Below are 118,038 nucleotides of genomic sequence, written 5' to 3'. Positions count from 1 at the left end.
ATGGACTCCCTGAGGGTTTTAGGTTTCATGGTAATCATCCCGGCAATTTTTTTTTCCGGGCCAATAAAAGTAAAAAATTGTCAAAATTGAAGGCTATTATCCACGTTTTTTTGAGCAATTTTAGAGGATACATCTCGAGGTCATATAATGACGTTTGGAACCATATATGACCATTAAATGTTGTCATAAATGTCCGTGGTGTAGCTTGATTTAATGAAATCAGTGCAAGTTGTAAATGGGTAACTTGATTGTTTAAAGAAATATTGGATGATTTTACCCACCCATGTAACACCCCCAAATTACTCTCCAATAATAATGATACAAATATAATTAAGAGAGTAGTTTAGGAGCATTACCACCACGTGATAACGTAAGGCTTTTAAAAACAGAGACGTGCAACGGAAGAAATACATCTTAGCTTTCATTAATTAATTGAAAATAGAAATAGTTTTTGAAACATAAATCTTCATGATACTCATACTAATTCATAACAGTGAATCTAGACTAAGTGATTTTGCCCTTCGTCCTCGATGTAACATTTAGCTCACGTTGACTCGTCGCTATCACCTATCTACTCATCATAAATGATAAGTAGGGCCAAGCCTAAACAAAAGAGAAATACGCATTAGCAAAATGCTAAGTACATATAAGTGCTAAATACGTAAATTAATTTAGTTGATTAACATTTTCCTTCGAAATATATAATTCTCATGAAAACATGTTTATTCAAACTTTCCATAGACAAGATTTCATATTTTGGAAAAACGTCCAAAATTTATAATTCTCTAAAGTATTTTTCAATAAAGGTTGGATAATCAACCATTTCATAAACAATTTTCCCCAACCTAAGTGTGCACACCCCTCAAGCTAGTAACTCATTTACATAGTCTATACTCGAGAAAAGACCAGATCATACAAAGCTCATAGTCTTATCATTTATCTCCGCATAGTGGGAGTCAAGAAAATCCAATAAACACCTTTGATAAATCAATCTTCCAATTCCCATGTATGGGATGATTAAAATAACAACATTTCCTTTTTAAACAATTGAGTAAACCAAATAAGTTTACAACCAAGCTTATAAAGCATTTAAATATTTAAGATCAAACAATCGTTTTTATTGAAACAAGCTTACATGGTTTATTTTATAGACATTCATAAATCATTGGTAAACATTCAAACACAGTTCATCATTCAAAACATAAAACATATTTATGATAAAATCACATAGTTAAAGATCTAGCCACGAATACGTACCTTGATCTTTGCACACAAGACGGAACTCCTAATTACGAACTTGAAACTCTCCCTACAATAACCAATAACTCTTATTCAATAACTCTTTAACAATAACCCAAAGACATATAATACAAACTCTAAACTAGTTGTGCATGAACAACTTAAATATTAATTACGTCCTTTTATAAAATTAATACTTTTATAAATAAATCTTTAGTAATAATCAATAATAATAATAATAATAATAATAATAATAATAATAATAATAATAATAATAATAATAATAATAATAATAAGTAAGAAGTAGTAGTAGTAGTGCATAGTAGCATATAAGTAATAGTTATTACTAAACTAAAAATAATAATAAGTAAGGCAAATCATAATTATTTCAAAACAATATAGTCCAAGATAGAAGTGTTTAGGAAAAGGCCCACTTACTTTTAATTAGTTTTGGTGGGTTTTGTATCAAGTAAATGAACTAATTAAAAGACCAAACTTATCATTATTTTTTTTTGGTTTTGGTTTGTTTGTACAGGAACTACGAAGGAGGTGTTGTGGGTTGGTGGTGTGGCTGGCTGGGCAGCAGGTGCGGCGGTGGTGTGCCGGCGAGGTGGAGGTGGTGCGGCTGGTGGCTCGCGGCCAGGTGGTGGTGGTGTGGTCGATGGTGGCGCGAAGGAGAGAGAAAGGGGAAAAAATGGGTTTTGGGTAGTTTAATTTGCTAAAATTTTGTGAGTATACTTTGCTAATGAATTTGTTCAAGATCCTTGCTCTATTTATAGGGAAAATTAAGGATTAAAATAAGATTGAAGGTTGTAACTTTAGTTTGCAATTGGTTGTTTTGGAGGTGAAACTTTGAATTGCAATTGGTTAATTTGGAGGTGAAATCTAATGGTTGGGAGCAAGTTTGATAATGGTGATGGAGTAGATGAGTCACATGTGGAGGGTGAGGGTGAATGTAGTCAGAAATTATAGTTGGGAGAGGTGTTAGTTGGAAAAAGCTAACTTGATGAAGCTTTCATGGAGGAATGGAGAAGATGAACGTAGTTTGTGGTGATTGGGGATGAAATTTTATTTTCTTTTTCTTTTTGTTTTTTGGCTAAAATTATGAGTTGGGTTGTAAATATCAATTGGGCTTGTAAGTACTCATATGGGTTAGAATAAATGGCTTACTTGCCCAAACTATGTTCATGAAATAAGGCTCATATTTAAAATGATAATTTTATAATTAGAGTTTAGGAAATTATGTACAATTTCTTATTAAAAATCCACTTGAAAGTTGTAATATGTTTATAGGAAAAATTAATAATTTAATAATCTGAACATCTTAAGAAAATATTTTATAAGCGTATAGGAAAATTATTTGTCCATTTTTATAAACGGGATTATAAGATCCGAAATAAGACATACTTATGCTTAATAATTATAATTAATAATGATTAAATTGGTTTAAAAAATTAGGGGTATTACAACCCAAATGGGCTCCCATGGTGTATTAGAGTCCATGGTAAGCATCTCGGCAATTTTCATTTTCGGGTCAAAAAAAGTGAAAAATTGTCCAAAATTGAAGGCTTTAATACACAATTTCGATTCAATTTTTGATATTTTTGAAAAATGAACTGAATGCATGGGGTGACTCTCAAGGTCATATAAAGTGGTTTGAAACCATAAGACACTAATAAAGATGTCTATAAAGTACCAAGAATGAGTTTTGACTCTATTTTGAAATTCGTGGAATTTTGAAATATAATGATGTCTAATAATGTGGCGAGAGCGGGTTGCCGCGTGCCGGCCGTGGAACGGATTGGGAACGGTCCCTTCGGGGGCCTTGCTCGGGCGTCGAACAATCAACTCAAAACTAGTACGAACAAGGGGAATCCAATTGTTTAATAAAAACAAAGCATTGCGTCGGATGTTAATGCAATGTCAAAGTGAAGAAATTTAACCAAGAAGCGTGGGCAAACGGCGGGAGTATCTCTTAAGGTTGCCATATGCCTCGTCATCTAATTAGTGACGAGCATGAATGGATTATTGAGATTCCCACTTTCCCTGTCTAATATCCAGCGAAACCACATCCAAGGGAACGGGCTTGTCAGACTCAGCAAGGAAAAAAGACCTTGTTGAGCTTGACTCTAGTCCAACTTTTTGAAATGACTTGAGAGGTGTAGGATAAGTGGGAGCTTCAACGCAAGTGAAATACCAATACTTTTAACGTTATTTTACTTACTCCGTGAGTCGGAATCGGGGCAATGCCGCTCCTTTTAGACCTAATAAGGTCCGCTTTACGGGTCGATCTGGGCGGATGACATTATCAGGTGGGGAGTTTGGCTGGGGCAGCACATCTTTTAAAATATAACGCAGGTGTCCTAAGATGAGCTCAACGAGAACCAAAATCTCGTGTGGAACTAAAGGGTAAAAGCTCGTTTGATTCTGATTTCAGTACGAATACGAACCGCGAAAGCGTGGAATAACGATCCTTTAGACCTTTTGAATTTAAAGCTAGATGTGTCAGAAAAGTTACCACAGGGATATATGGCTTGTGGCAGCCAAGCGTGTATAGCGACATTGCTTTTTTATCCTTCGATGTCAGCTCTTCCAATCATTATGAATCAAATTCATCAAGTGTTAGATTGTTCACCCACCAATAGGGAACATGAGCTAGGTTTAGACCGTCGTGACACAGGTTAGTTTTATCCTACTGATGACAGTGTCGCAATGGTAATTCAACCTAGTACGAGAGGAATCGTTGATTCACACAATTGTCATCACGCTTAGTTGAAAAGCCAGCGGCGTGAAGCTACTGTGTGCTGGATAATGACCGAACGCCTCTAAGTCAGAATCAGGGCCAGAAGCGACGCATGCGCCCGCCGCCCAATTTTCGTCCTACATTAGGAGTACAATTTTTACCGTAGGTTAAGCTCGATCGGTAGATGCGCTGTGAGAGCCGCCTTGAAGTACAATTTTTACCGAGTGGTGGGTTGAATCCTTTGTAGACGACTTAAATATGCGACGGGGTATTGTAAGTGGCAGAGTGGCCTTGTTGCCACGCTCCACTTAAATTCAGCCCTATGTCGCTTCGATTCGTCTCTCCTCCGCCTATTCCTAAAAAACACATATAATTTGGAAAACGAGTTAAGCAATGCATCTCGTATGCTAAAAAACTTTAAGCATGAGATTAAGAGTTGTCACAAAGCACAAGTGTTGGGATGTTGGATGGTAAAGGGGGGCCGTGTGGGATGTGCACAAGACATGTGCACCCAAGGACAAGGCATACTTGGTTCCAAACACTAGTTACGACTCTCAAGGCCCTTAAGACATGATGATTATGGATGAATGACATGGTTCTAGGCACTATGTATGACTCCCAAGGCCCTTTGGGAACCCATGGAAATAATCCAATGCATAATCTCGCCGAGTGAAAAAATGATATACTTTATTCAAATATGAAGGCTATAATACACGAGATCGGAGCAATTTAGGAGGTGTCCAGACCCATATATGACCATTATTTGGCTACGTAAAGACCCCGTGAAACCTTATAGCCTATACAAGAGGCGTGTACGAAAATGATTAATTGGAATGCTGAAAGGTAAATTGGATGGTTCCACCCACCCAAATGGACTCCCTGAGGGTATTAGGTTCCATGGTAATCATCTTGGCAATTTTTTTTTCCAGGCCAAAAAAAGTCAAAAATTGTCAAAAGTGAAGGCTATTATCCACGTTTCTTGAGCAATTTGGAGGTTTCGGGACCCGATATCAGAAAGTGTTGAGATGCTAGAGGATACATCTCGGGATCATATAATGACGTTTGGAACTATATATGACCATTATATGTTGTCATAAATGTCCGTGGTGTAACTTGATTCTATGAAATTAGTGCAAGTTGTAAATGGGAAACTTGATTGTTTAAAGGCATATTGGATGCTTTTACCCACCCAAATGGGCTCCCAATGTGTATTAAGGTCCATGGTAAGCATCTCGGCAATTTTTATATTCGGGTAAAAAAAAATGGAAAATTGTCCAAAATTAAAGGTTATAATACACAATTTCGAGTCAGTTTTTGACATTTTTTCAAAAAATGAACTGAATGCATGGAGTGATTCCTGGGGTCATACAAGTTGGTTTGAAACCATAAGACAATAATAAAGATGTCAAAAAAGTACCAAGAATGAGTTTTGAAATTCATTGAATTTCGAAATATAATTATGTCTAATATAATGTGGCGAGAAAGGATTGTCGCGTGCCGGCCGGGGGTGGGACTGGGAAGGGTCCCTTCGTGGGCCTTCCCCAGGCGTCGAACAATCAATTCAGAACTAGTACGAACAAGGGAAATCTGACTATTTAATTAAATTAAAGCATTGCTATAATCCATTCGGATGTTAACGCAATGTTAAAGTGAAGAAATTCATCCAATAAGTGCCTAGTAGGAGTTAAGATATTTAGTAGGGGTGTAGATGATAGTAGGGGTTAAGAGATTTAGTAGGGGTGTAGATGATAGTAGGGGTTTGTAACACCCTAGAAATTCCTTTCCCTTAAAATACACCCTTTTATCTTTGAAAATACGTTTAGGAATATCTAAGACATTACCGCCACCGTGAAAACGGCTAAGGCAACTATCAAAGACACACAGCGGAAGACTTAAAAACCAAAACTATTTAAATAACACAATTCAAAAGCCAAACCAACGAAAGAAAAGTTGAAAATCAACAAACCAAAGTCAAATAAAAATCCACTACAACTTGGAACCATTTAAGGCCCTTATTCAAAACCGAATCAACCAAACTTTTGCGTTAGTCAACAAAATAAACATCATAAAATATTCGATGCATAAAACACATCATATCCTAATGGAAGCTAGCACGATTCTCTCTTCACTCATGCCCCGTCATGAACATGCTTCAATACCTGAAAAGAGTAACCCCACTTGCCCCCACTACTCTCCATTAAAATGGATCATCGTAGGGCCAAGATAAAGACATAGCCAGACACAAACACACACACACAATCAGCAAAGCTGAGTACATAAGCGTAAAGAAACAAACTAGCATGCTTTCTCCTATCATCACACACTTACCTCATTGCACCTGTTTACAAGCACACACAACATTCAACAGGACACTTTAACTAGACACTAAATAATTCATTTATCGTTGATTACGCATCGAACGGGTTTCCTACTAAACCTCCCCCAAATAAATTGAGGTTAACTGACACGGGAGCTAACCGTGCCAGCGACAAAACCACTCAAAGGTGGCGGAATTCCTGCGCATAATAATAAATAAAAAGGAATGTACAGTGTCCTGTACTCCATTAGAAGTTATGGTTAAATATAAAACCCCATAACTCCCCCCATTGTTCATACTCAAGGTATATACGTTCCAAGAGTTTTGGTGCGTAATCTCTTTCACTTTACGTTATTTACATGTTATTGGACTTGGTGGTGACTCTCAAAGCATAATAAATCATTCAATAATAATAATTCAATCAATCAAACATACCAATTTAATTCTTGAGTAATTAATGACCACATATTATTTAATGTTGAACCCTTTTTAATTCTATCTCAGTGTCAAAGACACCTTAAATGCATAAAGCGCCAAAAATCCTATCCCTCGGTGTTAAAAACACCTTAAGTGCACAAAGGCACCAACATACTATTTATTCCTTGTGTACATAGACACTTATATAGCTCCTTCCTCATGCTTAAAGCATCAATAAAAATTATATGAACCTTAATAAAATTCCTTTTTAATATTCCAAACATAATTAAACAAATAGTTTAATCAAACATGCTCTCTATCATGCCATAAATAAATATGTAGTCCATATAATCATGCCAAAATATAATTTTCCAATCCATAAACCATCACAAATAATTCATGCTTCACAATTCAATCACCAACACCAATAATTCACAATTCAATACATAAACCTTAGCATGATACTACTTGCAATTGATTGAAATTAAGCCTAGCATGATTCTACATCATCAAAATATGCTAAGTACGCGAACGTACCTTGAATACGATCTTAAAATCGCCACGACTAGTAAAAATTGCTCACTTCGAAGTCTCCTACACATTAAAATTATAATAGAGCATTAAAACCCACTCTAAACAAATTTCCAGCAATATATACTATTTTAAAACCCCTCATAAATTAATTAGAATAAGCTGAAATTATATTTAAAACATCATAATTAAGTCCCACTTAATGGGTAATTTAAATTTCCTTCAAAAACACAATATTTAGGGTTCTACATAAAATTCCAGCACTTTATTTCTAATTAAAATTTGCTGTAATTTGGTCCTAAAGCACTTAAATTGAAGATCTAAACATTAATACATCATATACTTTCATAATTTCATAAATCAAGAACCTAGGGTTTCAAAAATTGGGGCTTTTTAATTAAAAACCAAATCTGAAAATTAATTAACATAATTACAACATTCAAACATCAAAATTTAATCCCAAAACTCATAATTTATAATTAGATCTGGACATAGATTAAATTAAAATAAGAAAGATTAAATTTTTTTTTTTGGTTCGAAAAAGGGGAAAGAGAACCGGCAGCCACCACCGGCTGCCGGCTGCTGGTGGCGGTGGCTGCCTGCTCCCGGCGGCTTGCGCTGCTGGCAGCGGCGGCCACCAGCTGCCGGTGGCTGGCAGTGGTGGTGAGGGGGAAGTAGCCGGAAAAAAATAAGGGGAAGGGGAAAAGAAAAAGAAAGAAAAATAAGGAGGAGAGAGAGAGAAGTTTACCTTGGGTTTTCTCCACTCTAGGCAAAGTTTGATTTGCCTCATAAGTGGGATATTTATACCCCTTCTCTACTAACCCTCTTCCCTAAACTTTCCTCTTTTAAGTTTTCCTAATTCTTTCCCTAATAAAACTTATTAAAATTAGACTTTCCTATAATAAAACCCCAACTTTTGATTTAAAATAATTAAATAAACTTTCATTTTATAATAATATTAATTAAAATACTTTAATTAAAATAATTACAACTATTTAAATACTTATAAAATACATACTTTAAATAAAATACGTATAAAAATACGGGGTATTACAGGGTTGTAGGATAGTAGGGGTTTAGAATATAGTAGGGGTTAAGAGATTTAGTAGGAGTTTTGGTATAATATGAAATTAGATGATAGTAGGGGTTGTAGGATAATAGTAAGGGTTTTAGTATAGTAGGGTTTAAGATGATAGTAGGGGTTTTGATATAGTAGGGGTTTAGATGATAGTAGGGGTTTAAATGATAATAAGGGTTAAGAGATTTTGTAACACCCCCGATTTACTAGCTAATAATAAACCATAAATAAAGGAAGGATAAACAACCTTTGAATAATACTGCGGAAGCATACACCTAAATCGGAGGTACTACTGCCACATTCGACAACCTCTCGAGTTTTAAGGCTTACAAAATCCCAATAACTACAACCCAATAAATCTAGATGAGCTATTTATACAACTTTACAAACTCATTATAGAAAACTAATCGATCACTTAAGCTCCTTTAGCTATGATCACTTGATCAACCTGCTTAAACAATCTTGACTGCTCACCATTAAGGACAAATTCCAAATAGATCGTCGCAGGGCCACCATAAGAAAAAGACATGGCAGCAAACACAAGTTGCACAACAAAATAACACACACACACATCAGCAAAAAGCTGAGTAATCACCAATTATCAAATATACAATGAAGTAATATAATATTTAATAATATAATTAGCTCACTTACTATGTAGTTCGAAACTACATTCACCAAAATATCAAATCAAATACGACATTCCACATAACTAACCTTGATAAAATCCCACCTCAAAAATAATAATATGATACTCTGCTCAATTAACTCATCTAACCAATAAGTGTGCCACGCTCTTTGTTTTATACCTAACCTTGGACATGAGTAATTCGAATAACAAACCAACAAGTATAAAGACTTGAATACTCTCAATAACCAGAAAACACCTAGAACCAGACCACATACGGGCCAATTCCCACTGTAGGGGACCATAGAAAAATAAATAATAAAGATTGTACCTCATTCTTAACCCATGATTATCATCCTATTACCAACATGCCAAGGACTTAAGTATATAATGCCGAGCCTCAAACCAAGAACGAAATAATAATGTTCACCCTTTTGATCTCATACTTTGATCAAATAAGGGGTTAAGATATTTAGTAGGGGTTGTAGGATAGTAGGGGTTAAGAGATCTAGTAGGGGTTTTGGTATAGTAGAGGTTGTAGGATAGTAAGGGTTTAGAGTTCTAGTAGGGGTTTTGGTATAGTAGGGGTTTAGATGATAGTAGGGGTTGAAGGATAGCTGTAGGGGTTAAGATGATAATAGGGGTTTAGGTATAGTAGGGGTTGTAGGATAGTAGGGGTTAAGAGTTTTAGTAGGGGTTTAGATGATAGTAAGGGTTATAGGATAAACGTAGGGGTTAAGATGATAGTAGAGGTTAAGATTTTAATAGGGTTTTGGTACAGTAGGGGTTTAGATGATAGTAGGAGTTTAGGTATAGTAATGATAGTAGGGGATAAGATGATAGTAGGGGATAAGATAGTAGTAGGGGTAGTGGTATAGTAGGGGTTGTAGGCTGATAGTAGGGGTTAAGATGTTGTAGGATAGTAGGAATTTATTTAGTAGGGGTTATAATAGTAAGGGTTTGGACGCAGTAGGGGTTGTAATATAATAGTAGGGGTTTAGAAGATAATAGGGATTTTGGTATAGTAGAGGTTGAGATGCTAGTAGGCATTTTGGTATAGTACGAGATAAGATAGAAGGGGTTAAGATGATAGTATGGATAAGATAATTCAACCTGGTTGGCGTAGGTTAAGATGTAAGTCGTGGATGGTGACTTTATGCATGGAGTGGATTATAGGGTACTTGATTTTGTTGAATTATAGGAAATGAAGGAATATGGAAACAAAGAGTCTTGGGTTAAGTTGTTTTGTATTTCCTACCCGAAGATTATTGGGATGCGTAAAAGTATTAGGGCTCTTTTTTACTCCAAAGATGGTAAAATAATTTTGCTTGAGATTGACAATTTGGAGTATGGTTGGTACAATTTGGAATCACAGCTCATGGGCTACCAAGTCAAGTTTTCACAACAATGACTTTTATAGGCAACCTTGTTTCCCTTGAAGATAAGATGGTTTCTGAACAAAACATAATCACCTAACAAAGATTTGAGCACAATAGTAGGGTTTAACAGATTTAGAAGGGGTTTTGTTCTAGTAGGGGTTAGGATAGTAGGGGTTGTAGGATATCAATAGGGGTTATAGAAAAGTAGGGGTTAGGATGGTAGGGGTTAGGATAGTAGTAGGGGTTGTTGGATATTAGTAGGGGTTGTAGGATAGTAGTAAGGGTTTTTGTATAGTAGGGGTTATGTTTTGTTCATTTATAACCCATCTTATAGAATAAGCAAAGATTTCCTATAATATTGTGCTCAAATCTTTGCTAGGTGATTATGTTTTGTTCAGAAACCATCTTATTGGTAAAAGAATTTTGCTTGAGATAGACAATTTGGAGTATGGTTGGTAAAATTTGGAATCCGAAAACGTTGAAAGAATCACAGCTCATGGGCTACCAAGTCAAGTTTTCACAACAATGACTTTTATAGATAGGCTTGGCTGCGAGCTGGCAGTAGCTACGGAGCCTCGCTTGGGCGCGGGGTATGGTCGCAGGCTACATAGCTCGAATTAGAACAACCATAACTTTTGTTCTAGAAATCTTCTGGGGGCGTGTAGCCTATCATTGGAAAGCTCTTCAAGTCTAATTTCCAATGTAACTTGAATCGCTTCAATCCGATTATATAGGATATTTTTTATACTTTGCAAACCTTTGTTTTTTCTCATTTCTAACTCAAATTCATTTCCGTAAAGTGTATAACGGCCCTTGTGAATTCTATATTCATTTCTCATGCACACATTAATCAAAATCAACATCCACAAATATGGGATCTCCAATTAATAAACTCAATTCATCGGCTTCCATCTAAATATCATCTGAAACAACTCCAAACACTTCGAAAGCATCCAAATGACTATCAACTCACCAGAAACATTAAGAAAAACACAAATGAAGCATAATAAAGCACAAAATAGTAACGTATGCATTTCCAACCTAAACATCGACAAAGGATCCAAAAATCAACTATAAAACTAGCATAAACGTGCCTATAAACTCTATATAAATATGACTCATCATTCGGAATCAAGGTAATGCCCCTCCTTTTAAACCTAAGGTCCGCTTTGAGGGCCGATCCGGGCGGAGGACATTGTCAGGTGGGGAGTTCGGCTGGGGCCTGGGGCAACACATCTGTTAAAAGATAACGCAGGTATCCTAAGATGAGCTCAACGAGAACCCAAATCTCTTGTGGAACTAAAGGGTAAAAGCTCGTTTGATTCTGACTTTCAGATCGAATACGAACCGTCAAATCGTTGCCTAACGATCCTTTAGACCTTTTGAAGTTCAAGCTAGAGGTGTCAGAAAAGTTACCACATGGATAATTGGCTTGTGACAGCCAAGTGTGTAAAGCGACGTTGCTTTTTGATCCTTCGATGTCGACTATTCCTATCATAGTGAATCAAAATTCACCAAGTCTTAGATTGTTCACCCACCAATAGGGAACATGAGCTGGGTTTACACCGTCGTGACACAGGTTAGTTTTACCCTAGTGATGACAGTGTCGCAAAGGTAATTCAACCTAGTACGAGAGGAGCCGTTGATTCACAAAATTGGTCATCGCGCTTAGTTGAAAAGCCAGAGGCATGAAGCTACCGTGTGCTAAATAATGACTGATCGCCTCTAAGTCATAATCCAGGCCAGAAGCGATGCACGCGCCCGCCGCCCAACATTAGGATTTTCGGCCCCCAAGGGCACGTGTCGTAGGCTAAGCTCGATCGGTGGATGAGCTGTGAGAGCCGCCTTGAAGTACAATTTCTACAGAGCAAAGGGTTGAATTCTTTGCTGACAACTTAAATACACGATGGGGTATGGCCTTGCTGCCAAGATCCACTTAGATTCAGCCCTATGTCACTTCGGTTCGTCCCTCCCCCCGCCTATTCACAAAAAACACCTATAATTTGGAAAACGAGTTAGCAATGCATCTCGTATGCTAAAAAATGCTAAGTATAAGATTTTGACAAGTCATAAATCACAAGTGTTGGGATGTTGGATGGTACAAGGGGCCGTGTGGGATGTGCACAAGACATATGCGCCCAAGGACAAGACACACTTGGTTCCAGGCACTAGTTACGAAACCTAAGGCCCTTAAGACATGATGGTTATGGATGAAAGATATCGTTCTGGGCACTATGTATAACTCCCAAGGCCCTTTGGGAACCCGTGGAAGTAATTGGATGCATAATCTCGCCATGTAAAAAAAATGATATATTGTAGTCAAATAGACGGCTATAATTCACGAGATCGGAGAAATTTAGGAGATTTCCGAACCCATATATGACCATTATTCGGCTACGTAAAGACCCCGTGAAACTTTATAGCCAATACAAGAGGCGTGTACGAAAATGGTTAATTTGGAATGCTTAAAGGCAAATTGGATTGTTCCACCCACCCAAATGGAGTCCCTGAGGGTATTAGGTTCCATGGTAATCATCTCAATAATTTTTTTTTCCGGGCCGAAAAAAGTCAAAAATTATCAAAATTGAAGGCTATTATCCACGTTTTTTAAGCAATTTTGGAGGTTTCAAGACCCAGTATCGGAAAGTGATGAGATGGTAGGGGATACATCTCGGGGTCATATAAAGACATTTGGAACCATATAAGACCATTATATGTCGTCATATATGTTCGTGGTGTAGCTTGATTTTATGAAATCAGTGCAAGTTGTAAACGGGTAACTTGATTGTTTAAAGGAATATTGGATGGTTTTACCCACCCAAATGGGCTCCCAGGGTGTATTAAGGTCCATGGTAAGCATCTCGGCAATTTTTATTTTCGGGTCAAAAATTGTGGAAAATTGTCCAAAATTAAAGGCTATAATACACAATTTCGAGTCAATTTTTGACATTTTTTCAAAAATGAACTGAATGCATGGGGTGACTCTCGGGGTCATATAAAGTGGTTAGAAACCAAAAGACACTTATAAAGATGTCTATAAAGTACCAAGAATGATTTTTGACTCTATTTTGAAATTCGTGGAATTTTGAAATATAATGATGTCTAAAAATGTGGCGAGAGCGGGTTGATACTTGCTGGCCGGGGGACGGATTGGGAACAGTCCCTTCGGGGGCCTTGCACGGGCGTCGAACAGTCAACTCAGAACTAGTACGGACGAGGGGAATCCAACAAAATGGATTAATGAGATTCCCACTGTCCCTGTCTAATATTCAGCGAAACCACATCCAAGGGAACGGGCTTGGCACAATCAGCAGGGAAAGAAGACCCTGTTGAGCTTGACTCTAGTCCGACTTTGTGAAATGACTTGAGAGGTGTAGGATAAGTGAGAGCTAAGTGAAATACCACTACTTTTAACGTTATTTTACTTACTCCGTGAGTCAGAATCGGGGCAATGCCCCTCCTTTAAGACCTAATAAGGTCTGCTTTACGGGACGATCCAGGCGGATGAAATTGTCAGGTGGTAGGGATGGTAATGGGTCGGGTCTGTGTCGGGTCCACTAAGGCCCAGACCCGGAATTTCTGAGGTGGACCCAGATCCGACCTAGATCCACTGGGTCTAAAAAATCAGACCCAGACCCAGATCCATCAGGTCTAGCGGGTCTCGGGTCTAAAATGGGTCCAAAACGGGTCTAACTTTGATTTTTATTAATTTTTTTATAATTTTGTATATATATTATAAATTTATAATTATACTACTACTTCAAAATAATAAAAGACGCATTAAAAAAATGTATTCATATTTTTGACACATAAATAATTTGTTCATTAAAAAGTAAAGACAATGCAAGAAAAAAAAAAAAAAAAAAAAAAAAAAAAAAGCGTACTACGCAAAAACTTAATTTCTTGGTTGCTTGGTGTTTTATTATCTCACTTTCACTAAAATTTATCTTCTCAACCTCTAAATACGTAGTATAATAAGTGATTTTTTTAATAATATTATACTTAATATATATTTATTATTTATAAAAAAAATAAAAATAAAATAAAAAATGGGTCCATGGGTCGGATCTGAGTCAAGTCTGGGTCAACAATTTTTGGACCCAGACCCAGACCCGACCCATTAAGCTTAGACCAAGATCTAACCAGACCCATCGGGTCTAAAATTTAAGGACCCAGACCCTAAAATATGGGTCGAGTCCAACCGGGTCTAGGTCGGGTCCAGGACCCATTGCCATCCCTATCAGGTGGGGAGTTTTGCTGGGGCAGCACATCTGTTAAAAGATAACGCAGGTTTCCTAAGATGAGATCAACGAGAGCTGAAATCTCGTGTGGAACTGAAGGGTAAAAGCTCGTTTAATTCTGATTATCAGTACGAATACGAACCATGAAAGCGTGGCCTACGATCCTTTAGACCTTTTGAATTTAAAGCTAAAGGTGTCTAAAAAGTTATTACAGGGATAACTGGCTTGTGGTAGCCAAGCGTTCATAGCGACGTTCATTTTTTATCCTTCGATGTCGGCTCTTCCTATCATTGTGAAGCAGAATTCACCAAGTGTTAGATTGTCCACCCACTAATAGGGAACGTGAGATGGGTTTAGACCGTCGTGAGACATGTTAGTTTTACCCTACTGATGACAGTGTCGCAATGGTAATTCAAACTAGTACGAGAGAAACTGTTGATTCACACAATTGGTCATCGCGCTTAGTTGAAAAGCCAGCGGCGTAAAGCTACCGTGTGTTGGAATATGACTAAACGCCTCTAAGTTAGAATCCGGGCCAAAAGCGACGCATGCGCCCACCGCCCAATTGTCGTCCTATAGTAGGAGTTTCAGCCCAAAGGGCACGTGTCGTAGGCTAAGCTCGCGCGGTGGATGCGTTGTGAGAGCCGCCTTAAAGTACAATTTCTAACGAGCGATGGGTTGAATCCTTTGTAGATGACTTAAATACGCGACGGGGTATTATAAGTGGCAGAGTGGCCATGTTGCCACGATCCACTCAGATTCAGCCCTATGTCGCTTCGATTCGTCCTTCCCCCTGCCCTATTCCCATAAAACACCTATATTTTAGAAAACGAGGTTAGCAATACATCTCGTATGCTAAAAAATGCTAAGTACAGGATTAAAACAAGTCACAAAGCCCAAGTGTTGGGATGTTGGATGATACAAGAGGTCGTGTGGGATGTGCACAAGATATGTGCACCCAAGGACAAGACATACTTGGTTCCGGGCACTAGTTACACTCCCAAGGCCCTTAAGACATGATGATTATGGATTAATGAGATAGTTCTGGGCACGATGTATGACTCCCAGGGCCCTTTGGGAACCCATGGAAGCAATTGGAATCATAATCTCGCCGGGTGAAAAAATGAAATACGGTAGCCAAATATGAAGGCTATAATACACGAGATCGAAGCAATTTACGAGGTGTCCGAAACCGGTGTCGGAAATTCACGGAACTCTACAGGATGCATCACGAGATCGTATAATATTGTTTCGACCCATATATGACCATTATTCGGCTACGTAAAGGCCTCGTGAAACCTTATAGCCAATACAAATAGTTAAATTAGAATGCTTAAAGGCAAATTGGATGGTTCCACCCACCCAAATGGACTCTAGGAGGGTAATAGGGTCAATGCTAATCATCTCGGCAATTTTTTTCCCGAGCCAAAAAAAGTCAAAAGTTGTCAAAATTGAAGGCTACTATCAACGTTTTTCGAGGAATTTTGGATGTTTCGGGACCCGGTATCTGAAAGTGTTGAGATGATACGGATACATCTCAGGGTCTTATAATGACGTTTGGAACCATATATGACCATTATATGTTGTCATAAATGTCCGTGGTGTAGCTTGATTTTATGAAATCAATGCAAGTTGTAAACGGGTAACTTGATTGTTTAAAGGCTTATTGGATGGTTTTACCCACCCAAATGGGCTCCCAGTGTGTATTAGGGTCCATGATAAGCATCTCGACAATTTTTATTTTTGGGTCAAAAAAAGTGGAAAATTATCTTAATGAAGGCTATAATACACGGTTTCGAGTCAATTTTTGACATTTTTTCAAAAATGAACTGAATGCATGGGGCGACTCCCGGGGTCATATAAAGTAGTTTGAAACCATATGACACTAATAAAGATCTCTATAAAGTACCAAGAATAAGTTTTGACTCTATTTTTAAATTCATGGAATTTGAAATATAATTATGTTTATATATCATGCACATATCTTGACTAATATATTAAATAAAAGTTATTTTGTATTATTATAATCATCCATGAAAATAAAAATTTAAGAAATATTAATGATTAGTATCAATTTGATAAAAGTGAAATTTGGAAAGAAAAATTAGGCACGGATTTTTTTAACCACACATTGACACTTGTCATTTAAAATTCGTTTTTAGTATAGGTTTATTATTGATTGCAATAAAATAGCTCAAACTAAATATGTAATATGTGTGTGTATATATATATATATATTTGTTTGTGTGTTTGTGTGTGTGTAATATATAATAGTATCAATTCAGGTGGTTTGGGCTGGATTCGGTGAGGCCAAGTTAGATTAAGTTCATTTTATTTATATATATATATATATATATATATATATATATATCAATTCAATTTCATATTTGAATCCTACTAAATTATTGTATCCATACAATTCGAAATCTGAATCAAATTTTATTCGAATCAGTTTCGAATCCGATCGGTCAAGTCAAGTTTTGACACCTCTTCTATCCTATATTTATTTTAATCCTAACTTATCTCACACTCCACATCCTCAAAAAATCAAAAATAAAAAATAAAAAAATAATCCCCAATAAAGATATATTATTAATATTAAAATCCTATGTTTATATATGTATGTGCACAATTTGGATTAAAACATAGCTTTTAAAAATAATAATAATAAATTATAAATATATTGTAAATAAATCTTGTTTTGAAGCATTTTTCAAGCTTCATTCTAATGGTATACAATGTCTCTATAAACAAAAATTCTCTTCAAAACAACAATTTAAAAGCTACCATTATTTTCTCATCCCCATATTCAGCCAAGGCAAACCCTACTCCTTTTAAATCAAAAGAACCACCAGTAGTTGTACAAAGCAATGGAAAAATCACAATGAGGAAGAAGCCATTTTACCTCTATGATAAATTCGCTGAAGACAACAAATATAGACAGCAAAATTATCAGCTGATCAATAAACCTCCACTAAAAATCAAGAGCATGAAGTTATTCATAGCAGAAGGCTGTCCACCCTGAGCTTCTTACTAGGACCAGGGTCAAAATCGGAGAGGCAGTTTGGTTAAAAACTAGTGCCAAAATCTTCAGCAATGTTGGTCTCAATTACCTGGGCAACCTAAGCCCGATCCATGCACAAACCATCATCTTGGTAATTTGGGCTTTTCAGGTCATCCTAATGGGTGCTGCAGGATAGGCCTTTTGGTGAAGTTATTGACCCTCTGTACCCAGGGGGCAGCTACAACCCTCTGGGCCTAGCATTTGATCCAGAGGTATTTGCTGAGTTGAAAGAGAGAGAATTCAAGAATGGAAGACTAGCTATGTCCTCCATGTTTGGCTTCTTTTGTTCAAGCAATTGTAACTAGAAAGCGTCCCCAGAGAAACTTGCCAAACATTTAAACAGACCCTGAAAAAAACAATGCTTGGGCTTTAACATTAACTTTGTCCCATGAAAGTAATATTGATTTATGAGAGAAAAAGGAATAATACAACTTGTAACTTGGGCTTTTATCCTTGTAAATCAAAATGGTCACATTTTTTCTTCTTGCAATTTGACATTACAGTCATTAATCATCTAAAAACCAACATAATGTAACCTAAGTAAAAGTTTTTCATGCAGACAAGTGCCAAGACAATACTACGGATTAAATCATAATTTAAGCTCACGGCAGAACATGATATCATGGTTTATACCCAAACTGCAAAGAGCACAATTAGTTTTGGAATATATCAGAGCATTAAACATGCAAGTATAACAGTAACAGATAGTATGTAGCTGTTTCACCATGTAGTATGACAAGTATGGTCAACATTAATAAAAAAAAACACCATAAAATATCCTTTAGTTGACGATGGTATTAGAACCCAACAGCTCATTAAAGAACTATACCACTGAGACTCTGCTTTGTTTCTATAATGTCACAATGCAGACCTTCACTGTATTGAAGTAACTAAGCATTTAAAAAAATCAAGTGCAAAGTTCTGCTTACCAATTTAGCGCTTTAAGAATGGAGCTCAAGGAGCAGTGCAATCATTTAAAGAGAACTCAATCATTTGCATTCCTCTACCAGCTACAACAACCTGATAACAGTTCCTGTATGAAGATAATTAATATTAATAATGCAGCAGAAAATCATTTATCATGGTAAGAATAACTGCCAAAGCCATAGGTAAGCAAAAAAAAGTGCTTCATTTACCCTCCATAGGCTGTGACATCTAAGGCTTCTGGCTCTGGAACACTAGTTATGAAATGACAGTGCTCAGCTAGTTTGCCATGCTCTTGGATATTCCAGCACCTTACTCTTTGATCAAGACCAGTGGAGAATATCCAGAATCCATCTGTCCAAACACCTAAACCATATGGAAACCAAGATATTAATCTTCCAATAGTTGCACAAAATTTCAGAAACTTCTGTAATGTAAGCATGTCTAAGATCTCTCTCTTCTTCCCAAGATCACTTTCACTAAAGCTTTGGGAGCCATCAAAAGAGAGACAAGAAAACAGCTAATATGTTTAGTACTACATCAGGACTCAGGAGATACAATGTTCCTTTTGCAATGAATACTGGGTCATTCTTCCTTGAACACAGGATGGCAAAAAAAATTGATAATAATTGAGGGAGCCAAAAAGGATAATTCAACAGGGCAAGAACATACTGCATACCCATTATAGAGTCCCAAGAGCGCAAGAGGCGCAAGCAAGATTATATTAACACAAGTTACAGGACTAATTACCCACGCTTCATAAAAATGTGTTCTACCAAAAGGAACTCACATGTGGCGAGTCCGGCAACCTAAGATACATGGACATGAATACGATTATCCGATATAGGTACGGATCGGAGTGAATATTGTTTCCAAATAAAAAAATGAGTAACTTATTTACCACCACCTCCCCCCCCCCCCCCCCCCCCCAAAAAAAAAAAAAAAAAAAAAAAAGAAGAAAAAAAAAGAAGACTAATAAAGTAATAAGTACCTTTTACAGCAGAACTATGAGCTGCTATGGCTTTGTTCTGATACAAGAATTTGATAGAATAGCTTTGATTTGAGTCATACTGGATAGTGTGTTCTGGGCTACCTAGCTTTGATATTGTATCACCTTCTTTTCCAATATGGCCCAACTTTGATCTTGACGAAGATGGATCCACAACAAATTGAAGATAACTAAGTGCCTGATCATCCCCCCCACTTACGATGTTGAATGACATAATATTTCCAAGATTTTGACAACAAACGTGCAGACAATTGACACCAGACTGGTGAATACTACGCAAGATATGTAATGGTTTTATTTCAAAAAACCTTTCACAAGAATCTTCAAAACTTTCCCCATATTTTGTGGAAGGTATTTCTACATGCTCAGAAGGTTTATTCTCGCCCTTCAAGACCATTGCTTCTGGTAATTCATCAGCAACAGCTTTGTCACTAGAGACAATATTGTCTTTCAATGCCATAGATTCCGTAGGTTTTTCTTTAGCATTTAGATCTGCATCAACAGATTTCCACCATCGACCACCTTGGCTTCCTCTACCAGTGCGTGGTCGTGTTTGAAAATCAATAGATTTCTCCATGTGAAGTGATGATACTCGCTGCATAAATGCTTCGATGCTTTTAGTAACATCCCAGAAGGCAATACTTCCATCAGTTGATCCACTAATTATGATATATATGTTCTTTGTCATCATTTTACCTGCAAATACCTTAAATAGGTTACATGAAGATAATTTTACAAAAGAAAAAAATGAATGAGAATATGATACGGAAAACAGAGCAATCAGAACCCAACAAGCCAGCAACACACTTGTGTAATTATATACTTGTATACAGCAGGATTCTATAATGCATCGTACCTATCCACATTATTGTAAAATCTAGCCAGCAGATTAACCTCATAATTTATTACGAAGCACTGAAGCAGCATCAAAACATGCCTCGACTGATAGCAAATAGACTGATAAAGTTAATGTCCTCCCTAGTTTTACTATATTCCCTAGGAACCCGAGTCTCAAGTCTTTTGGTACTGTATCATGGGTCCAAGGATGTATTTCTTCACCCTACTTAACCTAGAGCACTTACAGTGAATGCGGTAAGATAAGGCATTAAATAAAATTGTAAATGTAACTTTTATTATTTAATCTTGCTCATTTTACTCGGATTATTTTTTAGGAAAAATTGTCACCATTAATCCCAACTTTGCTCCATCCGCCCAATATTAATCCCAACTTCAGTTTATTCCCTATCACTCCCAACTTTGCACCCTATTAATTTTTATCACCTTCAAGTGACTTGGAACCGGTTGAAAGGTAAACTTTGCTAACTTGTGATTATTTGCACATGTGTCGCAATATGATAGGTTTAAAAATAAAAACAAAAAATAAAAAATAAAAAATAAAAATAAAAAATTCATCATCCCCTCAGCTTCCCCTCCCTTCCCCTCCCCTTCCCTTAGCCACGGCCAACCTCCTCTTCCCTTAGCCATGGCAGCTCAACCCCCTTCCCCCCGGAGCACCAGTCGCCGCATTCTTCTTCTCCTTCTCTGTCCTTCTCTTGTCCTCCCTCTTCTTCTTTCTCGGTCTTCTTCTCCGTCCTCTTGTTTTCTCCCTCTTCTCTTTCCCCGTCCTCCTCCTTTCTTCTCGTCCTCCCTTTCTCTTTGCCAATCCAACCCAACCCAACGTCGCTACCGTCACGCCGAACCCCCTGCCGCCCTTCAACGCCTAATGCCGCCCCGCCCTCCTCCTACTCATTTCTCGTCCTCCTCTTGTATTTGCTTTTGATTTTGTATGGTTTCTAGAGTTTTCATGGTCGAAATTGGCCTAATTAACCAAATTTGAGGTGAAATTCAAACCAATTTCAAATTTGAGGTATGTTTTCATGTTTGTGGTGGCTATTCTTGGTGATGGTGGGTCTAGGCTAGGGTTAGGGTTAGGTGTGAATTTGGCTGTTAGTGTTAGTGATGGTGGTGGGTTTGGTTGTTCGTGTTTGTGGTGGTGGTGGGGTTTGGTTGTTCGTGTTTGTGGTGGTGGTGGGGTTTGGTCATTCGTGTTTGTGGTGGGTCTTGGCTGTTCGTATTAGTGGTGGGTCGATGGCACCGAGGGAGGGGAGGGGAGGGGAAGGGGGTCTGGCGGATAAGGCAGCTCAGCGGATAGGCCAAAATTCGCCAGAGAAAGGCTGTCTCCCTGCCGGAACCGACAAGGGGTTGTCTCCCTGCCGGAATCAACAAGGGCTGCCTCGGGCACCACCTGCCGGTGATAGCAGGGCTGCCACCTGCTGCTGAGTAAGATTGTTTTTTTTTTTTCAATTTTTAATTGATTTAATTTTTTTTTTTACCTATCACGTGTTGACACCGTGTCTGGTAACCTCCTACATTAGGTTGGATGACCGGTTGGGGGTGAGAAAAATTAATAGGGTGCAAAGTTAGGAGTAATAGGGAATAAACTGAAGTTGGGATTAATATTGCAGATCGAGCAAAGTTGGGACTAATGGTGGCAATTTTTCCTATGTTTTAAGGTAGAATCTTATATTCCAAAACTAGTCTTCAGCTATCAAAAAAAAAAAGGCTTTAGTTGTATTTTTCTCAGTTGAGTGTTGCATTTCAAGGGGATTCCCCAATCTCTATCATCAGATTCAGCTCAAGAAGGGGTTTCAGGGGACTAATGTTCCAAATTTCTTCCTGTAGGTTTATTGCACTCCCATATGTTGAAATCAAATACATTATTAATAAATCTGTTTCTCAGATTAATGCCAAAAAACACATGCAGCGAACAAGGAAAAAAAAAAAAAAAAAAGAAGAATAGATAGGTAAAATAACAGTAGAAACTAGTGGAATGCATTGTAAAACAAATTGAGGTAAAAAGGGTCAAATGATCCTTCTGAATTGGGAATTTATGCCATCCATTGGCACTTATAAGTGGAGAACGATAATAATTCTTAAGAAATCAGGGTCAGTGGGTCACTACAAAAGCAGTGTGATACCAATAATATAAGAGAGGGGGGACATAAGGGAGAATTTAATATCTAAAGTTTACAACGTTCTTCATAATAAACTTTCAGCAGTCAAGCTCCTCCCAGTGGTAAAGACATCAAAAGCCTGTCTGCAGCAGGCCTCACCACACAACAGTCAAAAGAGTGAAAATAAGCCATAAAAAGAATTGTACTTTCATGTAGCAGTATTTGTATCATTAGATACTACTGTAACAGTTAATTTAAGCCTTGTTTTTGGGCTTTCTTATTTTAGTGGTTTCCTAAAAACAGCGTGGTTTACCATGGCTCTTAAAGAGTGGGTTCACATGCTGGAAATCATTTAGTTGATGTCACTTCATTAGATATGACTCATATGAGGCCTAGAGCTTCCATAACTGTATTGGTCAATTAGGAAGCTATTTTGATTCAATAATTATTTACTTGGGCCAGTTATGTTAAGTAATGAAATTAGGTTTAGCTTGTTTGGAGGGCAAGTATAAAGTTATCATTACCTAAGTTATGTAAGAAACAAAACAAGGGTTAGAATATCTTTTCTATAAACACAAGTCATGATGCTAATAATTAACCATTGAGAGATAACATTCTTGTTAAGAGTTTGAACAGATTGTTTACCCACATTTTAGCGTATTCAGGAAATAGTTCAGAATAATCTATTGGATACATGCACTTTCCAAAAGGATTCACTGAAAGAATATATCAAACCTTGAAAAAGTTGGCAAAGAGGAGCTACAACATGCTGTAAAGCCAGAACAGGCGATGAAAGGGGAGCCAACGATGCAACATCAAACCTGCAAAGCAAAAGAAAATCAAGCATATCAAAGAACTACTGATACTTGAAGAATACTTTAACAATCATTAAATAATCTAAATATCTAATTGCAGAAGGCATTTATCTTACCAATACCGATATGGAAGAACAAGTGCCCGCAGCATTAGAGTCGCATCGGAGCAAGCAACAACAACAAAACAGACAGTAAACCTGAAAGTAGATCAGAGTTATGTAACAGAAACTTCAATAGGGCACTTAAATGCACAATTGTAGTAGAATTAGTCAAATTAACTTGCCTTGAATTGGCAACATTAACGAGAAAAGCAGTAACAGCCAGATATCTCCAATCATTATCATGTGCATCTCCATGTTGCATTAGCTCCATCTCCAAAGAGGCTGAAACAGAGTCAGAACTAGAAACTTCATCTGATGGTCTAGGTAAGTTCCCACTATTTTGAGCCTTTTTTTTAGTACGAACACGTTTAACTGGCATGTCAGAAGACAGCCACTTGAATGACATCGAAGGCATGTCTACTGGTGAAGACTTATGGCTCCCATATTCGTTCACTTGGCCATCAACAGATATATCTCCCTCAATATTTTGTCTTTTCCTTAATAACCATGAAGTTAGCACCCGTTTAGCACCAACAGAAATTAGTAAGCATGGAATCTCACAGTTCTCCAAGGAATTAATGGTCCCACCAGTCCCATTAGTTCCTTCAACCACTTTAGCTTCTGCCGAATGTAGCTTTGACACAAAACACAATGATCTTACAGCTGAACCTCCAACATGTTCCCCGAGTAAATTGGACATAGCCCAATTACTAGTACCATGATTATACCTGAGCTATCCATCAAATTAAGCTACTGTCAAATGAAATAAAAATTTTGCAAAGATCATAAATTTACATGAAACAAATTTACAAGCATATTAATGGTCTACAATGTTTGTACAATCGTGAACAGCTTGCAGTTTGCACATATGCTGTTCCAAGATTTAAATTAATTAGAAACTAATAGCACCCGAAAACATGAAAAGTATTTTTAAGGAATAAATTTAATCAGTATAGAAGACTACTAACCAACTAATTGTGCAGAAAATCATACCTAGTCAATCTCACAGTACCATCTTCACACCCAGTAGCAACCCAGCTAATTTTAGGAGTTGCACATTGAACATCTTCAGGGATAAAACATAAGGAGTGAATCTCTCTCCCATGGAATTGTAGGTGCAAGTTGTGCAAAATTATCTTATTTTCGCCATCTGGTACCCAGTATCTATGAACATAGATGATCTCATCCTGGAGAGGGTTATTAAACAATTCAGACAATTGATAAAAACATAACCAATTGTTATCAAACTTACACAAGCAAATAACTCCTGAGATGAGAACAAATATTGGTGGAAGAAAATGTATCTGGGATTCTGGCATGGAAGGTGAGCTTCCACACGCGAGTTTAACTTATTCACTCAGAATTTAAATCTGGCAGGTCATAAGCCACAATTTGGATTAATGGAAATGTGTTACGTATTCTTTTTTTTAAATCAGGTAACTCTATGGGTCCCGGTAGCTACAGCCTGCTAGGATAAACCCCCCCGCAGCCGAGTATGTAAGCCATGTATCTGGAAAGAACTTCAACACAATCTTCTATAGAAGGGAGGAGGGGGGCGCCTCCAGGTATCCAGATCTATCTACAGTATCTACACTGTCTCAGCTCGTGGGGAGTAAGGACTTGACAGACTTTATCTGGCACCAGGACATGTACCCAAGCCACACATTAGTATGAATCCAAGTAATAGAGTTTTATTCAAAAGATGATACTAGGAAAATGGTCATCAAGTAGCCAGCAGTCCAGAAATCTTGATATTGATATAATGTTGTTAAAGGTAGTAGTTAAGACGACTATCTTTGACATTTGATAATGTGAACAATACTAACAGGAAAGGAAAAAATAAAAAAGAGGGTCCTTAAAATTCAGCAGCCGTCCTAAGGAACTACTCCCTTAGTCCCTTCACTCAAAATATAATCCTTTTTTCTTTAATTATTTTTCTTAAAAAATTATACATATAATATAAATGAATGCAGAGGAAAATCAATTGAGGAGGCATATGTATACATACAAAACTGCATAGCTGTAGCTTTACACTTTGTGTACAAGTCACATCACACTTTGATTATAGCAAAATTTTATACCATGTATGTGAGTGTGTGTGTGTGTGTGTGTGTGTGTGTGTGTGTGTGTGTGTGTGTGAGTGTGTGTGTGTGTGTGTGTGTGTGTGTGTGAGTGTGTGTGTGTGTGTGTGGTGTGTACTTGTGTGTATAACAAAATATAAATTTTACCATATTGTTGGCACCAGTCACAAGGTATTATCTACATGTACTGGGCAAACAGAGAATGTAAGTTATGCAACTAATAAGAAGGTATGTAAATAATAAAAAGGTAACTTTATGCAAATAAGAAAATTCCCTGCAATTCCCACATTTGACACCAAAAATTAATATCTGACAGCTTGGGGAAAAAAAAAAACAAGAAAAAAAAAAAGAGGAGGGGGGGGGGGGGATGGGCGAACCCACTAAGGAACAAAGGGGGACGATTGTCCCCCTACTTTCAGGGAAAAAAAAAAAAAAAAAAAAAAAAAAAAAAAAAAAAAAAAGAGGAAAAAAATTTCAGGAAAAAAAAAAACTGGGTAAAATTAAGTGTAAGAAATAGATAAAAAGTTTGCCTTAGCTAAGTTGGTAGTGGGCTAGAAACAATATGACAAGGGGCCCAATATGAGATTCCCCTACATCAGGGGCTCGAACCCCCCTTGTAACACTACTCCTTTTTTTTTTTTGGTGTTTTATTTCAACCAAACCACTCGACTACTCCCTTATTCCTATTTTCCAACCACGAAGGCACGAACCACCACCCACGCGGCCACGAGTCCCGGACTGCAGCCACCACCGCCGGCGACCAAGTAGGTTTTCCCTCTTTTATTTTCCATAATTTTAAAACCCTATTTTACAAAGTTTAAGTAATGTTTTTGTGAATTCATCAATTATCAATGTTCAATGGTTGTAAATTAGAGTGTTATTTGGTTAATTAGTTTGTGAAATGAATTGTTAGTGAATTGATTTGTGAATTGAATTATTAGGGTAAATTAGTATGATCAATTAATAAATGATTGTTTGGTGACTTTCATTGCGAAAGAAGTGTTTTTACAAGTTCCTGATGAAGATGTCATTGATCGATTTCAAAGAATGAAGACTCGAAGGCTATTTTAGTAGTATGTACCCGAATTGTATTTATAATATGGTCTTTTGGATTGAATACGTACTCAACTTTTTTAAATTGTGTACCCGAACTCTTTTTTTTTTTTTTTTTTTTTTTTTTGTAAATTTAATTATCTAAATTATCCCCCCACCGTCAAATTCCTGGGTCCGCAACGAGGGGGAGGGGGGGAATCAAGAGCGTACCTTAACATATGCAAAACCACAGCAGATTTCAGGTGTCTGACCAAGATAATAAGAATGAGGACGACGCCATCCCCCACATGTAACTTGCAGCACCTACATTTACATGCATTCTTAGGTTCCAAGATAAGTAAGATGGAAAAATTATACATCAGTTAAACATTTAAACCTCTATTTCCTCCCACCCTCCTCCCCTGTTAAAAAAAAAAAAAAAAAAAAAAAAAAAAAAAAAAAAAAAAAAAAAAAATATCATCAAAGAAAGAGAAAAAAATTATAGCAGAAGAGAACCTTAGTTTCAGAGAGTAAATTCCATATCAAAAAGTCCGTAGATGAGAAACCAACGGCATAGCTGATATTTTCTGAATCATCTAGGGAATAATGAGCAGAGACAGACTGAACGAGGCTTAATTCTTTAATATGTCTCATTCCCACAAATTCTACAGTCGGTTGATCTCTATTATATTCCAGATAGCATATGCACCCATCACCTCCAGTCTGAACAAAAAGTATACGGAGAAAAAATTGGAAGATCAAAATTCTACTGTACTTAAGTTAGCTTTTATATCCAAAATGTTACTCGTAATACATATTTGACCAGCCTCTTAATTGTATAAACATATTTGACCAGTAATCACAAACCCCATCTAGGGTCCGAAAGCTATGACGATGGCAATACTAGATGAGATAAATATTGTTGCCATGAATTGTATAACAGAGCATGATGAGATAACAAAAATATCAGCAGAATTAGACATTATCCAAGGAAGAAAGCAAACAACAAACTGAATCTAAGTGAGGAAGGTGAGGTAGTAGGATTAACCAAGACAATGATATATGACAAGGTGGAAGGAATACAGTAGACATCTGCACAGCTGTCAGTCATGTCACAGTTGTAAAAACAGTTGTAAAGAAAAGAGATAGATGTACTCCTTTCATCAACGATTTAAACTATCATTTACATGAAGATCACAAATATGGGAAAGAAACCAAGTTGTAAGAAAAGAGAAAGATGTACTCCTTTTATCAACAGTTTGAATTATCATTTACGTGTAACCCACAAATATGGAGAAGAATGAATCTAAAAATTGGCATAATATTGACGCTTCAGGTCACAAAATGATTTTATAAATATTTAATTCCTGTCCAATAATAGGTTTTTCAAGAGATGAGATGTGAGACCAAACTTTGACCATTTTATACGATGGAAGTTACTATGTATAAAATATATGAAAAGATATACTCATAAAGTGTCTAGAGCTAAAATGATAAATAGCTTGTGCACCAAACACAGTTTTCCAAATTAGTGTGTGCTTCTTTCTACTTTACTTAGCAGCATGCCAGCATGTAAGGAGTCTCAAACTTAAATTCAGCATGCTATTTATGATATAACTCATATTAGGTTATTAGCAATCAAGGTTCATAAACTTGGATTCAAAACTCAGGGGATGATGTAAAATATGGGGTACTACCGCACAAGTATTACCATACAATAAAATTTAATTATGACACAAATGAGTATGATAGAAATTAAATAAGCATGAAAGACACACTTAATTCTGATGATATCAAGTTAAAAATATAATTCAGCCATTACCGAGCAAACTTCAACCAAACCAGTGGTGAGTCTGACTAATGATATGCTGCAGACAGTAGATATCCCATGAGCTCCTTTGAAATATGTTGAAGGGGTGTTCTCAATAAAGAGTATGGAACTATCAAGCAGAATCCTCTTTGACAAAGGGAACAAAACAAGATTACCACGCAAATCCCCGCAAACTAATACCTGGAAAAAAAAAAAAAAAAAAAAAAAAGAAACAAAAAGGTACAAAGGACCAGAGTGAACATCTGAAACAATTTGGCATTACTCGATCTGCCAATCTCTGTAGAAAAATTACTTCACGATATCTTATATTACAATGACTGGTCTAAAGATGAAGGCAAGTACAAATAATTAGGAAAGGAAAGAGGTGATACCTCTTCCTCAAATGAGGCATCTAGACACATTATCCTTGCACCAAAAGGTGACATAAATTCTGCAACTAGACAGGCATCAAAACTTCTCACAACATCATGAGATAAAGAATCAGACAGCCTCCATAACCTCACAAAACCCCTAGGGTTAGATGTGAAAATATACCTAAAGAATAAGAAGAAGAAAAAAAAGCATTTTAGATATGTAGTTACAGAACAGAAATGCAGTCTTTTGCTGAAAAGAACAATACTACAAAATCTCTATAAGCAAACAGAACCCACAGGCTGGATGGATTAGATTTTAATCTTCAATAATAATCAATAAACTGACACAGCTCATACAGATGAAGGAAAGGAAACTATTCAAAAGCAAGGCCACTAATAGTAAAATTATTGTTCTTAGAGCAGCAGCAATGAAATATAAATTGGAGAAAGCATGATCACAAGAAGAGGAGGAAATTAGTACTAAGATTAGTGATTAATTTACAAAAGCCTTTCCTTGCTAGAGTCGAAGGTACACCAAATAATTAGGAAATACTTTTTTGGGGCGAGCAGTTAGTAACTGAAATACAGCAAGAATGAGGGATCCCATCAGCCAACTCATATAGTTGGAGTAGGTTATTCCTGCTTCAGACGGTGAATGGAATTGATATGGTTGTCACTTCCATCACAACTAAGCTTCTTTAATATGAAAATTCAAACGAAACCCTAGAACTATATTTTGCAAGATAAAGTAGATCAGAATGGTCATTTACCCACATCCAATTGACTTGCACCAATAAACTCCTAAGAGCTGCCTTTCCATTTCCGCAGACCACGATATTCTGACAGCCACTTGAGGAGCACCATCACTAAATATGACTTTGATGACTTTCATGGTTCCCCTACCATCACCAACAGCAATCCAATCCTCAATTTCAAAGGACGGCTCGGACAGATTTCGGGACAACAAATCCATGCAGATAATTGGTATCTCCTCAGTAATCTTGATAAGTTCAGTCCAATGCACAGATCCACTCTCAGATAGATTAGCATGGTATACATAACCATGGTTTGTAGCAACATAGATCATATTCTTGCGGGCAAATTTCAAACAACGTACATATTCGCTCTTGCTGCAACAGAAGTAACAAGAAAAAATGAACAGTTCTATGGAATAAAATTCACAGAAATGGTCCCAACTTTTGATCATCCTTTTACAATAAAATTCATATTCTAGTTGACTTGGAATGATCTCAAATTTGGAGCAAGTCTTATTAAATGGTCTAGGACTGACCATTTTTTTATATATATACATACACACAAGCTTACAAAGTATTAAAGATGCATATTAGATAGACACCGCGGAGGTGTCACCTGTTAAAAGGAGGGGAAAGCACAAAAAAAAAAAAAAAAAAAACAAAACAAAAAACTCATGCACTATAACCATCATGGAGTAATCAATCTACAGATATAAGAATATTCAAGTATAGCCCATATAATCTAAAACTAGACTCCAGAGGTACAAAATTACAAGTTTACAGCAGCAACAATAACAATAATAATAATGATATAATAAAAACAATAACAATGCAAATTATGCAATGTTATTTCTTAAGGTAAATCATTTATAAAAAATAAAAATAAAATATTAAACCAGAGAGAGAGAGAGAGAATTATTTTGTCTTCTTCTACCCTGATCCACCACCATTAATCTAAAATCCCCCCTCCTCTTCTTAGCTGATGAAATTCTTGGTTAGCTTCAAATTCAACAAGCCTTTTTTAATTTTTGGAACTATCTTAAATAGCCTTCTTAGTTAAAATTCAGATAATTTCCTAAAAAAAGAGCCTAACAAAGTTAGCAAGAAGCCACAACATGAGCCATATAGGAAAAAAGAATCACCAAAGTGCTCTTATCTCATTAATTCATAGCCAAATGGGAGGCATTTCCAGATATAGCACAAAGTTAAACTAAATAATCACATCTTATATGAGCAGAATTTTTTACTTGTGCAATGTGTCAACAAATCCTGATCCCATTTAAAAGGAGTAAAGGACATATTAAAAATAATAATTGTCATTACAATTCAATTCCAACTAAGGACTGAGGGAGTGAGGGGAGTACAAAAAGAAATGGCAACTCACCTGTCCATAAGGACACTATGACCTGATAAATTTGGAATGCAAAGTCTCAAGACCTCTTCTTTTCTTTCCTTGACCTCTTTGATAATTTCACCAGAGAATGCAGATAACGATGAATGCAGACAGTGGGCTTTGATTGCAGAATCAAACCCAGCAGTAACAAGAAGGGAAGCGTCAGGATCATAGAGACATCTCCATATTCCCCTCCCTCTGCCAAACAACGAATGAATTGTTCAACATACAACAGACTAAAAGATGAATAAAGAAAGAAACAGGCAACAGGTAATATCCATTTTACTGTGTGGAGAAACTGATGAAGCTACGAAAGTCACATTAGCTGCATGCAACAAATACATGATCTCACAAAAGAATATCCTAATGAATTGAACATAAGAATCTAAAGGTAATACAAGAGATATCCATGTTACTCAGAGAATTCATTTCACCTTTGGATCCTATATAACAAATAATAGAACAAGCAAATGACTACTTATTGATTTCAACAGGATTTAATTCTTAAGTAATGTAAAAGCTAAAAAGACCTAAGCTGAAATGAGTTTCACTTACATATGCTCCTTAATAACACTTAGCTCTTTTCCATCCAATCCCCATACACGGCATGAACAGTCCTCTCCAGCAGTGACAATAAACTTGGGTAAAAAAAAATAATAATAAATATAAAAATAAAAATAAAAAATAATAAAAAACAAAGAAGATTCAGTTTTTGAAATGAAACATTATAAATTAAAAAGAAGCTAACATCCTATTGCAGTTCCCAAGTGTTTATACAACACCAAAACATGAATACATTATACAGGTAAATGATGCTGTGCTATTCCAATGTCCAAAACCAGGGGAAAAGATGACTGCTTACTACTTAGTGGTAGGGTGAGACAAAAGGAAGAAAAGCCTAGAACATGCGAATCCTAGTTTCTACACAACCAAAAGCAACAGAGTAGAAGATAAATGATAATGAACATACAAGATATGTAATGTCCTAATATTTTTACATATCATTCAGGCGACAACGTACAGCTAAACAAACAAAAAAACAAAAGAAAGAACAAGTAAAAATTATTACTGCTACCTAAAAATATGATGAAGGGCCAAAGTCAACAATCATGAGTAAAGCTAAAACAAAAAAATGACAGCACTAGAACGATATTGCAAGCTCAAAGCAGTTCAATAACTAAACTTAGACAAATCAAAGCTAGAAGAGGTGCTTTAAAGCTTACTGAGTCAGATATGTAGCAATCCCAGATCCTTGCACCATGACCAAATAGCCCAGGACCGGCCAAGTATTGGCCATGTAATTTGGTCAAATCATCAGTCATGTTCATGTCAGCAGTGGTAATCCAAATTCGAGCACTGAAAACTAGTCTAATCAATTTCTCATGGTACAAACTAAAGAGTACTAATAAATCGGAGTATAGTAAAAGATATCCTATATCGTATGAAGTGGCTCACCTACGGTCATCAGACACGGAAACCAGTTTGGATCCATCACTAGACCATGATAGGCAAAATATAGAACCCTGGTGGCCAGCAAGTTTAGAAATAATCTCAACTTTATAGTAGAAACAATCAAGAGGACAAATAGCTTCAGAAAAGCTCATCACAACAAGGTCTTGACCAGCATTTGTTGAAGGTTGTGTCCTATGTTGACGAACCAATTTCCATACAACAATCTGACATACCGTACCAAAAAAAAAAAAAAAAAAAAAAGATGAATAACAGAGCCAGATCAAAGGTTGAATGTTAATATAATTGCCCATGTTCAACCAACCACTTACATTGGTAAGTGCATTATAGAGGAAAACAATACATATAATATACTATAACAATTAATGACAAGCAAGGATTACCTCATTAAAAATAGTGCCAGAGGCAATAAGGAGAGCTCTAATATCATGACCCCAGAACTTCATAGAGTACAGAAGGCACCTCTCTACAGACCGAAAACAGAATGTCAGAAATAGCAAATTAAATAAAATTTAAGAAACAATGCTGTGATTTACAGCCAAAATTAGAAAGACCTGCATATCTTTAATGTAAATAAAAAATAAATATGTTAAACAATTGTTCCACACTTGCATCGGCATAACTCTTTTTCCATGTTTGTTGTTTTGGACGAGATAAATATAGGTTTGTTTACAGCAAAAGATAACAGACAAGAACTAGTTAAGAGAGACCATGGAACTTCTGACATGCTGCAATGTCAAATAATGAAAGTGGAGGACCTGCTCTTCAAAAATGAAGTCAAAGGAAGTTGTATAGATTGTTACAGACCTGGACATATAACTTCAAAGATCAATTTTGGTGTCAAGACATCCCATATATGAACAGAATTATCATTACAGCCAACTGCAAGATAATGACATCCCTCTTCAGAAGAAGATAAACCATCCTACACAAGTCGATAAAGAATCTAATGTATGAGCATTATTTAAAATTATGAACAGAATTAATTATGAGGAGATGGATGGTTGTTGATCCAAAATAGCTTGAAGAAATTACGACTTCATTATTTTAAAAAATTAAAATAAAAAATAAAATAAAATTGTGACTTTAGTTCAATCTCCCAAGCGAAATTGGAAATAAATCACCTCTAAGAAACAAACATCCAGAACCCAGTGTGTAAATCTTGGCAGCAACTGTATAAAAGTCAGATCTATTGAAACATCAGGTTTATCAAGAGACTTTGACCCCAGCTGAAGGTGCAAGCTATACAATTTCACTCTCCTCTCCCCTGAAATAACGACCTTAAAAGTAACAGATTGAGACAAGGCAATGTCCTTGCAATTCATTAATACAGAAGCAATCCCATGTACACGAACTCCTTCAAACACGCAAAATGATTTTATCTGTCGACCAAGATTTACATCAAAAAGTATTATCTGAGATCCTGATCCTGCAAGTAGGGGGAAAATTGCAGAAGGCAGACATGCTTAGTGTTCAGAAGCAAAATATTCAAAGATAACCTTCAAGGAAAATGAAGTACATCGGTCAGCTTCCAGTGCAATTATTACGGCCAAAGTTAGATGAAGATATATGAAGCAGCACTGCCGCAGACATAACTACAAGCAAGTGATTTCCCAAAACAAAAGCAAAATCTTAACTAAAACCTTGAAGTAGTTACACTTTGGTCAAAACAATTCTTTTTTTGTATAAATTTGAAACAATGGCCATTATACAATAATCTCAAGCATATAATAACGTATTTGACAATTTGAGGATGTATTTTTGTATCACAGAAAGTTTTAAAATGGAAACACATGTTGCATAAGTAGATTGCTCAACAAAAATAAATATGACACCGGAGATGATCAGGTATGAAATGCTATGAATGTAAATTAGGCGATAACACTTATTAATAGAAGAGGTACATCGTACATGTATGGAAGAGATACAGCTATCTACTGAGCAATTCCTCTTAAGTCGTGATTATCCAAATTCCAAATGAATTAACAGTAAGTGAAACAAGAGTTGATTAAGTGAAAAGTGTAGAATGAAAGGGAGTAACAACTGAAGTAAAAATGCAATTCATATGACACATTTCGTTGCATACTCATCGCACAAATGAATTCTTATATCAAGATCATCATCAAACCTAGTTGAATAAATTGATAATTAGAGCAGAAGAACAAGTACATTTTGGAGAAACCTAATTGAAAAGAGCAATACAGGTACATAATAAGACACAGAAATATAAGCATAAAAAAAAAATGGTTGAAGATTAAGGAGAAGTGGTACCAGCAAGAAGATAAGGAAGAGAAGAGAAATGAGAGGGGACGTGAAGGAAGCACAAAGCCGAGATTTCACCAAGGTATTGCCCGCCGTCCACCACTCTCAACTCTTTGACGCCGTCGCCCATGATAATCAAAACTTTCTCTCTCTGCCCCCAAAAGCCGCAAGCGGTATACTGCCCGGCGTTGTCGACGGCGGACCACTACCCTTAACTCCTTAACTCACCTTTTTTTTTTTTTTTTTTTTGGAATTTAAATGCTCAAAGTTAATGAATGCGTACCCTTTTTAACTTTACAGAGGTTTAGGCTTGAAACGTTTCTAACTTGTTCCCTCTCCCGTCAAAAAAAAAAAAAAAAAAAAAACTTGTTCCCTCACGTGTTTTTAAAGGACACATTTTTACATTATTCACCTAATGTACTCTTACTAATATTAGTGATTATCTTAAAACCTAATGCACCTTGTAAAAATATTTTAAAAAATAAAGCACTTGGTAAGAAAATATAGTCATGGTAACTAGTTGGAAATTGGAATTATCTCAATGAAATGTTTATCAATATTTAATTGTTATAATAACTTTTGTCTTATTCATTAAATAAAGATATTATTGGTCAACGTTTGCATTAACAGAAATGGTACCCTTAAAAAAATAACAATACACAAAGGAAGTATTCCTTGTGTAGTTGAGGGAGCTCCAATTTATCATCATGAGAAACCTAGATTGTTCATTATAAGGTAACATTATTGTTACATTTTAGGATAACATTAGGTAAAAACTCTATCTCTAGTAGTGGGTTTTGGGTAAAACTACTATTGTTTAGGGTAAAAATACCCCATGTACGTGGCCCAATAAGAAGGTGACACGTGGCCCTATGAGAGGGTGACACGTGTCCTCCTAATAGGGTGACACGCGTCAGCTGTCTTTATTACATAATACAACATCAGAAAGAGGAAAAGGCCTTAATTACATCAGGCCCAAATCCCGAGAAAGCCGTAAAACGGCGCCTCCCCATGACACGTGGCGACCCCTGATTGCGCAGCCAATCACGTCACTAAAATCTAGGGTACAAACCCTAGAGGGGCACATGTTCCCACCCCTAAAAATACCCCAATCATTTATGATGGGAGGGTGGATTGGGACATAACACAAAAATAGAGCATTAAAGAGCTCCAACTTCTCTCTACTTTCTCTCTCTAGCTTTTCCGATTTCCGATCTCTAACTTGATCGTCGGAGGCGAATATTCCGATAAACGGAATATTCGTTGTTTTGCAAGTATCCACGTCTCGTTGTCAGAAGAACGCGACCAGTATCCGAGGAAATCACAAAAAACCCCGAAACATTTGGCGCCGTCTATGAGGATACTCGTCCGTTATGGCAATAGATGGTCAGACACCTAATACTGGTCCTCGTCCAGGCGAGGACGGATATGTAGAAGACTTACATACAACCATACATTCTAGCAATCCTTTGACTGCCTCATTTCAAGAGGCCGAACAACCTCCTGTTACCCCAGCTACCCTAATGGCCGAGCTGACTAAGCTTCGCCAAGAGTTGGCTTCCAACCAACAAAAGGGGGGAGGAGGTACTTCCAAGAAAACACACAACAAGACCAATGCAACTGATGTTGGTAATACCCCATTCCGTTGTCCGCATGGAAGGTCTCCCCGATTCCCACGGACCAATCTCTCTAATCTGTTGGCGAAAACACAGTCGGCTGGGGGAGGGGCAGACAGCCGAAAAGAGTTGAGACTGAGCTGTCACAGCGTTTCAAAGACGCTAGGGATTACATTCGACACAAGCAAAGGGAGAGGGCCGCATATTCTGACACGGCCTCTACCCCAATCATGCCGGATGAAGTCTCCAACCAATCTTTCTCTCAATACACCAACACGGCCGTCTCCAGCAGAAGTCAAGCCGCTCATACTATTACTCCCATTCCAGTTCAGCCATCACAATATCAGCCCCCTCAAGTACTCAACGGGTTGATACAGCCAACTCCCCAAGTCTTTGGGCAATATGGGTCGTATGGCCAGGTGTTTGGCCAGACTCCCTACCTGGCTGGAACGTCCGCGCAGCCTCAGCCCATCGATTGGCAGATGCGTTTGTTGAATTTGGGAGATAAGCCGCCTCCGTTTTCGCAAGACATACTAACGTCCCCTCAACCAGCAAAAGTGAAGAGTGTATTAGTGGGTGCCTATGATGGTACGGGCAACCCAGAGGAACATATTACCTCGTACAGGAATTTGATGTACTTGCAAAGTGTAGATGATGCTACATGGTGCAGATGCTTCCCGGCCACTCTTAAGGGAGTGGCCCAGGATTGGTTTAACAGCCTTCCGGCCGGATGCATAAATTGCTTTACTACCCTCAGTTTGTTGTTTGTGGGAAATTTCTCATACAACATCTCACCAAGAAAGACAAGTCTCAACTTGGCAACAATTGTCCAAGGAAAGAATGAAGGACTACGCTCGTACGTCCAAAGATTTAACCAAGAAAAAGCCCAAATTCATAATCTTCCGGACGAAATGGCATACTCAGAATTTCTCCGGGGATTAAGGCATAATGGTTTTAAGTTTGATTTGGTAAGAAAAAAGATTCGGTCATACGCAGGTGTATTGCGGGAAGCCGAAGCCTATATTGAGTCCGCGGACTTTTGTTCGCTCACCAAATCGGAACGCCCGGCCAAGGGGGCTGAGAAGAAGCAATCTTCTCAGCAAGACTCGGCCGGCCGAAAGAAAGAAGGAAGCAAAAGAAAAGAAATTTGGGTAGCTGATGACAAGCAACCCAAGTCAAAGAAAAGCAAGACGTACGAGCCTCATTATGAGTTCAACAAGGATGGCTACTCCATTTTGATGGAGATAAAAGACAAGTTTGAGTTTGAGAAGCCTCGGCCTTTGAGAGGCTAGGCCCAGTACAGAAACAAGAACAAGTATTGTCATTACCACAAGGATGTAGGCCATGACACGAACGGTTGTATCAATCTGAAGAGGCTGTTAGATAAGTTGGCCGACAAGGGTCTGTTGAAACCCTATGTGACAAAGTCCAAGTTCACCTACAAACGGACAGACAACACGTCCGAGAAAAAGCAACAAAGTGATAAGAAAAATGACAAAGAAGATGATGGGAATAGCACTGATTCAGGTTTTGTGGTCGTGATATCAGAAGGCTTTGCTTCAGGCGGCCCTACCATGAAAGGAATCAAGCAGGACGCTCGAAATTTGTCAAATGTGATGCAAACGGACGCCGTTAAGGCCGAGCCATTTCCTGAAGTGATCATAAGTGAGGCTGACCGTGGGGAGGTCAGGGCTTTGCACAATGATCCCATGGTCTTTGTCATGAAGATAGCAAATTTGAAGGTGGGACGAATATTGATTGATACAGGCAGTTCGGCCGACATCATCAGCCTGTCCGCCCTAAGGAATTTAAGCTTTCCAGAAGATGCTCTCCAGGACATCACTCACCCCTTGATAGGATTTGGGGGGAATGTCATTCATCCCGTCGGACGGATAGATCTTCCAATCCGTTTCGGGCAGAAGGGAGAAGGGAGAGACATGGTCGTCCGTTTCCTAGTTGTCAAAGAGCTGACTGGGTACAATGTCATCCTTGGTCGCCCCACTCTGAATGCAACCAACGCGGTCATAGTGCCTCACTTAATGTTGTTGAAGTTTGAAAGGTCGGACGGTAAAATTGGAACAATTCAAGGAAGCCAGAAAATGGCTAAGGAATGCAATCAGCTGGCCGTGAAGCCAACAGCGCGCGGCCCAAAACTGTCCGAGCCAAAGGAAGAAGGAACCTCACTCCCAGCATACCAGGTCGGCCAAAAGCGTAAGGCGGCCAGGGCAGAAGAAGCCTAGCAATTAATGACTGTCGGCCGGCCAGATGAGTTGAGGCCCCAGCCGGCCGGCAGCCACCAGGATATAGTGCTTGACTCCAACCACCCAGAACGGAAAGTTAGTGTTGGCACTATAGCTTTGGGATTGCTTGGGATGAGTTAGTTCAGCTGTTAAGAGAATTCAAAGATGTGTTTGCATTTGAAGTTGGTGAAATGCCAAGGATAAGTCCTGACCTGGCCGTGCACAAGTTGGCAGTGAATCCTTTGATAAAGCATGTCCTCCAGAAGAAGAGGAATCACGGAGAAGAGAGGAATCAGGCGGCCGCAGCAGAGGTGAAAAAGCTGCTGGACGCCGGTTTCATTCGGCAATGCTTCTACCCAGATTGGGTGGCCAATGTAGTTCTTGTAAAAAAGCCGAATGGAACTTGGAGAATGTGCGTGGACTACACGGACTTGAACAAGGCGTGTCCTAAGGATAGCTTCCCCTTGCCTAAGATTGACCGTTTGGTTGATTCTACGGCTGGACACGCCCTAATGAGTTTTATGGACGCATACTCCAGATTTCATCAAATTCCCTTGTGGGAAGAAGATCAAGAAAAGACAGCGTTTGTGACCGAGCAGGGGTTGTACTGTTATAAAGTTATGCCATTCGGCCTCAAGAACGCCCCTGCTACCTTTCAGAGGCTTGTTAACACAGTCTTTAGAGACCAGATCGGCCGGAACATGGAGGCGTACATTGATGACATGATTGTCAAGTCAAAAGAGCCGGCCGACCATCTCAAGGATCTACGAGAAACGTTCGCCGAACTCGGGCGGCATAAGATGATGTTGAATCCAAAGAAGTGTGTATTTGGTGTTGAGTCCGGCAAGTTTCTCGGATTTTTGATTGATCAACGTGGAATTGAGGCCAACCCTGAAAAAATTCAAGCCGTCCTTGACATGAAGTCCCCAAGAACAATTAAGGAGGTGCAAAGACTGACCGGCTGTTTAGCAGCCCTTGGATGATTTTTTTCAAGGTTAGGGGATAAGTGCCGTTACTTTTTTCAAACCATTAAGAAGAAAGCCATGTTCGAGTGGACAGAGGAGGCCGAGGAAGCATTCGTACAGTTGAAAAGTCACTTGCATACATTGCCTCGCCTCGTCAGTCCGCTCAAGAATGAGAAGTTATTTATCTATCTTGCCATCTCTGAACATTCTCTAAGTGTCGTCCTCCTTGCTGAGAGGGACGGCCACCAGGTCCCAGTGTATTTTATCAGCCATGTACTCCACAATGCTGAGCTTAAGTACCCCCCAATTGAAAATTTTGGCCTGGCCTTGTACATGGCATCAAAGAAGCTGCGGCCGTACTTTTTGGCACATTCAATTGTGGTCTACACAGACCAACCTTTGAAGAAGCCGTTCTCAACGTTAGAAGCAAGTGGCCGCATGCTTAAGTGGGCTTTGGAACTCAGGGGCTTTGACCTTGTGTTTGAACCAAGAAAGGCAATCAAGGGGCAAGCTTTTGCGGATTTCTTGGCTGAAATGACACGGCCTGATCTTCAGCCGGCCGAGGACCAAGTATGGAAAGTGTTTGTGGATGGTAGTGCAACAGCGACCGGGTGTGGTGCCGGTATTATATGTGAATCTCCTGAAGGAGACAAATATGAGTATGCGTTGAGATTTCAGTTCCAAGCGTCAAACAATGAAGCTGAGTACGAAGCACTGTTGGCCGGCCTAAGGATGTGTAAAGCGGCCGGGGCAACCAAAGTTGAAGTGTGCTCGGACTCCCGGCTAATAGTCCACCAAGTCAATGGTGGCTTCGAAGCTAGGGAGCCGGCCATGATGAAGTACATGCAGCTAATGAAGGATGAGGCCGAGTGCCTAGAACATTTCTCTCTCAGACAAGTTCCTCGATCAGAAAATCATCAAGCGGACGCGCTCTCCAAATTAGCTTCCTCGGCATCATGTGATACTCCAAGATCAGTGTTTTGGGAAGTAAAGGAGAAAAGGAGTATTGATGCCGAGCCCGTTCAGATAATAGATAGAAGTTCAACCTGGATGGACGGAATTATTTCCTATCTAAGGGATGGAATACTTCCGGACGACCCAAAAGAGAGTTGGCTAATGAAGAGGAGAGCGGCCTGGTTCGAGATGAAGGATGGGGAGCTATTCAAAAATTTTTTTGTGAAGCCTTATCTTAAATGTATAACTCCTGAAAGAGGGCATGATGTGTTGGACGACCTCCATCAGGGACATTATGGCTCACATATTGGAGGACGAGCCTTAGCTGAAAAAGCGACACATTTGGGATATTACTGGCCGAGCTTGAACACGGACGCCATGCAAATGGTGAAAAAATGTGACAAGTGCCATAGGTTTTCAACCCTTATTCATCGTCCAGCAAATAGCTTATCAGCCATCAGTAGTCCACTTCCTTTTGCTAAATGGGGCATGGACATTTTGGGGCCGTATACTCCTGCATCCGGCCAGAGACGATATGTACTAGTGGCAATAGACTACTTCACTAAATGGGTTGAAGCTGAGGCCGTCCGGGGCATCAAATGGACGGATGTGTCAGCCTTCATTTGGAAAAGCATAATCACTCGATATGGGGTACCTCAGTCAATGGTGTTCGACAATGGACCTCATTTTGAGACGCGCCAACTCAAGGAATGGTTGGGGGACCAAGGCATAACTTATTGTTTTGCCTCAGTCGGCCGACCACAAGCCAATGGTCAAGTTGAGGCCTATAACAAGTTGATTTCAAATGGGATCAAGCGCAAGCTTGAAAAGGCAAGCGACCTATGGGCAAATGAGTTGGTTAATGTGCTATGATCCATACGGACAACAGCAAAGAGTTCAACAGGGGAGACTCCATTCTTTTTGGTCTATGGAGCTGAGGCTGTACTCCCAATTGAAATGTACGAGCCCACTTTGCGGGTAATGCTCTATGATGAATCGGCCAATTGGGAGGCCATGAAGACCGCTCTAGAATTTCTTCCAGAAGCTAGGGGCAATGCGGCGCTTAGGCATGAAATATATCGCTTAAGGATGACAAGAGCATATAACCGTCGAGTGTCTAAGCGGCCGCTAAAAATAGGGGATCTAGTGTTGAGGAAAATGGAAGTTGTTGGCCGTGCCAATGAAGACGGCAAGTTGACTCCAAATTGGGAGGGGCCGTACCGAATCAGGGAAGAAGTCCGAGGCGGCACATATCTCCTTGAAGCAATTGATGGCCGACAGATTCCTCGGACATGGAACACTGACAATCTGAAGAAATATCATGTTTAAGTTTTTTTTCTCTAAATACTTAGCCAAAAAGCTGTGTATACAGCTAGGTCTACTGACCGAGCCATGTAATCAAAGCCATACGGCCACAACAATGTACTCTTGACAAATTAATGAAAAAGTCAGGCATTGTTAAACTATTTTGCTATTTTACTTATCTTTATTTGCATATTATGATTTGTAATTAATGGCCGAGTGAAATGACTTACTAAGTTGCTTCCAATATAGCAACACGACTTATCAGTCTTACTGAGTGGCCGAAGCAAAAAGGAAGCAAGATTGCTTCCAATGGAGCAATTCGGCCACGAAAAAAAAAAAAAAAAACTGATTCAATTCAGAGAACAATGCGTCCGCACCAATTCAAGGCGGACGGTTGAGGCAAGGTATTCTGAACTTGTTTAAAAAGCAAGTGTCCTTTACAAATAGGGAAAGGGCATACCTAGGCGTTTAGCCCGGCCGAGCCAGGAATCTCTAAGTTGAGATAATACTTGGGATTTCAAGGGTACGTCCGAGCGATAGTTTCAACGGACTACTCGTACAAAGATAGCTGAACGGCCAATTAAATTGATTCGGTGCTTCACCTAAACCAAGGGCAATCATTACTATGATTTGATTAACTTGCTAGTCGTCATACCCTTTAAGGCATAAAAACTACCAAGTTAATCAAACCTCTTAGAGAATAGACTAGGCGAACACCGAATAAAGGGGCATACCCCTAGGAACGTACGAAAGAGCATAATATTGAGACGTACGAAAAACATTTAAAAAGCAAACATGAGACGTACGAAAAACATTTAAGAAGCAAACATTGCAAAAAATTGCTAAGTATGAAACAGGATTAAAGAACCACTTAATAGGCGGACAAAATTTTCATTGATAAGGCCGCTCAAAAGACGGCCAGAAAGGTTTACAATACCGCTCTAACAGGCGGCTTCAAAAAAAAAAAGTACAAAAGAAGCTAAGTACAAAGAAAGCTGATAAAAGGAGAAGCTTGAAAGCTGAGCAGACGGCTGCTGGAGGACCTGAGCTCTACTTAGCCGTATTATCTTTGGCAGGCTCCTCCGCGCTTTTGGCGTCCTTGACCGGGGTAGCCTCGTCGTCCGCCTCCTCCTCCTCATCCTCTCCTTCTCCCTCGTCCTCTCCAGACTCGGGAGAAGTAACTACCAGCTCTGGAGGAGGCTGGCCGGCCTTCTTTGCCTCTTCTCTGAGGCAGACATAGTTCAGCCGCTTCTTAAAGCGCTCCTCGTAGTAAGCGGCCTCACCGTCATCCACCATCAGCTCGAAGGCATCGAAGAAGTATGCCTTAAGCCTGTCTTCGGCATTCTGCTCAATGCGGACGATTTCCTTCGCACTGGGCGGCCGAGGAGCTTTTAGCTGCTCAGCATAGTCCGAAACGGACTTCTTCAAGGCCTCAACCTCAGCCTTCAGCGCGTCCGCTTCGTCCAAAGCAGACTTAAGGTTGGCTTGGGCCAACTTCAGCTCACTCTTCAAGGCCTCGGACGTCTCGAAGGCCAGCCTCCACTTTTCCTTCTCTAGGACGGCCTCGTCCCTTTCAACCCTCAAGGCCTCCCTGGCCAAGGACTTTTGTTCGAGTGCCTTGCCCAGTTTGACCAGGTCCTCTGTTTGCCGCGCCGCCTTGTCGGACAGCGCGGTTATCTGGGTCTCAAAATGCACCCTTTGGACGGCGGCCGTCCCAGTCACAGCGTCCTCGGCCTTTCTAATCTCAAGCCAAGCTTGCTTCAACCGCTCGTTCTCTTTATCCTTCCAGTCAAGGAAGGCGTTCAAGCGGAGGAAAAGCTGCGGATAGAAGAAGAAAAATTAGTCAAATAACAAGAAAATACGCTAAGTGTTGGAAAGGAAAAAAGTAATGAAATAGAAGCGTACCTCGGCACTACAGTTAAGCATGGGGCCGAGGAACCCCTCATTTATTCCCCGCAGCTTGTCTCGCTGCGCTTGGGGAACTGCGCGGACCATGGCCTCGCGCATTGCTTTTCTGTCCGCACCAGTAAGTGACTGGCCGGGCAGTCTCATCTGCAACTCCACTGAGATATCTGCGGACGATTGTGCAAAAAGAATTAGCTAAAATTTACAAGTACAAGTAAATCAAAAGATACAAGAATAAAGAAAAGAAACTAACCAGTGGAGAAGCTTAGAGGAGAGAGATTGATGGGAGGGGGAGGCAAGGAGGCGTCCCTCTCGTTTTCTAAACGACCAGTAGCGTCACTGGCCGACTGACTAGCATTTAACCAATCAGATTTTTTTGACTAACTCGACATACGGAGTCGAGATGGGGCCGGTCATTTTTTCCGGGGACGACTTACCCCCATCGTCCAAAGGGATGGACGAATCGTGAACCTGATCAACAACAGGTTCCACGGTCTTGGAGACCCCGCTTTGTGTCAGCCGGGGCTGTTCTCCTTTAGACTGGGTTGTAGCAGACTGCGACTTCGCCTTCGCCGCGGCCTTGGAAGCAGGCTTGGTGGCAACCGTCTTCCTCCTTTTCGATGTGTTCGCATCGGGAGTAGAAGAAGCTGGCTGCTTCCTCCTCGCCTTTGGAGTGGAGGAGGACTGTCAAAATACAAGTACACTTGTTAGAAAAAGGGCACAAAACAAAATTTCAGTGTCCGTGTAAAAGTGGGAAAGAGCTCCCTTCCAATATGCCTGAACGGACGAAATGCGTCCGTGCAAACTCGGGAAGCAGGCTCCTCCCAATACAGCAGAACGGACAATGAGAAAAGAAAGACTCAAAAATAAACTAAGTATTTACCTCCTTGATTTGCTCGTACATCTTGAAACGAGCCTTGTAGCGGGCAATATCCACCTCGGACATCGCCACTTCTCCCTTCTGTGCCGGGTCAAGCATAGCGTACGCCTCCGCTGCAAAAAAGGAAAAAGAAGACAAAGTGTTAGAATATTTTTCTAAATAAACTCTATGCATGTACAAGAAGTTTATATATCTAAGTGTCCACATTGGGGTATGTTCTGGTACAGGCCGTACGCAGACATGAAAGTGGTGTCCCTAAGCCAATTGGATAGAGGAACCCAGTGGCGAGGGACACGTTCAGTTTTGTTACCCCGCTTGACCCTATTGACCTGGAAGTATTCAAGTTGGTATTCTTGGCTTGGATGGATGGGCGGTTTGTCAGGCTTGTGATCCCCGCGTCCGAGTTGAATGGGATCCGGACGACACCTATTCATGCGAAGGTTGAACTCCGTATCTTTAGTCTTGATGCGGTAGAAACGGTGCTTCCAGTCCCTCCACTTACTGACACGGTCAACCACTACCATGTAGTCCCTGGTTGCACTCAAGACGAGCCAACCATCCGTGTCCTTCTCTAGCCGTGTAAGTGAGTGCATCTCACAGAAAACAGCAAAGTCAGGCTTGAAGCCTTTGCAGATGCACGTCACCAAATACCCAAATACATTTAATCAACTGTTTGGCGTCAGTTGGAAAAGGCCAATGTCGTATTCGTCCAGCACTGTCCGGACGAATGGATGAAGAGGGAAGCGGAGGCCCACGTCCAAGGCGGCCCGGTAGACGCAAAAAGCCCTTTTGCGCGGCTTCTCATCATCCCATGTAGCCACAGCAATGTCTTTCCTAGGGACTTGTATTTCAAATCCCTCCCCCAAATGGAGGGACTCCTTGTACTGCTCAAACTTGTGGCCCAAGAACTTTAGGGCCGTCTCTCCAACTGTACAGGCGTACGGGTCCCTGAAGTTATCAATGTTGGCGACGTTTTCTTCGGCCGCCGCCTCACCTTCGGCCTCTTTCTCAACTTCTTCTTCTTCCATTTGGTGAGAAGGGGGCACTTCCGAATTCTGAAGACAGCACCCTATCCAGGTCTGCTGCCTCGGCCGAGCTTCGGCCTCTTGAGCTGAGTACGCCCATGGAAGAAGGAACGACCTCCTCAATTAACGGACACTTGCCTTTATCTTTGGCAGCGTCCGCCTTATTCACCGAAGGAGGGGCGTTGCGAATAGGCAGATAAGACGGTTCCCTGATTGAGATTCTCGTCCTAGGTCTGTCCGCTCTGTCCAGTTGGAGCAGAGGTTGAAAGGAAGAGGGGACGGACGAACCAGCAGCGTCCGCCCCAGATTGAGTGGGATGTTCTTGGCAGAGTACAAGCTCGGCCTCATCCATGACCGTGCTGGCAAATTGGGGGAACCTAAGTTCCGGAGCTGGTGCGGACGAGGCGCCCTGCGTTTGTTGGCGCTCCTCGAACGAAGAAGTGACCTCCACGGCCAAATGGTGAGAGCCAGTGGAGGCGGTTGTTGTCTGAGTGGTGGAGGTAGTCTCCACCTCCATTGTACTAGGGTTGCTCGGGTCATAAGGGACCCTTGGGTGAACCAGACTTCCGTCTGGGTTCCTGGTTGCATGACGCTCACGCGTACGCATGGTTCTTGCCATTGCCTGTGGGGACAGAGAAGAATAAGTGGGGGTGAGTACGTACGCACTAGACATAGACTCACTCCAAGGAGGAGACAACTCTTCTCCGTCCACTCTAGACTCCTCAGTCCCAGGCGAACGGCCGGCCTCATGAGGAGAGTCGGACGAAGCCGAGTATGGATCCAGAATTAAAATGAAAGAAAAAAAATATACAAGGATAAAGGAAAGAAAGAAGTGTAGACGACCTACCTTTGTACGTTCTGAAAACTTCGAAAGTGTTCTTGGTGTTGTTGAAGATTGACCAGAAAACTCAAAAAATGCCCGAAAAACTCAAACTCACGGCGGCGCTCTTGAAGATTAAGGGGAAAATCACTTTCTCTCACTAGAATGCTCTGACTTCTCTCTAGAATTCACAGTTGGGTAAAGTGTGAAAATGAGAATTCACTTCCCATATTAATAGAATGAATCTAAGGGGGCAAAATGGTAAAACCACCTTTCCCGCCTAAACATTCAAACGGTAATTTTTTGAGAAATTACTCGAAGAAAGAGACAGAATGACGTTAGGGTTCTGTTAACTTATGTGGAAATCAGACGGGCAATTGATGGCACGTCAAAGTGAGTTGAATCACAAATTCAAGAGATTTACACCTTCAACACTTAGTCTCCAGAACTTAAAAATATCTAAAGAGGAAAATGCGTCCGCCTAGTTCCCAGACGTTAGTCCAAAGGGGAGATTTCAGACGTACGCAACATGATGAAAGAACCAGAGAGTACGCCTGAAATCAAGGACGCCCAATCCATTTCGAACGCAGTGGACGCTCTGGGTAGCTAGGAAATAAGCTTCTCCCAGAGTATGAGAACGTCCAGACCAAAATATGAGGACGTCCAGTCCCACTGCTGCGGCCGCTCTGGGTAGCTAGGAAATAAGCTCCTCCCAGAGTATGAGAGCGTCCAGACCAAAAAGCAAGGACGTTCATTTTAAGCGCAGTGGACGCTCTGGGTAGCTAGGAAATAAGCTCCTCCCAGGGTATGAGAACGTCCAGTCCAAAGTATGTGGACGTCCCAATGGGCTAGGAGTTAAGCCTCTCTCATAGTACGAGGACGTCCAGTACAAAGTATGGACGTCCATATGAGCAAGAAGACAAGCTCATTCCAGACTACGAGGACGTCCAGAGTAGAATATATGGACGTCCAGGTAGCAAGAAGAGTTTTGAGTCCAAAGTATATGGACGTCCAGGGCAGATGGGAGGTAAACCCAACCCAGAGTACGTGGACGTCCAGATGGAAAATCAGAGGAGGCGGCCAGTAATTGTACGAGCCACCCCCTCTGAGGGGCAAATGTTTAGGGTAAAAATACCCCATGTACGTGGCCCAATAAGAAGGTGACACGTGGCCCTATGAGAGGGCGACACGTGTCCTCCTGATAGGGTGACACGTGTCAGCTGTCTTTATTACATAATACAACATCAGAAAGAGGAAAAGGCCTTAATTACATCAGGCCTAAATCCCGAGAAAGCCTTGAAAGCCGTAAAACGGCGCCCCCCATGACACGTGGCGACCCCTGATTGCGTAGCCAATCACGTCACTAAAATCTAGGGTACAAAACCTAGAGGGGCACATGTTCCCACCCCTATAAATACCCCAATCATTTATGATGGGAGGGTGGATTGGGACATAACACAAAAATAGAGCATTAAAGAGCTCCAACTTCTCTCTACTTTCTCTCTCTAGCTTTTCCGATTTCCGATCTCTAACTTGATCGTCGGAGGCGAATATTCCGATAAACGGAATATTCGTTGTTTTGCAGGTGTCCACGTCTCGTTGTCAGAAGAACGCGACCAGTACCCGAGGAAATCACAAAAAACCCCGAAACAACTATGGTGTGGTGTTAGCTTGTCATTAAATAGATTAGCTTAAAAATTAATTGAAGATTATGTCTATTGGATTAAAGTTAGTCTGCTTTGAGTCTAAAGAAGTTGAAATGAGTCAGTTTCGTTCTCGATATTAATTTGAGGATTTTTTTGAAAATAACGCCACAAATTTTAGAAATTTTTTATTATAACATCACATTTTCCAAAACTTTAATTATGAATTTATAACACCACAAAAAAAAAAAAAAAAAATCAAAAAACTTGATTTCACCACCATCTAACGAATTTTTAAATGGAATCCGTTAAAGGGACCTACGATGGACAAGTGTCAGTACGACATTGATTTTAAAAAAAAAAAAAGAAAAACAAAATTTTTTTTTTTTTAAAAAAAAAAACCTCCTAAACCCTAACCCAGCCACCAGCCCCACCACCGGCAACCATGAACTGTTGCCAGCAGGCCCAAAATCCTAACCTAGCCCCACCGTCGACACCCTTAGCCACCGAAAAACCCACCGGAGCCGACCTTAAATCATCTCAGCCACCGAAAAACCCGCTTATTAGTGGAAATCACCACCACAAACTGTCGAAAACAACCACTTCCATTTGCCTTCGCTGGGAAATTGATAAATCTGAAGCAACAAAGGTTGACTTCGGCCGGTTTGAAGGTGAGGGGTAAGTCCACGGGTTGTTTTCGGGGAGGGGCGAAGGGGCTAGGTGGTTTTCACGAGGGGGCTACGGTGGCTGGGGGTGATTTTTCGGGGAGAAGGGGATTTGTAGGGGGACTAACATTGATGGGGGTGATGGCCGGTGAAGGAAAGGTTCCCGCAACAATAGGGTTCTCCGGTGGTAGAGTCATTGCCGCCGGTGGCTGGTTTAGGTTTTATGAGTTTTTTTTCTTTTTTTTTTTAAAAAAAGTTTTTATTTTTTGAACCAATGTCGTATTGACACATGCCCATTATGGGCCCCACTAATGGATTCCATCCAAAATACCAAGATAAAAATGCGGTGAGCGTGGATCGAACACGCGACCTTCAGATCTTCAGTCTGACGCTCTCCCAACTGAGCTATCCCCGCTATTTGATTAATTTAATGTAAATATATAACATATACTGATTTGGCATAGGTATATACTTATATTCAACTGGGACAACTGGACAAGACACCAATGGCAGATAATAGGAGTCTACAAAACGTTTCCTAAATCGTAAGTGGCATCATCGAATTGTGAATTTGAAGACGTAATTTAGAAACCCCACGCCAGAAGTCAAGAATTGAGGAGAGAGAAACACAAACACTAATTGATTATGGGAAAGACTACATCTTTCAAGGATGAGTTCACTTTTGGTAATCAAAATCTGTTGTTGGTTTCATTGGATTCTGCAAATTTAAGGGTTTTGTTGTATTTTTTCATATGTTCTGTTGTAATTTACAGAAGAAAGGTTGAATGAAGCCACAGATATGCTTGCCAAGTATCCTGATCGAGTCCCGGTCAGTCACTCTCTGATTGTTGTTAATTAGTTGATCAATTGATTTTAGGGCTCTTATTTTATCAATTTAATTTGTGGGGTTTTCTGTTAAATGCAGGTGATTGCCGAAAAATATTCAAGAACTGACCTTCCTGTACTCGAGAAGAAAAAGTCGGTACTTTCCCTATTTCCTGATTTCCTTTATGAATTATGATCAGACACTGGATTTTGTGTGTATTCGTCCATCGATTGCTTTATTTTCAATTTTAACCTTTGTTACGAGTAAATAAATAACTATGATGCCAATTTCTTTGAATTTCCTCAATCGAATAGTTCTTGATTGCCCTAGCCGCTTTATCTCATATTGACACTACGTTACTGACTTTGTTCCTCTTCAAATCCAAATAAAGTTAGTTTCATATGTTGCATTTTGTAGGGTTCGAACAATGTGACTATTATTTTCAGAGAAAGAGTGCTTAGTATATCAAGTGGGCTATGCTAAAGTAGAAAACACGGACATGTCTAAATAGGGCTGAAGAATTACCACAAATGCTTACATAGCTAGTTGTATTAATTATTGTAGTGCGGAAATCTGATTTTGAAGATGTATGAAGTGCAATTTAAGGGTGATTATGGATCACTAGTGGTCCTAAATATCAAATAACCTAGAGAAAATACAAGTTGATCTTCATGATGAACAATAATTGTTTATCTAGTGTCAATATTGTAAATAACTGCACAACTTTTTTTTTTTACCGTGTATGAGTATAAAAACCGCTACTTGAGGTAGCGGTTCATACCAAAACCGCTACTTGGTTTTAGGAAAACCGCTACTTGAGGTAGCGGTTCATACCAAAACCGCTACTTGCGGTTTTAGGGTTGCCTCTAGACAAACGTAAGTTGTTTATCATGAAGATCAATGGGGGATTTGGGGGCTCCCTCAATAACCTACTGGCAAAACACTCGGAATAAGTATTCCGGTGGTTATATGTTGAGTTTTTCACTTTCCCCAAATTTAATTTTTTTTTAACACAGCAATACTTTGTGGATTCCTGTAATTTATAACCTTTCATCTAACAAGCTGTAATAGTATGAGCTTTTGTACCACTATCATGTTATCAGTATGTTATATTTTTATCCTCAAATCTATTGCCATTTCCATTTGAATTTCTTGTACACTTTGTCTCATTTGGCTTTGAGAAAATGTAGTTGCATGTGCAATTTCATCTTCCAGTTTCCAAGTGTGCAGATTTGCTCAGTTCTTGGTGACTATGGGCACATATCTAAGAACTTTATATGAAACTGTCCAACACCTGACATCCACCCCCCCCCCCCTTCCCCCTCTACGCACAAGGCACACACACACAGCATTTATGATGACTACTGTGCTTCTAATACATGTATTTTTGCAAAGATGAGATGCTTCTGTGTTATTTCACGTCTAATGAATTAGGCTTGTGCCCCTGTCTTTCAATTGTTGTTCCCTTGTAGACTTGTAGCTGTAAAAGTTTCATTACAGTTTTTGTTTTAAACCATGTGCTCCACATTACAGATTTTTGGTTCCTAAAGACATGTCAGTTGGGCATTTCATTCACATATTGAGTGGCAGACTTCGGCTTGCTCCTGGCAAGGCACTTTTTATATTTGTCAAGGATACATTGCCTCAAACATGTAAGGGTTGGCTCTATGCTCATATTTTTCGGTACTCTCTTCCAGTGACTTTTATTGGGGGCAATGTTCTCATTTTATTCTTGTGCCTGCAGCTTGTTTGTTGAACTCTGTCTACGAGACATACAAGGATGAAGATGGATTTCTGTACATGTGTTACAGCAGTGAAAAAACCTTCGGTGGTGTTCCGGCTGTAATGTGATTTCTGCAAACTTTGTGCCCCATGTGACTGTTAAAAATGTCCATCAGTTCATTTCTGTACAAAGCTCTTAGACTTCTCAAGCTAATATTGTAAATTTGTAAAACATGATTTACTTGAATCAATCTCTGTTGCTTGATGACATACCAATGAACTTTCTGTATGCATTAAAACTTTATGAGCAAATAAGCTGTTTATCCTATTATGAAAGAATACTGTTCTTTCTCTTGCTTCAACAAGAGGTGATGAAACACACAGTACTCTGGCCTGATAATGTGCTGGATCTAGTAGCCATAGGCCGTGAACCTTGAAGAACATCTATTCCGTAGTAAATAAACTTGTCACTACTTTTTGTGCTTAAAATAATTGTGGCATGTGAAATGTGATTTCCTAATTACATATACTACAGTACTTCATTAGTGTTATTCAAATTAGCTATGTACACAATCTTTTCTTTTACGACATAAAAAACTATTATTGGTTTGCATAATTGAGACGTACTAATTTCCTTCCAGCATAACCTCTTCACAAAGAGAGTTTACTACACATCTTTATTGGTAAAGATGCAACTACCAACAGAAATATTAACAATTACTCATAAATTTATACTCGTAATTACTCCATAATAAAGAAATAAAAAATAGTAAAAATAAAAAATAAAACCCCCACACACACTAACAAGAATTGGAATTGATAAATTTCTTTCCCTCCAATGTATTAATTTATCTTTCCCTCCAATGTATTAATTTATGTATAGACAATTGTCATATCATGACGGACATTAATGAGCTTGTTTCAACTCAAGTTAAATTATACTTCGTATCTTCAAAACCAAAACACAACATGCTGCACAAGAGACCAAAATACTTTCATGCAAACGAAAGGTGCATGGAAGGGAATTAAGACGCTTCTCCCTCAATACTTAACCAAATCTTAAAAAAAAAATAGCCAAAAGGCCCAAAACCATCATCATTTTGCAAAAAGTCTTTGACCAGCTCCATTGCGCCAAACACTGCGTGAAGATGACCCTTCTGTACTAGGATCAGTAGAAGAATTGTTGACATCTATAGCTGCTGTACTATAGTCATCACCAAGGCGAATTCTGTGGAATTTTGAGCTCTTCTTTTTCTGCTTGCTTCCTCCATCTACTGAAGTTTGACCAGCTGTACTTCTAACCCCTTGTGCAGGGGGCTGGATACTGCCACGCATTACAACTGGCATACCAGTCACTGCTACAGTTGACTTCCCTCTGCTAGGACGATATCCAACCTTTTCCAATACCTCTGCCTCTCCTTCAGAAGGCTTGAACTGAGTCTGCAAACTCTTCACAGTACTGATGACGCTATCTGCTAATGTCTCCTTTGAGCGACTATTCTGAACATCATTCACCTTCTTTCCTTTATCCTTCCTTGAGCTACTGCTTCCTTTCAACTGAAGGTTGTCATTGCCCCAAAATGTCTCCTGTGATCCATTACTATGACATATAGCATTATAGGCCTCAAAGAGTTCCTTTTGCTTCCGAATATCTGGGCATAATCTAGCCATGTCAGGAATAAGGTGTGTCAAGTCAAACTGCTTCACATATTGAATATATTCCCATGTGTCAATTAAGCCTTGGCGATACTCTTGAGAGATTTCCTTAAAAGCGCTATATTTGTTTTCATCAAAATCAAGTGCAGCTCGCATCCTCTCTACCAAAGACTTATTTGAAGTTTGGACATCCTCTGTCTTCTTAGTTTGGGGCCTTTGGGCAGTAGACTGCAACCTGCTGGGTTGAGCTGCTGACACTGGCGGAAAATCAGATACTGGATCAAAAGATTTACTTTCAATGAGATTAGGAGCAGAGTTAGAGTGACTCAACCGATGGCCACTACCTAAGCTTCTTGAACCCCAAGAACCACCCACAGCGAGGCCAGATTCTGTCACTGGCCGGCCATGCAAAGAACTAGCATAGCTAGACGACCCAGTACCGTTGCCTGGCTTGACTTGACTAGAACCAGAAGATAGAACAGGAACAGGAACAGGAGCAGGAGCAGGAGCAGGAGTGAGAGCAGGAGCAGGCGCAGGCCAAGCAGATGAAGAAGCTGAACCAGGAACACGACTATTAGCTAACCTAGGCTGGGCAACGTTAAGAACATTGGCCTTGTTTTTACGACGTAGAAGAGCTGCCATAGTATCATGGGATTCATGAGATTTTTGTTGGCTGCTGCTGGGTGCAGTTGACAAAGGAGGGAATGAAGATACTCCTAGAGAAGCATCAGCTGAAGTAAGAGAGACAGCCTGACGATATCTTGAAGATGGTTCGGCATCAGTAGTGCTTAGCGAGTCAAAGGGCTGAACAAGAGGGTCAATGTCACTTGATTCTGTACCAGCACGAACTAAAGGTTCAGCAGTGGATGATGCTGGCGAACCAGCCACTGAATCACTGGCATTAGTTCTATCAAGACTGGCTTCAATAGCCCGACTAAGCTCATTGTCAGGAGAAGATTCACGGCGGAAAGACCGTCGCCTTCCACGCTGATGTCCCGCTTCATTACTGCTTCGATATCTAAAACTAGTTGGTATCTGCATTTAAAACAAAGATGAAGCAGTCAGAATATAAGATATCATCAATAGGTAAACACCAAAAGCTTTTCATGAAAATATTCAAGATACCTGGAGAACAGCATTACGCTTTGATCTAGACATACGACCTCCATGTTCCATTGCATTATGTCTCTGCATTAGGCATCAACATATAAAAGACTCAATTACCATGACAAAGCAAAAGCTACCACGTAGCAAGTCTGATTTCAAAGCTTTGCAAATCACTGATGACAAAATGAGGAAAGAAAAAGAGCAGAAACAGAGTGCGCAGAAGAAGATAAGCGATATCAGCATTAAGCCATTTGTAAACCCTATCATGCATGCTAAAAGGATCACCTTTATCTCAGCTTCTGATTGGAAGACAATGAACTTTTTCGTAAGGCATGCTTCATCTTCACACAAGAAATGGTCATGACGAAAGTGGGTCTGTTGCAAACAGGCAAGCATGACTAAGAGTTTAAGACAACTTAAAGAAAATGCACAAGGACTTTTGAATACACTAAGGAAGAAGATTGCTTGCCTCCAAATCATCATAATCCTTAAAATAATCATATTGACCAGGATGTTGCCTAGAAAATAGTTTAAGAGCATGTCAAACTGGTCCTTTCCTCTGACAATTAGATCAAGATATCATAGACAAAAAACAAATAAATTCAATCTCACCTTTGACAAATATGACAGGTGTAGTGTTCAGTTGACATATGAGAATAAAGTTCATTCTCTCCGTAGAACGAAGTTCGACAAAATTCACACATAGGATGCCCAGCAAAACCTCCTCTTTCACTTTCTGTGCCATCTACCTCTGAGTCACCTGTTCTCCTATGCTGATTCAACTGTGCTCTAGTGTAGAGCTTTTGCTCGCAAATAAATACCTACTTTTGCAAGGTTAGGCATAATAAGAAAATGCAAATCAGGGAAGAAACCTTATACAGAAAGATACAGTCCAGATCCAAAGTAACAACACTACAAAAAATGACTCACAAGCTTCAATACCAAAAGACACCAAATGTTCAAAATTATAGAATACAAGTTGACAAGGCATTCAAAATTATGTTGGACACTATAGAGCCTGCTTATGTAAAACAAATCGAAGATAGAAAACTAGATTCACACAATAGAAAGATGACATGCACTACAGATAACAGCAGGCTTCCTGACTACTCTGTAAGAAGTTGAATTGTGAATAGGCAGTTTGCAACTCAAACATTTAAGAATAACATAAGCATTATCTCGCTTCCCTGTACAGCAAGTATATTAAGCCATTAATGTTCTTACAATCATTCAGACATATAATACGAGTCAAATAAATACCCCTTTCAGAGTTTCAGATCACAAACAAAAGCAGAACGAGAATAATTTAAAGAGACACATTGTAGATAAGGTCTATTAAAAACATACATTCATACTATTTACTGTCCAAAAAAACGTAAGGGCTGTTTAAGATAACTATCAGTGGAAACATTTTTGATAAAGAGAAATGTAGTAGTCAAATGTATTATAGGTGTGGGTGCTACAGTGACAATAAAAGAAGATATAGCAATAACTAGTTAGCTACAGAGAGTGATCGATGAGCAGATGAAATGCTATAGAAGATTAAGGTGTTGTTTCATTTGTTTGGTTAGCCTTAGAAAATGTGGGAATTGGAAAATCCGGGAGAGTTGTTTGGTTGACAAACAAATGATGGAATGAATTTTCTACTTCCCACACAATTTAGGAATTTAATTACTTAGCTCCCCCTAGGTAAAATAAAATAAAAAAAAAAAACTTGGAATTAGAAGTCGAATCAATTCAGAACTTTTGTTTAACTTACGAACTTGGAATTAGAAGTTTAGTTATACTTAGGAAGCAATTCACAGAATTTATATTTGAATTGGTTGTGGTTGTAATTCCAAGTCTAGTTCTATGTATTTGAATTGCTTCTCATTCTGATTCCAAGTGTAGTTTATTTGTAATTGAATTGCTTCTGGTTCTAATTAAAAGTGAATTGGTTAGTAAGTTTAACATAAAACAAAGGGCAGGCTTGTTTAATAGAAAGAAGTATACCTTTCTGCCTTCTAAACAGAGGTCGCACATGAAGAGGCGATGTTGGTGAGATAAGTGAGACTTAAGCTGGCCAATATTTCTGAACCTCTGCCTCTTCCTATACCCACCACCACCGCCTTGCTGAGGTTGAGGTTGAGGTTGAGGTTGAGGTTGTTGCTCCTCTTTATCACAAAGACTACAAGAAAGCCTGCACATAGCCCTGATCATCTTGTACTGTTCGGCATCGTCGAAGAAGGATTGAGTGTCTTCATGATACCAGTAAGAACCCACTTGGCCTTCCTTCACTTGCGACGGCAACTTAGAAAAGTCATTCACCATTCGAGTGTAATCACCCATAGCCTGAAACCCCAATTTTCCAATTTTACATGAACCAAATAATAGAGATATACCCAAAATTAAATTAATTTACGATTGAATAAGATTATTGAAAGAAAAAGAAACCTTGGTAACAAAGACGCGAGTGCAGTCGGATTTGCAAATACAGCAGCGTTGATCATCGCAGATAAATCGAAGGCGAGCGACGCAAGTAGAGCAGACCTCCCGATGACCGCAAGGCCCGTAAGCAACCCATTCTAGGGAATCGGCACAAACAGCACAGCTATCGTCCATCTCTTACTTCTTCTTTGATTCAAATTAATTAACCAGATGATATTGGGAGGTGGTGGTGGAAATTGGGAAATTGGGAACAACTCTCAACTTTATTAGGGTTCGTAGATCCAACTTATACCAAGAGAGGAGAGACTCAGAGAGATTTAACTTATGAGCCAGGGATTTTTCATATTCCTATTCTTAATCTTTATACGTAGTACTACTAGTACTTTATTTTATTATACTGGTACAGTATAAATAAATTCACGGGCCAACATTGATTTTGATGACGTTGGGTCGTTGGCACGTAACTTGCATATGCTTGGGCTACAAACCTACTGCTTATAATCAGTCTTGGATCGTTGGTAATAATAGGTTGGGTTTTTATAAGCTATGCCCGATTGTGGAGTTTTTAAGGTGTATTCGTATTTTTTCAAAATTACAAGGTATGTCTCCTTAAAAAAAATAATTACAAGATATGTCCTTTAACTTAAGGTGTTTATTTAACCGTATCCTCTAACGTTAACCCAATATTAGTAATTTTGTAATTGTGTTAATCTGTTAATTGTTAATTACCACTTTGGAGAGAAATTTAGCGCCCAAATTAAGTTAAAATTATATAAGGGATTAACATTAAATATTTTTTCCGCATTTTTTCATCTACCTTTTCTTCTTTCTTTTAAAAACAACAACTGATACGTCAAGCTCTCGGTGTACTTCTTCTTCTTTTTTCTCATCCGCTTCTTATAACTTCCCATTTTTTTACAATTATTAACACTGAGTTAAGGACAAAGGATACGGATGATTAGACACCTTAAGTTAGATGGCACAACTTGTAATTTTGAACAAAAAAAACATAGGCACACCTTAGAAACTCAACAACCTCAAGAACATAGCTTAGAAAAACCCTAAAAGGTTTTTAGTTTTTTAGTACCCCTCACGTTTTTGTTTGTAACTTTGCCCTTTTTTTTAACCAAAAAGATGGAGTCATTAATTAAAGGTATACTAATCGTCTTAAATTAATGGAGTTTTGAACACGATAATGTCCCGAATCATCACATTAATGTCATAATTCAAATCTTTATGAATGCTTAATTTTGGTATGATAACATGTAATACGACAATAGTTTAGTGGCTAACACTTTATATTTTGAATTTGAGGTTGAGGTTTCAAATCATGTAAAATCTATGCTTTTTAAACAAATGAAATAAAACAATCAATTCAATGAGAAGAGCGTCCCAAGGTACGTAAACTTCTGTATGAACACTTTTTAATATATATACATCACAGATTTTTCTTCACACCCTTACGAGGGTTTGCACTTTTAATATAAAAAGTTAGATCCCATCACGAATTCTCAATATCTCATATTATTGTTTTGTGTAAATTTTAAAGAGAAAAGGAAAGCGGGAGAAACGCTCTCTGATTTCACAATTGTTGTTGTTGCCCTATAAGGCTATGACTCGTGAGGTGATAAAATTAAAACATACCATATCCTTATCTCATTGTAAAGTATATCTTTTACTGTGGCGAGACTAGAAAAACCTACAATTTTGAGGGCCCTGTTCAAGTTTCAAATTTTATAAATTGGGCCATCAATTTATTTGTAAAAAAGCAAAAAGCTTCTACTTGTATTATTATTTGTGAAAAAATTGTTTATATACTATTTTTTGGAGCTCTGAGCCAGTGAGCTGTCGCCCACCCTGCATCGGCCCAGCGTCGCCTCTGATCTTTCACATTTAGACCGCCAAATTTTTATAAATATCTTTACGTAAAAATATCATCAGTTTGTTTGCAAGTACATAATTAGAGCTAGACTCCAAAACTAATTTTTTTTTTTTTTTTTTTTGACAAAAGATTCTATTAACGAAAAACAGAATTACAACCTAAAGACAAACTAATACAAGACCACAAAACAACCAAAAGGACACACACTAAGTGACATGAGAACCAAATAAACAGAATGCTACATCAAAGAACATCTTCTTTTGCACGAGGTCGTACGAGTCGTCTGTGGAGAACGAAGCATGTCTACGTTTGCAACCTACCTTAACCCTGCAAAATAATAAACGATTAGGAATATGCATTCTGCTACTTGATTTTCGAAAGCCTAGAGATGGACGACGACATATAGTGGGCGATATTCGCTGAAAGAGAACGCGCTGAAAATTTAACGCCGCCAGAGGGGTTAACACCCAAATGCAGTAAGACATTTGGAGGAACACTGTGGGCAGACGAAGAGGAGAACCCAACATCTAGGGGAGGAACCTGCTCGAGAGGAGTTGGATCTTCTGTCATCAAGGTATGCGGGGAGACATCCTGATGGCTCAAGGAAGACGATTCCTTGCACGGAATGGGGGCCACTGCTTCCCAAGATTCGTGACCTTGGAGGGCCTCCGCCAAGATAGGTTTTAACACCCGAACAACTCGGATAGTGACAAACGAAAAACAAGCAGAATTATAATATTGAAGCTCTCTGCCTGAAGCTAGTTTCCCCAAAGTTTCCGACGGAACCAACATACAAGACTTGCGATTCCAAGAGTTAACAAACTTATGATGTCGCTTCTCATCCATAACCGCGCCATCTATAGCATTATCCTGTGACGCTAACGGAAAGGACCTAGTAGATGCACACGTTGGGGGTTCACCTAAACACCCCACATTTTGTGTCGGTTGCGCCATGCCCTGTGTCGGGTCAATCTCCATGGGAACCGAAAAAGAGTCATCCACCAAAACACCAGAAGAATTTTCCTTATTCTTCTTTGAGCAAGCAACATCGGCAATTTCCAAACTCCTTTTCCCTGTAACACTCGAGTGAAGCTGATTGGTTTTGCTTTGGTTAGAGACCGTCGGTGAGACCAAAAGAGAAGCCTCTTCACCATACCTGGGCTCTGTACTCGGGAGTGAACTCACACTAACAACATCATTACTTGAACAACAATCCCCTGAAATCTTCAATTGAACTAAGTTCCTAACATGATCTAGTTCTTGCAAAATTTCTCGGCTTTTAGGTTCTAACTGAGAAGCAAGTGACAGGTCATCATAGGCCCGTGGTAAGCATCCCAACTTTGATGCAGCAATAGCTCGTCGAAATAAACCTTTAACATTGTTGCCATCAAACTCAAGCACTAGAGAACAAAGCTGTAAAGCTTGAGTAAACTGATTTTTTTGAAGAGCACATGCAGCCAAATTCAAATTTAAGGAAACGGCAAGGTCTAGGAACAAGGAATTCCCATCACGAGAAAAGGGAATAGCAAAACAGAGGACTTTAATAGCCATATCATATTGCAAATAAGCATCTCCAAACTCATGTCGACGGAAATAACTATTACCCTTTTCTTTTAAAGACTGACAGTATGGAAGAACTCCATCAGGACTTCCAATTCCCATAAGAATATTGGCAATCGACCCATGATTGTCATCATCATCATCATGTAAGTGAAACAACAATAACTTCGATTGAACTAAGCTAAAATCCATCTCAACTCAGGCTTTAACAAGGTGAACACACTCTACACCTAAAGAGTAAACAATACACACCAATAATCACACAACTTGACCACAAAAAGGCGCAAGGCAAGAGACCCAAGACGAACAGACAAATTGCAAAACATAGCTCAACGATTGAAAAACCTAAAAAGGAAAATCCACACTTAAAAAAGGAAAATTAAACCACCAGCCAACCCACTTAACAGCTTACCAAACGTAGAACTAGGACTTCCCCTATAACGGCGAACCCGTACCAACGCTGAAGTACCAAACTTTAACTTGTTCCTGCCAAAACTAAGCAGGAGGAAGCGTCAAGCCCAAGTTGCAAGGGAAGGGGGCTCGCCGGCGACGGCAGGGAAAACGGGCAGTAAAGCCAGTCGCCGGCGAGCGAAGAACTGGTATGGCTGGTGGGTTGGCGGTGCGAAGATAAGGCTTAGGCGGTGGTTAGATAAGGACAACACTTTTTAGAGAGAGAAAGACCTATAAAATTATATACCTAGCTAGTTGAGTTAGCACTTTCAACACATTACACTCCAAAACTAAATTTAAAATTTAACAAAAAACATCTTAATGGGAAGGGATGGATTTCAATCTTAGTAAACTACTAGTAATTTGTCAATATGTAATTGTTAAATGTAAATCTAGGAGTAGAAGTAAATCCTATTTGTATTTTTTATTACGAGTATTTAAATCAATACGTAAATAAATTATTTAATTATCTATCTATAAAGATAATGAGACAACTACAAATATAGGTGATCTTTATAAACAAACAAATTATCTGATGTATTTTTTTTTTAATATTTCAAAAAGAAAATGAGAAGGATTACAAGAAATGTTAACCCCACAGGGTTACAATTAAAGTTGCTTTATTATATAGAGTCAAGTACTTTTAAGAAGCGGGTTGAAAAGAACAATTTTAGATGGCTTTTTTTTATTATTTTTTTTATGGTGTTTAGAGAGCCACAAGGGCAAAGTTGAGAATCGATCCTAAAATCTCCTGAAACCGGGAAGAGAATTCTAACCACTTGAGGTATCCCTTACTCTCATGTTTAGATGGCTTGTGAAGTGTGATTTTACCAAAGTAAAAGCACTATTTGCTCTTAATTAAAAATCACATGTAATCCACTTTGGCTCATCAAATTGACCTTTTAATTCATCACCATCCATCTCAGCATACGCATTCAAGGACAAAACATCAAGTCCTTCCCGAGCGTGCCACGCAGGTGTCCCATTCTCGTACCCATTACACGTCAGCCTCCTCAATCCAGTTCCATCCACCTTGACAATAAACAAATCCCCGTACGGCTGAAATTGGTTTGGAAAACTAACCGGCTCTGCCGTAACCCCACCCATGTTGGTGGTAAACAACAACCATTCTCCATTGGGGCTAAAGCACACGTGGTTTATTCTCTCCAAGCTAGCATCATTTGACCCTTCCACGTGTACTCTTCTTAGGTCTGATCCATCCGACCGAACCAAGTATATCCCAAAGGTTACCGGGTTATTCGGGTCATGCCGATTTGAAGAAAAAGCAATCAGCTGTCCATTTGGTGACCAGCTGGGCATAGTATCAATCCATGCTCCCTCCGTTAACTGACGAGCATTCTTACCTCCGTCAACTTCTCCGTTAACAGCATCCATTATGTAAAGATTCTTGTGACCCGACCTTCCTGAGCGGAAAACTACCAAATTCCCGTCAGGTGAACACGCCGGGAAACCGTTGTTGCCGGATTCCTCCTTAGTGATGATCTTAATCTCAGCATTTTGAACAGTTGAAGAGTGAGGGTCAAGGGCGGAAGCATCAAAGGTAATACGAGCTACTTGGACGGAAACTTTGGCGGGCTGAAAGATTGAACCCAAGGAAGTGAAGATAACGTGCTTCTTCTTATCTGAAGATGGGGCCCAGGAGTTGTAGAAGGCTACACGTCCTTGAATGAGTGTCCACCTCTTTGAGCCGTCTGATTTCATGATTTTGAGCCCACCGTTGGCCTCGAAGTCTGGATTAAATGCGATAAGGTCGCCTTCGGGGGAGAAACAAGGGAATGAACCGTTGATTCTCAGCATTGTTAGGGATTTGATGGGAGAAACAAGTGGTTCTAGGTTGGGGATTAGTTTTTTTGAATCTCCTCGGAATCGGTGGTACCCGATCAACTTTGACCCGGGTGATATAAATGGGTTGAAATGGTGTAATTTCGGGTTTATCAACTCTGTTATCGGTTGGAATTCCCCTGACTCAGTGTCGAAAAGCTCAATATGCCGATGAACTCTGCCCTTCCGACGAGTTGCGACGACGATTTTGTTGGTGTGGTTGTGCATTGCAGCGGGAGTGAAAGCGTGGACCCCCGGGGGAGTGACCCGTCTTGGAGATTCAGTGGCAGGGAAATCAACCTGGTAAATGCTCCACCAGCCGTCTTCCGATTGACGGTGAAAGTAGAGTGTGGAATCGCCGGACCAAGTGGGCCAGCCACCACAGTCAGCTAAAACGATGCGTTTAGTAGGGTCAGATAAAGGGAAAACGACAATCTGAGTATCAAGCACCTGGAAGTCACCACCCCAAGGTTTAGAGCCGTAAGAGGCAACAGCAAGGAAGTTTCCGGAGTGAGAAATAGCAGGACTGAAGTCGGCACTACTATGTGGGGTCAATCGATTGATCTCACAGTGAATAATAGAGGTTGAGTAAACTGCAGACCAGCTTTTGTAGAGAGAATCGGAAGGCTGATGAGCTGAAACAAAGAAAAGGCGGTTGCCATGGAGGATGGGACGGTCGTGAAAGAGGCTTCCCGGTGCAGAGGGGAGCTGCTCCGGCGGGTTGGATGAACTGGGTCTGGTAAGGTAAACCCGAGGACATCCAGTCCTTTCAGAAATGAAGACGACAGAGTTGTCATCGTCTACGAAATGGCCGTTGAAGTTGACAGAGATACCGTCAGAAAGGCGGTGCTCGGTTTCAAGGGAGATGTGATGGAGGGGGATTGAGAAGATATCAAAGCCGTAATCAGTGCGGCCAACGGTGGAGAAGATGATGGTGCCACTAACACTAAGGTTGGGTGAGGATTCCATTTGCAGGAAGTAGCAATATGAATGAATGAATAAGCAAACAAGGGGAAGTTGATTACGGTGTACTACTTAATACTTATAAGCTGATTTGGGAGGATTGGAAGTGGAGCTTTTCAACTGTGAATTGTAGCTATTTATAGCAAACTATGTGTCTAATCTGTGCTTTACTTTTTGGGGCTAATTGTGCGTAAGACATGACGTACCAATTTAAGCTTTTTCACTCAAAATTTTATGTTATCTTTGGATGGGATAATCCACCATACTGTTGACGGGGATGTAGCTCAAATGGTAGAGCGCTCGCTTTGCATGCGAGAGGCACGGGGTTCGATCCCCCGCATCTCCAATCTTTATTACTCCCTCCGTTCCCTAATGTAGAGAGAGAAAGTAATAATAAGTGTTAAAAAACTATTAAAATAGTACAAAAAGTACAATAGCACATGAAAAAGTAAGGACTTTTGAGTAAAAAAATTGTAAAACAAGGGTAATTTAGTCCAAAATTTATGACCAAAATAGGAAAGATACTAAATGTAAAGAATAAAAAGGAACACCCTAAATAGAAACATAAAAAAATTTAGGAACGGAGGGAGTAGTATTTATTTTTTAAATTTTTGTAAAAGTTTCACTTGGATGGTGGATGTTCAGTTGGGATTACAGCAAACATAAATTGGTGTTCTGAATGAGAAAGAACATCAAACGATGAGCCTCTTTAGTTTGCAGAATATTGCTTAATGCTATGTAATTTGTAATTATACATGTCCATAATTTTTTTTTAATTTTTTTTTAAAAAGGTGTAAGAAGAAATAAATATTAGGAAGCCATCTTTCTTCTCAACAATTATAATCTACCTATCCGGTTAAATTCAACAAAAGCAGCCACCTTAATATAAAAATAAAAAGCACATCAGCATAATGGAATGCATCTGAACTTGTTTGGCGTCTACATTTTGGCATTTCGCAGTCAATTCTGATACTGTATTAGTTGCTGATCTTATCATTTGGTTTTGGAGAGAATCTACTTTGTTACAGAAATCACTTTTGTGTTCACACCTACATACCATGCATCAACAATTCAGCTACCTTGGTTTTTGACTGATCAGGCATGAACGCATGATTATTCAGCTCACTCAGCTCTATCACTACATAGAAATGGCATTGACAGATTTCAGACTAATGAACTAGATAAACCACTGCACCAATGACCTGTGAAAAGCCCAGAAAATCGGTATAAAATTAAAGTTGACTTTGTTTTAAATTTAGACGATTTGCAAGCGTTGGATAATAACAATAGGTAATTGATATTACTAAAACAAAAACAGAATTACCCCCATGTCAAATGCTTGTAAACATGGTATATAAAAACCATGATTGAACAACAAAACTTTGCATCATCCAGTCACACTTGACATAACAGCAATTCTACTATCTTGGCCCAGTTTAAAACTTGAAAGATATCATGCTTCTTCAAAATCACGACTTTGTTGTGCCATAGCTTCACTATTTTGGCCTATTAATGTGTGTTACATCACTACACCAACCAAGCAAAGTCATGAGTTCCATGCATTTCTTCAAATTGGTCTTCTGCAAGCCCTCCATTAGTTCAGTGGTGTACGGTTAATTTGTAGTTGGTACTTCTGCCTTCGCAATAAGTAAACGATTTTCAGGGGAAATATCTGATGGGACATACTTGACAAGTTTAGCTTCCAGTCCACATTCCTTAATCCACATTAACCTCCCCATGTCAATGATATCCTTGCACATGAACCCCAACGCCGCTCTATCCATTGCTTTCATGTTCCTTGTATAATCTTCAACTCCACAAGCATCTCCACCATACTCATTATTATCACTATAAAAGGGAAAAATGGATTGAAGAAATTAGAGCATGCTCTTTTCAATGGGATATATACATATAAATTTTAAAAACTGATTCCTTGAGCTAGAAAAAATTTCTGAATTTAACAGCCTGTTACTCATTAGCGGGATTTATACAGGGAAAGAAATAGTTGGAGGAAAAAACGAGGGGGTGAAGGGGGATTAACATTCAAAGATATTAAGTATTTTACCTTGGTGGCACTGGAGATTGCAAAGAGCCATCATCAGAAATAGCTGATCCATGATCAGCATCAACTGCCCAACTGGTAAACCATGTGATAGCATGGAAATGTTCTTTAGTGATTCCTAAATTATTTAGGTATTTTTTATCTGCAAGTGAGGAAAGAAAAACAATATAGAATAAATAAGATATATCTCAAAGGGTATTGGATTTTTTATTTTTTTTTTAAAAAAAAACACTAATTACAGTAATTGGTAGCCAAAGTTACTTGTGTAATGTTTCCATTGGCATAGATGGTGGCAACAGGTTGCCACAGCAATGCTTCTGAGGTGAGGACGTACAGATTGCTCTTTCCCATTATCTTGATCGGGGTGTCCACCAAGACAACATGTAAGGGTCAAATCTGCACGACGCCACACATTGTAAGCTCGATGCAATTCAAGTCATTCAACTCCTCAGCATGTTCCTCTTTCCCTCCTATTTCTGTTTTTCAGGAAGGGTAGGGTGAAAGGGTAAAAGGGATCTGCTATACAAGAAGGCTGACTTGTATCTAAATAAATGGTAATTGCTCACTATAATTCAAATGAAATCAGAATATGCACCTGTAGCAGGTCCACATAGATGTTTACCAATCGCCAAGTAAGGTATTCCCTTCAAAGACTCAACAGCATTCAGATTTAAATCTTCAACTGCATCAGTGATCATGGATTCACGTCAAGAGGCAATAAATTGACAGACTACAGATAGAACTATCTAATGTTCTAGTAATCCTACAACAGCTAAATATTAAATTCAGCTAGTTCAACATGATGCTTTAGAAAAGTATTACTCCCTTGTTTTATACTTTGTATTGTACTTCCTCTTTAGAATCTTTTTGTGAGATGAAATTGGTCAAAGTAGGAAGAGCAATATGAAACGGAGGGAGTAAATTATTAAACGGGGATCTTGTAATGAACCCTCTTAAGCCACCTACACACTTCCAATAGAAGGGGCGAGCCAAAAACAACTCAAGGAGAAGACATGGCACACGCGGCTGCCACAACCATTGAGGGAAGAGGACATGGGAGAAGACGACAACAGTAGCTAATTAAGGCGACGCCGTGCTGGTATTTACCAGCTTCAAACCTTCAAGCACTAGATGGGACAACAAGAAGCATTGAATAATGGGACACTTTGGCAGCTAGTGCTCTTGTAATAAATAGAAATGTGTAAAGAGAAGAGATAATGTGATTTGACACTTTGCTTAGCATTGGAGAGTTGTAGCTTCAATCTACTCCTCTTCTTGTAATCAGAATTTAATGTTAATCAATTGAATCCCAAATTCAACCTTAGATTCTATTGAATTATTTACAATTACATCAAGTTTTTACAGATCTCCTAAACTGTATATCGACTTCATTATGTTATACGGAGTACAAAGTATAATTTAAAATCGTAGCCCTAACTGGCTGATCACCATGATAAACATTACACGAGAAGAGGAAAAACTCAAGATGAGGAGAAAATTGTGAAGGCTTAGACATGACTGCTGCATAGGGGTACAGTCGGCCAGTCGGGTATCCAAACTGTTAAGAATATAGTAAATGTATTTCGTGTTATTCTGGCCCTCTAGGTACAAGGGTGTAGATTAAGTAAATCATTAGGTTGCTGAAGCCCAAAGCAAAGAAACTGAGCAGTACTAATAATGACACAGGTTAATAAGATTTTCTCAAAGACATTCCACAATGAAAATTAGGTTAATACCACTTCCGCAAAAGTTTTAGGTAATGCAACAATAAATTACTTAGTTAATTGTCATCACAAAACAGTAATATAGTTTTGATATCAATTTTGTTTTATGATCACATTGTATGCATATAAATTATTCTTGTGCACCAAAGCATAGCATAGCTCAAAAGAGGATATTTCTAAGTATTCTATGCTGGATGCATAAAACATTAAACTTGTGTACAAAAGCATAAAATAGCTCACAAGAGGATAAAGGCCTTAAACAACCAGACATGAGGTCTAAGTAAAACCTTACTGTCAATTCTCAAACGCTCCAATGCTAAGTTGTCTATCTGTCGTAGACTTCGATCAGCCTAAAGATTAAGATACTAAGAGATATGAGCAATAATGAAATTTGTTACATATCATAAAAGTATTTCAATGTACACTGACCTTGAGCTTGTATGCCTTACGCTCAACCAAAAAGACCTTATTGATCCCATAAGAATCAGCTAATATCTGGGTTAAGTAACCCCTGCCAGCTCCAAACTCAACAACAGCAGAGAGATCAGACTGACAGTGTTGCTCAGACAAAACCCCAAAATCCTCCAAGTTGCCGAGAATCGACGCCTGTTGGCGGACATGCTTCTCTTGGTATGGCAATTTCCTTAAAGCACAAACAAATAAAGTGTACCAATCAAACAAACAGCATTTATCTATGCATACAAAAATAATTTCGATTCAGTGAAACACAAAAAAAAAGTAGACAAAGAAGCACATACCTGTCATCCTGTCTCTTAATCCAGACATCACAGGCATGAGGAATCCTATAAGAAAGCTCTATATCCTTACAAATTAAAGTATGAAGAGAGCGGATCTTGGAGAGTAAGTCAGAAAATTGAGGAATAGTCAAATTATAAACCCAATTTCTCTTCATCTCAGAAGTAAAGTGAGCATCTTGTTGCTGTTGATTAATTCCTTTTTGGTAATAAGGTTGGAGTGACAAAGTCAGTGATTGTTTCAATAATGGGCATTTCTTAAGGTGTCCCTCCATGTTTTCTTCAAGCACACAACTTTCACAAATTCAACAAAAACAATATAAATATGAAAGCATAGAGAACAATGGGCATGATAAAGGAAACATACAGTAGTAGTGTATTAATTTCTTACTGAGAAGGGTCGATTGAGCAAGGAATCCACTTTCCATTGGACCTACTGCTATGATTCCCGCAGAATCTGTTACAATTTTTAATTTGCAGAATCAAATAACAATATCAATTAAGAAGATTAATACAAATAGGGGTTTAATTAAGGGATACTTACGGGGAATCATTGAAGGGAGTATTTGCACAGAATCTGTTCTTCTTGGGCAGCCAATGTTTGCAGCGTTTCTCCATTCGAAGAAGCAAATGCCGCTTCTGTTTGCTGCTCCGTATTACCCACAACTCCACTTTTATGTTTTGGCCCAACTTTTGTTGATTACTAAAACAAGGTTGTTCTGGTTAATTACTCTACACATCAAACTATCAAAGCATATGTAACACCAAAAAAAAAAAAAAAAAAAAAAAAAGCATAACCACTCCATTAACCTTCAGTTAAAACTTAAAACCGAGTAACTGAAGAGAAAAAAAAAAAAACCGAGTAACATTTTAAATAGGAGGAAGTAATTTTGACCATAATAAGGTCTAGTGTCCTACACTCCTTTGAGTTATTGATGAGAGATTGAGAGTCGTGTAAGTAGTCCACTTAATTAATGTGGAGTAGTTATGTGAAGAAACAAATGGTTCCAACCATTCAAGTGACCTCCAATAGTCTTATTTCGGCTCGTATTTTTTCTAAGTAAATAAAATTTAAGAATTCTACAAAGATGGTGGCTACGAGTATAATTTATGCATTTAAGCTATTTTCGAATATAACTTATAATTGCTTATGAACTGGTTAATATTTAAATTAAATTGATAAGTAACACGAAAAATGGGTAGGTCTAACCTTTCGTGAACTGGTGAATATTTGAATTTTTCTAATTTCCAAAAGAAAAAAATGAGTGAAATAAAAATGGAAGACCCGTATTTGGTGAAGACCCGTATAGAAAAATATGGTAAAGGCCTAAAGGGCAGTTGGTATATAAATAGAGCATTTGGGATGCAGTGCGGCGGATCCCTAAAGGGTAAAACCACCTCCACAGAGAAGAGAGAGAGAGAGAGAGAGAGAGAGAGGAGAGCGAAGATGCAGATATTCGTGAAAACCCTAACTGGGAAAACCATAACCCTAGAGGTTGAATCATCAGACACCATCGACAATGTGAAGACGAAGATCCAAGACAAGGAAGGAATCCCACCAGATCAGCAGCGTCTGATATTCGCCGGAAAACAGCTTGAAGACGGGAGGACTCTCGCCGACTACAACATACAGAAGGAGTCAACACTTCACCTGGTGCTTCGTCTGAGGGGTGGTGCTAAGAAGAGGAAGAAGAAGACTTACACAAAGCCCAAGAAGATCAAGCACAAGAAGAAGAAGGTTAAGCTCGCTGTTCTTCAGTTTTACAAGGTTGATGATTCTGCCAAGGTTCAGAGGTTGAGGAAGGAGTGCCCTAATGCTGAATGTGGTGCCGGTACTTTTATGGCTAACCATTTTGATCGTCACTACTGTGGTAAGTGTGGTCTCACCTATGTTTACCAGAAGCCCGCCGCCGAGTGATATCATATCATTATCTTTGTATTTTGCTCTTTATTTTACATTGGGGGATTTCAGTTTATCTCTTACAATTATAAAACTTATCTTGGATATTATTAGCTTGTTTATGCTACTTGTTGGTACTTATTGCTTTATTACTTTATGAAGCAAACAATTCTACAGTCAATTGCCCTGCTCTAATTTTTTTCATTTGTGATGAAATTCTCCTTTATTATTGAATTAGTTATAGGCTTTTAGCCGACATTGTTTAGTCTTGATAGTTTACATTTATGGGCATATATATATGTTTTGAAGTTTAGTCCGCAACAGGGTCTGAAGGAAAGAATGTGGTGGTGTTTATTTGGTAAGGATCAAACTTTAAGCTTTATTGATATTCGGTTAGGGTATCTTATTATCAGCTTATGTCAATCTTTAGAGCAAGGCTTCCTTTTAGTTGGTTTACTCTGCAATTTCAGTTCGGGGAGGGAGGAGTTGAGTACTTGTATCCAGAAGCCTTTGATTAAGCTTTAAAATCACTCTGAGAGTATTAGAGCTTCAAGCACAATGTCTGCATTGCTTATTCTTGTTCGAATATGATCGGAGTAGACCACATCAGAAAAATTCAAGTGAAGAACGCATCCTTGAGCACATCCTCTGTGACAAGAGTCATTGGGTAGGGGTTCTGTAGCATTTATTTGAAGCAAACGCCAGTGGTTTATAGTTCTCTGCACATTCTAAATGAAAAGAAGCTCAAGGTTTACAGTTTACCCATGACTATTAATCCCTTGGTGAGGCTTAGGGCAAACTAGGTCGAGGACTGAGGAGTCCATCAGTTATTTTAAGTGGTTAAAGAATGGAATTGACCATAAGGGATTGTCTCAATGAAACTAACCTTTTCAATGAACAAAATACTAGAAGATCATAGAAACATTATTATCGCCGTAATAAGAAGTTTATAGTAATTTATAGAACTTTCCCAGCTTTCTTATTGTATGCGTTAGTAGCTATGGAGAAGTTGATAATGCTACCTCATTCTTTCCATTCTTTTGGTAGTTAATTGACTAGTTTGTTATACTGTAAAGATGCTTACAATTTCTTGCATACATCTCAAGAGTTCACCGAAGCTAACATTTATTTTGTAGTCATTTGATCACGACATATATGTAACAGACATGTTTACAAGAGTTTGATTACTAACACATATACAAGCTAGTAAGCTTGCATACAAATTGCCAATCTTTATGTGCTTCATAAGTTCTGGGACATTTGAAGCATATGAACATGACTACTTTTCTCTTTGCTGTATGACTACTTCACTCTACTACCTCAGAGGTCAGGCTGCTTTTTGGTGGTGTGATATCCATTGATGTGATCTGTAACACAGCAGTCAGCAGCTGTTTATGAAAATTTATACACATGGAAAGTGATATCCATTGATGTGATCTTGTTTACTACTCCGTAGCAATAAGGTTTATATTACATGTAAATATGTAATCAGGTAAGTAAGTATAACCTGACAAATGCTCGTGGAAATAGCTTAGGAAAAATGAAGTTTTTTGCTTTCACCAACAATATGTACACAGCATAACAAGGAACGTGGATGACAGCCATTCCAAGATACCTGCAAACAAGTAAATATTATGAATTACTTCTCTGTTCAGTGAACATTCAAACACAGTTTGTTTTAGAGAAGGGAGATTGCTTTATTTACCATAGAGGTGCCCATGGGGTTGAGAGTTCTAGGAAGGGATAAGGCCACCTGCACCCAACCTTTTTGTTAAATGACACGACTTATAACATGTGAATTGAAAGAGATTGTGAAGATCAGTTAGGAGATATGAAAATACCATGTGAAACCACAGGCATGAAGAATCCACTGGAATGTGATGTATGTGACGCTCCAAAGTATAAAATAGGTAAAGCCAAACCATTGAAATGGCTGAGATGCAGAAAATAAATTAGCTAATCAACCTCTTTAAAAAGGCATAATAGTTAAGCACCAATAACAGGAAGTATGATGCTACTTACAAGTGCATTAAGAAGCGAATCAATGACCAGGAAGACTACATTCAGTGAGTGAATAAATCCGATCAACTGCAGGGGTATTAAATGATGTTAGTAGTCAGTAGTCACACTAGACTTAAGTTAAATGAGCAGAGCCAGGTAAAACTTGAGAAAAAAGCACAACATTGCTGATACTGGATTCATGATTTCATGAATTATGGTGTATGTTATTAAGATGTTTGTCTCTAAGTATATAATCCTAGTATATGCATACTACCATCAGTATATTCCTATAGTGAGTGAGTACGAATTCTATTTTAAAAACCATTTCACGCCAATAGCTCTACTATGATAAACCACTCACCAAGGTAAGTTCAAACTGTTTTCCTGCCATCATTGGCACCAATATACACCAAAAAACTAAGTCTGTAAGCACTGAAGCTCCTGCAGAAATCTGATAGAAGGATCAAGAACAGGATGAGTTACATGACATGACTTACGTCCAATAGCAAGAACATAAAGACGGAAGGGCACAACAAATAAAATTCGCTGTTAGATGAATTAGAAGCCACATTTATTTGCTCAATTGACATAGGTAAAAGGGGAGGTTAAGGAGGGGTCAGCTAGTAAATGTAATGCCGCAAAAAGGCAGATATAACCGGGATGTTAGCTGTATAGCAATTGCCTCAAAATCAAACAGTTTTATCAGGCAAGGCGCAAACAAACTCACCTGGTAAACAATTAGCATAAGAGACCCTAAGAATCCTACTCCAGTTTCATCATTACTGTAATGATTTTGCAAGCTATTGCTGCCTTCTCCCTTCTTTGAAACCAAAACAGCAGTAGATTCGCTGCCATCTGCACCATATTTCAGAAATTTGTCTTTCTCCGCACTTCTAGCTGGTCCTTTCTCTGTAGACATAAAGCATTCTTGGGCAGAAATGATGGTCCCAATCTACATGAATGATGAAGCATTAATAAAAAAAATTAAAGAGTTGTAGCTTCTAGGTGCTCAAAATGCATCCATATTAAGTGACAAGGTTGTAACAACAGGTTTATTAATGTACAACAGTATAAAATAGGAATTACGCAGGGACATACCGCAAAATAGACCATAACCAATGCAAATGTCCACCTGCAGACGAGTCAATGAAATCGATATTAAGCTAAAACCCAAAAGGAAGAATTTTTCAAAAGGCTTAGTACTTTGTACTTGGTATTACACAAGCCCAAGGGATGAGTAGAAGCTGCTTAGGGTTGGTTATACGCAGTGATGCACAGCATAAACATTTAGTACTGTAGTAGGTATCATTTGGCAGACAATTTTTATGAAAGGAAAAATAATAAATTGGTCCACAAGAAATGATAATTTAGATAGCACAAATATAAGAAAAAAGATTGAGAAAGATAGTAGTTGACTTACTGGGTATAGAAATAGAAAGCAAAAAGGCCAGAAAAAAGAATCATCTGGTAGAGAAGGTACGCCATTGTAACAAAGGCTGTAGCTCTGTAGAGAAGAAGCCATTTGGGGTTGAGATTTCTCCAGCAAGGAACCCATAATATTAATTTTGACTTCTGGGTTTCATCTTCTCCATTTCTGATCCTTTTCTTGATCAAATTGATCGCAACTGCAGCTGGGATTACAATAATCAATCCACAAACAGGGACTTGCCATTTCATCCAGTAATCAACACTCATCTTTGAGCTCTGTATCTTTTTTCCTTGCTTTTGGGATTTATGAAACAGAATTAGGAGTAATTCGTAATTTGGGACTCATGAGACTGGGACCAACATACATCTACAATAATTTACTGGAGGAGATGATTGGTGGTATCAGCTTCTAATTTCTAAACTCAGTTGTGGTTGGTGGGGTTTTATTAGATTAGTCTAGTTCTCTAGTACAAGTTACATTGTATTTCTAACAAAACCCATGCCCTTGTCCGTCCATTATGATTCCCCAATCCCAATCGCCCGATACTATAATTAGCAAATTACAACCACCATAAACATCCAATCTTCTAATCTTTGTACTTCTAAAGGAGATTTCACCGCGCAACTAATAACTCTATAAGTACTACATTAATTATTTAACGTACGCCCAACATAAATAATTAAGTGTACAAGATACTGCTACACAACTACACTTATCTAAAATTTTTCTAGAAATAAATTATATGTCCATGTTTGTATTGTTCAATTCTTCCACGGGATTTGTGTAATATTTTTCTTGAGAAAAGCATTTGAGTAATCTACTCGTATTAACTACTATACAAGACAATCTCGTTAAGAAAAAAAAATAAAGAAACTTTTGAGAGCAATCTACTAGTCCAAACTGGTATTCCTGTATTAGTGTATACTGTATACCCCAAATAGGTTTAGTTGGGGAGTGAAAACAAAGTTGAGTGAGCAATGATAAATCAATTAAGGCCTTAGGGGTGAAGGAAGGAAGTACTAAACTCTACAATCTACACAATCCAACCACTGCACTTAATAGCCGCTTTGTATGTCACCATGTTTTTTTTTCCATAATTTCAACATGACAACAAAATAAACATGGGCATGTTCTAAAAAATACTAGTATACCACTACACCTACCTAAAAAATCCTGGCAGTTGTATTTTTTTCTTTGAGATTGTTTTGTTTGGTAACTTTAGAGGACTTGTGAGTTTGCTAATGAGAACAATTCCGAGAAAAAAAATGCAAATAGTCAAAGCAGAAAATGTAATTGTATGACCAGCCATATTAATCTGTTATACCTGATTTGGCTGCTTTATTCTTGTTTTTGAATCATTGGAGGATGTAATCAGTAGCTAACGTTGTTGCTTGTATTATTTGTTTCACACAAGTGACATGCCTACTTGTCTGCTGCCCTGCTCTATTTGCCTATTTGGAGTGGCGAAAATTTTTATATATAAAACAGATTTTCTCATTCCTCCATGTCTGGAAACATTTCATTTATATCAAGTGAGATATAGTGAATCAGTGATACAGTTCAATATTGTAAATAATTCTTAAACTTGTAGCTACATATGAGAATCGATCAATGTCATCTTTAATTCCGAATTTATGTAGAAAGTAGAGTACATATAACCCTCCAAATCTCTAGAAGAAGAATAGAAGGGTAGTTGAATTAATACTAGCTATTATCTAATATATGAATGTGGAAATAATTTGGAGAAGAGCAAATCCTTCCCTCGTACGATAAATGCATACAGCCCGTAACAAACAACGTGACATACAGCTAGGACCAGATACCTGCAAAATAAATAAAGCCATGGTTTGAACAAAAGATACTACAAGATGCAAGGTAATCAATCATGTTGTACTCATAGTGCATCATATCAACTTATGCTAATATAATAAAGAATGTACAAGAGTGATACATTTGCACTATCACTTACCAGAGAGGAGCCAGAGGTGTTGACAGCTTTAGAAAAGGATATGGCCACCTGAAATGTACATAAACAAGAAGGTCAAGAAATGACAACCAAGTTAAGTTGATTACTACTCCATAATTAATAGATAAGATTGGCCGCGGTTGGAATTAAATGAGTGAAGCTAATAAGGAACCGAGTGCTGACCAAGTGAAACCACAGAGGTGTATGAGCCATTGAAAGATGACATATGCTGAGCTCCACAGCACAAAATAAGCAAGCCGGAACCAAGGAAAAGTCTGTTTATTGCACTCAATTTTAGCAACCAATTCATCAAGTTACAAATAGAAACACAGTCCAGGTATGTCAGCAGATTGATCATTGAATAAATTAAGCAATAAAACTCACAAGGCGATTAATGCAAGTGTCGAGAAGCAAAAAGGCCACATTCACAGTATGGATGCATCCCATCAGCTGTACAATTTATTAAGCATGTATACAAAGTAGAATTTCAATCATTTAAACAGAAAGCTGGAAAAAATAAAGGGGTGAGGAATTGAATCAAGTAGTATGTAGGGACTGACCAGGGTCAAGCCAAGGCGTGTATTTGAAGACGCGGGGGCAATAATACACCAAAATATAATGTCAGTCAAAATAACAGCACCTCCACTTATCTGCAAATTTAGTTGAATTGAAATGATATGATAAAATATGGATTATTGTACATACTGTGTTTAAATTCATAACTGCATTAAGACTAATGTATGTATATGAACCTGGTAAGTAATTTGCATAAGATATCCCCAAAATCCAGGGGTATGCGATGGGTAATAGTAATGGTGTGTGGAATTCGATGTTGGAATATCTTCCAAATCAAGTGTTCCTGTTCCTGTTCCTGGAGACTCTTGTAAACAAGGACTGTCATTGTTGTTATGTTTATGTAATAACCAGCAACCATGAGCAGATATAACACTCCCTATCTGTAATAGTTGATCAGTATCAGATGAGTAAATTTAATACCACTACACATATACATACAGTACAGTACATGATTGACTTTGGTAGCAGAAATTAAGAATACATACATACATACCGCAAAATACATCATAGTTAAAGAGTAAGTCCACCTGCAAATGAAGCATCAGAATGAAATAAATTAAAACTAGATGGAGTAGATACTCATATATATGGATTGAGAAAAAAACATACTCAGTGTAATAGATAAAGATGGAAGGACCCCAGTGATGGATATCCCATGCTAAGAAGAAAGCAAGGGCAGATAAAGAGAGCAGCCGAAACAGAACAAGGTAAGCAGGATGCAATCCACTCCAGCAGCTGCTCCAATAATAATGTTGATTATTTTTACTGAATACAAGACTATCATACAACCACCTCCTCTTCTCAGTTACAGGAGGTTGTGTATGGTGGTTTCTCCTCCACAGCACATAGACGGAGCCAATTGCTGCAGTTACTACAATTACCACTGTAACGACGCTGTACCAATGCACCTCTTCCATCACTCACCCACCTTTTTCACTTTATTAGCTAGCTTCGTGAATACTGAATTTTTATGTTACTAATTAATCAATCTATCATACATAGTTTATGTTATCTGCTTTGGTGATTAAATTATACTACTCGTACAAGTTAGGATCATATCTAATAATTTAGCTAGGGACTTAATTGAAATTTACAAGTCCTTATAATACTTCTCCAACGTGTAGTTGTATGCTACTTTAAGCATTGAATTGATTGATGAGCACTACGGAGTACAAATTAAGTACGTACGATTGAAATGGGTGTTTTGACTGACAGATCCTCCAAGTGTACTTACTACTCTTCATTTTTCTCCAACGTGTTTACTTTCTTTTCTTGCCACCTACTTTTTGTTTCCCTCACTCATGACGCACCTTCAACCCCTTCCAACTTACCACCTCCTTTTGAATAACTAACTACTGGACTATATTATGTTGGATTGGCCCACATTTCTTGGACCTATAACTTCAGCCCAACTACGTCATTGCTTAGTATGTAATTTCCACACTATGAGAGAGAAAGCTAGTGAGAGAGAGTCCACTTCTCCACCCGAGAAACCACCCGATCCTCCTCCTAAACACCCCCAAACATCTCCGATTACTTCAGCTCAACCCATTCCAACCCCAATTTCCACCCCGCCAACCCAAAGTTCCACCCAATTGAGAGAAATTCGATCCCCGTTTTCTTCTTCCTTCAAATCAGCTCTCACCTCTTCTACCAAAAATTCCATTGAAACCCCTCCTTCCCAAATGTTTCCAGCATCTTCCCTCCCGCCTCTCTTTGATGAACAAAATGACTTCTTTGTTGCAATCTCGGAAGAGGAGTATTCCTCCCTGTGCTCTACCTGGTCTAACACCATCATTTCTAGAGCAAATGGAAATTCTTTCTCCACAGAATATTACTGTGAGAACATTAGGAAAATTTGGAAGCCCTAAGGGAAGATTGACACTTTTCCAATTGGAAAAGGTTTCTTTGTATCAAAATTCGATGCTGGAAGCGATGCTCACAAAGTTTTGCAAGGAGGACCTTGGTTCCTCAACGGGTCTTTTATCTCTGTACAACCGTGGAAACCGGGTTTCAAGCCTTCGGAGATGAAATGCTCTGTTCTGCCAACTTGGATAGAACTCCCTGAACTTCCCATCGAATTCATGAATGAAAGGGTACTGACAAAGATTGGGAACTCAATTGGCACTTTTGTCAAGTCTTCAATGCACAAAATCCAGGGCAACCTCAGGTTTGCTAGAATAATGGTCCTCATCGATGAAGCACGGGAAAGAAAAAGCTCCATCTGGATAGGGGGTTTTAAACAACCCATTATCTATAAGGATGCTCTTACAAAGGAGCATAGAAACACCCAGTCAAATGCCAGTCACGGTGCCGCCAAGAATAATGAAAACACCAGGAAAGAGGCTGCATCAAATCAGGGGAGCTCAGAATGGCGAATCGTTAAAAATAAAAAGGTAATACCCGCGGGTTCTAAAATCCGCCAAATCTCGGATTTTCAAAAAGGGGGGCCCAGCCCATCAGCTAAAAAAAGCAATTCTTTTCAAATTCTCTCAGAAGATCTAGCTAGTGAGGACATTACGTGTCAACACCCGCTTAAATCTCAATCGTCGCTCCAATTAAATCCCTCACCCAACTTGTCACTTCGAATTACCTGCAACACTCCTCCTCCCTCCTCTTTTACTGACACTCGCCGCCTAATTTCATCTTGTCTTCTCAATAGCCTTTTCTCCTTCCCCATAAGCAACATCACCATGCCTATTCCCAACACAACCTCTCTCCAGACTCTTCTTTTAACCATCCCCCCCCTCCAAAACACCACACAAAAAATCTTTCTCCCAAAAATTCAAAAAAAAAGAACAACAAAGAGCCATGACGAGCGTATCCCTTCAAGAATACCTCAACTTGATCATCAACCACGACCCCGACGAACTGGAAGCTCAGGCGGGTCTGCTCCGACCGCCGATCTTTCCTCCGACGACAATTCACTTGCAATTGTGCCATGCACGAAACATCATCACCTCCACCAAACCAGTGGTGACTCTGCCAGAAACGATGGTGAATCTCACCTCCTTAGATGCACAGGGTCTCCAGGGAGAATGGCACTCCATATCTCCGAGATCGATGAGGGGAATTCTCCTCGACCCTCAACAAGTCTCCCCGCTGTACGCAAACTTGAGAATGGCGTCGGCAGAGAATCCTTTTCACCTAGTCCCGGCGCATGTCCCCTCGCTGACGGATGTGAGCCAAATCAGCAAGCCCCAAGCAGTGTTATTGAAATGGTGGATCAAGCGTATGAACGCGGAATGCTCATTAATGATTGTGCCGTGGGAGCTGCAGTTCATCTTCGACCCAGTCCCCGTGCTTCCAACCGTAAGAAAAGCCCTGTCGATTACCGACGATTGGCTGGTGGTTCAGTCGGAATCAGGAACAAACAATGTCAAACTCCTCCACCTCGTGCAAGAGGCTCAATAGCTCCACCTATTTGTAGGGTGGGGAAAGAAGAAGGGATCGGATGTCGAAATGTCGGGAACCCAAATCAAGAAGAACACTATCACTCTGTTCAGCAATTATCAGAGGAAGTATGTCAAGCTGGACAACAATGCGGCTTATCCTTCCAGGAAGGAGATGGCGAATCTTCCAATTATGAACCCGGGAATGAACATACTACTCTGGAACGCTAGGGGAATTGCGAGAGATGGGTTCAAAAGGAACATCCGCCAACTGAACAAAGATCATCAACCTGATATCATCATTCTTACTGAAACTAAAGTGGGAAAATTAGCTTGTGAGGATCTCCTAAGCCTTTTGCCTTACAACTCCTTCGAAGTTGTCGACCCTGTGGGTTACTCGGGTGGCATTCTTATCATGTGGAACTCTGGCTTTCACTCTCTCCTAGTGGTTAACAAAGAACCTCGCGCAATTCACACGGTTGTGCAGGTAAACAATTCACATAAAGTTTATTATCTGCAGTTTATGCTTCCACTTCTTTCAATGGTAGATTAGAACTATGGAATTCGTTAGAATTGTTTAGCAAAAATATTGATATGCCTTGGGTTGTTTGTGTAGGAGATTATAGGTACTAAATGCGGAATTAACATGAATCATATTCACATAGCACCAAACCAAGGATCTCATGCATAACACATAAAGAAGTAAGAATTATACCTTTGAAGCGTGATTCCACTAGTGATCGAGCAAGAACAAGGGAGACAAAGAACCCCACGTGTGATTCCTCTACTTAGTCCACGAGCACGGATTAAACCTCCACTAATGCTAGTTAGTTGTGACCGAACGCTTCAATCAACCTTCAACGGAGATTAGAGTCACGAGCACACCACAACACCACCCACGCACCACCACACGCACCACCAATGGAGGGGAAACGCACGGAATAGGGGAGGAGAAAGGGAGGGCCGAAAGTGAGAGAGAGAATTAGGGTTTGGGATCTCTTGGTTGCTTGTCTGACAATTCACAGTGTGTAAATTGTTATGTCATACAACCCTAGGCATGGATTATATTTATAGATCATATCTAGAAATAAAACCATGTCTAAATCCTAATCAAACTCTACTTACAACCCAAGCCCAAACATAAAGTGTGTCATATACTCATGAGGCTCAATAATGGGCCTCCAACTTGTTTAACCCAATACTCTAGTGTGTGACCTTGTAGGATCCATCCTATAAGGCTTTGGACCATTTGACAAGCCCAAAGACCAATTGTCATATCTAGCAATAGACATTGGCAACCTTATAGTATGAACTTATTATCTCCATAACTGTGATCCTTTGATATATCTAGTAATTGCACTTATAGAAGACATAACTCCTTCAATCTCCCACTTGTCTGAGACAAGTGCACAATATTCAAATTCCTTAAGTCAATGTGTGTCGATTTGATAATATGATTGCATCTCATGTCATGATCATATTAGTCTACAAATCTTTTCTTGAAATCTGAGTTAGAATTACAAAACAAATGGTTACTATGTAACACATTTGAGCACGGCCATGCATCTTTCTGAATTCTCCCTCTTCAAGGGGCCAAGACACATTCCTAGTCAATAGGTAGACTCAATCCAATCTTGTGGCAACTAAAGCTCCCACTCAATTCATGAAGTGACCGGGAAACATCCTTTATAATCTCCAGTTATGGCAAGACGTTTGAATGTACCACAGTCAAAACAATCATTGAATAGAATCAGTGTTCCACTCATGTCAAAGGAATCCACTAATATATCCGGAAGTTCTATACTTGAACTTCAAAGTAGGTCTATAGTTCGATCATGCATCATTCATGCATATCCATGTGATTGACCGAGCATCATCACTATGCTCTCATAACCCATGAAACTGCACTATCCAATCAATCTTACATGCTAGTTCTAATTTGTGAAATCATTTATGTCCAGTTTAATGATTTCGAACTAGGAACTTAAATAATGTATGAATTTTGTTCACCTGTGGGGTTTCATTCAAAAGGTCATCAACCTAGTGAGCCCATCAATTCATAATTATTTTGGACATTTTATTTAATATTAAAACCACAATTAAATAAGAGAAATGATAGAATTTTTGATTAAACATAATTCTGCAAATGAATGTATTACATATGTAATTTATTTTTCTCAAAACAAAAAACAACTTCTAATTACATCATCCGCCTCAATCCAGCTTCATTTGCATGTTTCTCATGCTTTGGAGTTGGAAGGGGTTTAGTAAGTGGATCAGCGATATTCTCATCCGTATGAATTTTGCACATCTTGACATCTCCTCTGTCAACGATCTCTTGAATGAGGTAATACTTCCTCTCTACATGCTTGGATTTGAAATGTGACCTAGCTTCTTTTTATTGAGCAATAGCACCATTATTGTCACAAAACAACTCGATTCCCTTTTGAGCACTTGGTACAATGTCCAGCTCAATTAGGAACTTCTGTATCCAAACTGCTTCTTTAGCTGCTTCAACAGCAGCCATATACTCTGATTCTGTCGTAGAGTCTGCGACAGTGCTTTGCTTCGAACTTTTCCAGCTCACTGCTTCTCTATTCAGACAGAAAATGTACCCAGATTGAGATCTAAAGTCATCTCTGTCTGTTTGGAAACTCGCATCCGTATAACCTGTGACAACCAATTCCTTTTCGCCACCATACACTAGAGACATCTCTTTAGTCCTTCTCAAGTACTTAAGGATGTTCTTGGCAGCTGTCCAGTGTGCTTCTCCTGGATTTGCCTGAAACCTGCTACACATGCTTAGAGCATATGCAACATCCGGCCTTGTACATATCATGGCATACATGATTGATCCTATTGCTGAAGCATAAGGTTTATCACTTACTCGTCTCATCTCCTCTACCGTTTTGGGGCACTGAGATTTACTGAGAGTGATGCCATGAGACATGGGGAGAAATCCTATCTTAGAGTCTTTCATGGAAAACCTATCAAGAACCTTATCATATAAGTCTCTTGACTTAATCCAATCATCCTTCGAGACCTGTCTCGATGGATTTTGATCCCCAATATGTATTCGGCCTCTCCTAAGTCTTTCATGGAAAAACAACTTTTCAACCATTCCTTGACTGATTCAAGCATTGGTATGTCATTTCCCATGAGAAGTATGTCATCCACATACAAGACTAAGAAAACTATGCTTCTCCCACTAGACTTCTTGTATACACAAGGTTCCTCTTCACTTTTGACAAAATCAAACCTTTTGATTGCTTCATCAAAACGAAGATTCCAACTCCTGGATGCCTGCTTCAATCCATAAATGGATTTCTCAAGCTTGCATACCTTTCTAGGATTTTCTGGATCTTCAAAACCCTCAGGTTGTGTCATGTACACTTCCTCCGTCAAGAACCCATTCAAGAAGGCGGTTTTGACATCCATCTGCCAAATTTCGTAATCGAAAAATGCGGCAATCGCTAGAAGAATCCGAATGGACTTAAGCATTGCTACTGGGGAAAAGGTTTCATCATAGTCAATACCATGAATCTGTCTGTACCCTTTTGCAACCAGTCTTGCTTTATGGATGTAGGCATTTCCATCCTTGTCTGTTTTAATCTTGTAGACCCATTTGCAACCAATGGGTTTTACCCCATTAGGCAAGTCTACTAGGGTCCACACTTTATTTTCAGACATCGATTCCATTTCGAATTTCATGGCCTCAAGCTATTTATCTGAGTTGGGGCTCACCAAAGCTTGCTTGTAGGTTGTGGGTTCCTCATTCTCCAATAAGAAGATTTCAGAATCCTCAGTTAACAGAACCTCAACAAACTGTTTGTTTCTGATTCTGATAGACCTACGTGGGGTAGGAGCAACAGTAGAAATTTTCTCTCCAACTCCTTGAAGATTTTCGCATGAATTAGATTCAAGTGGGACGATAGGAGTCTCGCTAGTGGAATTAGCTTGCTCCGACGCACGATTAATCGTCTCATGCGCCCTCGCCTCTGACGTGGTGTTATCCACATCCATTTGTTGCTCGTCTCGAATTTCTTCGAGAACCACTTTACTCCCACTTGGCTTTCTAGAGAGGAATTCCTTTTCAAGAAAGACACCATCGCGAGCAACAAACACTTTGTTATCTTCGCGATTGTAGAAGTAATACCCTTTTGTTTCTTTAGGATAACCCACAAAGAAACACTTGTCTGATTTAGGGTGTAGTTTATCGCCTTGTAAACGTTTTACATAGGCTTCACATCCCCAAATCTTGAGAAAAGACAACTTTGGAGGTCTTCCATTCCACATCTCATATGGAGTCTTTTCAACTGCTTTGGATGGGCTTCTGTTTAGTATTCTGGCAGCTGCTTCTAATGCATATCCCCAAAATGATATGTGAAGATCAGTAAAGCTCATCATGGACCGAACCATATCTAGTAGAGTCCTATTTCTCCTTTCTGACACTCCATTTAATTGAGGTGTCCCTGGAGGGGTTAATTGTGAAAGTATTCCACAATTAATCAGATGTTCATCAAATTCTTGGGTTAAATATTCGCCACCACGATCAGATCGTAATGCCTTAATTGTTTTCCCAAGTTGGTTTTGTACTTCATTCTGGAATTCTTTGAACTTTTCAAAGGCGTCTGACTTGTTCTTCATTAAGTAAATGTAACCATATCTACTTAAATCATCAGTAAAAGTAATGAAGTAACTAAACCCACCCCTAGCTTTTGAACTCATTGGTCCACACACATCTGTATGTATGAGTCTCAAAAGGTCATTAGCTCTTTCACCTATACCCGTAAAGGGTGACTTAGTCATTTTCCCAAGCAAGCATGACTCACAGTTTTCAAATGATTCATAATCAAAAGAAGAAAGGAGTCCATCCTTATGTAATTTCTGGACGCGCTTTTGGTTAATATGTCCAAGCCTACAATGCCATAGGTAAGTTGGGTTTGAACCATCTGTTTTCTGCTTTTTATGATCTATGTTGTAGACATGAGTTGCATATTCTAAAACATACAAGCCATTGATTAACTTAGCATTAGCATATAACATACTTTCTTTCGAAATAAAACAACGTTTGTCTCTTATTTCAAATGAAAAAACCTTCAGTATCTAAAACTGGAACTGAAATAATGTTTTTAGTAATGCTGGGTACGAAATAACAGTTATTAAGTACTAAAATAAGTCCAGAAGGAAGTCTCAAATGATAACTCCCAATAGCAAGTGCAGCAACTTTTGCTCCATTTCCTACTCGAAGTGTTACTTCCCCTGGATCTAGCTTCCTACTTCCTTTCAAGCCCTGCACGTCATTAACGATATGAGCACCACAACCGGTATCGAATACCCAAGTGGAAGATGAAGTAAGATTAATCTCTACAACAAAAACATCAAGTAACTCCTTACCTTCTGTTTTCACTGGTGTGTAATGGGGACACCCTGGTGTATGGACTTGCCATTCACCACAAAAGAAGCACTGGAAATCTCTCCTTATCAGGTACTCCTCAGCATGGTTAAGTAAGATGTTGATCAAATTTGCTGATGATCCCTCATCATTATGAGAGAGTCTTACAATGTCAAAACCAGCATGGAGCGAGAACAAGATAATGTCATGCGCGGAGTCATCATCGATCGGTTTCCCAAGGATATCCATTTGATTGATCATATCAATCAATTCATTGACATGGTTCCTCACTGACTGACCAGGTAAGAGTTTCTTTTCCATTATCTTACCATGAATCTTGTAAGTCTCATACCTTAAACTGTCAGCCCAGGAATAGTAAATCTGAGGGATCGAGTTAACGATCTCTCTTACATTTGGATCGTTGACACCTCCACTACCCAATGCCCCCATGCCACCTCTACAGATAGCACGAAGACATTGATACAAGTTGGTCACCTCATACCGTCTGAACCTATTATACCAACAGTTTGGAATAGATTCCAGTATTAGGTACTTGACCCTTTGTGCATCCGAAACTAATTTCGCATGCCTTTCAGGATCCTGACCAAGAGCACACTTGTTCCCAATGGGTACATACAGACGAGCTTCAAGCTTGTGGCTTGTGAGAACATTTCTCAATTCGTCCTTCCATTGCCTGTAGTTTCTGAGATTTAGCCTTAAATTGAGTTTCATTGGTAAATCTGTGTTGTCATATAAGTTATTCATCTACAAACAAAAACAAAATGAGGCAAAATTCAATAATTATGTTTAACAAATTTAAAGTACCACAAACAATATTAGTGATTATTGGTAACTTTAAAGCATTTTATTCAATTTTAAATGATCCCTATTGAATAAAATGATTCCAAGATCCTTTATTTGTGCAATAATTAACCGGACTGAGGCCCTGCCATCAACCATTACATTTTCAAGGTGAGTAAACTCTTTACTGATTACAACTCTTGTAATTCTTGGTTGAATAATTAACCATCACATGTTTAATTATTACCCTTAGCTTCATGGTTCTAAACTGATCTTTTGGTAACCTTGTTGAATATAACCAATTAAAAGTGTAGAACGTGATCTACCCCCACTTCCCCAAGATATATTATGACGCTCTGCTGAGGCCGACCCATCATAAACGATCGAAGGTTTCGTCAGGTTTTTAATTGGAAAAGCTGCATCAATATTACTGGGATCTAGATTTATTATGTTGTGATTATTTAGTGAACTCTAGCGCATCATCAAGCAACATAAATAAACCTAAACATGCATAATCTACTAATGCAATAAAACATGACATAGTAGCCCCTTAATCCTAAGAAAACTAATTAAGCAAAATGCTCCCACTTGAACCTTCATGGATCTCATCCATCTTGCTCCATTGGGTCTTCACTTCATTGGCTTTTGGATCAACTGCAACCTGTAATTTTATTCTATTCTATCTACTACTTAAATAAAATAAAATAAATTACAAAAATACTTAACGGCACGCAAACCGTATTTAGATTACAAAATACATCACGATGCGCAGATCGTATTTAGAATCTATGGGCCATACTAGTCTATATATAGCAATAAACAATATCATATATTATAAAGTGCCATATAATAAATCACTCATCATGCTTTCCTAAACTACAACATCGAATGTTCACAATAAAGGAAACATGGCTATAAATATCTCATATTTTAATTAATTACTGTAATTAGATAATATCATATATTTTTCATGACCAACCATAAAATATCATATATTTTAATTTAGGTATGAGATAGAATCAAATCTTATTTGAATTATGGAAGATAAATCATATTTATTTTCCATGATTATCCTAATTAATTTAGGAAATTCTATCCTAATTACTAACCAATCACATATTTTAAATCAATTATTATCCATAAATAATTATGGGATAATCATATTATTTAATCAATCATTATCCAAGTAGAATCTTTTGCTCCATAATTATCCAAACTTAACAAAAATAACAACTTTAATTTTGTTAATTATCTTTTCAAAATTTAAACTTATCCTTTTTAAAATTTGAAATCTGATTTTATCTAAAATTAAAATAAATAAATTTTTTTTTTGAAAACCGCGTTAGCCACCGTGGTGTGGCCAGCCGAAGCCAGCCACGGTGGCCGCACACCTTGCGGTGTGCGCTGCCCCTGCAGTGACGCAGGAACAGCAGCAGCAGCACACGCAACGGGGTGGTGCACTGCTGCGCTGCCCCTTTGCTGCTTGATCCCAGCCCCGCCCCTCCCTCCTGGACCACCAGCAGCACCGCCGTGGCAGCGCCACCCAGCCGCGGTGGTTGCTGCTGTAATTTCACCTTTTTTATATTTAATTAATTAAAACAAAACAGATTTTTGTAAAAATAAATTAAACTTTATGTGGTCCAATTAATTCCAAAACTAAATCATATTCAATTTTGAAATTAGGGTTCTTGATGAAATTAATCCCCAATTTAATTTAACACTTAAATTAAATAATTTGATCATGAAAATTCATAATTTTAACATGTAATCAAATAGATTAAATTCTTTAAACATATTACCATCGAAATAAATCAAAATTAAACACAAAATTTCACAAATTAGGGCTTAAAGTTTCGAAATTTTCGAAATTAGGGTTTATGGGGTTCGAATTTTTTTTGAATTTTATGGGGCAAAAACGGATCAATTCTAGGCTAATATGGAGCAAATTAAACACCTTTAATGATTCTATATTGTTAAATCGCATTTAAAATAACAATTGACCCATAATTAAATTATTCTCCCTCCTAATTGAATTAAAATTGTGGATTATCAAAGAATTATTACTCAATATATGTAAATGCAAGAGGCTAACTGATACCACTGTAGGAGATTATAGGTACTAAATGCGGAATTAACATGAATCATATTCACATAGCACCAAACCAAGGATCTCATGCATAACACATAAAGAAGTAAGAATTATACCTTTGAAGCGTGATTCCACTAGTGATCGAGCAAGAACAAGGGAGACAAAGAACCCCACGTGTGATTCCTCTACTTAGTCCACGAGCACGGATTAAACCTCCACTAATGCTAGTTAGTTGTGACCGAACGCTTCAATCAACCTTCAACGGAGATTAGAGTCACGAGCACACCACAACACCACCCACGCACCACCACACGCACGACCAATGGAGGGGAGACGCACGGAATAGGGGAGGAGAAAGGGAGGGCCGAAAGTGAGAGAGAGAATTAGGGTTTGGGATCTCTTGGTTGCTTGTCTGACAATTCACAGTGTGTAAATTGTTATGTCATACAACCCTAGGCATGGTTTATATTTATAGATCATATCTAGAAATAAAACCATGTCCAAATCCTAATCAAACTCTACTTACAACCCAAGCCCAAACATAAGGTGTGTCATATACTCATGAGGCCCAATAATGGGCCTCCAACTTGTTTAACCCAATACTCTAGTGTGTGACCTTGTAGGATCCATCCTATAAGGCTTTGGACCATTTGACAAGCCCAAAGACCAACTGTCATATCTAGCAATAGACATTGGCAACATTATAGTATGAACTTATTATCTCCATAACTGTGATCCTTTGATATATCTAGTAATTGCACTTATCGAAGACATAACTCCTTCAGTTTGTGGGGACTTTAATGAAATTTGCTTTGACCATGAGAAGTGTGGGGGGGGGGGGGTAACAATCACCCTTTGCATCAGATGAGAGCCTTTAAAGAAACCTTTCATAACTATAATCTGGTAGATTTAGGGTATGTGGGACACAAGTTCACTTGGTTCAATAAACAAAAGAAAAATCCAATCCTTGAGAGACTAGACAGATTCTTGGCAAATGATGACTGGATAAGACTTTTCCCTCATAATTTTGTCACAAATCTACCTAGGATGTCCTCTGACCATAACCACCTTTTACTTCAACTTGAGCAGAAAAAAGCCTTTCCTGGTATAGCTCCCTTCAGATTTGAACCTCTTTGGCTCACTGACCCTGACTTCATCCCTTTTGTATCTCAAAAATGGAACTCTTACCCCCCTCCTTTTCAACAAAAACTAAATAACTTAGCCAATGATCTCAAACCTTGGGCTGCCAACCTTTTTTCAAACAACCAAGCCAAGAAAAAGAGATTAACTGCTAGAATAAATGGTGCAGAACTAGCTTTTCAAAGAAATCCTGCTCTCACTCACTTGCTGGACCTGGAAAAGGAACTCCAATCTCAGTTAAATAACATTCTAGATCAAGAGGAAATTTTTTGGGCAACAAGGGCAAGATCTGATTGGTTGCTGCATGGGGATAGAAACACTTCCTTTTTTCATGCCTCTGCCATCATTAGGGGGGAAAGGAACAAAATCCTTGCTTTAAAAAACCAGGTAGGTGAATGGATTGAAGACCCTTACCAGATTCACTCCCACATTTTGGCCCATTTCAAACATCTCTTTACTTCAGAAAGTACTATAGACCTTGAGTCCATCCATTCTCTTGAAGAGATTGATTGTTCTTCCATCCCCCTCCTACCTGAAATCAAAGAAGCTCTCTTCTCCATAGGCTCTAATAAGGCCCCTGGTATAGATGGCTTCCATGCAGCCTTTTACCATGCTGCCTGGGACTGTCTTAACCATGATTGCCTCAGTTTTGTTTAACAGGTGTTTTTAAAGAAAGCCATCCCTGATCAGATAAACAAGACAGTCATTTGTCTGATTCCAAAAATCTTCTCCCCTTCTCTCATCTCCAGTTACAGACCTATTAGCCTGGTCAACACCTCATACAAATTGATCTCTAAGATTCTGGTCAACAGAATAAGACCCCACCTTCTCACCCTTATTTCTCCAAATTAGAATAGCTTCTTGAAGGGGAGGGGGACTGAAGTGAATTACATAATAGCTTCTGATATCATGCATTCTATGAAGAAAAAAAGGGGAGCAAGGGGGTTGTTTGCATTAAAGTTGGACCTAGAAAAGGCTTATGACAGATTAGAGTGGTCTTTCATAAATCATTGTCTCCATTTCTTCAACTTTTCTAAGGATACTATAGACTTGATTATGTCTTGCATATCTTCCACCTCTACCCAGATCCTCATAAATGGAAAACTATCTGAGGAGTTCAAGACATCTAGGGGCATTAGACAGGGGGACCCCCTCTCTCCTTACATCTTTATTATTTGCCTTGAATATCTTTCCAGAAAAATCCATGATCAATGCCTCAGCAAGAATTGGAAGCCATTTAGATTCAGGGGGGGAGTACTGGCATTTCACATCTGTTATTTGTTGATGATGTCTTGTTGTTTGGTGTTACTGACAAAAAACTCTCTCATCTGTTACCCAAACTCTTCAGCATTTCTGTTCAATGTCTGGTCAAAAAATAAATGAGTCCAAGAGTCAAATTTATTTCTCCAAAAACACTAGCATCCATGTCATTGATGATTTTGAGCAAACCCTGTGTGTGAACAGGTCAAAAGATCTAGGAACTTATTTGGGATTCCCTTTATCTGAGAAAAGACCAAACAGGAGACAATTGTCTAGCATCATTGACAAAATGGGCAAGAAACTTGCTACTTGGAAAGCAAACTCTCTTTCTAGGGGGGGGGGGGGAACTAACCCTTTTACAATCCACTATGCTTGCTATTCCCAGATATTCAATGTCCTGCATCAAACTCCCAAAATTCATCATTTCAAAACTTGATTCAATATGTTCAAAATTCTTTTGAGGGGGGGGGGGGGGGGAATTCTGAAAATAGAAAGACTTCCTAGGTATCTTGGAAAAGCATTTGTAGAAAAAAGGAGGAGGGTGTGTTGGGAATCCTGTCAAATTCTGAGGCAAACCAGTTGAGTCTAGCTAGACTTTGCTGGATGGTGGACACTCAATCTACCTGGGCTGGGAAAATCCTTTATGAGAAATATGTGAGAGGAAAGCAGTCTCCCACACCATTCAATAGGGGTTCCCACATTTGGAGTGCAGTTGGCAAGGGTTGGGAGTTGTTTAGAAATAGTTTGATTTGGGAAGTAGGGAATGGGGAAAATATTAGTTTCTGGAAAGACAGATGGCTTCATTCTAACTCCATGAGAAGCCTTTTATTAGGCCCTTTACCTACTAACTCTGATGAAATAAACCTATCCAATATACCCATTCACAATAGAGGTGAATTAGAACATGCTATCAACTTCCAGATCCCAGATGACATATTCTCTAGAATATAGTGTATCAATCTCTCTACCTCTGATGACTTTAACTTCACTAGTTGGACCAAAAGAGGCAGATTTGATGGAGCCAAAGCTAGAGAGTGTCTAATTTCTTTTAGAGATCCCCTTCAGTCAAACTTAGATCAATTCAGTTGGGATAGCATTTGGAAATCAAACACCTACCCTAAAATAAAGCTATTCCTCTGGCAACTGCTCTGGAATAGAATCCCTTCTGCCAGCAACCTATTCTTAAGGCATATAACTCCATCTCAATCCTGCACCTTTTGCCCAGCCTCAGCTGAAACTGCAGAGCATATCTTTTTGACTTGCAGTAGAGCCTCTGAATTCTGGAACCAGATTCATCCTCCACCTTCTTCCTTGAAAGGGATGCAGGAATCTTTCTCTGATTGGCTTCAAAGAAACCTCCTATCCAAAATCAGTTCACATAACAACATTCCCTAGAACTCAATTTTCTGCTTCTGTATTTGGCAAATCTGGAAAAGAAGAAATTGCTGGCTATTCTCTAAACAAAATATCCCGGTAAAAACATCCATAACCCAGTGTTTGTGGGCTGCTAGTGAATGGTACTACTCCTCTCAGCATTCAACTAGAATAGAGCACACTATTACTCACTGGGTTCCTCCCCCTCCTTCCTTTTTTAAAGTCAATGTTGATGCAGCATTCCTCCATTCTACAAAAGAATCAGGTTGTGCAGGAATGAGCATGGTATTTGGATTGAAGGTTTTCAATGGAAAGGGTTCTCTACCTCAGCTTCTGATGCTGAACTTCAAGCTATTCTGCTAGCTCTTACATGGATCAAGGATCGAGGGTGGACATCATGTCATATTGAATCTGACTCCAAATTCATAGTGCAGGATATTCAGCAATGTAGAGATTATCTACTAACTCCAAAATTAAATGCTTGCAGGTTGCTGCTACAGGAACACACTGATGTGAAGCTCTACTATGGAGAGAGGGGCAAGAATAGTGTGGCTGATCTGTTAGCTAAGGATGCTCGAAGGAACTTGAACATTTTGAACTCCACTTGTATTATAGCTAATCCACCTGATGCTTGTAACAGAATCCTAGAACTAGATGCTGCTAATTGTATTAATGGCTCAGGCCACCATTCTGTAATTTTGGGCAACCTTATGGGGAGCCAGCAAAACCTTAACTTAACTTAATATATTTTAGCCCTTCTCTCAAAAAAAAAAAAAAAAAAAAAAAAAAAAAAAAAAAAAAAACCTACCTATAGCCTTTTAGGCCATACCCAATCTCCCAAGATTGGTCATCATAATAAACTACTCACTCCATTTCTAATCAATCCTATACATCATCAAATAACCACAATATTCCTAATCTTATTACCAACTATTAATCGTTTAATTTTAGATTTTTATTATTCAAAGGATGAGCGAGATAAACCCAAAAGAGAATCAAACTTTCAATCGAGTAACAACACTTTTTACTAATACTTATTAATATTTCCTCCGTCGCCGTCTCATAATACAAGTATTTCATTGCAATACTTTGGCCAAGTTTATTTCTTAGTTTTATAACTATTCAAGTTTTATGATGATGGCATGTATGATCCTGAATAACAAAATAACCTTGGCTACATATTAAGTGTTAGTTGATCAACTAATTAATTAAGCAAATATTGAAGAGTACGTTTCAACAATAATCGTAGAGTATGTATAATGTAATGTTGGAAGCAAAGTGGTAAGATAATACTCGTAGTACTGTGCTGCGGAGTTCATGGTACCACGTGATACGTGATGAGTTGTGACCTATTCACCAATACATAGAATAATGCTCTACGTTAGTTAGGTGCAACGTATTACAAGTCCATGTGCATTTTACATGCTAGTACTTTCAATATTAAATGGTTAGAAACCAATCCCATCCCCTATTTTGATTTAATTTAGGGGTTATATGCCGATAATAATTGTATTTTTTTTCTTAAAAATAAAATATGATTCAAAATCAATGATTTATACAAATATAATCTCTCTCTTATTCACATTCTTCCACCCCTTCTTTTTAAGAGATTTACATTCGATTTCGTTGGGATTAAAAAAAATAATTAAAAAAAAAAAAACACACACACGCGCGTATAGTAGCTAGCAATCTTACTTGGAAAAAACTTGGTCGATCTATGTGGTAAACTACTTTCCTCAGGGTTAGTGATAATGATATCTAACTTACAACTAATAAACTTTGCTACAGTCTAAAATAGGTAGACATAGCTATCTCTGACTTGCTTAATTTGTCATATAATTTCCTTTTTTAGGTTTCATTTAATATGTGATCTGACTCAATTACTATGTGGCAATAATGTGACAATGCACGCATCATTAGTCATTACTCGATCACTAATTAGTAATTAGACATTTTTACGAAGTTAATTTTGGTGAGTTAGAGTTAATGAATGCGCATTTTCTATAATATATATATATATATATATTATATTGTATCAGTTAATCAATGCTCTTTAGATTGAAAATTGCACTTGTAAGTGGAAAAATTCTTACCCAACCACCTTTACGTGCAAAATATTATTAATAAAATACACAACTTTTAGCCTAGTTACAGTAAGTCAATAACAAATTTTCACTGTCTACAAGGACTCAATTACTATCTACTGCAACAAGAAAGAAAAATAGAAGACAAATGAATCTACTGACGTATAAAATAAAATAATACGAAGTAGTAATCACCCTACACCCATGCTGCACAAATTAATTAAGCAGCTGGACAAAAGTTTATAAAAAAACAATTATTTGGCAACCTTCATTGACAAATACTATATATAGTTTGTATATAAAATATAAGCTGTGCAAAAAATAGATCCGATCTCTGTAAACATTAATTTCTGATACAGGGGAAATCTCATCGGAGAAATCAAGTTATACAATCAATATGTCTAAGCCAAGGTATGTTTGCTTATATGTTGGTGTATCTAGTACTATATTATATATATTAACATTAAAATGTGTATATGTCCTTTAAGCTAAGGTTGGTGGTACGTAGTTAATTAGCTTATATTAACATGTTCTGTTATATGTTAGATTGGAAGGCAAGGTTGTATTGATGACCGGAGCAGCGAGTGGTATAGGCGAGGAGGCGGCAAAACTATTCGCAGAAAATGGGGCGTTAGTAGTGGTTGCTGACATCCAAGATGAAATGGGGCAACAAGTTGTAGGATCCATAGGCTTAGACAAAGCCAGTTACTACCATTGTGATGTTAGAGACGAGAAACAAGTTGAAGAAGCAGTCATTTACACCTTACAAAAACATGGCACCCTTGACATCCTGTTTAGCAACGCCGGTGTCATTGGGCCATTATCCACCATCATTGACTTGGATTTGGCCGATTTAGACAACACCTTTGCCATCAACGTCCGAGGGGTGGCTGCCACCATCAAGCATGTGGGCAGGGCCATGGTCAGCCGAAAGATCCGTGGATCCATTATATGCACAGCTAGTGTATCGGCCTCCATAGCCGGGGTAGGGCCTAGCACGTACACGGCCTCAAAGCACGCGGTGGTGGGATTGGTAAAAGCGGCAAGCAGTGAGCTGGGTGCACATGGGATCCGTGTTAATTGCATATCTCCTTTTGGAGTAGCAACTCCCTTGGCTTGCAATACATACAACATGGAACCAAGTCAACTTGAACAAAGTTGTGCAACAATTACTAGCTTAAAGGGCATTGTCTTGAAGGCAAGCCACGTTGCTCAGACTGCTCTATTCTTTGCTTCCGATGAATCCGCCTTTATCAACGGCCATAACTTGGTGCTAGATGGCGGATTCACCGTTAGTAGTCACAATCCTGCTCCTCCTACTAATTAATAATTCTTGTTTCTGCCATCTAAATAAATCCTTCTTCAATATAATATTCTCTCAATGTGGCCATTCATTATAATACATATTTTGTCGTTTTTCTATCAATAAGTATGGTATAATATTTGTACGATAATTGCTGGTATGTGGTTGTTTACTTATTACGTGGGCAGTGTCTTTTGAAATTTATGATTACATTAATCCATGGTCAAACTAAGCTAAGCTAAAAGTCAAAACATACGGAGTAAATTGTTTTTGGCTCACATTTACTAACGTGCTTTGTAAGTCGTAAGTACTAGCATTTTAATTTATACCTCGTATATTACTAATAGGTGTGCAATTAAATTATCTGCACAACAAATCATAGCCTTTTATCTCATTTACTTTATGATCCGATTAGATTTAGAGTAATGGTATTGAATTTAGTAAAAAAATAAAAAATAAATAAAAAATATTAGGTCAACATATTCAATCACCAAAAACGGTTTCCAATCAATGAACAACTAATCATACTAATCTAAAATAAATGAAAAACACATTTAGTTGAACAGTTCGATATTTGTGCACTCAAACAATTACTCCGTAGTACTTATTTGTTGAGCACTTTCTTCAAGATGAGAGAATAGACCACACATGACGATCATTGAAAGAGAGTTAAAATTAGCATCATCTTAATTTATTAATTGTATGTTGGTTTACGATTTCATGCACTATGAGTCAAAATTTACAAGAGTGAGCCTATTACAAGTTAAATACGGAGTAAAAGATAAATGGTTTAAATTACTAAAGTTGATGGGACATAGTATTTGAAATTGATGATGTTAATTTTCCTTCTCTTGTTGAGTTGAAGTTTTAACTCATACACGTCTCTCCCATTTTTAAAGTAGTAGAACCATGGACATTCGGAATGTAGACAATAGACTAGGGCTGAGCAAAAAAACCCGAAAAACCGAACCGTAACCGAACCGAAAAATTGGGTACCCGAACCGTGTAAAGGATTCGGGTCGGGTACCCGAACCGTTTAGGAATTAACGGTTCGGGTAGCGGGTACCCGTTAACACAGTTTCGGGTATCCGAATTACCCGAAAATCTAAAATGTCAGTTTTTTTTTAAAAAAAAAAATTGAAACAGAAAGTTTTGAAATGCTGAAAGCCGTGTTTTGTATTTTTTTTTTTAAAGACAAACAAAAGAAACAAACCCTAATCTCACTCACTTACTCACTCACTCAGCCTCCATCAGACCATCACCATCTCTCTCCTCCTCCTCTCTCTCTCTCCTCCTCCTCCTCCTCTTCTCTAATCTCTGGTTCTCTGATCTATATTCTTTATCAGCGGTTATCCAGTTATCTCAGGTAATTATCTCTTTTCCAGATCTAATTATTTGCAATGAATTCAATTTTTCCTCTAATTAGTGAAACTCTTGTTCTCTCAGACTCTCAATATCCTCACAAGTCACAACTCACAACTCACAACCGTGGTGCAGTGTTATCTACAGCGTTACGCTTAGTCGCTTGTGAGGTCTCCATTGAAGCGGCTTGTGAGCTTTCGTTCTCTTCCATTGAAGCGTACTCTGAGACTAAGGTCTCCATTGAAGCGGCTTGTGAGCTTTCTCTGCTCCATTGAGATTTGAGGCAACTTCATTATAAGGTAAGATGTTTTTCTTAAAATCATCGAACATCAATTTCGCATTCTAGGGTTTATTATCAATTAAATTCAGTGTATTCAATTCTAGGTTTATTGTCAATTAAATTGGTAATGTGTGATTTTCAATAGCAATAAGGGTACCCTATGTTATTTATTTAATTTTTATTTACCTAAGGCATCACGGTGCAGAATCTGCAGATGAGGAACCCCCATTTTATGTTTTTATTTATAGTCAGACCTCTTCTCAAAATATATATGTAATGTTGGCATATTTTAGCTCGTATGGTAATGTTCAGTTGTTCACTGCTTCTCTCCATCATGTTATTGCTCAACTCTCATTTTTCCATGTTGACTTCATATATTGACTCTTGACCAATGCATGATCTGATGGAACTAGTAGTTGTCTGAAGCAAATACTTAGTAAGTTAGTATTAGATTTTCAATATGTCATTTAATTGGAACTTTGGTAGCTTGCACTTAGTGGCTTATTGATCATTGTTTTGTGTCTGGTTACTAACTAGATTTGTTGAGTCTTTTAAAATGATTTTTTTTTTAGGCTTATTACTTTATAGTTTATAACTTTATATGATTTTCCAGTCTTGTTATTTGTATATACATGAGTGAACTTTTTGGTTAGACTGAATTTTTGTTTAGGCTCATTACATTACTAACTAGATTTCCAGTCCTGTTATTCACTTATTTGTGTATACAACTATACATGATTACATGGGTGAACTTATTTGTTTTTTTTTTCATTTGTAGGAGTGTATGGAATTTGGAAGTAGTGGGGAGATGGAAGACTCATCGGCTACAAGTCAAGCTCCTCCAATTCCTAGTCCTCCTCCTGAGCCTTGGGTTCATGAGCCAATGACGGAAAATAATGACCCCTTTGTGCAACAAAATCAATCAAATGAACCTTCTGAAGATGCTGATGTTGCTGCCCCCTCTGGTGAAACTTCAAAAAAAAGTAGAAAAAGGCGGTCTCCTCATTGGGAGCATTTTATAAAGAAGGATGGAGAAAACAAGGCTGAATGTATCTATTGTCATGCATTAATTGGTTGTGCATCACTTCATGGTACCTCCGGCATGAAGAACCACATATCGCGATGTAAGGCATACCCCCCAAACATTGATCAAAATCAGAAACTATTGTCCCTTAGTCAGCAAACTCTTGATGGGAATCTTGTGGATCAAAAGAAAGGTAGACTTGAGTTATGGAAATTCAATCAAGAAGATAGTAGGAAAGCTCTGGCAAAGATGGTGATTATGGATGAAATGTCCTTTACAACGGTGGAGCATGAAGGTTTTCGCAACTTTATGAAGGTAACACAACCCTTTTTCATTATTCCTTCTCGATGGACAGTGACTAGAGATTGTTTTAGGATTTATTTGGATGAGAAAAAAAATTTGAAGAGTTTTTTTAGCAAGTGCACTTCACGTATAAGTCTGACCACTGACACTTGGACTTCTTGCCAGAATATGAATTACATGTGTTTAACCGCTCACTTTATTGACCTAAATTGGAAATTGCACAAGAAAATAATAAACTTTTGTATAATTTCTAGTCATTCTGGTGAAACTATTGGTAAATCTGTCCAAAAGTGCCTACTTGAATGGGGTATTTCTAGAGTTATGACTATCACTGTAGATAATGCTAGTTCAAATGATGTGGGCATTCAATATTTGAAAAGGAGGTTTGAAAGTTGGAAGACTTTAGTTTTGGGTGGTCAGTTTTTACACATGAGATGTTGTGCTCACATATTAAGTTTAACGGTTAAAGAAGGATTGAAAGAAAGTGATGTGTCTATAAAAAGAATTCGTTGTGCTGTTAGGTATGTAAGATCATCAGGTGCTAGATTGCAAAAGTTTATGAGCTGTGTTAAACAAGAAAAGTTGGAGTCAAAACGTTTTCTTTGTTTAGATGTGGATACTAGGTGGAATTCCACTTATTTAATGTTGGAAGGTGCTTTGGCATATCGTAGGGCCTTTGATTTGCTTGAATGTTCTGATGGTGGTAAATTTAAGTCTAGGTTAAATAAGTCAGATGGTGTGCCTGAATCTAGTGATTGGGATCGTGTTGCCTCTTTTCTTCCTTTCCTTAAAATATTTTATGATGCTACTCTAAGAGTTTCTGGCTCGTTGTATATCACCTCTAATGTGTATTTACAAGAACTTGTTGGGATTAGTGTGTTAATCAAGAAAAAAATGTTGAGTAATGATGTGGGGGTGAGCTTAATGGCTAGTGGAATGAAGAAAAAGCATGACAAGTATTGGGAGAATGTTGATAATGTGAATCTTTTGTTGTATATTGCTGTCATTCTTGATCCTAGGCGGAAAATGGGCTATACTAAATGGGCAATTAATCAACAATATGATTCTGAAAAAGCTAAGTATTTGTGTGCTAAAGTGATGCAAACTCTGAATGAAATGTGTTGGATTTAATGATTTTGATGATGACACAACCTTACTTACTTACATACTAATAAAGGCTTGATTGTTTGAGTGTGTGATCAGTGCAAAGACTAGGAGAATTAAGTGTCGAGCAAAGATACCATGAGGAACAGGAAAGCCAGAAACAAAGTTATCCAAAAAGAAGAGTTCCCTCACAGGAACTGGCGCTTCAGAAATGAAGACTTGAGAAGAGAAGGTTCTCTAAGGGAACAGAAGCTTCAGAGAAGAAGCATCGTCAGAGAAGAGAAGTTCCCGACAAGGAACAGAAGCCTCGGAGTAGAAGCTTCATCAGAGAAACATGAAGACTAAATATTTTATATATTTTAGGATTTATGCAAGTATAAGGAAGTTAGTTACACTCGAAAAATTAGTATGGAATTGGTCTTAGGATAAAATATTGTGCATGCTTGTTTTTAGGAAAACTGTTGCAATTTAAATTTTATCTTTTTCTTAAATTAAAAAGATTTTATTTTCTTTTTTTTTTCTGATTTTCGGAAAATGTTTTTGACAAAATAAAATTTCCACGTTTTCCAAAACTTGCGCTCTACTCTCCCATGATCTTCAACAGCCATGGCTTTGCACATTAAGGAGTTCATGCTTCCTTAATTCAAGGGACATGATCTTCTTAGTGGGTATGAGTAGTGGCGTGATGGATTTGCAGCACAATGAAGTTTTTCCAAGGCGTTTTGTGATCTATAAATAGCTCTTGATTTCTGTTGGAAAAACTCACCCTTGCTCACATAAGTTTTCATCTTTTATTTGAGTTAAGAGTCCAATTCCATACAAGTTCATTAGAGTGTTCTAAATGTTCTTATACTAGAGTTTGTTTTTCTTTCGAGTTGTAATTGGGGAATGGGGAAGTTCGAGTGAACATTTGTGTATGAGAAAGAGAAGAGAGAGAGAGAAGAGAACAGAGAAGTGAGAAGAGAGAAAGAGAAGAGAAGAGTAACAAGTTGGGTGACTTGTTCCTCAGGGTCTCAAGTTCGTAGAAGAACTTGAGTTTGAGTCTTTAGCTTGTAATAGGATTATTTGCCCTATTCTAGTGAAAATTCTTTTCCTAAAATCCCAAGTGGTCGTGGTTTTTCTCCTTGATTAGGGCCAAAGAGTTTTCCACGTAAAATCTCTCTTGCATTCTTTAGTTCCTTTAGTTAATCTCTCAGTTCCTTTAGCTAACTTAATTTTAATTCCGCAAAAAGTTTGGCTAAACTCTCATACTACAATTCAACCCCCCTTCTTGTAGTATTCATTGAAACAACAAAATGTATGAACTTTATGTTTCTGAGAACCCTTTAAATGATTCCATTCCCCCCAAAACTTCTGATTTTCTGGAGGAAGTAGAAGATATAGACTCTGATGTAGATGTTGCGGAATTAGAGTTTGAAAAGGATGTGGGTTCAAGTGTTGGAGTGCAAGGGAAAAATGAGTTGGCCAAGTATTTAGAAGATGATAGAGAAGTTAATCCTGCTGGAAAAAGCTTTGATTGTTTGGGGTGGGGGAAAAAATATGGTGAAAGGTACCCAACAATAGCTCTCATGGCTAGAGATGTACTTGCTATTCCCGTTTCAACAGTCGCTTCTGAATCAGCCTTTAGCACCGGTGGTCGAGTGCTTGATTCATTTCGCAGCTCACTTTCAACTAAGATGGTAGAAGCCTTGATTTGTGCACAAGATTGGCTACGTACATCTCAAGGTCCACTTATACTTGAGGAGAGACTTGAAGACATGGAAAAAATTGAATCAGGTAACATTTAAATATTTTCTCTCTTTCTTTTCTTTTCTTTTTTTTTTCCCCTTTAAGTCTGATATCTTCCTTTTCCTTACTCTCTTTTTTTTTTTTTTTTTTTTTTGAAGAAATGTTACCACTTGGCGAGGAACAATCCCTCTTTGTTGATGATGATTAGAGGAAGGAGTTGTTAGAGGCAGGAGTTGTTATTAGCTTGAAGGAACATTTCCTCTTTGTTGGTGATTGGACTAACTAAAGGCAGCATTTTTTTTTTTTAATCATAGACATTATTTAAGGTTATGTAATGAGTTGTATAAGAAATTGTATGTTTGGACTTTGGACTTTTTTAGTTTTTTTTATAAGAAACTGTATGTTTGTAATTTTGTATGAGACTATTTGGTTGTTATTTTTTTTTAATTCATGGACTTTTTTTTTTTTTGTTCAGATGGTTATTTTTTGAAATTATGGATTTTTAATATACTTTTCAGGTATTCAGGTTGAATTTTTATAAAAAAAAAAAAAAAAAAAAAAAAAAAAAAAAAAAAAAAAAACTAGAAAAAAAGCAAGTGTTAAATACATAAAAAGACCCAAACAAAAAAAATCAGCTTATTGGTTCGGTTCGGTTCGGATATTTGGTTTGGGTATCCGAATTTTCGGGTACCCGAACCTTATTGGATCGGTTTCGGGAATTGGTTTTAGCCTTAACGGTTATTGGGTACCCGAACCGATAACGTTATTGAAACGGGTACCCGTCCCATGCTCTCCCCTACAATAGACCCCCTCTAAAAAAAATTAAAAAAAAAAAAGGGGGGCAAGTGGGAAGGAGTGATAGGAAGCAGTAGATCGTCATCTAAGTGGTGTGGGTTGAAAAAAGCAGAATGTTTTCAACATCCGTAGTAGCACCTTCAAATCCAAGCTCGATTTCAGGTCCCAAAGTTAGTTTGTTGATGAGGGCAGCATCAACTTCAACTTCAAATTCAAAGGTTGATTGTTATTTGAGCAGCAAAGTTAGTTTCAACCCATTGAAATCAAAGGCAGGCTTCAAAATCCCAAATGGATTCGTCTCCAAACGCCCTTTCCGACCAGTCATGGAATCGCAGGATTGCACGTTTGTCTCTCTATTTCTTTCATTGAATTTGTCAATTAAGAAAAATCCCCAAAAATCCATAATTGAGTATTACAACGAAATGCAGGGTGAAGAAGGAAGTTGATGTGCCGGTATCTGTTGCGTATAACTGCTACTCTAATCGTGAAGACATTCCTAAGTGGATGCCTTTCATTTCATCTGTTAAGGTTGCTTGCTTACTTTCTTCTTCAATTCTCTTAATTTCATTTACTATTATATCATACCCCATCTACCTTCTGCAAACTTCTTTATTTTAACAGATTTTTAGTCCTTCAATTCTTATTTCTTAATATGAGCTATCATATTAAAGTGTGCTTGTTCACATTGTACTCACTTGGGCTTCTTTATGGTCTCCACAAAATGATGCAGTGCTCAATTTATTACTTCTGTAATGCTTCAGAGTAGTTAATTCATCTGTGATTTTACAGTATTGCGTTATTGTTAGTGGCCTAGCTCAGATTAAAGTGCCAAACCTGTTGTTGAACCCACTTAATGAACAATGTCTTAAGGGCCTCTTAAGTTAATACATTAGGAATAGCCTGCAGGTCAAATATTACAACGCCAATCGTGTATTAATCAAATCTAAGCCTCAAATAATATCTGACATGACCATACTTATCTCAAGTCTGACTAAAAACAAGGGCTTTATACATACAACCTGATGGTCGCACTAATGTTGTAGTGGCTCTTATAATCATACTAAAAAAAAAACTCTTCTGCAAGATTTCTATATGGTTTTGCTGTTTATCATTAACCTTAACATGATGTTGCCTTTCCCATTGCTTGGTATTGCTTGAAGATCTACATGTACATTGATATATTTGAGCTATAAGCAGGTCTTGGAAGATAAGCCTGACCAATCTAGATGGACGCTCAGATATAAAGCATTTGGTCGTGATATTGAATTCTCTTGGCTTGCTCGAAATCTGCAGCCCATTCCAAATCAAAAAATTCATTGGAGATCTCTTGAAGGTCTTCCAAACAGGTGAGATTTGTATGCAACAGGAATAAGAGTATTTGGATGGATTGTTGATGAAATAATTTTTCCATTGCAGTGGTGCTGTTCGATTTTATCCAAGAGGTCCCTCATCCTGTCTTATAGAAGTAAGGACCCCTTCTCCCCAGCATATCCAGTATTCCTCTGTGTTTGTAACATGTTCCCTCCTGGGTTGTTAACACTTGGATTTATTCCATGTTTCTTCACTGCATCCCCATAAAACCTCTACTGTGAAGAGCTCTTCATATGATTCAGTCCTGTGGACATTTGGTTCATAATGCTATATGCATATTAGCTGAATACCAAATTTGTCACATAGCAGAACTGCGGTTGCTAGTGGGAAGAAGCTCATTCATTGGCAGTTACCAATTACTCATTATCTAAAATTATATCTATTTCTCTGTCTTCTAATGGAGTTTTAGATTGATTGATTATTGCTGAGTGCTGACTTCCTTATTATACACACACTCACACACACAAAAGAAAAAAAAAAAAAAAAAAAAAAAAAAAAAAAAAAAAAAAAAAAAAGGTATATTGCTGATCTAATGTAACTGCTCTCCTAAATTTGTTTCTTTCACAGCTGACTGTGTCTTACGAAGTTCCTCAACTTCTATCACCTGTAGCATCAGTAAGCATCTTTCCATTCAAATAGGTGTTTTATGTATCTCATTGATTATAATGTCTGCCTTTTCCTTTACTGACTTTAAGGAGGACATAATGTCACCTGGTTGTTTATACTTGCAGGCACTTCAACCGTTTCTTGAAAGCCTGCTTCTACGAGGTTTGGAAAGGTTTACAAATTTTGCGAAAAACAGTCAACTTGAGTCAACCAACTGATCCTGTGTGAGTCACTGAACTACAGAAACTAATTGTATAGTATAAGCCATCTTTTTGATAGGAATATGCTGTTACAAATTGTAATCAGACTTGCTTGTTTATTTCACCAATTTACTTGCAGGCAGCTCACATTTTGAAGTCTAAAATCAAGAATCAAAACCCTGGTGTGTAAATGTGTAATTGATAAAGCACAAATATTGTAAAGAGATTCTTCAGGAATTGTAACCAACAAGTACCAAAACCCTGGTGTACATGTGTAATTAATAATTGAACCTTTGGTTGATAGACTTGATATACCTATATAATAAAACAGGTGTTTGGTATGCACTTTGATTTTAGTGCATCTGAATGGGTGAAATTGTGTAATCTGTTTGTATGTACTCGTAAGTTGGAACGCAAAACCTATTCCTGCATGATTTTGTCCACATTAATCTATTTGTGTTGGATAATTCATTTTGCTGTTCTGGTTATATGGCAATAGTTTGAAAAGTGTATAACAGACATGGATTACTTGATATTGCCATGGTGTTTTACACGTTTGCCGCCTCCTCTCTTCTCTTCCTTCTCAATGCAGTGTGGCTGGTGCTTGTTGGGTGGTTGGTGTGGGTGAGTGGTGGCAGGAGTGGACAGTTTGAGTGAGAGGACTGGGGGGAAGGGAAAGTAGACTGAGAGAGAGAGAGAGAGAGTAGGGTACCATAGGATCAAGTTATGACTACATTTAGCACTTATCTATATACTCCGTATTTCCTCTACAATAGTCCTCGCAAGAGATATATTCATGATATTGGGAAGTAAAACCTTCTTAGGCAAAGGAGTTGCCTGCCCACGGAATCAGAGGTGAATATAATAACCACTCGTGTGACAATTAGACATTGTGATAGAGAGTAGCAGAGTACTATACATGAGAGTCAAAGCTCAAACACTTAAGACATTGTGAACATGCTCTGCTTTAAAGTTCAAACTATTTTAATCTCCTCTAACCCGAGAGTCAAAGCTGTTAAAACACTAGCTGGATGATATATGATGAACAATATGAACAAAAATGAAATAAAAACACATACTCGTATGTAATCACTGAATACTGAAAGAATAGAGCATTGTTTTTACACCTCCAAACACCTTCAATCCCTTCAATTATATTCACATCAACCTGTCCTGCCAACAATAGCCCGAAAAACAACAGTTAAATAGACTACCATCAAAAGAAGAACCCCTAACAAAACTGCAAGCCGCTTTTTCTAACAAGTCCTACTGAAGCAGCTTAAAACAGTAACATTGAATATCTCCATCAATCACGCACAATACATTGAGCACACCGACTTCTAAACAGATCTTATTTACACTCTTAAAAATGAATCAGTGACTGTCATTGGTCTCCAGCAAGCTATTCAGAGTAGACAAGGCCTCTGCTGAGAGGCTGCACCGGAATCTCCGAGGCCTGGACCCTGATTGTTCTCTCTGGTGATCGGAAGCAGAAAAGCACACAACTATGACAGTGAGATTGTCAAAGGTGTGGAGCCTCAAGGCCTCTCTGACCAGCTCCTTTGCACATAGTTCTGGGTCATCATGCCGCCTTAATCCGCGACGCACAATGCTGACTGCTTGTTGGCTTGACAATACATCCCAGATTCCATCACATCCAATTATGAGGAACTCGTCATCTTCGGTCAAAATAATTTGTCTTAGCTCAGGATCGGCAATGAGGGGTGAGGCTGAACCCTTGGGAAGTTTCATGTCCCAGTCCCCCAGAGCTCTAGTCACTGATAAAACTCCATTCAGATATCCATCATCTATGTAACCCCCTAATTCTTCAACTCTCCTCTTCTCTGATGGATACGTAGGCCTGTGGTCTTGAGACATATCAATGGCTTCTCCTTTACGACAAAGAACAGCTCTACAATCACCAGCATTTGCAACCAGCAACAGCCTGAAAGAAAGCAAGCACAAAGATGAACGGTCAGATACTTATAACGGAAGACTGTAAATTCAGAGAAAAAGCCGCCTCATACAGAATAATAAGTTCATAAACAACCCCATTTTATTAAATGGTCATGCTAAACTTAGCTAGTCACTTAAAGTGTATTTCAACAAAGGGAGCAACATAGTTTCATGAAGTAAAACACAATGGTACTCAAAACACTAGCAACGATAGCAAATTAGCAAATGACAGAGGAGGCATGACACCAAAATAAATGCAACTAAAAAAGCAGAGAAACAAAGAGAAGAAAGCTCCAGGAAGAGCTAGCAATTTGCATCTAACTTACCTTCCCAATATCAAAGCTGTAAGAGCAGTTGTTCCTGAAGAAGTACTGATGCTGCAATCATCAGAAAGGGCTAGATCTGCCATTAGAAAGGCTTGGCGAAGGCAATTCTCCACTCCTTGAAGAAAAATGTCATTCAATTCAGAGGCTTCGGGGAAATTGACATCTTCAAAAAAGAATCTATTCACATTATTGCGGACATAAGCTGCTGCTTCAGGTCCTCCATGACCATCAAAAACCCCATAAAAAGCACTAGGCTTGGGACATGTAAACATTGAACCCAAATGCATACAAAGATCATCAATTCTTATATGTTCATCTTCCATATATCTGCGTGGCCCAATGTCAGTAAAGCTTCCAGAGCGGATAATTGGTACAAACTGCTGCATGGTAGAAGAAAGTGAACCATCTGCCACTGCATCCGGGGTCTTTTTATCCTAAAAATTTAGAGGATTAATCAGTATCCAATATAAAATAAGTAAATAACTCCAACAACTCCTACACCAGACTTCCAGCATAGGTTTAAACTGTGATATAGACAGAAAAAAAGACATGATACAGTCACAACACCAACTACGATCATGAATAAATATACAAAACACAGTGATATAAATCACCACAAAGACAGAAATACTCGGAAGGCTGATGAAAAGATAATAATGTATAAAACTGGAAAAGCACAATTGGAGTTTTTTTGGTTCCAAAGTGATACTATTCTTCAAAACTACACTTAAATTTCTACTAACATTTGTTAAACACCAAACTAAAAGCGAATTGACATGTACGAGTTATTGTCAGATCTGGATTTGCTCTAGAGTCTAGACAGGAATATTGAGTTCTCAACACCATAGCCTGATTTACATGACAAAGGGTATTCAAGATGAACAACTGGTGCCAGGAGATAATCATATAGTCCGTAAGTAACCTCAAATTTATATTTACTTGATATGAATATATAGCATACACGCCTCACAAATTGAGTCGTTGTTACCTAATCTTGCTACCTTCCGATTCATATACTACCTTATGATGAGCCAATTTTAATTTGAGCAGGACAAGGTTTATGATCCAATTGTGTAAATTAAGTAGTATGAATCATATTCTCTAAAGAAGTTAAAAATTTTGAAGTCCTATAAAGCAGTAAACCTCCAAATTATATCTGACTAGGGTTTGCAAATCTTGGAGTAACACCAGAACTGGGGGAGGAAGGACAAAGGCATAGAATTATGATCAAACCTACTACAGTACTTTGAATAACGCGTAAGATCAAATAAACCTTCCAATCCAATCGTCAAGCCTCAATATTTTGTGACATCTAAAATTGGAATAGTTGATAAAAGTGACGAATTGGAATAGAGGGAGAAACAAGAGAATTATCCAGAAATTGAATTGAGAAAAAGAAACTTACAAGTTGAGAACAGGCGAGAACGGCATCGAGATTAGGAACAATTTGAGGACAAACAACTTCAGCGTCAGCACCCATGTTGTTCTATACCATGAATGAATAGTAATAATCCAATTTCAACAACACAAACCCTACAAATTGCAATATACAAAACCCTGAATCACGCTTCTTTAATAAATTTAGGTTTAGGCTGGGAATCAATCAATCAATATGAATGAATGAATGAAGGAATCAAAGATAACACCAGATTTGTGTAAAGAATAAAAAAAGAAGTGGGTAGTATTTGGGTTTATAATAAAAGAGTCGGAAAAATTCCAGAAAGCGGGAGAAGCTTTTATATGAATGATGCTCCGATGAAGGAATTATTATTACGGTGAGAGGCGGTCATCGGGTTCACGCGGGGTACACGTGTCTTTTTTTGTGATTCCCAATTCTGCACTTCCGTAACCTACTTTATCACCGCATTTATAAGGGTATTTTTGGGATTTCAGCAATATTTTCAGATGGCGTACCTCCCACGTCAATCTTTCTGTCCACGCGTCGGAGTTGTTTTATCAAACAACTACGATCTCTATACAGTACGGAGTATTTTTTACATTTATGGGTATACGAGTGCGTTGACTCTACGTATTTTGCCTTTTTTCCCACAATTGTTGAGGTCAGCTCTTCTGCCTTATTCTACCTGCTTTTTCATTTTCTTTTTTATTTTTTTTTTTGGTGGTTGTTATGATGGGTGGGATAGATTTTATCAGCTGCTGTATGCTGAGATTGTTGCTTTAGATATTTTCCTAAATTTCCTTCAGATTGTTTCTTTCTTGGTTACAATCTGTACCAAAAATTAGCAAATTATATCTCAAAGGATCGCATTCCAACTTTTCAGAGTACAATTTTAACTACAAATGATGATAATAAATTTTGTTAGATGCTCGACCAGCTAATTAACATCGATCATGTAAGAAGTACAAGTAAAACTACGAGTAAGAATATTCTATTTCAAAGGGAGCTTTTCTTCAAAATTTAGTCATACAATATGTATAAATTTCGTGAAATTCTCCTTAAACACTTGCATATTGAAAACAACCTCTCGTAAACGTGTCAAAATAGAAATACCTATAAATGATTCTAAAATCATGATACTTTTGCTACTATATATAAAAGAATTTGATGTCAACGAATCTAAGATTTCCTAGATAGAGGCCTAGCTTGTGCCTAAAAAGCAAGTTCATATACATAATGAGATGATCCATGATCCTATTATCTAGAAATGAGCATATGTGTAAATTTAGTTGACAAATATTCCTATGTAATGACATGGGGTATTGTCCAACTCCAAATACTAGTTTAACATGAGTAATTAAAAATTAATATTATAAAATTGTACCTTTTAATTAAGATTAAAAAAACGGTGCTTTGGATTTTATGGTCGGTAAAAAAAATAAATTAAAAAAATTTGCCACTTTTTTTAAAGTTGATTGAAGTGTTAGTTCAACTTTTGAAAACTCAATGTTTGGTGTTTGAGGAAAATTCAACCCAATTTATGAGTCAGCCATATGTATTCTACTTTTTTTGCGAAGCCAAATGTTATTCTATTTTTATTCTTGTTCTTTGAAATATTCCATAGTAGGCATATAATACTTGGTATAAGATTAGTAGTCAATGTATATATTCAATCAAAGTTGACAAATATCTCCCATCAATTAAAAAGAGTTGACATACATCTCTTAAAGTCATAAATGATATGACGAAGTTAAGTAATCAATTTGTGGAGTCGAATATATATGTTCGGGTGCACATAAAATGGTGGATCAAATTAAAGGATAGATTTTTGCTCATTTAATTTGATTTTTTTTTCTTCTTATTTTCATATTTTAAAATTAAACAAAAAATATAAAATACGTACAAAATACCTTTTTGTTCACCTTAAAGTCTTACATCCTCGTGTATATAATTTTTGTAAACAAATTTAATGTAGATATAAAGCTTGAGACACAGATAGGGATGCAAAAGTGAGTTTACAAAATTACAAGTGTTGTCAATGTTCAAATTGATCTAGAGCAAACTCTAATCTTTTCAAAAACTATTTGTTTATTTTATTTTTGTTGTCAAAACGAAAACTCATATTTTGTTTGGTGTTTTGCTCTTTGAACTGCTTGTTAAAAATATAGTTTTAGGTGATCAAGATAAAGCATCATTATAATTTAAATAATAGTGAATAAATAAATTGGAGTTTAGTTGTATTCTCAAGGTCGCATTCTCATCGTAATGATTGAATTACTCACTTGGAACAAGAAGATAGTACGAGCGAAACGGTATCACACTTGTATTAAAGTCATAAAATATAGTTATTTGGATTGATATACAAAGTTGAGGAACAAACAAGCTAAGTAAGTAAGAAACTTAAGTGAAGAGACATTCATCCCACAATAGTAAATCTCCTGAATACATAAAAATGATGCGATAGATTTTAGATATGGGGTTGGGGGACCTAATCTAGAATCTACAAATTGAGTCGGGTGGCAAAAGATGATTGGATAATGGGCAAAACAAAACAAAACAAAAGTGAAGGGTCCTCATCCTAAAGTAAAGTTTGAAGATATATAAGAGAATCTATCTAACATTAATCGTATGAATGAATGGGAGTAACGTCATCTAATTCTATAAGTTTATTTGCAACCACAACAATATATATTACATAATCTATTAATTTAATTTGAAGATAGTCATAACGCATAAACCAAAATTATGGAGGTGGCAACTTCTACTTGGCACCATCACATCCATTCACAACCTCCACATATATACAACGTTGCCATGTTGATCTCTTTTACAATTACCCTAATTAAAGTGCAATCTTTCTTTATTTTCTATTCAATCACTTTGTTTGTTTCCTTATAATTTTAATTTTGTGTCAGGGAAGTTGTGATTATGTTCTTTTTACCAAAATGTTACTATTAAGAACTTAACACTAAATATCCACATGACAAGAGAAGGAGATTGAGAAAAAAAGAAAACATACAAATGATAAAATACAACATATCCCAGACAAAAGTTATAACCTTTAAAGGTGGGCATATAGTTGGATGGTGAATGTGTTATTATTTCTTAAAATGTTATATAATATAGAGAGTATGATCATGTTCTTTTGAGCTGTTGTAATCTGTCATGTTATGTTGAAATCTACTCTACATTTACTATGCTTTGTTGAGCCCTGCTCTGCTGAGCATAAATAAGTTGTTCTACTCTGCTGACACCTGTTATACTCTGCTGAAATATGCTATGCTTGTCTAGAAGCTCAAAAGATCAGAGCCTACTAGCAAAGGTACCGAAGCATATCGATAGACAATAATGCATTAAGGGCCTGTTCTCTTACGATGAAATTCAGTTCAGTTCAGTTCAATTCAGCTCCTAATTTCCTTCTCTTATAAAATACGTAGTATTCATTTCAGTTCAGTTCAGCTCAGTTCAGTTCAGTTCAGTCAATGAGAACAAGCCCTAAAGCTTGATAATTTTTTATTGTCTACCTAGACAAATGCTTATTTTCTTGTTGGTTATGTTTGAAATGGTATGACATGCAATATAATGTATTATTTTACCAAATTCCCAATAATGTCAAACGCTTAAATGATACTCCGTAAATCAATCTGTATTCTACCATTAATAAATAGTGAAATGCTTTAACTTTTGCTTTAGCTAACTAAAGCCCCACATGACCATATACGGAGTACTTTATAAAGCAATAAAATCCTTTATGGGCTAGTATCTGGGCTGATTTAGACTAGTATTTCTTCTAAAGTTCTTGCCATCTTTTCATTGATTCTTCTCTCTTCCCCTTGATCAAAAGATTGCATTAACCGTACCCCATTATACCTTCATCCAAAAGTGTATGTGTGCAAGGGTAGTTTTGTTATTCTAGGGGAGATAATATCAAATTCTTAACACGTTCTGCCCAGGCCAAATTTTCGTTATTCTAGGGGAGATAATATCAAATTCTTACCACGCTCTGCCTATACCAAATATTATTTTCAAGGCAGTGATGACCCATCATACCGCGACAACTTACCTTCATCATATCCTAAATACTCTATAAGTTTTTGATTAAACAGTGACCTTGCATTGAATTCTACTAAGCCCATCACTTTGGTCCTTCACCGTCTATAATTAATTTTTTTGGTTATAGACACACAATTTAATTGATAGAGACACTTAGGGCCAGTTATGATTTACTGAATTGAATAAAACTGGTTGGAGTTGAATTGAACTGAACTAAACTGAATAGATCTGAATGAATTGTTTATGAGATAAGGAAAATAAGAGCTCAACAGAACGGAAATTAAACTAAAGAGAACAGACCCTTATTGTAAAATGAAGATTGTAATATAAATTTAAAAGCTAATTGAGATGGATGATGAGGGCATGAGGCGAGTTAAATACAAAACGACCGCAATTAGAAAAATCATTTATATGTCATTAACGTTACTGGTGTTTGATGAAATGTAAACTTGTACCTAAAAATTGATAAGAAAACTATAATTGGAGTGCTAACAATTCACTGTATTCCGAAGGAGATGAGATCAACTAGAGGCCTAAACGGGTGAACATCTTACTAGTTACGGAGTATTTGGGATGGAGAAGAATTCTAAAATCTAAATTGATGGATGAGAATCATGGAATGGTAAATAAGACAGATTTTATATACTACAAAGTACATAATTTTCTTAATAATGAATGTTTAATTCAACTTATGTTAATTTAAAATTATAATATTTGAGCCTTTGAACTAATAATAATACTCTCTCCGTCCCTTAATACAATGCTTCTTTTAAGCATAAGAATTTATTCCTCACATAAGAGGGAGTACTATTCTTGTTGTGATAACTCATACTCGTAGTATAACTATTAGGAGTATTAAATTAATGACATTGAAAGTTGTCATTAGGTAGGAAGTAAGATGCCTTAGAAATAGGCGGGCAACTTGGACCAGTAATGTGGATAAGATGTGTCTGATTATGAAGCTAAGGGGACATGACACTCTGTACCCTCAATATTTCTGTATATAATACCCGTCGAGTAGCAATTTAGAATTTAGAATTCGAAAATAAAAATTGGAAATTTGTGTATTGATTTTGAAACCATCCAATATCTCGGCTTTGCTACAGTAAATTAAACAAACTGTAAAAATTTATCGGCCTGAATTAACTGTGCCTGTATTAGTTTAATGTAACAACCAACTAATCATCATTATTATCGTTTAAAAGGTCGGTTTGACCGTGCTAGACTGCTAGCTACCAATACTAATATGGTTCTCCTACCTTGATCTTCTCAAACTATATAAAATCCTCGTTTCTTCCTAATAGTTATACCAATTCGCTAAATGTCTTTAGTAGTACTATACTGTATTTATTGATTTTGACGAGGAACGGAACAATTGGTGATAGTGTCTATGTTGTTATATTTATCACTTGAAAATCTCTTTCTTCAGTAATGAAATATGAATCCTTATGATGTAGGACTTCATGTAGTTCATATATATAAAAAGCATTACATGGAGTTAAGTATAAAAATGCATGACACGAAATGAAAGTTTAACATAGGTTGTTAGTTTGTTACAGTCTTACAGAGTACATAATATATTAAATGAATATTTTTAATATATTATGTGACTTTATATTTTTAAAATATAGGCCAACACGTTGAGTCGGTACTAAATTTTAAAAATGTTGTTCACACGTGTGAAAATGTTAGACTTGTGATTAATTTGTATTAGGTCGAGCGTTTTATTTATCGTGCTTGCATGACACGTTCAATTCATAAATTTAAGTGTAGGATTAATATCGAATAAATAAAAAACACAAAGATGTGTTGTGTTATGTAACTTGTGTTGTGTCAAGTTACGAGTATCATATGTTAAGAGTTCAAAAAAATTGCGAGTATGTTATTAGTCTGGTCACAAAAAAAGTAGATGAATTGATGATAGTCAAATGAGCAATGAAACGAGAAAGAAAACAAAATGTTTGAATAGTTATGGTTAAGAAAAGTAAGGAAAAACGGAAAAGTAATCCAAAATAGGGAAATAGTAAAAGCAAAGGGGCCATTCAAGTTTGAATGGTCAAAAAGGAGGAGAGAGACTAATGACTATGTCTATTACAATTACTCAATTTACAATAATAAATAATTAAAAATTATGTAATTGGGTGAAGAATTGCTGAATCAAAGAGAGAGAAACAGAAAGAGTGTATTGATTATTGAGTACAGACTTTCTCCCTTTGACTGTCACCAAAGCCCATAACACAAGCTTCATCTATTCTTTCTTCTTTCAAAACCCATTTTATAAGTCTTCTTCATTCTCATCCTCTCTCCATTTTTTTTTTTTTTTTTTCTGGGTTTACTCTAATCTCATTTTCCAGCAACCTGTTGTTCATCTTCCCGCCTTTACTGGTATGTCATTTTTGCTCTTATTTGTCTGTGTTTCTTCTCCCTTGTTCTCTAGTGAGTAATTTATCTTTTTTCTGGGTTTGTAATTATCGAGTCACACGTTCTTTTTTTTTTTTTTGTCTATTTTTCGCTCTATCTCTTTTAATTTGTGTCCCCTTTCAATTATTTCATTATCCGGAAGTTATTCTTTTACATGAATTATTGTTTTGCAATTAGGGTTACCCTACTCAATTTGGGTGACTTTCTGTTTGCCGTCCGTTTTGTGAATACCAATTTGTTAATCCATCCTTTTTCTTTATTTCTGTCATTCCCCTAACATAATTTTGCGCAGATCTCTGTTTTTTCTTACAGAAGAACTGGAAAAAATTAAAAAAAAAAAACAACAAAGTTTCAAGTTTGTATCTTTTCTTGATGATAAGATTAGTGATTCGTTTAGTTTTTGTGATCTGGGAAAGTTGAATCATTCTTTGTCAAATTGCAACAAACACTCATTGCATCAATGCACTTTCAATATAAAGTTTTTGTGGTTTTTATTACTCCCTGTATTATAAAATATCCCCCTCTTAATTAACGCACTTTCAATAAACTTAAATGCGCATATTTTGAGGTGCTCTTTTGAAAAATGTTGTATGGCTTGCTTAAAAATGGTACCTTTTGATTAAAGATTTATTTTCCGGTGGATGTGGATCTTGTATTAACAGTTGTTAGAATACTAGTAATTAATTATTGATAATGTTAATAAGACAAGTTTTCTGCAAATCGAGGAAACTGACCCTGGTAATAATTTGTTGATGATTTGATGTTATCCTATGTTTATTTAACACCATGGTTGGGAAGTTGCCAGTGCGCTTCCCACTTTGGTTTTTCCATAGCAGTTGTTATATGTTTATTGATGGCTTAATGAGCAAGGGTCTTACCATTTCTTTGATATCTATTTTCTTGCAACAGATTGTTATTTGTTCTTGGATCCTACTGGTTTTATTGTGTGCAAACGCTGGGTGGTTCTCCATCTTTCTGATTTAAATGGCTTCGGGGGGTATTCCTCCCACTTCCGGACTTAGAGAACCCGGTGGCATCGCTGGTGCTATTGATGGGATGAATGACATGAAAATTAGAGATGAGAAGGTAATTATCTTTTATTCATCCTGTCTATCCTTCTCTTCTTTCAGTCGCTTGATGCTTACTTATGGGAATGCTTGCCTCGGTCTTTTTAGGAAATGGAAACTGCTGTTGTTGATGGTAATGGTACAGAGACTGGTCATATAATTGTCACCACCATTGGTGGTAAAAATGGACAAGATAAGCAGGTAATATGGGATTGCTTTGTATACATTGTAGTAGTTCTGTTGTAAAATATGTGCTCTTATTTAAATTATGCCCTTGTGTTTTCAGACAGTGAGTTACATGGCTGAACGTATTGTTGGACAAGGATCCTTTGGAGTAGTGTTTCAGGTAAACTTGGCAATAACTGATTTAAAGCTTTCATCTTTTGTTTGCAAAAGCAAATAAGCAACATTATTTAAGACTTGAAGCCACCCTGTATTACATTACTAATTTACTACTGTTGGGATGTCTAGGGAAGGTGCTTGGAGTCGGGTGAAACTGTGGCTATAAAGAAAGTCCTTCAGGACAAGAGATACAAAAATCGTGAGCTGCAAACAATGCGTCTTTTGGATCATCCAAATGTTACCTCTCTGAAGCATTGTTTCTTTTCCACAACTGGGAAGGATGAGCTTTATCTTAATCTGGTGCTAGAATTTGTCCCTGAAACTGTTCACCGTGTCATCAGACACTACAACAAGATCAATCAGAGAATGCCATTGATATATGTAAAGCTGTACACATATCAGGTATCTGTAGTCTGGAGTTTGATTTTAAAGTATATTAGCCTATTAGGTACTTCAAGTGTTTCTAACTATAGCTTTTACTGACACCAGATCTGTCGAGCATTGGCCTACCTTCATGGGACTATTGGAGTATGCCATAGAGACATTAAGCCTCAAAACCTATTGGTAATGGTCTTTTAAAGATTTTCCTGTTTGAGTGTTTTTAGAATTAACTCGCTGTACAAGATCAATTTTTTCTATTGTTATTCTCATATCATCTTTTATTTATTCAGGTCAACCCGCATACACACCAATTAAAGATTTGCGACTTTGGAAGTGCTAAAGTTTTGGTTCGTTCTCTTGTTCCTGTTCTAACTTCTTGTTGCCAGTTGTCTTTGTCAGCTTCAGTGCTGTCGATACTATCTTCTCTATATTGGCTTAGACCATATTTTTAATTCTAATGGCAGGTGAAAGGAGAGCCAAATATATCTTATATATGTTCCAGATACTATCGTGCACCAGAACTGATATTTGGAGCTACTGAGTACACAACAGCAATTGATATTTGGTCTGCTGGCTGTGTTCTTGCTGAACTGCTGCTTGGACAAGTATGTTTTTTACTTCAAAGGTTTTAGTTGAGTATGTGAGACTGTTGCTTCAGACATCATAACCATGGTCTATGTATACTTGCTTTTGCAGCCTTTATTCCCTGGTGAGAGTGGAGTTGATCAGCTTGTGGAGATTATTAAGGTGATTTCCATAATCTTAAATCTTCTGTGATTTGTTTTCTTGATTTTTTATGTAAAAATGTTTGTTTTTTTTTTTTTTTTTTTTTTTTTTGATGTGATTGGCATCAGAATGTTTGCAAATAAAGTACTATTTCCGCATTGCATATTGTTTGGTTGTGGCTTGAATTTGCTTGCTAATAAGAGTAAATACTGAAAGATACCGGCACTTATATTCACTTGTGACTCAAAAACTTGCGTAATAATATATGCAATAGTAGGTTACACTGATACTGTCTTAAAAATCAATCAGCAAGGTACGGATTAGTAATAATAATATTCCTTCAATTTATCGTGGCACTCCCACTTTCTTTTGTAGTATAGCATGGGAGTGATGCTATAAATTAATGGGTGTCAAAATCATCAGTACATTAACTGGTTACTTTTCCACTTGGAACACATTTAACAGGAAGTAGTTTAGTGCATACCTGAGTTGCATGCTTGTGCAAAGTAGCAAAAGCTGAAATTGGGCTTGGAGTAAATGAATCCAGAAGCTTATTGCTGAAGTTTGTCTCAGTCTTTGGTTCCGGCTCTGGGGTTTTAACAAAGCAATGGTCTTGTTTTTCATCTTGGCTATACATGTTGATGTTTAACCCTACTTTCTCTTCTTTTACCAATGTAGGTTTTGGGTACCCCAACAAGGGAAGAAATAAAATGTATGAATCCCAATTACACAGAATTTAAGTTCCCCCAAATTAAAGCTCACCCATGGCACAAGGTATGCTGGTCTTTTATCTGCTCTTCCTTTAACCTTTACTGTGTGAATCTAGCTAATCTTGGCACTTGCTCTTTTAAATTCAGATCTTCCACAAGCGCATGCCTCCTGAGGCTGTGGATCTTGTCTCAAGACTTTTGCAATATTCTCCGAACCTTCGATGCACAGCTGTGAGTATTTAAGTGTTTTTTCCTTCTATGATAGCATTTGTTAACCAAGTCAATGTCTGTATTTAATCATATCTTTTCCATCAGTAATTTAGTATCATCTGCATGTTGCTGGATTTGGATTTTACTAATATCTGTGGTACTTTTTATTTCTGTCTTAATGCAGTTGGATGCTCTGACTCATCCGTTCTTTGATGAGCTACGTGATCCAAATACTCGCTTGCCCAATGGACGGGCCCTACCCCCACTCTTCAATTTTAAGGCTCATGGTATAATCACTTAGCAAGATCACCCCCTCCCCAAAAGTTTACTTTTACATTTCTTTCCTCTCCCTTGAGTGCTTGCTTACGCATTCTTCTGCTATTGACCAGAACTAAAAGGAGTTCCTACAGAAACTTTGGTGAGGCTAATTCCAGATCATGCTAGAAGGCAATGCGCTTTTCTTGGATCATGATGTGGTACATGATGATGCTCAGAAGAGGTGCTTCATGGAGAACTATTTCAGCTGTTTTGAAGTAGATAAGCTATGCATATTCAAGGGAGGATCTTTGGAGGTTATATTATTTCTATTAACATTATGTTCTCTGCTAACATGCTGATTAAGTTCATAATATGTCGTTGCTCATGGAACTGCATTGTGAAGGTTCTGTTTATTGTACCCAGAACCTAATAGGCGATGAACCATTGTCTGTAGATGTAACTGTAGGTTGTAACTATGTATCGAATTAAATGATCATTTTATTCTTTCATATGGTTCACTTTGTTATGTGACTCCAAGTGAGGAAGAGAGACGCTGTGTTGCTGTAGCTGTTGTGCTTTACAAAATTTTATTTTTATTATTGGTGCTACTCTAATGGGTGATGAAAACCCTATTGCTCTTTTACTTTCCCTTTTTTCTCACCCTCGAAAAATTATACTTGGAATTTATTATTGAATTAATCTGTGAAATTATTTAGGCTTGAAACAGAGCATCAAATGGAACTCGTGGCTGTATGTAGATGCATTCCTTGCCATGCTCATAATGTTTTGTATTTGTACTCGGTCACTCCTGTAATGTGCAATCAGTGCTGTAATCATATTGTTTGTCAGATTCGGGTTGTGTGTGTCTAAAAATTACGGTTAGCTGGTTTGCGTGGGTTAACAACTGGATAATGTGCTCGAATTTGAATTTACTTACGACTTTGGAATGTTTTCAAATACATTTATACTTCTATTTTAATGGTACTCCGGACAGTATTAAAATTTGAAAGTTACTTCTATCAAGAATACTTGGCTATTCAGTTGATTAAAATAGGAGAAATACACGGTTTTGGTTTTCATCCAGGATGTTCTCAT

General features: G+C 38.0%; 12 protein-coding genes, 2 non-coding genes and 2 pseudogenes across 16 annotated transcripts; 8 read left to right on the top strand and 8 right to left on the bottom strand.

The window, feature by feature from the left end:
* The first annotated feature begins 2,849 nt into the window (after positions 1–2,849).
* Positions 2,850–4,319, top strand: LOC145599992 (25S ribosomal RNA; annotated as a pseudogene).
* An 8,973-nt stretch (positions 4,320–13,292) lies between these two features.
* LOC145599993 (25S ribosomal RNA) lies at positions 13,293–15,356 on the top strand (annotated as a pseudogene).
* A 1,654-nt stretch (positions 15,357–17,010) lies between these two features.
* Positions 17,011–34,860, bottom strand: LOC145598265 (uncharacterized). The gene is made up of 21 exons (XM_081654595.1): positions 34,627–34,860; positions 33,480–33,784; positions 33,163–33,280; positions 32,739–32,821; positions 32,341–32,561; positions 32,109–32,241; positions 31,441–31,523; positions 30,877–31,083; positions 29,508–29,867; positions 28,756–28,918; positions 28,376–28,564; positions 27,070–27,276; positions 26,785–26,877; positions 24,434–24,627; positions 23,623–24,168; positions 23,456–23,536; positions 23,260–23,345; positions 19,553–20,266; positions 18,774–18,927; positions 18,567–18,670; positions 17,011–17,983 (listed from the first exon to the last, which is right to left on the bottom strand). Exons 1-20 carry the CDS (start codon positions 34,745–34,747, stop codon positions 18,592–18,594), a joined length of 4,137 nt encoding a protein of 1,378 aa, XP_081510721.1. The 5' UTR covers positions 34,748–34,860; the 3' UTR covers positions 17,011–17,983; positions 18,567–18,591.
* A 14,117-nt stretch (positions 34,861–48,977) lies between these two features.
* Positions 48,978–49,050, bottom strand: TRNAF-GAA (transfer RNA phenylalanine (anticodon GAA)). The gene has a single exon. It is a non-coding gene; the product is annotated as a tRNA-Phe (tRNA).
* Positions 49,051–49,151: 101 nt separating this feature from the next.
* Positions 49,152–51,511, top strand: LOC145598435 (autophagy-related protein 8i-like). The gene is made up of 5 exons (XM_081654785.1): positions 49,152–49,320; positions 49,409–49,464; positions 49,561–49,613; positions 50,995–51,113; positions 51,206–51,511. Exons 1-5 carry the CDS (start codon positions 49,281–49,283, stop codon positions 51,310–51,312), a joined length of 375 nt encoding a protein of 124 aa, XP_081510911.1. The 5' UTR covers positions 49,152–49,280; the 3' UTR covers positions 51,313–51,511.
* A 515-nt stretch (positions 51,512–52,026) lies between these two features.
* LOC145598263 (uncharacterized) lies at positions 52,027–56,714 on the bottom strand. Its single transcript, XM_081654593.1, has 7 exons — positions 56,380–56,714; positions 55,939–56,277; positions 54,559–54,767; positions 54,416–54,464; positions 54,232–54,321; positions 53,965–54,027; positions 52,027–53,874 (listed from the first exon to the last, which is right to left on the bottom strand). Exons 1-7 carry the CDS (start codon positions 56,545–56,547, stop codon positions 52,279–52,281), a joined length of 2,514 nt encoding a protein of 837 aa, XP_081510719.1. The 5' UTR covers positions 56,548–56,714; the 3' UTR covers positions 52,027–52,278.
* A 4,093-nt stretch (positions 56,715–60,807) lies between these two features.
* Positions 60,808–63,158, bottom strand: LOC145597914 (uncharacterized). Its single transcript, XM_081654183.1, has one exon. The coding sequence runs from the start codon at positions 63,074–63,076 to the stop codon at positions 61,124–61,126; it is 1,953 nt and encodes a 650-aa protein (XP_081510309.1). The 5' UTR covers positions 63,077–63,158; the 3' UTR covers positions 60,808–61,123.
* A 185-nt stretch (positions 63,159–63,343) lies between these two features.
* On the top strand, positions 63,344–63,416 carry TRNAA-UGC (transfer RNA alanine (anticodon UGC)). The gene has a single exon. It is a non-coding gene; the product is annotated as a tRNA-Ala (tRNA).
* Positions 63,417–64,350: 934 nt separating this feature from the next.
* LOC145598047 (uncharacterized) lies at positions 64,351–68,316 on the bottom strand. Its single transcript, XM_081654337.1, has 9 exons — positions 68,156–68,316; positions 68,003–68,068; positions 67,615–67,905; positions 67,286–67,499; positions 67,149–67,206; positions 65,728–65,814; positions 65,394–65,528; positions 65,136–65,274; positions 64,351–64,918 (listed from the first exon to the last, which is right to left on the bottom strand). The coding sequence occupies exons 1-9, from the start codon at positions 68,227–68,229 to the stop codon at positions 64,684–64,686; spliced, it is 1,299 nt and encodes a 432-aa protein (XP_081510463.1). The 5' UTR covers positions 68,230–68,316; the 3' UTR covers positions 64,351–64,683.
* Positions 68,317–68,872: 556 nt separating this feature from the next.
* On the top strand, positions 68,873–69,715 carry LOC145597529 (ubiquitin-ribosomal protein eS31 fusion protein-like). Its single transcript, XM_081653716.1, has one exon. It carries the CDS (start codon positions 68,873–68,875, stop codon positions 69,527–69,529), a length of 657 nt encoding a protein of 218 aa, XP_081509842.1. The 3' UTR covers positions 69,530–69,715.
* Positions 69,716–70,635: 920 nt separating this feature from the next.
* Positions 70,636–73,411, bottom strand: LOC145598610 (uncharacterized). Of its 2 annotated transcripts, none has more exons than XM_081654985.1 (9): positions 72,933–73,411; positions 72,611–72,644; positions 72,240–72,464; positions 71,874–71,963; positions 71,534–71,599; positions 71,353–71,444; positions 71,217–71,264; positions 71,019–71,126; positions 70,636–70,878 (listed from the first exon to the last, which is right to left on the bottom strand). In XM_081654985.1, exons 1-9 carry the CDS (start codon positions 73,205–73,207, stop codon positions 70,839–70,841), a joined length of 978 nt encoding a protein of 325 aa, XP_081511111.1. In that variant the 5' UTR covers positions 73,208–73,411; the 3' UTR covers positions 70,636–70,838. The 2 variants fall into 2 exon arrangements, with proteins under 2 accessions (XP_081511111.1, XP_081511112.1); XM_081654986.1 differs by having other exon boundaries at positions 72,611–72,651; positions 72,933–73,031.
* A 1,862-nt stretch (positions 73,412–75,273) lies between these two features.
* LOC145597282 (uncharacterized) lies at positions 75,274–76,400 on the bottom strand. Its single transcript, XM_081653417.1, has 5 exons — positions 76,093–76,400; positions 75,977–76,010; positions 75,660–75,863; positions 75,468–75,557; positions 75,274–75,357 (listed from the first exon to the last, which is right to left on the bottom strand). The coding sequence occupies exons 1-5, from the start codon at positions 76,398–76,400 to the stop codon at positions 75,274–75,276; spliced, it is 720 nt and encodes a 239-aa protein (XP_081509543.1).
* A 21,211-nt stretch (positions 76,401–97,611) lies between these two features.
* LOC145597281 (zinc finger BED domain-containing protein RICESLEEPER 2-like) lies at positions 97,612–98,421 on the top strand. Its single transcript, XM_081653416.1, has one exon. The coding sequence runs from the start codon at positions 97,612–97,614 to the stop codon at positions 98,419–98,421; it is 810 nt and encodes a 269-aa protein (XP_081509542.1).
* Positions 98,422–100,967: 2,546 nt separating this feature from the next.
* LOC145598054 (uncharacterized) lies at positions 100,968–103,450 on the top strand. 2 transcript variants are annotated; one of them, XM_081654346.1, is made up of 7 exons: positions 100,968–101,260; positions 101,346–101,445; positions 102,115–102,263; positions 102,334–102,382; positions 102,856–102,903; positions 103,020–103,118; positions 103,238–103,450. In XM_081654346.1, the coding sequence occupies exons 1-6, from the start codon at positions 101,031–101,033 to the stop codon at positions 103,110–103,112; spliced, it is 669 nt and encodes a 222-aa protein (XP_081510472.1). In that variant the 5' UTR covers positions 100,968–101,030; the 3' UTR covers positions 103,113–103,118; positions 103,238–103,450. The 2 variants fall into 2 exon arrangements, with proteins under 2 accessions (XP_081510472.1, XP_081510471.1); XM_081654345.1 differs by having other exon boundaries at positions 103,234–103,450.
* Positions 103,451–104,155: 705 nt separating this feature from the next.
* LOC145598250 (putative protein phosphatase 2C 47) lies at positions 104,156–107,113 on the bottom strand. The gene is made up of 3 exons (XM_081654581.1): positions 106,782–107,113; positions 105,377–105,810; positions 104,156–105,039 (listed from the first exon to the last, which is right to left on the bottom strand). Exons 1-3 carry the CDS (start codon positions 106,854–106,856, stop codon positions 104,469–104,471), a joined length of 1,080 nt encoding a protein of 359 aa, XP_081510707.1. The 5' UTR covers positions 106,857–107,113; the 3' UTR covers positions 104,156–104,468.
* Positions 107,114–112,967: 5,854 nt separating this feature from the next.
* Positions 112,968–117,469, top strand: LOC145598249 (glycogen synthase kinase-3 homolog MsK-3-like). Its single transcript, XM_081654580.1, has 13 exons — positions 112,968–113,213; positions 114,159–114,335; positions 114,425–114,517; positions 114,603–114,662; positions 114,788–115,060; positions 115,148–115,222; positions 115,330–115,386; positions 115,504–115,644; positions 115,736–115,786; positions 116,444–116,539; positions 116,623–116,706; positions 116,870–116,972; positions 117,075–117,469. The coding sequence occupies exons 2-13, from the start codon at positions 114,234–114,236 to the stop codon at positions 117,155–117,157; spliced, it is 1,218 nt and encodes a 405-aa protein (XP_081510706.1). The 5' UTR covers positions 112,968–113,213; positions 114,159–114,233; the 3' UTR covers positions 117,158–117,469.
* Positions 117,470–118,038: the final 569 nt, after the last annotated feature.

This window comes from Chenopodium album, chromosome 20 (assembly GCF_948465745.1).
Source record: "Chenopodium album chromosome 20, dcCheAlbu1.1, whole genome shotgun sequence".
NCBI lineage: Eukaryota > Viridiplantae > Streptophyta > Magnoliopsida > Caryophyllales > Amaranthaceae > Chenopodium > Chenopodium album.
Note: the sequence above shows the minus strand (reverse complement) of the source record. Positions and strands in the feature narration are given on the sequence as shown.

Coding starts and splice junctions, on each gene's coding strand:
- LOC145598265 (XM_081654595.1), bottom strand. CDS start 34,747: ATGGGCGACGGCGTCAAAGAGTTGAGAGTGGTGGACGGCGGGCAATAC. Junction 29,868..30,876: donor CATAGTGTCCTTATGGACAG/GTGAGTTGCCAT, acceptor CTTCTGTTGCAG/CAAGAGCGAATATGTACGTT. Junction 27,277..28,375: donor GTTTGGTTGAAGTTTGCTCG/GTAATGGCTGAA, acceptor CTTTTTGTTCAG/ACTGGAGGTGATGGGTGCAT.
- LOC145598435 (XM_081654785.1), top strand. CDS start 49,281: ATGGGAAAGACTACATCTTTCAAGGATGAGTTCACTTTTG. Junction 49,465..49,560: donor AGTATCCTGATCGAGTCCCG/GTCAGTCACTCT, acceptor TGTTAAATGCAG/GTGATTGCCGAAAAATATTC. Junction 51,114..51,205: donor GGATACATTGCCTCAAACAT/GTAAGGGTTGGC, acceptor TTGTGCCTGCAG/CTTGTTTGTTGAACTCTGTC.
- LOC145598263 (XM_081654593.1), bottom strand. CDS start 56,547: ATGGACGATAGCTGTGCTGTTTGTGCCGATTCCCTAGAATGGGTTGCT. Junction 54,465..54,558: donor ACCTGTCATATTTGTCAAAG/GTGAGATTGAAT, acceptor ACTATTTTCTAG/GCAACATCCTGGTCAATATG. Junction 53,875..53,964: donor AGCGTAATGCTGTTCTCCAG/GTATCTTGAATA, acceptor TTTTAAATGCAG/ATACCAACTAGTTTTAGATA.
- LOC145597914 (XM_081654183.1), bottom strand. CDS start 63,076: ATGGAATCCTCACCCAACCTTAGTGTTAGTGGCACCATCATCTTCTCC.
- LOC145598047 (XM_081654337.1), bottom strand. CDS start 68,229: ATGGAGAAACGCTGCAAACATTGGCTGCCCAAGAAGAACAGATTCTGT. Junction 65,529..65,727: donor TCTATGTGGACCTGCTACAG/GTGCATATTCTG, acceptor GGCGTCGTGCAG/ATTTGACCCTTACATGTTGT. Junction 65,275..65,393: donor CCAATGGAAACATTACACAA/GTAACTTTGGCT, acceptor CCTCACTTGCAG/ATAAAAAATACCTAAATAAT.
- LOC145597529 (XM_081653716.1), top strand. CDS start 68,873: ATGAGTGAAATAAAAATGGAAGACCCGTATTTGGTGAAGACCCGTATA.
- LOC145598610 (XM_081654985.1), bottom strand. CDS start 73,207: ATGAGTGTTGATTACTGGATGAAATGGCAAGTCCCTGTTTGTGGATTG. Junction 72,645..72,932: donor GCTTTCTATTTCTATACCCA/GTAAGTCAACTA, acceptor ACTCGTCTGCAG/GTGGACATTTGCATTGGTTA. Junction 71,964..72,239: donor TTATGCTAATTGTTTACCAG/GTGAGTTTGTTT, acceptor TCCTTCTATCAG/ATTTCTGCAGGAGCTTCAGT.
- LOC145597282 (XM_081653417.1), bottom strand. CDS start 76,400: ATGGAAGAGGTGCATTGGTACAGCGTCGTTACAGTGGTAATTGTAGTA. Junction 76,011..76,092: donor ATCTTTATCTATTACACTGA/GTATGTTTTTTT, acceptor CTTCATTTGCAG/GTGGACTTACTCTTTAACTA. Junction 75,864..75,976: donor TAACTATGATGTATTTTGCG/GTATGTATGTAT, acceptor CAACTATTACAG/ATAGGGAGTGTTATATCTGC.
- LOC145597281 (XM_081653416.1), top strand. CDS start 97,612: ATGACTATCACTGTAGATAATGCTAGTTCAAATGATGTGGGCATTCAA.
- LOC145598054 (XM_081654346.1), top strand. CDS start 101,031: ATGTTTTCAACATCCGTAGTAGCACCTTCAAATCCAAGCTCGATTTCA. Junction 101,261..101,345: donor ATGGAATCGCAGGATTGCAC/GTTTGTCTCTCT, acceptor AACGAAATGCAG/GGTGAAGAAGGAAGTTGATG. Junction 102,264..102,333: donor CTTGAAGGTCTTCCAAACAG/GTGAGATTTGTA, acceptor TTTCCATTGCAG/TGGTGCTGTTCGATTTTATC.
- LOC145598250 (XM_081654581.1), bottom strand. CDS start 106,856: ATGGGTGCTGACGCTGAAGTTGTTTGTCCTCAAATTGTTCCTAATCTC. Junction 105,811..106,781: donor TTCTCGCCTGTTCTCAACTT/GTAAGTTTCTTT, acceptor CTAAATTTTTAG/GATAAAAAGACCCCGGATGC. Junction 105,040..105,376: donor ACAGCTTTGATATTGGGAAG/GTAAGTTAGATG, acceptor GCTTTCTTTCAG/GCTGTTGCTGGTTGCAAATG.
- LOC145598249 (XM_081654580.1), top strand. CDS start 114,234: ATGGCTTCGGGGGGTATTCCTCCCACTTCCGGACTTAGAGAACCCGGT. Junction 114,518..114,602: donor AAAATGGACAAGATAAGCAG/GTAATATGGGAT, acceptor TTGTGTTTTCAG/ACAGTGAGTTACATGGCTGA. Junction 115,061..115,147: donor TAAAGCTGTACACATATCAG/GTATCTGTAGTC, acceptor TACTGACACCAG/ATCTGTCGAGCATTGGCCTA.